The 121,401-nt window shown below is 39.3% G+C and overlaps 3 long non-coding RNA genes, 1 other non-coding gene and 1 pseudogene across 5 annotated transcripts; 1 reads left to right on the forward strand and 4 right to left on the reverse strand.

The window, feature by feature from the left end:
- Window positions 1-39,823: 39,823 nt before the first annotated feature.
- On the reverse strand, window positions 39,824-47,387 carry LOC131237745 (uncharacterized). Its single transcript, XR_009167389.1, has 3 exons — window positions 46,951-47,387; window positions 46,733-46,827; window positions 39,824-40,175 (listed from the first exon to the last, which is right to left on the reverse strand). It is a non-coding gene; the product is annotated as an uncharacterized LOC131237745 (long non-coding RNA).
- Window positions 47,388-48,883: 1,496 nt separating this feature from the next.
- LOC131237747 (uncharacterized) lies at window positions 48,884-50,175 on the reverse strand. The gene is made up of 2 exons (XR_009167390.1): window positions 49,541-50,175; window positions 48,884-49,407 (listed from the first exon to the last, which is right to left on the reverse strand). It is a non-coding gene; the product is annotated as an uncharacterized LOC131237747 (long non-coding RNA).
- A 3,451-nt stretch (window positions 50,176-53,626) lies between these two features.
- LOC131228043 (uncharacterized) lies at window positions 53,627-120,887 on the reverse strand (annotated as a pseudogene).
- Window positions 62,497-62,603, forward strand: LOC131238096 (small nucleolar RNA R71). The gene has a single exon (XR_009167513.1). It is a non-coding gene; the product is annotated as a small nucleolar RNA R71 (small nucleolar RNA).
- On the reverse strand, window positions 90,299-91,703 carry LOC131237750 (uncharacterized). Of its 2 annotated transcripts, XR_009167393.1 has the most exons (4): window positions 91,266-91,703; window positions 91,100-91,153; window positions 90,732-90,833; window positions 90,299-90,611 (listed from the first exon to the last, which is right to left on the reverse strand). It is a non-coding gene; the product is annotated as an uncharacterized LOC131237750 (long non-coding RNA). The 2 variants fall into 2 exon arrangements; XR_009167392.1 differs by having other exon boundaries at window positions 90,299-90,833.
- Window positions 120,888-121,401: the final 514 nt, after the last annotated feature.

A 121,401-nucleotide genomic window follows, 5' to 3' on the forward strand; every position in this document is an offset into this window, starting at 1 on the left:
ATCAGATTGTGGTCGATGAAGACCACAACAAACTAATCGAGATATGGATGGAAGACCTCGTTCATCAACTGCATAAAGACCGCGGGTGCATTGGTCAGTCTGAAGGACATGACCTGAAACTCAAAATGACCATAACGCGTCCTAAAGGCCGTCTTTCGGATGTCCTCCTCTCAGACTCGAATCTGATGATAACCGAAACACAGGTCAATCTTCGAAAAGAACTGTGCACCCTACAGCTAATCAAATAAATCATCTATCCTCGGGAGCAGGTACTTGTTCTTGATCGTGACCTGGTTGAGCTCGCGGTAGTCCACGCAAAGCCTCAACGAGCCATCCTTCTTCCTGACGAAGAGTACCGGCGCTCCCCAAAGCGAATTGCTCGAACGAATAAATCCCAACTCACGCAACTCGTCCAACTGTCGCTACAGCTTACGTAACTCCATCGGTGTCATACGGTATGGAGCCTTTGAGATAGGCACAGTACCAGACACAAGATCTATCTGGAACTCAATATAACGACGCGGTGGCAATCCCGAAATCTCTTGAAACACGTCGGGGAAATCGCAAATAACCGGCTATTGATCAATACAAATGGCAACAGGCTCCTCAACGGCGCAGGACATCAAGCAAGATAACGGCTCTCCTCGGGGCTTTATAATGAACTGAAACTGCGGTAAGCCTAGTATGCAGAACGTGACCGTCCTCGCGGAACAGTCCAAGATGGCATGGTACTGGGCAAGCCAATCCATGCCCAGGATAATGTCGAAATCTGACATCGGCAACACAAATAAGTCGGCGGGCAAGAAAATCTCTCCCACTAACACGGGGCAAGACCAACAGAAACGAACCAACACTATAGTCTTCCCCAAGGGCATCGATACGGTCAATCCCTCGTTAGAAGACTCGGTCAGTAATCCAGTCGATCGATAAAAATACTCAAACATGAATGAGTGCGAAGCACCGGAATCAAACAATACTCGAGCGATGCATGAAGAGACTAGAAGTATACCCTCAACGACTCCTCGGGAGGTTTGCAGGTCCTACTGAGTAGCATAAAATCTAGCCTAAACTAGCTGGGGAGGTGCCTATCCCCTCTGAGGTTCCTGGTGCTGCTGCTGCCTCTGCGGCGGCCTCTACTGTTGTCTCTGCTGCTGCTGGGGTCTTGACGGCTGAGGTGGCTGTGGACGCTGCTGATACGGTCACTGCTGTGCTGGAGGCTGCTGTGGTACTCTCGGCTGCTGCAGATGAGGGCGGGGGCACTCAAATATGCGGTGTCCTGTCCCACCACATCCAAAACAAGCCCCTGTAAACGGCTGCTAGGGTGGCGCTGGAGATGCTGCTGGGGCTGCTGGTGCTCTAGCAAGTGGGTGGCTCCTGTACCTCTGTGGGTGTTGATGCTGCTGGGAGCTACTGGAGGGGGCCTGCCTCTTTCGATTCTGAACCCTCCTCTGATCTCGGTCGCTCTGTGAGCCGGCCCACTTAGTCTCATAAATCTGAGCCCTCCACACTACCGCCTGAAAAGTCAGGAGCTCATGTCCAATCACACGGCCTCGAAGACCGTAACGTAGGTCGTTCTCAAAACGGCGGGCCTTCCGCCCCTCATCATTAACCATATACGGCACGAACCTCGATAGCGCCACAAAATGGGCCGCATACTGCGCCACGATCATGTCCCCCTGCACCAGAGTCCCAAACTCCAGTGCTCTCTGACGTTGAATGTGGTCAAGGAAGTACTGCTCCTCGAATTGGTCGATAAAGTCATCTCATGTCCAGACATAATCAGGTCCTACGACATGGGTGACAGAGGTCCACCAATGTTCTGCCTCAACCTGGAGAAGGAATACGGCCAACTGAACTCGCTGCTGGGTCGGATCGCCATCTGTCGGCTGCAGTCGAATCTGGTTCGCCTTGGAAACGCGGAGGATCAAGCTATCTGAACTCTCGAAGAAGGGCACTCGCGCGGTCCTGCTCGACCTGGGCTGGAGAAATAACTAGGTGCCTGCCCTGCCCCTGAAGTGCAACACTCACAGCCTGCAACATCTGCTATAACTGCGAGGCACTCACAGGCACGATCGGATTCGCACCAACATCAGGTGGAGGAACGTCATCCTCAGGCAGGGGAGCAGGGATCTCTGACAGTGGAACGGAAGGCGCAGGTGGTAAAGTTGGAGCCTCAGGTGGTGGAGCGGGGTGCGCTCGAGTCGCTCTCCTGGGCGGCATGTCCTATAAGAAAGAACAATGACGCCAATCAACCTTGAGAATCGCACGTTAGGGAACTCAATCGGAATGTTTCGCACTCGGAACCTAACCGCCTTAAACTCATAGCAAACATGTGATGTTGTTCTCAGTTATTTTCAAGTTATGCTCTGATACCAATTTCTGTCAAGCCCCGAACTTAGAAATCGGGCTCACAAAATTCCCGATCGCCGAATCCGGCGCCGACAGCCTCCGCAGAACCTCATTCTCAGCTCCCGGCACCCATTTACCAGGTTCCAATCCTGGGATCCTACAAGGAGGATTTCTAATATCAATTTAATTCATAATGAGCATAACCAAAGCATAACCCACGAACAATAACCACAAGAACACCATCACAAAATCCACTATGATAAAAAACTTTTAAATACAATGCATCTGAAGGGAATACAAGATAATGCAAAAGATAGAAACTCCAAAAGCTCGTCTACACGCTCCTGCTACTATGCTACCGCTGCGTCCTGGCGTCACTTGCACGCATCAATCGTTCATAGGCTTATAGAAAGCTTAGAGGGTGGTGTAAGTGTGTGCGCAGTATAAGCGTACTCAGAATGCAAGGTCAAAGTAATACGAAATCATGCTGATGGATACATGAATGCAATCAGCCGTACCAAGGCTATACGATGCAAGATATGAATGTCATCGGCCATAACACGGCCATGCGATGCGAGATGTCACTCAAGCATGTCAATCCTCATCATATATCAGTACAGTTCTCATTCTGGATAATCATCGAGGTTTAGTACACTCCAAATGGCACTGCCGCTCTCCTAGCTGCACAGTCCATGTGAGTGTAAGAAACCTCACTATCCGTCTGGCTAATAGTCTGCCAATACCTATCCGGCATGTCAATAGCGGACCCATTCATGAGCTGGTCAAACTCAGCCTAGTATTGCCCCCTACCCTCGGGTGAGTAAGGCCACACCCCTTTCCAACCAACCACGATATAGTGGGAAACGCGGCCTCCTGGTATTCGGCCCTCGTGCGCTCATATATCCAATCGGTCTCGACGTTGGAGTCATTCTTTGGTACCATCGGGTTTAAGAATTTTCACCCAGGGACATTTATGGCGCCCCGATGCTTAGTAACAATATTTTCGGTATCCAATCCAACTACCCATGATGTGTCTGTAGAGGCTATGGCCTTGGTGTCACTAGGGCATACAATAATCACAATCACACAAATGCAAGTGCATGAGTCATACTATCAGACATGCGACAATCCTCCGCGTACCGAGCGCTCATGTGGGACGACTCCGCCCATCAGGGAGCCCATAAACAATCTGCCTGAGGGCATATGCAATGATCAGTCACTCCTCATATCAAGCATACATATGATGCGTATGATCATGGATCTATACTAAGCTTGTTATATAATGATGGGCTCTGTGCATGGCGAAGATGGGCCTAAACGGTCTACACACTACAAGTATGGGCCTATCAATGGGCCCTAAGGAGGGTGACAATGCAGACATTTAACCAACATCGCCTTACAATTTGAACATCAAACCAACATTGCCCCTAAGGCACTGCCGCTATAAAGGTCAACACATAAACCAAGGTGGAATCACATTATAATGGGCCTCATATACATCCCATTGGACCTCGACCTATGGGCCTCCAATACGTCAAATGGGCCTTATATTCGTTAAGTGGACCATACCAGTGGGCCTTGTATACATTACAATGGGCCTCATAACATGGGCCATAATTAAGGTAAGTGGGCCACATCTCATCGGCCACGCCCAAATTTAAGTGGTGATAATGATTCCCACCATTAAAATCCCCAAGGCCTGCCATAACATTTATTTCCCATTCATTCTGATTGTAAGGTCCCAAGGGACTTCAATGGTAGCTGTTCAATTCTCACCGTGCATCGTGGTTCACATGATAAATAGATCTGTCTTATTTTTGTCTCAAGTCTTAAAAATGATCCTTTGAAAATGATTAGACAGTTTGGGTGCAACACGTGCATCATGGCGGATTCCATATGGGAAGGATGGACAGCAAAGATGAGGTACATACCTCATGGTGGGGCCCACACTATGGAAGGTGTGGATTATAACACATACATCAGTGGGTCCCACCTTAACGTTTATTTTCCACCTAACCTGGGCCCACTGTAATGTCTATTTTCCACCCAACCTGGGCCCACTGTAATGTTTATTTTCCATCCAAAATGGGCCCACTGTACTGTTTATTTTCCATTCAATCTATTCATATGGTCACGTGGACCTGGGCCCACCGTGATATGTATTTGCCATCCAACATATACATGGGGCCCACCGTGATATTTATCTGACATCCAACCTGTTTAAAAGGTCACATGGACCTGGGAAAACGGGGGCCCACTGGAATGTTTATTTGCCACCTAAACTGTTCATAGGGTCACGGTCAGGGGCCCACTGCAATGTGGTTTACAAATCCAGTCCACCCATTATGTGTGTCCCACTTAACTGAGGGTTCAGACCAAGTTTCAGCCACATTCAAATTTCAGGTAGGCCCCACCAAGTGATTTTATATGTTTTAGGCATGTCTTCACATGATTTTAGATGGTGTGGCCCACCTGAGTTTCGTATATAGTTGATTTTTGGGGCGGTCTCCTGGTCCGAGGGGACCCATCAAATGCATGGTGTTGATGTTCGAAACGCATCACAGTGGGGCCCACAGATGGGGCTGTGAGGCCCAGCCCGCTGTCCGTCCGCCAGCCACAGGCAGCGCCTGCTGCATCCTAACAGCAGCAGCGTCAGCTACTGTTGCTTGTTGTTTTGTTTTTTTTCCTACAGTATTTAGTAGGTGGGGCCTACCTCAGACAAATCCGACCCAGCCATTGAATTCCATAGCTCGGGACAAACTCATCGAGTCCAATATGCAGCGTGTTGTGGCGGATAAAAGCATCAAGGCGGGTTTTAACGGTTAACCCCACTATTCCCTATGGTATGGCCCGATCGATTATCGGATTGACTCCATTTTCTGGCACAACGCTTAAAATGATTTGAGGAAGAGGATGGACGGCTTAGATTAAGTACATGCATCAAGGTGGGGCTTGCATAAGTGGCCCACCCCAAAAGTACCCTTTACATATATATATATATATATAGCTTGAAAGTACACACCCATGTCTGTACACGCACTCCATGATAGCCACTCCCTGTCTATGGCTGCATGTCTAACTTCCCTGGACGCTGGACAGTGTTGATACAACACATGCACCATGGTGGGTCCCACATGTACGTGGCTCACCTCCACGCATATATATATATATATATTATTAATATAAAATGATTATAATATATTATATATAGCATGTGGGACTTCCCACCGGATGGTGGATTTGCCTAAAATGTGGTGGACCACACCATTGATGAATGGAATGGATTTAACATGATTTGGTGGGGCCCACTTCATTCTAGAGAGAGAGAGAGAGAGAGAGAGAGAGAGATACGGTGATAAAGAGGAGGGACCCCGCCACTATGGGTCTTCCATTGATACAACACATACATTAAGTGGGTCCCACAATAAGTGGGCCTTAAAATTGAAAACAACGGTAGATCACCCACCTCTAGGCCTCCTCCTTGCTCCCTTAGGCTTGTAAGCTCCTATGCTCGACTTTTAACAGCGGATGATGGAGTTTCTACGATGGAGATGAGAGATGAGGGATGAGAGGGTGGGCCACACTTGGAGTTGGGAGAGATTGTTTGAATGTTGGAATTTTGGGTTGCTTTGGGAGATTTGAGAAATGAGAGAGAGGGAGTGAGGTGATGGGAATAATATAGATGGGGTGATGTAAGGAAAGGTATGGGTTGGGTTGAAAATTTGTAAAAGAGGTATGGTTGTGGTTGAAAATGGAAAAAAGAGGAATGGTGAGGGGAGAGAGAGAGTGGACTTTTGAAAAGGTAGGGATGGGTTGTTGTACTTTGGGTAAGGCTTGTACTTGACATTGATTGATGGGACATGACGTAGAGATTCCCTCAAAATTCGTAACGCGCGGCGTTTCTTCGAAATGAATACAAGCCCACATTTCCTGGCCTAGGTAGTGCGCGAGTCGCGGCGTTGGAACCGCGGTGACGATGCGGTCGCTAAGATATAAGTTTCGGGTCGAGCCATTGTCGGTATGCAAGACTCGGCTTAAGATTGCGCGTAATCGTCGGATACGGTGCGAAGGTTGCCGGAATTCGACCGGAAGGACTGCGGAAGCCAACGGAACGGTACAGACTAGGACACAGGTCTTATAGAATTAGGATTTTCATCTTTAGGGTTTAGTTTTAGGTTTAGATTCTAAGTGTTGATTATGGAATCCGAACCCTATTTTGTGTGGCCATTAACGATATTATTAAAGGGAATAATGAATGAATAAAAATAATCAAATAGATTAGTTATTAATTTTTAGGGATTTTAACAATGGCTATTACCATATTAAATTGTCTAACAACAACCGATGATAAATGGTAGTGCTAATAATTCCTAACAATTATCAATACTAGCAATATTCTTAATATTAGCTAACACAACACTAATAATCATTTTGGTGAAATAAATAGTATGTTCTAATGTCAATGTTAATATTTTAAGAATGACAAAATAAAATGCTACTATTTTAATAATGATAATTTCTATTAGTATTAACCAATATCAGTATGAATAATTTACTAATGGTTAATTGTATCTAAATTTAATAACCCAAAGAAAATGATAATAATAACAACGATGATAATTAATATTAGCTAACCTGATGACTATAACCATTGTGATGGTAATAAAATAGTATGATCTACTGTCCATGATATATATTTAAGGGTGGTAAATAAAATGCTGCTATTTAATAATTGTAATTATGTTTATAATATTTAATATAAGTGTAGTTAGTCTACCAATGACTAATCATGTTTAATAATTATAATAATTTCTGCAATAACAATTTATGGTAACTTAAATAATCTAATTTAGGGAGAAGGGTCGTATTACATTAGTCGACATGGTAGCTCAACGCAACTGGGCCGCCCCAACTAGACCCCAGCCATGGGCCAACGGTCTGACTCGGTCCCGGACCAAGTTGACTCGGTTTGGCTAGAACAGCTGCACTCTCTCTCTCTCTCTCTCTCTCTCTCTCTCTCTCTCTCTCAGAAAGGCCTAGCCACATTGGCTTCGACTTCAGCATGGCCCAAACTCAGCGGAGTTGGCCTGACTCGGCTCGAACTGCACCTCAACTCGATCGAGTCGACTGGTGCAATGGCCTGGTGCGGCAGCCCTCACACTCAATGTGAGTGTAGCTCGCCCACCACATCTCTCTTTATCTCTCCATCTTCCTGAAGCTTGTGGAGCCCTGGGCTCAGTCCAGACTTTGCAATCACGCTGAGTCGAGCTCCCAACTCGACGTCCTGGCTCAGCAGCGGGTCCGAGCGAAGCAGCACCCACCATGAGCAGCGGTCACCTGCTCCCGAGCTCTCCCTCTTTCTTCTTCCTCTTCTCTCTTTGTTGTTGCTGGAAGCATCTAGCAGCACTCGAAACAGTCTCAAACAGGCCCCATTTCTGGCCCGAATCGGACCCAACTCGGTTCGGCTTCAACGAGGGAGATGATCCGCTGTTAATGGCGGATGACAAACGGGGGTTTCTCCCTCCAATCCGCCGACATGGGACGATTCATACGGACCCTAGGAAGCCTATGGATAAGCTTCTTAGAAGCTTTAGGAGAGATTGGATGGTGGGTTCGCATGGAGAAGAAAACGGCTGGGGAGAGCTGTTTTTCGGTTGCTCTCTCTCTCTCTCTCTCTCTCTCTCTCTCTCTCTCTCTCTCTCTCTCTCTCTCTCTCTCTCTCTCTCTCTCTCTCTCTCTCTCTCTCTGTATTCGAAAACCTAGCTTTGGAGGGCTAGGATCGGTTTGACATGGACGGTCGGGATGGGAGGATTTGCTCTCACGCGGATCGCCAAGCTGGCAATGAGACAGTTTCCATTTTTGGAAACGATGTGCTTCCAGGCCCTGTTTTCGCCGGTTCCTGTGTGCATGTGGTTGCACTCAATCAGGTGAAACCACCTAGGGTTTGTTCAGACGTGGACCCCCTTTCAGATGGACGGTTTAGATCTTGAAGATGGGACCACATGGTGGGCCGTGATCAAACGCTTTTGGATGGCTGTCCGTCCGCTGTTGAAAGGCAAAAACAGAGAGAAATCTCTCTGTTTTGAGAAATTTCGGGTCAGCGCCAGCTAACCGAGTCCATCAGCTCGGTGCTCCTCATGTGCACACGCTGGTGTACACACGAGTGGCTAGGTGGGGTCCACAGGAACTGTTTTGTCTGATCCACACAATCCATTCGTTCCTAGGAATTCACTTAGGGCCAAATACTAGGTAGTTCTAATGTTTCAGGTGGGTCCTGCAGATGGATTCGGGTCCTATTTGCTGATTCCCATCAATCTGGTGGTCGGATGATTCCGAAACTGAACACCAATGGTTAAAAAGGTCAAAGGGATCCTTTGTATGACCTTATTAATAGATTACTAAGTGAATACTAATATTAATATTAATTTTTATACTATTACTCTATCATGAACTAATTATTATTATAATTCCATTTTTTTATTATTTTATTATTACTTTGTCATGTTGTGGGTCCCACTCTGTAGGTTATTGGGGTTACCCATCTTATGATTTTATAATACTTAAGTATTGAAATTTATTATTATTGTTGTTATTCATTATATATGTTTTAAGATGTTTTATGCACCATTTGGTTTTATTACTTAAGATTAGGATTGCCCAGTATACCAGTGGATCACTCCATGTGATCATCTTATAACCCAGTGGTTGGATTAGGGGAATTAAGTGTCGGGGTGATCGGGATGCTTCTATGGTCCATTGTGGATGGTCAAATGGCCAAGTGTGCGATTAAATAGGCTCATGATCTAAAATGTTAGATGATCTCAAGATTCAATGGACGGTTTTAAGGTCCTACAGTTAACTTGTTTTAAATCATCAATCAATGGCCTTGAATCAGTTCACACAACTAATCACTTGATGATATCAGGTCCTAAAAGTAATTACATAAAGTCTAATGCTAAACCATTGAGTTGAATGGCCAATCCAACACATTTGAGTGGGGACTTCGCCTGACCAGTCATCATGGACTACTAGACAGTGGATTAGGTGATCCGGATTAGCCTTCAAACATGCTTAAATGTTAGTGGGCATTTGCTAGGGATCACATGATTAATGATCATGACATTCCGTGGTCTACAATGGATGACTAGATGGTCGATCTTTCGGTTGCACAAGTGTGTAATCTAAACCTGTGATTGCTCTTATAATCGTATGGTTGGATTGTTAGTGATCATGGCATAAGTTGAACAACTAGTGGGTCGTGTGGTCTAAGGCCTGCGATAACTAACATGAGATTCAAGTTTCTAGTAAGGTTATTGAAATCCTAATTTGACTCCCATCTAACACCCGAGTACTATAAGTACGGGGTGTTACACCGACCCAACCCAAACTCGATTGATATATAAGTTACTTACAAATTATAATTGAGTGAGGAGCGTTTGTGTTGAAGGCACAGGAAATTCCACTGTTGTCGGGTCTCATTGGTCCACGTCATTTCCAATGACTCAAGATAATAAGATACATCAGTCCACGTCATTTCCAATGACTCAAGATAATAAGATACATTAGATTTCTCTCTCACAAGATAGATTGCATGCTACACAAATGGACTTTTAAAGGAGTAGTTGTCCTATATTTTAGCTTGTTTGTTTAGAAAAAATAAAATTCCTTACGATAAATAACTACATTTATAATTAATAAAATTATAGGTACAAAAAATAAGACATGTATTGAAATATAATAGGCTAATATGATAACAAAAATATTAGCATGTATCCACCTGACCGACCCAACCAACTGAACTGAGCCCACTTGGGTTGGGCTTGGGTTGAGAATTCCCAACTTGAGGTTGAGTTGGGTTGGGTTAGGGTTAAGGTATAGGAACCTTGGGTTGCGCTAGGGTTAAGCACCAACCCGACCCAACTTGTCCAACTTTTAGCCCTGACTAGTATTCGATGACTATAATTCATTTTACTCCAAAATAATTAAATATTGTGATGATTACTGCAATCCAATATCATTGTTCTTGATGGATTATATCTAAGAAGCATTGTTCATATTATTTAAAGGTGGTGTTTCTTGAAATGTAACGGGTATCCATTAAAAAGTTTCTAATAAATGTGTTTTATAAATTATTTTAAAAAATTATTTCCTTTAATTGATCAGTGTAGCCCAAGTGAGAGAATGTAATTCTATTAAGTGGGCCACATATGGGCGTTGGTTTTGAATCTGACTGTTGGTTATTAATATTGAGCATACATGTTGAATCTACTATAGTTGTGATCAATACATACAGACTTGGGGTAGTGTGTTAGGATTATGATGTCTATACATGGCAATTCAAATGGATATGGAATTATATGATATGAAGACTTCAGATAAGAAGTAAGTGTGATAGGTAAGTTATTTCATCATGCCATTTTTCTATAAATACAGGTCTTGGGTCCCCTCACCTACGTAAGTATAAAACCCTAGTTCCATTAAGAGGGTTTCTAGAAGGGGTGTGAGGTATAAGATATCAAGTACGTCCCCCGATAGCATTAAGAATGTATTTCCATCAAAGTACACGTTTAAGATTCAATTTTATAATCTTTATAATTGATGCATAGACGATCCTAAATATTAGCAATACAATCTAAAAAGTTGAACCCTGATTTTGACAATTGTTGCATCTAGGATAGCATAGCCTCAATTCCAACTAGAGCTAGGCATCGAGTCGAGTCAGACCAAGTTAGGGCTAACTCGACTCGATCCGGTTTTGAAATAGGCTTCACACGAATTCGATTCAACTCGATACCGAGTCCAGCATGCTTGACTCGATTCAAGTCTGATCTGGCTTGGACTAATCCGGACCGAGTCCGATCTGGTCAGAAGTACCGAGTCGGATTAAGAGAGGAGGGAGGGAGAGACCGAGAGAGTGGAGAGGAGAGAGGAGAGAGACGAGGAGGAGGAGAAGGAGGGTGATGGTGGTGAGTGATTGTTGGGCTTAAAAGATGAGGAGGATGAGGGAGAGAGAGAGGTCGGGCTTGGAAGATGAGGAAGATGAGGGAGGGAGAGAGAGATTTTGGGATCGGGTTAGGGTAGGGTGCGGCGGGTAGGGTTAGAGAGTCGGGTTTCGGATCGAGTCAAGTCAAGTTACTAGGTAACTTGAACTCGACTCCATTTGAATTCGGATTGGGCGAAGCCTACTCGGTTCGAACTGACTCACCCATTCAGTTCTGGTCGAGTTGGATCAGAACAAGTCGGACTAGTCAAGTTAGCCGGATCAAGTCGTCCGGTGCCCACCTCTAATTCCAACAGTCAGCCCCCATTCAACCTTGATTTCATGAGTTTTCATTGAATCTAGCAACAATCCCCAAGCTCATCGACCTAGATTGCCCATCAAAAACCCCTCTAACAACCAACATCTATCACTAAAGCTACCAATCAAAACCCTTGGGCAGAATGGGACCCATTTGCAATAGTAGTCTAGTGATTGGAAACATGCACCATAGATGAGCTATTGTCCAGTAATCACAATTTAAGAATGATTGTGGCCTTTGATTCTTGGTGTTGAATGTTAGTCATTGATATTCTATTCTCCCAATTCATCTATATATAGTGGGCCTCACATTCAATTATGGTCTAATGATCGGGAATGTGCTACCCTAGATGAGTTATGGCCCAGTAATTACCATTTAAGGATAATCATGACCATTGGCTTTTGGTGTTGAATGTGAACAATTGATTTTCTCCAGTCATCTATACCTACTAGGTTTTTGACTGGAATAAACTTGTGACATTGCCAAACATACAAAAACGTATCCATATATATATATATATATATAATTCATTCTTTCGCCCTAAGAGCCTTTTGAAATTTTAAAATGGATGAAAGTACCCTTTTCGTTAAGTGCAACACTCATAAGGGCATGATGGTTGGAGGAATTCGGATGGGGTAAATACTGTAAGGCCCACTATGGTGTTTATGAGAAATCCACACCGTTCACATATTTTGCCAAATCATTTTATACATGAGCCCAAAAATGAGGTAGATCTAAAGCTCAAGTAGGCCACACAAAGATCAACAGTGGAGATCATATACCCATGATTGAAACATTCATGGGTTGCAGAAGTTTTGGATCAGACTAATATTTTTATTCTTTCAATTCATTCCCATGGTAAGGACCTTACGAGTATTTGTCCACTTTATAAACCATTTGGATTACATATAAACATCGCGATGGAGCTCATAAAGGTTTGAATGGTATGCAACCCCTTTCCACTATTTCTAGTAATGTGGCCCATTTAAGTTTTAGATCTATCTAAATTTTGGACTCATGTCTTAACATGACCGTCTAAAACAGATGGCCGGAGTGGATTTCCCACAAACATCACTATGGGCCCAACATAGCTTCTAGTGGCAGGGACTTCCTCCAAAAGGCTTTTGCTCAAAATCTGCATCAATGTGATGGGACATGACGCTGATCGGGTAGCAAGACCTAACTAGAGATGGATGATCTTATGAGGCCCGCTTTGATATCTGTATTTTATCCATGGCGTCCATCCATTTTGAAAGACCATTTTAGGGCATATGCATAAGCCTAAAAATGAGGCATACATAGACTCAAGTGGACCATATCACAGAAAATAGTGTGATTGAAAACCTACCATTTAAGGCTTTTAGGGGGGTCATAGAATTTTTGGATGTAAATCATTCTTTTGCCCATGATATTAAATTAAATTCTAAATCTAATGAATGGAGTGGATTTGACACATATCCCATGGTGGGCCCTACAACCCTTAACACATGACAACCATGACCTAGACCCTTAACACATGATAACTTCAACTCTTATAACACATGACAATTTCAACCCTTAACAAATTATATGTGTTCATTGTCTTCCAAAGCAATGCATTATAAAATCCAAAATTTATCTATTTTATTGTCTTCCATATGACAATCACAACCATTATTCTCAACCTCAAATCCCTCTGACAATCACTTCTCCCGATGACAACAACCACAACCATCCCTCGCTATCCACAACAAAAAGTGGCTTACATCTATATATAAGAAAATGTTATTATGCAAAAAATAAAATAAAATATAAAATCCATTCAAAATGTCTTCCACCTATGGATAGTTTTCATCTCTAAGAAATGTGCTCGTCGGAGCAAAAATAATACCCATATTTAGGGTTTTAAAAGTTGGTGGTGGTGCCTATATGCCAAAAAAGTTTATGGTGGTGATCGTACATCGGAAAATATAGTCGGGGGAGGGAGATCTCTGAGAGAGGGCATCTAAGGCATTTTTTTAAAGTCATTTTTTAGGACGTTTGGCATTACTGCAGAGATACTTTGATCGATCAAAATCCCATTCCTATTTTCCCATGCATCTAGGTTTATCCCGGGTAGTGACATACCAGAACTCAGAACAGCGAAGCTACAGCTGAGCTCCACGTTCCCTCAAATTACCAACATCTGCAATTTTCCAATGGCAGCTGCAATGATTAAATCTTTTTGGATAAAACTACGCCATTTGTTTCTCAGGAGGGCTATGAAACAATAGGCTGTAGAAGTGATTTTTTTAAAGAGGCACTCATTTCTTCTTTCTAGTGTGGCCCCCTAGATGAAATAGCCTGATTATCCGGATGTGATTTGCATGCAGACAGGTACGTCTGTGAATGCTTGTGAGGTAAGTCTCAGGCAACCTTGATTGTTTTCAAACATAGAAAGTTCTGCTACAATAGGTCAACGTATGGTTTGCTATATAAGGTCAACCTAGTATAGCTAGGGTCATGTTTCCATGATTATGTATATGATTTTTCATTTGGCATTCATTTCTTTTGTCTATAATAGCCCACTTGAAATGAAACAACCTGATTTTCAGGCTACGATTTGCATGTGGACCTTCATTATCTAGTGGGGCCCACCTGAGATGAAACAGCCTGTTTTTCAGGCTGGGATTTACATGTGGACAGATAGGTCTTTACACACTTGTGGGGTTAGTCTTAGGCAACCTTCAAACGTAGGGTTTGCTAAAATGGTTCGGCGTACCATTTGCTACAATGGGTCAACATATCATAGTTGGGGTCATGTTTTCCATGATTATATGATTTTTTTCCTGAATATCAATGGTTTAGATGACCCATGGCCACATGGATACGAGTCACTTATCTTATCTTCAACATCCTTTTTACATGGTGGATAAAACACCTAGGGGCCACCGTGTTGTTGCATTGGACATCCACTCCGTTCATCAGATGCATCCCTTAATTTGAGGCTGTAGGGCAAAAACTTATCTTGATCAATAACTCAAGTGGGCCACACCACATGGAACATGGAAAGGTGATGCCAACCATAGGTGTTTATGTTGGATCTAATACTTTCATCCGGCATGCTTTACTAAGATGTGAATAGACATTCCAAAAGTCAGACTGGTCCAAAACTGAGGCAGGTCACACCATGTGAACTTAAGAGGTTTTTGGCATGATATTGGTGTGGCCCACCTGAAGTTTAGATCAACACTTGTAACTCAAGCTAAATAGTTGAAATCATGGGTCTCACTTCAAGTGAGTCATAAAAGATCATACGTGGGTCCCACTTAGTACTTATTATTGAGGCTCAAATATTGCATATTAAACCCCAGTTATTACCTGATTTTATGAACATGATATCGTTTAACGCTATATTTTATTTGTGTTTGTGTTGCAAGGTGGATTTAGGAGCTTAGATTGAAAAAAGGTGCTAAAAGCATGAATTTAATGCTCTAAAATCATTAAGGTAAGGGACAGACCATAGGGGATCAGATGATTACATGCTAGAGATCCGAAAAAATCAAGAAATTGACGTTAAAGGAACCTGAAAATCGTCCAGAATGCAAGATCATAGGGTTCTCACCATCTATTTGGCTCAAAACTTAATATCTGACCTGAGGACCATAAATGAACCATACATGTCAAATTTCAGCCATTGTATCCTTGTGGAAGTCGCCAACGGACAGATCAGCCCACAATACTTTGATTTGGGGCCCACCTGATATCTGAATATACTTCAATTTTAATCTCAACTCCTTAAATGGGGTGAAAAAATAGATGGATGGAACAGATTTCTCACGATCATCATGATGGACCCCACATGTACACTGTGTGTGCATAGGGTACACGTGCGCTAGACGTGCACCGGACACCAGATTCGGTCAACAGACGGTTGACTCGTCTCTCTCGCGCGGAGGAATCAGCAGACGGGCGCTGGTCTGTCGGTTTTGGCTAGTGAGCCCCACCCATCTCACATTTCAGTGATCAGAGCTGTCCATTCACTCTAGAGGGGGGTACGACCCTAGCCATGGTGGCCTTTTGGCCCATGCACACGTACACACATGAATCATCAGAAAATGCAGGATGGACTACGAGTTGATTTGATACAGTGGATCGCACCAAAACTTGACTAAAACCAATCCTTTCTTACTAAAATTTTGCCAGGAATCTAATGAATGGGGTGAATTTTTCAGAAAACATCACTGTGGGGCCCATCGAGCATCACAGCGTAGGAATTTTCACATTCAACGCACGTCCAGTTTTTCCGGATGTTGCGGGGGAGTTGTGGGCCATTGGTTGTGGTCAGATGGGTGATCTAAACCATTCAGAACCTTTAGAGGGGGGTCTTTACCCCAACCATGAAGCCAAAATAGGTTTCTTGGACGTCCATCGGCCGAAAAATTTGTTCCAACGCAAGTGAGTTGCGTTTTCGCCGTTGTTACGCTCGTAGCTGCGTAAGAAACTATCGCTGACCTTCTCCACTGACTTCCAGCCCTCAAAACCGCCCTTAGGGCCTATAAAAGAGAGAGAGAGAGAGAGAGAGAGAGAGAGAGAGAGAGAGAGAGAGAGAGAGAGAGAGAAGGACGTGGGAAGGCCAATCTGGGACGTGGGCAGCCATGGAGGCAAATCCGTGGAGCGTGTAGGTTGGCTTCAATGAATTTTTTCCTTCTTTTCTTTATTTCTTGTTTGTTTATTTTATATTCTTTTAAGAGATTTGGTTTAATCATGTCCGTGATTGGCTAAACCTCTTTACTAGGGCTAAGAGGTAAAGCTTGTAGCGTGATGGGTGTTTTATGACTTTGATTCATGGTTGATGAACCCTCTTGACTCTAGTTTGATTATAAGATATGCTTTTAGTTTTTAATGGTTTATTATGACTTAAATTACAATGGATCTACGATATCTTTGAGTATGTTCTTTTCATTATAGGGATTGTGAAATTACGAATCCTGTTGTTCACCATCGTCTCCCGGGCATAGTTGGATGATGGAACCCTTCCTAACATTCATAACTCTCTTACATTGGTTGTGGATTCGATAAATTCTATTGTTTGCTTTGTCTCATGGGCATGGTTTTGTGATGGAATCAATTTAAATTCTCATACCTCTGATATCTTGAAAGCTAGATCAATGGAAGTTCATATTTGTGTTTTAATGGATTATCTTCCATCTGGATGAGGATAGGACTCTGAATCCAGTTGTGTTTGTGAATCAAGCATAAATCTCACTGATTGGTACAAGTGGATCCTTGGCACCCTAGTTTCCTAACTTGGAATTTCACAAGTCTTAGTTTAATATTTCACCATTACTCTCTTAAAAACCTCTGATTTAGATTTTATCTTCGCCTAGTTCTAGTTCGAGTTACTTTTAGATTACGTACAAGGTTCAGTCCCTGTGGATTTGACCTCGGTCTTACCGAGATTATTACTACATCACAACCCTATATTTGGGGTGTGAACACTTATCACTTAAAGATAGACCCATTTGTAATGTTACCCTAGCACTGTACATTTCTTGAAATAATGATTAAAGGAGAATAAATAAACAATAAATAAAAAGGGATTTTCCCTATTACTGCCTATATTTTGGGCTATGGAGTAAAAATCTCTTATTTTTAACTATCTTCATAGAATTATTCACTATTTTAACATACATATGGATCCTCCTAGTTTTTGGGCTCTCGTCATTTTATCAGGCTGTGAATCTAGACTACCGCATATGAAAGAGTAGGGATTGGACACATATGTACTGTTGATGCAAACATCTGACTCACCCTCACCAAGCTCCTGGATCCAAGCACCTGCACGGGATAAAGACAAAGGAGACCCTGGCTAGGGCAGGGGACCCTTCGATGCCAAAGACAGGCTTAGAATTTGGGTCTAAGTTGATTAGGTGGGGTTTTGGGGGAGAGATGTTGCGTACCTATCTCAATGGAATTACCCTGTGCTTATAGTGTAGGGCAGGACATGGGAGTCCGCTGATCTCGACACGATCTCAACCATCAGGCGAGAAGTGCGTAACTGGTGACACTGACGGTTACACTGAGATCGTGTACTGGATGCTACTCCTATTGTGCGTTATCGGAGTTGGTTTCTAGTTGTGATTGTAGATCACCTCTCGTCCGAGCTGAACTTATAAAGTTCGAGTCCAACCTAAAATGGGCCGGGCCCGATGGCTCGTCGACGAGGATCTAGTTTGGGCTGATGATAGAGTAGACAATGTATATGCTAAACCCTTGCATGACCTGCTCGGTTCTAGAATCGATTTATATTTGAAGTTGGTTTGGTAGAGAGTGACTTTCGCAAGTTACTACAAGATTGGTCACGCCAACATAGTTATAACTTCACCGTGTTGCATGAGACGAGCATGACCATATTTCCCATAACAGAAGCTGATCTCATGTCCTGTTGAGATTTCTGAGCCGACCTGCTCTTTTTAGCTATTCCATTTGTACCCATAACATGTACCATTAAAAACCAGTGGGGAGCCACAACGGTTTTAGATTGAGCTATATTTGCGTTTTCCTTTCAATTAGGCATGTGTGACCTTATGAACAAGTTGGATGGCAATAAAATCATCGTGGGCCTTAGTAAGATTTCAACAGTGGGTGTCATTATCCCACTGTTTCCTATGGTGTGGCCCACTTTTTTTTTTGCCAAAAGAGGCACCGGGCCTTAAAATTCATTCATCAATGGGATCAAATTATATTCGGGTCTGCCCAGGAAAAAGGCCGGGCAGACCTATCATAAAAGGAAAAACAGAAATGATGAGAACTATACAAAGCTGGGAGACGTTAACTTTTGCCCCTTATAGCCCCGAGACCCGTTTTGTCAAAAAAGATCAGCCCTTTCACAAGGATAGGGAGATCAGCAAGCGACTCAAAAATTCAGCTGATTTGGCCCACTTGACCTAAGCATCTCCTTCATTTTTGTGATCATGTCCTAAACTAAGCTAGCAAAATGGATGATCTCCTTCATCTCAACTAAGGCTAGGTCTCCGTGGAGGGTGGGAGGACAACTAGGCCATCTTCATGATTTTAGGACCTGGACGTCCAGTGCAGCTGATTTGAGTCAAGTCAGACTCAGACTCAGACACCTTTCAAATGGAGGGCATTTTTAACATTTTATGAGAAAACATACTTCATGGGATGGAATTTAGAGAAAACTAACAGAAGGTATCCCTATGATAATTAACTTAATTAAAAGTTAATTTAAATAAATACTGAGATGTAAATACTATAATAGTGGGGTCGTAATTTGTAAAATTTCCTTTTAAAAATTAAAAGCTTAATTCGATACTCCGAGTAGGAATAATAGGCTTGGTATGCAACACTTAGAAATTGTGTGCGCAGACTATGTTTGGTGGAGCAATCCTGACCTCTGATTCGTGGACACGTTTATTGAAAGAGGGACATTTGGATATTTTTCATTCTCAAACGTCCAATACTGTCCACCAATACAATAGTTAGATTATCAAATAAGATTGATTTTTTAGTACATGATACATCTACCTGCAGGAACCTATAATTTGAAAATTTTTAACTTGAATCACATGCGGACCACATATGCAATATCTAAGAGCCTACCTATCGTCCATCACACTCCGCCAGAATATCGAAGTTTTACTATTAATAGTATAGGCCGTGAATGACCTTTTCTAACAATGTATGTGTCTTATCCAGGCCGTCCATCCATTTTATCAGCTCATTTTAGAGTATAAGCTTAAAATTGAAGAATATCCAAAGCTCAAGTGGACCACACCACAGGAAACAGTGGGGATAGTGACGTCCCCGTTGAAACTTTCAGAGGGCCCACAATGATGTTTATTTGCCATCCAACCTGCTCATAAGTCACATACATCTGGATGAAGGGAAAACACAATTAGTCTGCGTGGGTAGGCTGGGCGTGGGCCAGCCACAATCCACTACTCATGTTGCTTATAACTAACTCAATCAAAACCGTTAATCTGGTGGATCGCCAATTGGACTGACCATCACGAAAAAAATCATTGATGATCAGCCATCCGGTCGGTGTATTTTCACCTGTTAAACGTGGACGGTTGCTTTTATTTCATAGCTCAACTATTTTCAAGCTGTATTAGTTGTTGGCTGTCCATTGAATTAAAGGGTGTGGCCCACCTGATGAGTGGACCCCTTTTGCATTATTTTGAAATATATTTGTCGCTGTTGCCACAGCTCACGATATTCTGCACCCAAAATGTTTTCAGGCGAATTTTTCTATGGAGCCAAATGGGGCCCACTTCTAACGAGTGAAGACTGTTGAAAATAATCCAACTTAAGTGGTTGTGATCATTTCAATGTGGGACACAATGGGGTATAAACCTAACCATCATAGCATCTAATGTATAGCATTAGCTAACTTTTAGGGAAAATTATCATATTATCACTGAAAGATTTCCACACCTGATACTTCTTGCAAACGATACAGTGTGATATATGAACGACTATAAAAACAACTGAGATTCTTGAAAATGTTTGACTACTAAATGCAAGCTGATGTGATCAAAGCGGTCCACTGATCATGGTCAGTACGATCTTTTGATCATTTGGATGAGAGGTTTTCCTCGTAAGGGCACATTTGGTAGATTAATTACAAGCCTTGGGTGGGCCATAAACACAAGGATCACACATATGTTTTTAACTATTTATTTAGATGTCCAACATTTGGCTAATTCAGATCATTCTATTAAAGTGATTTTAGTGTTGTAGCTGATAATTGAATTGTTTTGGATATCATTAACAGGCTATATATATATATATATTTATATACAACAGATTAGTAGGCTAGCGATACTCTTGTTGCCTGTGATTTTGAAAAGGAAGATAAAAGCATTTTTCCTTAGCTGTAAATATATTTACAAGGATGAAGAGGTCCAATTCGATGAAGGGATAGGCCATCCAACAGATGGCGTTGAAGAAGCCGGTCAGAGAGAGAGAGAGAGGCATGTATTTCAAGCTCTTGGTCTGTATAACCATCCTCTGCAACAACACTATAAAACACAACCAACCATAAACCATGGGTTGCTAACTAGTGAAGAGTGTCTGGCTCCATAGCTCAGCGGTAGACAAATTATGTTTCAACATTGAGATCATGAGATGTAGTGCCCATATGGTGTGGTTGTGTGTGTGAGTGTGTAATATGGGTGTGGTGTGAAAAAAAATAATAATAAAAAAATGAAGAGTTAGTAAAAAATGGGCTAGAAATGGAAAGGGCTCAAGCCTATACCATTGTGACCTGGGTTGATCTGGACCATTGCTGCCCCTCTGTCCACGTGGAGAAGTATGGCTACTTACCATGACAAAAAGAGGTGAAGCGTACATGCAAATGTTGAAGATGATGCACATGATCCTGACAATCAATGATCGCATTTGTTATCTATTTAAATATAATTGGTTAAGTGGGCATATACTAGCTCTAAACTACTAATCTTAGTCATATGATCAATGGACTTAAATATGGATAGTTAAGATCGTTTACCCAAAAATATGTTTAAGCAACCATGTTATCCATCGATCATGGATTGACTGTTATATAAAAGAATTAGTATTGTTAGCCATTTGTGACTATTTGATCCTTGCCTTTGAAAGAGATGGTGTTAAGGGTCAAATATTGCATATTAGACCCCAGTTATTACTTGGATTTATGAACATGATACCGTTTAATGGCCCGCTTTAATCATGTTTGTGATGCAGAGTGTATTTACGAGCATGGACTGAAAAGGAAGCTTAAAGCACGGATTTAACGCTCTGATGACACTAAAGGCAAGGGACGGACTCCAGGGGACTAAGATCGACGGAATTACACGCCAGGAATCCACAAAAATCAAGAAACTGAAGCTCAAGCGGCTTGAAAGTCAGCCAGAATGCAAGATCACTGGGTTTCCATCATCTGTTCGGCTTGAAACTTTATACATGGCTCGAGGACCAAAAACTAACCGTATACGTCAAATTTCAGCCATTGCATCCCTCTGGAAGTGGCCCAACGGACAGATCAGCCCATAAATCAGTGGTTTGGGGCCAGCCTGGTATCTGAATATGCTTCAATTTTGTTCTCAACGCCTTAAATGGAGTGACACATCAAATGAACGGAGCAGATGTCCCTACATGTACAGTGCGTGTACATAGTGTACACGCACCAGCCGTGCACCAGACGGTCAGCCCAGTCAAAGATGGGCTGACCCGTCTTCTTCTTAAGCAGGGACAGCGGATGGACGCTGTCCGTCCATTTTTGGCTAGTGGGTCCCACCTATATCATATTTTGATGATCTGGACCGCTTAACGTGCCCAAAAGGGAGGCGTGACCATCACCTAGCTTTCCTTTTTGGCCCATGCACATGTACACATGTGAATCGTCAGAAAACGTAAGATGAACGGCAAACTGAGTTAGTACAGTGGGCCACACAAGAACTAGACCAAAACCACACCTTCTCGGATTATTTTTCACCAGGAACTCAATGGACGTGGTGGATTTCATCGAAAACAAAACTGTGGGGCCCACCGATCATCACAGCGCCCCTGTGTACGCAGGGATGTGCGTTCGCACGTCCAACCCTCCGTGGCCATTCCGTGATCTTAATCGTCGCCGGATCATTGATCCAAACCGTCTAAAGTTCCAAGCAGAGGGTTCTTTTCCTCACCGAGAAAGAGAATTTGAAGAAGAGAATCATGATCGGTTTTTCACCGTGCAAACGCAATTCGAACGGCAGTCTAAGAAAGCCAATGGGCCACACCAAATCTAATCCAAAACCAGCCATTCTTGACTATTTTTTCAAGAAGAACACATTGGACGGGGTGGATTTTGCAAAGGACAGCTACAATGGACCCCACCGGCAGCACAACGGAAGAAAAGCGATTTCTTCCTCTGTTTTCACATGACCAAAGACCTGGCCGATCCGGGCCACCCTGCAGGCATGGTGAGGAACGGTACGACCATCTGGACTGTCCAAACTTGGTCCATAGCATGTCCGACCACCCCAAGACGACTGTCTGGGTCAGATGCCAGACGAAATTCCTGGATTGCTGGTCTTGAGGGTTGCTGCGAATAGAAGAACTCTGTTTTTGGATGGTTGTTGCGTAAATCTTACGCACCTGCGTAAAACTTCCACACCAACTGCATGTAGTGCAGAAAATTCTCCACCGACCTTGCCTGGCCTTATAAAAGAAAGAAGTGAGAGATCGGAGGAGGCATCGAAGCTTGGCTTGGGCTGGACGTGGAGCACAGAGACAGAAAGTGGAGTTGTTTTATTTATTTATTTTTCTTTTTATTTTTGTTTATGTTATTTTTGGAATTAGCCTAATCATGTGGCTAGGCTAAACCTCTTAGCTAGGGCTAAGAGGTTAGCGTGATGGGGGACTTTTAGCTGGTACTTTTTATTTACACTGAATTGAATTTAATATTAGTTTGATTTTAAAGGAATGCTTTTAGTTTTTAATGGTTTGTTGTGACTGAAATTACAATAGATCTACAATGGCTTTCGGTATTTCTCTCTCCTTTTTATGTTTATGATGTTAGGAAGCCCTGTTGTTCACCATCGCCTCCTGGGCATGGTCGGATGGTGGTACCCTTCCTAACCTTCATACATTGTTGATTGGTTGGTAATTAGTTTAATTCTGTTGTTTACTTTGTCTCATGGGCATGGTTTGGTGATGGAATTCATTCTAATTCATATCCCTTCCATCTCTTTAAAATTATATCAGAGGAAATTCAGTTTAATTTTCATGATTCTTGAAGCAGGCATAAGATCTCTCTGATCTCTACAAGTGGATCCTCTGAATCCCTAGTTTTCTACCTTTGAATTCTACATATTTTAGTTTACTATTTCATCATTATTCCTCAAATCCACCTGATTTAGATTTCATCTTTTTCTAGTTCTAGTTCTAGTTATTTTCAGATTACGTACAAGTATCAGTCCCTTGGGATTCGACCTCGATCTCATCGAGTTTATTACTACATCACAACCGCTTGGGGAGTGAACAGATGGCTATAGAAATAAAGCCAAATGATCATAATAGATCATCCTATCAATGTGATTTTTGCATGATGGCCCGTGATATGTATTATGAACTTAATGGATAGTTCAGATCACTTGATAGACTCCCCAAGTGAACTGACACAACTAAGAGCTACTATAACTCACAGTGCTCCAACAACACCAACCAAACCGATATATATATATATATATATACACACACACACATTCAAAAGGAGGGCAAAGCCCCTGCATCTTTGTTGATAGGAACAAATGATGTAAATCTATACTTTCGAGTGGGCACAACAACCTATAATATCAGTTGAACAGGAAAAACCCAAAATAGGAGAAAAGAAAGAAACATGGCATGATACACAACCATCTCGCAAGCCAACTGTGAGGAGTCAAACCAAACTCCACCTTTGCTCCGACTACCCAGGTCAGGCAACCCAAAGGTTACCCATGTTAGGGATTTGTGCTACAGAATCACACAGATATGGATCTAGGATAGCAATCCAATGGCACCAGGTAATCACAAGAGAACACATAGATTTAACGTGGAAAACCCTTTCGGAAAAAAAAAAAAAAAAAAACCACAGCACAAAGCGACAGATCTTCAATATAAAAATAGAAATTACAAAAAGAGATGACTTAGATTCGAACAAGCTCAAATCTCACCCTTGCTACACCCTTTAACAACCCTTAAACCCTTTTAGAAACCCTTTTAATACCTTTAGGAAGCCTTAGCATTACTTAAAAAGACCTTAGGGACCCCTATTTATAGTTTAGGAAACTCCACTTACGCACCTCTCTGAAACCGCCCCAAATTTACACAATCCGTGCAGAATCCACGCACCATCTGCGTAACCTTCGATTGGTCGAGACTGGGCTTCGACTGTCGAGCCTGTCTCTCGACTGGTCAAGCCTGTCTCTCGACTGGTCGAAGACCTCAGGATTTTCAGAAACATTGTCGCTGGACTTCGAGTCGAGCGGGCTTCGACCAGTCGAAGGTGCCCTTTAACTAGTTAAGTCAGCCCCTTGATTGGTCGTGCAACGTGGTGAAACCAGATTTAAGACATTTGTTTTACAACAACCCAAACCAACTCTATTAAGGAAAAGGGAGCTATGGGTGGAGGGAGGGAGGTTAACAACCGAGTCAAAGAACGAGTTCACTTGATCAGCACTTCCTAACCGGGCCATATTGCCCGCCACAGAATTTGCCTCTCTCGGGGTGAGGGACAAGAGTATCTCCAAACTCTGCATGAGGAATTTGAAACGAGCTCGCTAATACCATGTGGCCCAGGATCCAAAGGACTAGTTGGAGAGAATATCCACCATCGACTTAGAATCACTGGCCACAACCACTTTAGAGAAGCAAAGCCTAGTACAATAGGTGAGACCATCAATAATCGCCTTGATTTTGGCCGTGCATTTGAGTTGAAACTATACCCATGAGAGAAGGTGAAAATGAAGTCACCCGCACTATTCCTAACCACTCCTCCACCCCCTGATAAGCCATGATTACCCCAGGTAGAGCCAACCACATTGATCTTGATCTAACCCTGGTTGGGCCTAGCCCACTTGACCAATTCGTCCTTGGGCGAAGGAGAGGGAAGGACCACAATTCTCAAGATGTTAAGAGTAAGCATGGTCGACATCTTCAGAGATGAAGGCATTTTGAGGAGGGGACTAACTCTACAAATCCAATGACGAGTCTTGGAGATCACTCTAGCTGGGACCTTTGTGATGTTTTTGAATCGAGCGAGGTTCCTAGCATTCCATAGTTCCCAAATGATGAAGATAGCAATGAGGCCTTTGAGAATAAGGGACCCACTTGTAAGCGAGCATCTGGTCCACTAGTTGTAATAACCCAAATAAATCTTGACCGTCAAATTTTAACCATTGACCAATGTACCCAATTAGCCTGATATGACCGTCGATCTACAAGATCAATTGGTTCAATCTCAACCATTAATTTGGACATATCCAATCCAACTGTTCGTTAACTAATAAATCCAACCATATATTTAACCATCCATCCAACAATACAACCATCAAACCGTCCAAATGGTGAAATCATCAGAATACTTGTCCATCCATCTACCATCCATCTAAACTGACCGTCCATCTCACCAATAATCCACAGGTACATAACAAAGTCCATTCTTCGATCTCATCTTGCCGTACATTTATCCATCCATCTACCCATACATCCATTCGTCCATCTATTATACAGTGATCCATCCATCCATCTACATCATCCATGTACCATCAAATACATCCCAATCACACACATGCACTAAACACATCATGCACACATACCTTTCACACGTGGCATACATGCATCAAATACATCGCATGCATCACATGCACACACATGTGGCACATGCATGAGGCACACACACTTACACATGTGTGGCATGTACACACATTTGACAAATGTGTGTGGCACACACGTGGCAGTTGTGAAATGCATGGTACATGTATACACTAGACAGTAAATGACTATAAATGAAAAAGAAAAAAAAAACATGGCCAAAAGAAAATGAAAACGGTAGTAATAAAGGTGAGAGTTTCTTTAATGCACGTGCCTACAACAACACTATAAATCAGAGGATCGCTCTTAACCAAGATGTGAGTGTGAAAAGTGAGGAAGTGTGTGACGTGAGGAGAGATAAAGAGCAAGTGTAGGGACGTGAGAAGAGTGAGGAGAGAGAAGAGAAGGAGAAGAGAGAAAAAAAAAAGTTGCTAGACATTCACGTTGGAAAGAGAGGGAGAGAGAGAAGAGAGAGAGAAAAAGGAGGGAAGAAAAGAGGAGAGAGAAAAAGGAAGAAAGAGGAAGAAAAGAAAAGAAAAAAAAAATACTTTTTAAGAAAAAAGTGAGTTTTCTCTCACTTGATTTTTTAAAAAATATTTTTTTATTATTTAATTATTCATTCATTCAAATAAATAGATCTTACTTGCCCATCTTATATATTTTGTTGTTTGTTTAATTTTTATTATTTGTTTTAATTGCTTACTATAGTTTTAAACATGTCATTTTAATTTTTGTCGTTCAGTTGTCTTTATTTTAATTGACATGATATGATTGCAAAAATCTTGAGTTTATAAATTTTGGATTCTTAAATCAAATAAATTATATTGCATGTTTATTTATTTTTATTTTTATTATTATTAATTTCTTTTTTGTAGAACTTTAATCATGTATATGCAATTTACATTGATTAACAATTTTGTTTTAAATTTAATAAATTGTGCACATCACGTATTATGAATTGATCAATAGGAGTCGTTAAATGTTTTTAGAAATATTTGATTTGTGTAATATTAAAATCATGCATCATTAAAATAGTTATGAAACACCAGAAAATAGGTGCGGCGATCAAGTCCTCTGGGTTGAAAATCCCTAAAGCGTAAATAGGTGGGGCGATCAAGACCCTTGGGTTGAAAGTCCCAGAAACCCAATTGGTACCTTTTGGAACATCTACCGTACCCATTGAGTGGGTGAGCATGTCAGGATTGCAAAAGGTTCCCACTGCCAGGTTCGGTAGAGTAGTAGTTTGACCAGCTAACGTACAAATGGGTCCCTCACCAAGTGCCCTTTGGATGGGTGAGCATGTCATGCAAGAGGTTCCCATTGTCAGGCTAGGTGTTGTATTGGCGCGGGTGTTGGCCAACCGGTGTAAACTGGCCCTGGTGTTAAAAAGAATAAACCACACCTTTATTATGGAGTATATCATATGTTGATTTCACTCATTCATGTTTCTTTGAATTTACGTTGAAATTTGGTGTTTATTAGATCTCCTCATTTGTTGTTTTACCTAAATAGATATTGTATCTTTTAATACTTTTATTCATGTTATATGAGGTTATTTTGAAACCTGTGTTGAGATTACTCACTAGGCTTCGCAGCTTACCCTGTTGGGATTTTAAAATTTCAGGATCAAGATCACATAGAGGAGCTTAAAGAGATTTTCTTTTATTTATTTTGTTTCTTTACCATTTTCTAAATAAGTGTAATGAACATTTAGTACGACAACATTATGATGATATGTGTTTGATGATAATCTTGAATAGTCGGAACATGGACATTTTTCTTTAAATAAATGTTTAATTATTAAAATTTTGGATTGTTATATTTTATGAATGAGGTTATTTTGTCAATATATGCATGGAATATGAAGTGTAAACATACAAAACATAAGTCATGCCTGCGGGTACGGAATCGGGGTCGGATATACCCAGGTGCCGGATTTCGGGGCGTGACACTAGTGGTTGGCTCTAACCAGAGTTGGAGAGGACGAGGAGATATGCACATTGAAGACTCTTCCAAAGTACATCCAGACCTGGGGCAGCTGTGGAGCTGAAGGAGAAGATATGGTCCAAGGTTTCGATCTGGGGGTGTGAGGGGCAAGGGCAGCAAATACATTTGGAAGCAATGTAGACGCCCTTGCTTTGTATCTTATCATCCACTAGGACAACTTTGTGGAAAACTTTTCATGCCAAAAGGGAGAGTTTGGGTAGTAGATTGGCGTGCCAGACCCATTTTGACTAGGGCTTCCGATCAACATGAGGTCTTATGTTGTGTCAGGCCAGCCCCACAGCAAGATCACCTGAGTTGGAGTCGATCCAGATGCTTCTGTCTTCGATGGAGGAGGTGCTTATGCCTTCAATAGAAACATGGCCGAGGACAGATTGTGGGAGGAGCCCGCTCAGAGAGGATGGGGAGAGCCAACCTTCAGGCTCAATCAAACCCCGGACCATAACTGATAGGAGGCCAGGAGGAGGGGGGAGCAACCTCAACTCGCGCAGAGGGCCCAGGCCTATCCAGTCACAGTCCCAGAAGCTTACTTCTCCTTTACCAATGAGCCAGCGTAAGCAGGCCGCAAGTAAGGGGCGAGGTTGCAGATATCTTTCCAGATAATTAAGGGAGGCAACCGACTTGGAATAGTATGGAAACCATCTCAAATTTACGCAGTCCGAGCGCAGTCTACATAACCTTTGACTAGTCGAGCCAGAGCTTCGAGTGGTCGAAGGACCCTTCAACTGATCGAGCCTGTCCCTCAACTGATCGAAGATCACGGGAATTCCTTGCTGGACTTCGAGCCGAACTTTCCCAAGGCCAGTTGAAGGTTTACAGATTTAAGACATCTTTTTAACAACAGATACATACTGTTGAATGAAATGAAGATTGTTTTTTGAAGAAAAAAAAAACTGTCCAGGAAGAAATAGAGAAACAATAGTTGAACATACTCAACATGCAAAAATCAAGATTAGTGAGGCATATATCAATCCATCTTGGGGCCCATCATATCAACTACCTTGTTTAGGAAACATAGGCCTCAAAAAAAAAAAAAAAAAAAAAAAAAAAGAATTAAAACCCACGCATTGAAAGAGTAAAATATCATGAAAGTTGGAACAAAAAATATCATGAAATTACGGTACCCCTTCCATGATTTTAGATGTATCACAACTGAGTAAGGTTTACTAGTATTCCTGATCACACTATCCAACCCTTAGGGCAATACAGACCACTTATCAATAAGGCTCACTTTATAAAATTCTTACAATTTCTTGATATTTTGTGCAACCAAACACGTCCTAAAGAGTAAAAAAACCCCCAAAATGTTACAAGATCTTTTGTTGCCTATGATCCCCACAACGTTCTGAGTAATGTTTGCAGCAACCATCTTCAACGTCTTCAAAGATCAAAAAGGAATTCAAAGAAGAAGCAAAAGATAGTGGTTACATTGTGAGAGAGAGAGAGAGAGAGAGAGAGAGAGAGAGAGGGGGGGGGGGGGGGGGGGAGGGAGGGAGAGAGAGAGAGAGAGAGAGAGAGAGAGAGAGAGAGAGAGAGAGAGCTAGTGGGGTTTGAGAGAGAAAGGAGGGAGATAACTAGTGGGCTTTTGTATTCTCTTTTATGGGAGTTGTGAAGTAGAAATGGAGTCCTAATCTTAATGAGCATAGAGATATAAGAAGAGAATTGAAATCTATTACAACTATCGAATCGTTGGGTTTTGGTGTTGAAACGACTATAGGAGGTGGATCCAAAGCATGCAGGTTTGAAGGGTTGCAATGTATGGTATTGGTGAGAAATCCTCAATCGCTCTTTTCTTCCAAATCTTAAAGAGCATAGGCCTACAACCATCATTCCAATTGGTAACTCAATGGGGTACAATGCTACATATAATTGGTGAACACGTATATCAGACAATAAGATTTGGAGTAAATGGAGGTAAATTGAGGTAAATGTAGGGGATTGGGAATAAATTAAGGTAAATTGAGGTATATGGCTGGGGGTAATTGAGAGTAAATTGAGGTAAATGTTGGGAACTGGGAGTAAATGAAGTTACATTGAGGTAAATGAGGGTTTGGGAGTAAATAGAGGTAAATGGCATTTGAGTTATATTTGAATGGTAGTAAATGCATAGAATTGAAATGAAATGAAAGTAAATGGGCCTATAAATGAAATCCTCTCATCTCTATGAGAGAAGATTTGGAAGTAATTCAGCTGAAATGCCTTATTGAGCTCCCTTGGAGAGTCGCATAAGTAAACAAAGGTGTCGCTATGCACATGTCCACCATACATGTGCCACGTTGATGATATTATGAAACTATGCAATTATCGACTACATTATTAAAATCAAACAAATAAAATGATCTAAACCATCCAAAGGTCAGCCATATAAATGGATGGTTAAAAAAAGTTAGTAAGTTATTTGTTTGTGATCCTTATATTTGTCTCCCACCCCAGGCTCAAAATTTCCTCATTTTTGTCTAAAGTATATATTTCAATAAGCTTATTACAATTATTAATTAAATATTACATTAATTTGGGATATTAAAGATGATTTAGGATATTACATATGTTCTTGTGAATATAATGAAAAATTCCAATGCATTCAATTTCCTTCCATTTACTCCTATTCAAACAGAATATCAAAATTTCTTTTATTTACTCCCTTATAAGTACAACTGAATAAGTCACTTACTCATAATTCATTTACCTTTACAAGCTCCCAAATGAACCCAAAGATTTCAACATCATCCACACGGGACTTCTTACAAACGAAACAGTGTGCTAAATGAACGGCTATAAAAACAAACTGAGCTTCTTGAAAATGTTTCACTACCAAATGCAATCCGATGTGATCAAAGCGGTGTGTTGATCATGGTCGGTACAATAATATGATCATTTGGATGAGAGGGTAATAGTATGAAGTTCAGATGATTCACTGCTGGGGCCAACTGTGGAAGCTGATGCCGGAAGCTGCACCTCTAACTTGGGCTTCTCATCATCATCCCACACCGTTGAGCTGTAGTAGCAACCATAGAGAATCAATTGGGCTGCACCAAACAATACGCCCAACCCATTTGGAATCTGCAATGAATTGAAAGTTACAGTAATTAGGTTTTGAATGCAGGTTAATAGAAGTTAGGGCAATTAGTTTTCTTCTTAAATTCATTTGAGGAAGTTTAACTTTGGATAGTGCATACATTGACTGTTGGTGTATACGATATTCACTACAGTGAAGTCTGTTTTTTTTTCTTTTTTGTAATATCTAGTGAAGTCATTTAAGTACAAAGTGGGCTTGGTATAGCAACTGAACTTGATAGATTAGACCAAATAACTAGTGCACGAAACATGCCCCATTAGTTGATCATATCCATTAGATCATCCCATGGCTGGGATTTGATGGATGATATTTCGGCAGTCCATCGGCGATTTAGCCAAGGCCCACCAAATGAACAATTTGGATTGCCCGAAAGGTGGTTTATCACACACAATGATTGCCAATCAATGAAAGTGCATGCCTAATGTAGAACACCGATAGAGAGATTCCTTGACCAGTGATGTGAAGTGGGACCTATCTGCTATTTGATCAAGTGGGCCTACCTCACTGCAGCAGTTCCCACCCACACCAAAGTTTCGCTATGGGTGTTTCAGATATGAGCCATTTTTCCTTAGTTGTAAATTAGATTTACCAGCACGAAGAGGTCGAATTTGATGAAGGCGTAAGCCATCCAACAGATAGCATTGAGGAAGCCAGTCAGCGAGAGAGAGAAGGGCATGTATTTCACGCTCTTGGTCTGTATAACCATCCTCTGCAACAACCCCATAAAACACAACCAATCAAGAATCATGCATGGGTTCGTAACTAATGTAGAGTTGGTGGGGTCCAGCTCTATGGCTCAGTGGTAGACAGACTTTATTTCAACGCTGAAATCATGAGATGGAGTAGCCATGTGGTGTGGGTGTATGTGTGTATTGGCGTGTGTAAAAATAAAAAATAAAATAAAATAAAATAAAAAATAAAAAATAACCTTACATCCACGCCGTCTATGTGTGTTTTGATGGCTCATGTAAAGTATAAATAAAAAATTGAAGGAGATTCAATCTCAGATGGACCACACCACAGGAAACAGTGGTGATTGACAATAAAAAACTTTTGTGGGCCACAAAAGTTTTGAATCAGGCTGATATTTATGGGGTCCTTTCATCCAGGTCTTTGTGACCTTATAAACAGTGTGGATGGAAAATAAACATTCCGGTGGCCCCCAAGAAGTTTATAATGGTGGACATGATCTAAGAAAATGAATAGACAGCGTGGATGTAAGGCACATACATCATGGTGGGCCATCAGCCAGGGATCCACCAGTGAAGCTACGAGGCCCCTTAAATTTCAACCAGAATAAATACTCAGGTGACCTGGATCGATCTGGGCCATTGCTGCCCCTTTGTCCATGTAGAGAAGTATGGCCACTTACCATAACAAAAAGAGGTGAAGCGTACATGCAAATGTTGAATAGGACACAGATGATCCCGACAATCAATGACCGCTTCGTGTGAGTGTTCACACACGTGAGTGTGACCGTAATTACCACTGCCATTAACACCAACTCCCCGGCCATGAACTTGAGCACGTACAACTGTAAATGTAAATGTTGAATAAAAATACATTATTTGATTTGTTATCTGTTTAAATATGATTGGTTAAATGGGCATATGCTTGCTGTAAACTACTAATCTTAGCATTTGATCAATGACCTTTAATATGGACAGTCAAGATAATCAATCAATGTGATGTTTGCATGATAGCCATGAAATGAATTATGAACTTAATAGACGGTTCAGATCACTTGATATACTCCCCAAGTGAACTGATGTAACTAGGAGCTACTATAACTCACAGTGCTCCAAGAACACCTGTCGGAAAAATGAGACCCAGACCCGTGAACCGAGATCACAACCAACCGGACCCGACCCGAACCTGAGCTGTTAAATGGTTTGGGCTGGCCCACAAAGTATTGCACTGCGGCCTGATAATCAGACGTAACTATAAGTGGGTCCCACCCAATGAATGGTTCGGATCTCATACATGTTATGGTAAAAGCACGTACTCTTTGCTTTTGGGGGGCGTAGATGAAGTAGACGGTGAGATAGATGATCTCCAGAAATATTCCAATGCTATTGATGGTCACGATGAGTACGCTGTTGGGGTGCACGATAGGAAGGCCGTAGAAAACCCATAGCATGCAGGTTTGAAGAGTCACAATGTATGGTAAGGGTGAGAAATCCTCAGTTGCTCGTTTCTTCCAAATCTTATAGAACGTTGGCCTGCAACCATCAACCCCAACCGTTAGGTCACCAGGGCAAAATACTACATATTGATTGGTGGGCACGTAGATCATGCATACAACGGAATTGTACATGTGAAACACCCAAAAATAAAATCTTATCATTGTTCAATGTCTACCGCACACATGTGGACATATACCTTTAATTCGGTGTCCATCATGTGGGTCCCACATTCAATGTGGGCTGTCCATCATGCAGGGACACCTTTGACATACACCGAACATCACTTGAATGTCCACGTTCAATCTCTCCCTCTCTCTCTCTCTACTGAAAATTTCAATTTCTTTTATTTTTGATTATATTTTTATTCTTACTAATGTTTGTATTTCCATTCAATTGAAAACAAATAATTAGATTGCTATGATCAAACTTTTAATTTTAAATGCATCATAAAGTAGCATAAATCTTGAGAAGATATTCCAGGGTTCTAGCCTATGCATTTCCATCTCTCTCTCTCTCTCTCTCTCTCTCTCTCTCTCTCTCTCTCTCTCTCTCTCTCTCTCTCTTATTTTTTATTTTTTATTTATTTTTTATTTTTTTTGTTTGGATTGGTTGATTTCTTAATGAATCATGAGGCAAAATAGATCTTTCTTATCAATTGTTTGTAATCATTAATTAGAGTTTTCTAGTTGATTTAATTGTATCATTATCACGTATCCATAGTGGACCCCGCGATTTGAACGGTTTGATTTGATTTAGATGTAGGCGAAATGTAGAATATCCAATGCCTAATGTAGAATATCTAATGCCTACGTAGGAAACCCGTTAAAGTTCACCAAAAATCCCTTGAATGTGTTAAAACGATAAACGTAAGAAACCGTTTACGTATAACGTTGCCTGCATGAAAAATTCACATGCAAGTACGTTTTGCCTCTGTCGCGACTCAGGGTGCCGCATGTGTCGCAATCCACTGGAGCCCACATGCTGAGATGACCATTTATTAGAACCGTTCATGATCTTGCCACTACCATATATAAGCCTTTATATATAATAATCACTCTTCAGTGGTGATCTTAACCATTGATTTTTAAAGTTAAAAGTGAGCCACTGAAAATTTCCCTTTTATTGTTCTTAATTCATCTGCAGACGGTGATGGTCAAAATCATGTAATGTTTTTATGGTGGCCGAATAGCATAGAGTTCAAAACGTGAATAGGTTAGGATCATCGGATCACTCAGCATTACAAAAGAAAGGAGGGAAAATGTACTCTTCACCTACAACTGTTCATTTACCACCGTGAATAGCTTGTGTAGAAATCCAAGCCGTGCAAGAGATAGCTGGATCATGAGGGTCACTTTAAACAAAAACTGTCAGGCCCACAATTTCCATGGCTCGGATGTTCTAAAAATGTTACATATGGGCAACGATTGTTATTTTGGCAACATTCAGGTAACACGTGGGAGCAGAAAAAAAGAAGAAGAAGAAGAAGAAGAAGAAGAAAGAAAGAAACTTACACGGGGGAGGTGAACAAACCGAAGGATATGATATTTCCTGTAAAGACGAATATTCAAGAAAATGTTATTTATTAACTAAAAATAATTGAAGCAGAGGGCAAAAAAAAAGGGAAAAAAATCAATGGGGAAGCATAGAAAATAAAAATCTCTATGATGTAATCATCATAACCATCTGAAAGTCTGTTTTGGACAATTGCAACCGTTCAAGCAAACGATTGGATGGATCAGGTGGGAATGGGTCAGCTGAAAGAGTTCACCGCCAGCTCTTAGGGCAGTTGTGTAGTCAGTGGGGGGTGCATCTGGGTCCGCTTACTGTTGTACATCCCTTGCTCTTTCATAAATCAATTTCAAAGATTGGATTGATCACCGTTCATGTGAATGGTTTGTATTTAGTATCATGTGGATTGATGCTGTCAGGTAAATAAATGTGATACACAGACGTCTGGCTAAGATACACTAGATAAACGGTCTGGATCCACAACTGATGACTTCATATGCACGGTGGTGATGCAAGGATGGTACGTGGACCTCCTTTTGATCTTTTCTAGTTGAGTTTTTCACGCACCAATACAATCAAGCAGTTGTGTAGTTGTGTGGCCTACCCTGGATGGAAAGACGGGATGAAGATAGTCTCCATCTATGGAACATCCACCCCAGAATCACGTGTGGCCCACTAAGTCTACTGACTCTATGTAGTGGCAATCAGATGCCTAGGATTGTTTGATGGGGAATCCTTTGCAATCCCACAAATAAATAGTGGGGCCCACCGTGTCAGTCATCAGGATGACTCAAAGTCAGGCCCACTTGTACGGAATAATAAGGGCAAAACCAAAACGCTAATCTTTTGGGAAGCGGATTCGCTGGTGTACCTCACACCAGCTATATAGCTGCTGTAGGTACGTGTCGTGCGAAGACGGGCACTGACGCTCATCGAGCTCCGAGTTGTACGAACGGTTCAAAGGAGATCAAAGTTACATGCTCCCCACAGTGATGTATTTATTATATCTACACCATTCATCTATTTTTAGAGTTCATTTTTAAAGCATTATTGAAAAAACGAATCATATCCAAAGATCTTCTGGACCACACCATAAATAGAAGTGTAGATAATGGTTTTCACTGTCAAAAAATTTATAAGGCCCACCATAACGTTTATTTCACATCCAATCTGATCATAAGGTCATAAATACCTGAATGAAGAGGAAAAATAAATTTCATATTGATCCAAAACTTTCCTGACCCTAAGAAGGGTTTCAATGATAGACGTTTAACCCCCACTGGTTTATGCAGTGTGGTCCACTTGACAGCTAGATCTGTTTTATTTTTCTTCTAAAACCTTAAGACGAGCTGGTCAAATGGATGGACAGTTTGGATATAACACATACCTCATTATCAGGCCATAAAATTTGCTGACATCAATACAGCACCTATATAGCTGTCGTGAGGTATACCAGCAAATCCGCTCTCAATCTTTTGGGACCGTACATATATTTCCACGTTTCTCCATTTCCAGGGGAGGGTATTAAATATTAAATAATTCTTTAAAGAAAAAAGAAAAGAAAAGAAAGCAAGCGCTGGAGAGTGTAATTATAAAATCTTAAGATGGCAGTCACACTAAAATTTGAGATCGTGGTTGGCTGATCCAGGCCGTTAATCCAATGATCCCACAACATGAATGGACTATGAATGAAAAATTCCCTCCAATGGGACAATCCAAATCCTTCAATTAGAATACCATCAATAATAAACTGTGGAGAAAGAAATAGAGAAACAACAGCTGAACATACTCAACATGCAAAAATCAAGCGGATGGATAGGATTTACTATGCAGAAGATTAACGAGGCATATATCAATCCATCTTGGGGACCGTCATATCAACTGACTTGTTTAGGAAGCATAGGCCTCAAAAAATCAAAACGAATGAAAAGCCAGAGAGAGAGAGAGAGAGAGAGAGAGAGAGAAAAATATCATGAAAGTTGGAGCAAAACATATAGTGAAATTTCTCGATATTTAACTAGACACGACCTAAAGAGTAAAAAAATCCCCTAAGATGTTAGAAAATCTTTCGCTACCTACGACCCCCACAACGTTCTGGGCAATAATGGTTGCAGCAACCATCTCCAACGGCTTCAAAGATCAAAAGGGAACTCAAAGAAGAAGCAAAAGATAGTGGTTGCACTGTGAGAGAGAGAGATAACTCGTGGGGTTTGAGAGAGAAAGGAGGGAGATAACTAGTGGGGTTTTGTCTTCTCTTTTATAGGAGTTGTGAAGTAGAAATGGAGTCCTAATTTTAATGAGTACAGAGATATAAGAAGAGAATTGAAATCTATTACAATTATCGAATCGTTGGGTTATGGTGTTGAATGTGAACATTTGAATTCATACTCTCCATTCATACATACCTGAACTCAGAACAGCTAAGCCCCACGTGTGCTCTTGTCACCAAGATCCCAGATTTTCCAATGGGCGGTACAATGATTTGGAATAAAAAATTAAAAAAAAATCATGTCATTTATTTCTCAGGAGCGATATGAATCAAATCAGCAGCAGAAATGATTTTTATGTAGGCACCCATTTCCTCTATCTAGTGTGGCCCACCTGAGATGAAATAACCTGATTTTCAGGCTGGGATTTGCACGTGGACGGCTAGGTCTGCGAATGCTTGTGTCTGAGACAGCCTTCGTTGTTTTTTTCTACAATGGGTCAAGTTATGGTTTCCTATGAGGGTCAACGTATTTCAGGTATGGTCACGTTATCCATGCTCATCTCCTTTTAATTTCCACGGTCATCCGTTAGGAAATGATATTTTCCATGTTCATTTATTTCTTCCGTCTTGAATAGCCCACTTGAGATGACACTGCCTGATTATCAGGCTGATATTTACACGTGGCCAGGTAGATCTCTCTACACACTTGTGGGGTGAAGTCTTAGGTAACTTTCCTTTGTTTTGAAACATAGTTTTACTATTATGGGATAACATACTATAGTTAGGGTTATTTTATTCCATGATTATATATATATATATATATATATATATATATATATATATATATATATATATATATATATATATATATATATATATATATATTCTGTGGACATTTATTTCTTCTATCCAATGTGGTCCACCTGAGATGATACATGTTATTATCATGCTAGGATTTGCATGTGGACATCTAGGCCTCTACGGGCTTGCGTGGGATTAGGTGCTTTAAAAAAAAAAAAAAACCGGAAGAGGAATATTTCATTTCTGGATTTTAGAAGATACAAGGACTGAACTTCGGGTGACCCCAAGAGCCAAATAAAAACCAGGCTTGGGACCACCTATCGTAAAGAAAATGTACAAGAACCATCACCCAGATGACACCCAACCCAAGACAAGAGGCGCCCCTAAGAAGAACGAAACACGCCAAAAGAGGGGCTACCTAAATCCACGTTTCCAGATGGATCCAAGCCCCACTCTATTGAGGAAGAGAAGACCCCAAACCACTTGAGGGAGGTCACCAACGGAGGAAAATAGAGACATATTTTGTGGGATTAGTTGCTAGGCAACCTCTATTGTTTTGAAACATAGCAAGGTTTGCTACAACATGGGCCAACTTACTGTAGTTGGTGTCATGTTTTCAATGTTTATATGATAGGCTTCAACATGTAGGAGGATCCCAATGAAAATTGTTGTGTTGGAGTACTTCATTTAATCTTTGAATATGGATTATCTTCTCTCTCTCTCTCTCTCTCTCTCTCTCTCTCTCTCTCTCTCTCTTCTTCTTTTTTTTTTTTTTCCTTTTTTTCAAAAAACCTTTGTCGAAGTGTACAATATTCCAATACTGAAAATCAACAGTTTCCATCATATAACATGACTCTAGACCCCTTGGATACATGTTTCATATCCTATCCTCAACAAATCTTTTACACGGTGGGTAAAGCACCTAAGGGCCATCGTGTTGTTGTGTTGGACATCCACTCTGTTCATAAGATGCATTTTAAGGGCTGTGAAAATTTACTAATAATTAAAAAAAAAAAAAAAAGATATTTTATCCTATCTTTATTTTGTATTTATTTTAAATCAATCTTATCTCCTATTTTAAGCTGCATACTTTAAATATACTTCTAACCCTCCCCGCATCTCTTAAGATTCAAACACTCAGTCATAAAAAGAGTTATAGTGAAATTTAAATATTAAAAAAAAGGCTACCCGCGATAATAGAGAAAGGGAGAAAGAGAATTTTGGAGTACTTAGATCAGGTATGTATATTGTCATCCTTTTAGTATTTTTTATATATTTAATATAATTTGATTCTGTGATGCAATGAACGGTGTGCATTGGTCACACGTTCATTGTATTGAATTATGGGTAGATGTCATTTAAAGGTGAGGAGAATTTAAAATTATGCAATTGCAGTTAGTGTGCATCTGATCAAATTAGATTAGATCTGTACGGATCATATGATCCCTAAGGCTAAAATATAAAAGGGTCTTAATATTCAGATCAATCTAACTATCAGATGGGTCACATTAGTCAGATCATTATAAGAAAAACGGGCAAAAGCTACGGCAAAACACCGTAGCAAAAGCCATATCCGTAGCACATCCGTCGCTATTAATGGGGTAGCTAATGGTATAGCTACGGATTATATCCGTAGCTATTGATACCGACAGCTACTGATATAATCAGTAGCTGTCGGTATCAATAGCTACGGATATAATCCATAACAATAGATACCAATAGCTATGGATTATATTCGTATCAATAGATACCAATAGCTACGGATTATATCCGTAGCAATACTTTTAGTTACCCCACCGATAGCGACGGACGTGCTACGGATCATATCTGTAGCAAAGAGGATTTTATCCGTAGCAATAGATACCAAAGCACCAATAATGTCCGTAGCAATAGATACCAATAGTTATGAACAAAATCCGTAGCTATAGCTACGGATTATATTTGTAGCTATTTTTTTTAAATTGTAATAATATGACTTGTTTCCATTGCAAGAACCTGCTGTGATTGATAACTCATCTAAGCTTAATGCTGATAGAAATAGTACATAAAATGCAATCATAAAAAAAAATGATGCATTTATTACAAATAGCAATCAAATCATATAATGCATCATACATTCACATTTCTAAATAAACAATACTTCACTTTGCTCAACCTATCATAAGAATTACAACTAATGCGTGCCCTCATGTGAAAGAAACAAATACACTCCAACACAGTAAACACCCTCTATATGCATTCAATAATGCTCACGTGTTTACAGAATTTTATTCCTTCAAACGGTCAATTTCAGCAAATGTAGAAGATAGAGCTTTTTCTTTCCTTAAAACTGTATATGTAACTTCTGTGGACTTCAACACAAGATCACTTTCAAGTTCTAAAACCCTTCCCTTGAGAAAATGAATTTCATCCTCCACTGACTTCTTTAGCTTGTCAACCTGTATAAAATAACATTTGTAGACACAATCAAACGAGCATACCTTTGTACAAATCTCAAAAGGAAGAAAGACAAAAAAAAATACTTATATATGAAGAAATCAAAAATGTACCTACAAATCTTCTAAACTATGGCAAAATCCAACATGAGTAATGTGTTCAAACCCAGGATGGACTTCTAAACTCAAAACCTAGGTTTAGGTTAGGTTTAGGTTATAGGTTATAGGTTATAGCTTTAGGGAATTGAGAATAGGTTAAGGTTTAGGTTTAGGAAATCGGGTTCGGGTTCGGGATCGGGTTTAGGTTTGGGTTTTCAAGTTTAGGTTTAGGTTAGGGAGTTGAGATTGGGATTAGGTGTAGGTTTAGGTTTAAGTTAGGGAGTTGAGATTAGGATTAGGTGTATGTTTAGGTTTAGAGATTTAAGAATACATTTAGGTTTTAGGTTTAGGTTTAGGTTTAGGTTTTAGGTTATAGGTTTAGGTTAAGGTTAGGTTATCGGTTATAAGTTTAGGTTATAGGTTATAAGTTATAGGTTAAGGTTTTGGTTATAGGTTTTGGTTTAGGTTTAGATTTAGGTTAAGGTTTAGGTTATAGGTTATAGGTTATAGGTTAAAGCTTTAGGGAATTGAGAATAGGTTAAGGTTTAGGTTTAGGAAATCGGGTTCGGGTTTGAGATCGGGTTTAGTTTGGGTTAGGTTTAGGTTAAGGAGTTGAGATTAGGATTAGGTGTAGGTTTAGGTTTAAGGATTTGAGAATACATTTAAGTTTTAGGTTTAGATTTAGGTTTTAGGTTTGGGTTAAGGTTATATGTTTAGGTTAAGTTTAGGTGTAGGTTATAGGTTATAGGTTATAGCTTTAGGGAATTGAGAATAGGTTAAGGTTTAGGTTTAGGAAATCAGGTTCGGGTTCGGGATCGGGTTTAGGTTTGGGTTTTCAAGTTTAGGTTTAGGTTTAGGTTAGGGGGTTGAAATTAGAATTAGGTGTAGGTTTAGGTTTAGGGATTTGAGAATATATTTAGGTTTTAGGCTTAGGTTTAGGTTTTAGGTTATAGGTTTAGGTTTAGGTTTTAGGTTTAGGTTAAGGTTAGGTTATCGGTTATAAGTTTAAGTTATAGGTTATAGGTTAAGGTTAAGGTTATAGGTTTTGGTTTAAGTTAAGGTTATAGGTTTAGGTTTAAGTTAAGGTTTAGGTTTAGGTTATAGGTTTAGGTTTAGGTTAAAGTTTAGGTTATAGGTTATAAGTTATAGGTTAAAGCTTTAGGGAATTGAGAATAGGTTAAGGTTTAGGTTTAGGAAATCGGGTTCGGGTTTGAGATCGGGTTTAGTTTGGGTTTTCAAGTTTAGATTTAGGTTAAGGAGTTGAGATTAGGATTAGGTGTACGTTTAGGTTTAAGGATTTGAGAATACATTTAGGTTTTAGGTTTAGGTAAGGTTTAGGTGTAGGTTATAGGTTATAGCTTTAGGGAAATGAGAATAGGTTAAGGTTTAGGTTTAGGAAATCGGGTTCGGGTTTGAGATCGGGTTTAGTTTGGGTTTTCAAGTTTAGGTTTAGGTTAAGGAGTTGAGATTAAGATTAGGTGTAAGTTTAGGTTTAAGGATTTGAGAATACATTTAGGTTTTAAGTTTAGGTTTAGGTTTTAGGTTTAGGTTAAAGTAATAGGTTTAAGTTAGGTTTAGGTTAGGTTTAGGTGTAGGTTATAGGTTATAACTTTAGGGAATTGAGAATAGGTTAAGGTTTAGGTTTAGGAAATTAGGTTCGGGTTCGGGATCGAGTTTAAGTTTGGGTTTTCAAGTTTAGGTTTAGGTTTAGGTTAAGGAGTTGAGCTTAGGATTAGGTGTAGGTTTAGGTTTAGGGATTTGAGAATACATTTAGGTTTTAGGTTTAGGTTTAGGTTTTAGTTTATAGGTTTAGGTTATAGGTTTAGGTTTAGGTTTTAGGTTTACGTTAAGGTTAAGTTATAGGTTATAAGTTTAGATTATAGGTTATAGGTTATAGGTTAAGGTTTAGGTTATAGGTTTTGGTTTAGGTTTTGGTTTAGGTTTAGGTTATAGGTTTAGGTTAGGTTTAGGTTTAGGTTATAGGTTATAAGCTATAGGTTATAGCTTTAAGGAATTGAGAATAGGTTAAGGTTTAGGTTTATGAAACCGGGTTCGGATTTGGGATCTGGTTTAGGTTTGGGTTTTCAAGTTTAGGTTTAGGTTAAGTAGTTGAGATTAGGATTAGGTGTAGGTTTAGGTTTAGGGATTTGATAATACATTTAGGTTTTAGGTTTAGGTTTAGGTTTAGGTTTTAGGTTTTGGTTAGGGTTATAGGTTTAGATTAGGTTTAGGTTTAGGTTATAGGTTATAGCTTTAGGGAATTGAGAATAGGGTAAGGTTTAGGTTTAGGAAATCGGATTCGGGTTCGGGATCGGGTTTAGGATCTGGTTTAAGTTATAGGTTTAGGTTTAGGTTAAGGTTATAAGTTATAGGTTTTGGTTACAGGTTTAGGTTAAGTTATAGGTTATAGGTTTAAGTTTAGGTTATAGGTTATAGGTTAAGGTTTAGGTTTAGGTTATAGGTTTAGGGTGTGGTTTAGGTTAAGGGTGTGGTCCCTGCAAATACAGATATAAACACGGCCTGCTCCAATTGGCCAGGCCCTTTCAATGTTGTCCATAGGAAATGGACAGCTTCATTATGGTCATAACAGTAGTTTCCACCTTCCAGGGACCCTCGCTCAACATCCGGATAGCTTCGACGCACATCCGAATCTGCTTCATCAATTTTGAGATAATATATAAACGTGGGCCTATCCAAATGGCCAGGCCACTCATATTGTTGTCCATAGGAAATGGACAGCTTCATCATGGTCATAACAGCGGTTCCCACTTTCCAGGGACTCCCGCTCAATATCCGAATAGCTCCGACACACATCCGAATTTACTTCATCAATTTCGAGATAATATATAAACATGGGCCTGTCCAAATGGCCAGGCCACTTCATCAATAAATCATATAGTATGAAGGAAAGAAGACTCACCAATTTAGCTAGCAAGGAGAGAAAGTGTGAGTGCTTGGAATGTCGCCCTTTCTTTGAATAATGGATATATATTCCACAATGCAATCTGAGAATGAGTAAGTTTTTTAGTTTCTCCGACAATGCATATAGGCACAGATTTACAAATAAATAAAATAATAAATAAAATTTAAATCTGCCTTCTAAATTGTACTTATCGATAGTTGGAATTGTGGTAACAATCTCCCCCAACTTGAGCTTGAGTTTGTTTTCTATTACAATTAGCGAAATCAATACGAACTTACAACAATAGGTACCAGGTCTTTGGTCCAACGGTGATCCACAATAAAAGGTACCATTTATCATGAACTAAAACCATATATTATCCATACCTTAATTGGACTCACTACAAGAGTAATCTTTTAATAATGGCCCACTACTTCTGATAATCACTACAGGGGTAAGAAAATTACAAATAGTAAGACTAATGAGATGACATATTTACAAATAGTGACAAGACTAGCTGGTAATGACAGGAGGCTAAGACATCAAATTATTTATGAAGAACAGGAAAAAAACAAAGATAGAATAAATAGTTAAAAACTTTACCATTTCAATATTGAACTTTGTAGTGGCAACATTGATTTGTGGGGCTAAAAATACATCAGCCTGCATATAAAAATCTCAAGTTAGTTGGGCCTTTGAGGTCCTCAAATGATAGCAGAAGAAGCCAGAAAACTATTGAAATTAACCATCAAACATTTTAAAAATCCCTCTCAGAAAATGAAGGAAAAGTACACAACTCACCTTGATGCCTATTCTCCCTCCTTTACCTGGGCTTGGGACCGGCAATGCAAGGAGTTGCATTGGCGGAGTTAAAAAGGGGCTTAGGCTCCATTTGGTTTGTGACAACCAAATGGAGTCTAACATGTTGAATTTGTGATTTTGGATCTTCTACTCTTGGCCATTTGAGAAATAATTTGTGATTTTGGATCTTCTACTCTTTAGTAGAATTTCCAAATTTTGTGAGATGGAGCTCTTTTTTGTCATATTGGAAACAAAGAGATCTTACTTATACACATAAAAATCATTTCATGTTTTCCCAGAAATTCTTATAAGTCTAGTAATCCCAAAAACTAAGAATGATTTTTCCCATGGCTTGAGCTAAATGCACCCAAAATGTCCAGGGAATTAAATTTTTTATCATCAAATAGGGCAATTCCAGCATGAACAAACAAATCATCTCAGTATTATAAATGGGAAGACAAAGGTTTAAAGGAGTTGAGCAATTCAGGCAATGATGTTGATTTTTCTAGTTTCTCCCATATTTAAAAAGAAAAGTTAGAAAAGGGTGCAGACGAAATTTCTAAGAAATTTAAAAATGGGGACAACCAACATATCATGATAACCATCCAAAATTCATGGATTATCAAAGAATTACCGGTATCCGTAGGCCATCATAGCTCAATTGAACATTCAGACCCTCAGTCTCCATCAGCTTTGCAAGATCTTCATTCACTTTATCGTGGTCCATTAGATGCATCATCCCTTTGAATATACAATAGAGAGAGAGAGAGAGAGAGAGAGAATATTCTAGAAATTTATGTTACACAATAATATGAGTGAAAGTCTTTATGACTAAATGGAGATTGCAACAATATTTTATGCAAGTACTATAAAAGGCAAGATAAATGTTTGATAATATACGGAAGACCATAATTAATCAACTATCAGGTACTAATCTTAGAAAAAGCTCCCATTTTGAAAGGGGGGCTTATGTTATGTGCTTGGGGCCATTATGATAGTGGCAAAGGCTCATAACATGCAGATAGTCAAAGATTAACTAAGACCCATCCATTGTTCAGTTTCATCCACAGGCACCTGCTGTAGACATCTCCCAAACACATCATCTGTAGTCACCTTACATTCCAGTGCCAAAGAGTTGTTGCATCTGACTCATCAATTAACTTTAAGCCCTTAATTGGAGCTTGTTTTAAACCTATACGAGTGACTTGCTGGTGGTAAGGACCTATTTTGGGCACCACTGTGTTTCCATATTTTTTTTAGCACCATGTGATCCCTTGGTTGAGCGGAGTAAGACAGAACAACTTTACAAATCTTGTTTCATGCATGTAACTAACAGGTTGAGTTTGGGTAGGAACTAAACACAAGGATTAATTCACATGAAACATTTGCAAGCAATAATAATAGCTCTACATCTCCTATATCAAGTACCTATACATCTCCCTAGTAACTTACCCAGCGTGCTGCATCGAATAAGGGGCAAGTCATTCGGACTCCCTTGAGCTTATTTGTAAGCGCCTAGAGCTTGGGACAATTTTTCTCCAATTCTACTACCTTCTCTTCATACTCTTTCATGCTAGAATACCAAATAACACCAGATAAACAAAGAAAAATAACAATGTATGGAATTCGTGGAATGTTACTTGCAAGCTGCAACTGCAAAACAAGCACCCAAACGCATGCAGGATCCAGGCCACTCATCACACTAACCTTCTAGTGAATTTGCATGATTCCAAAAAAATCAGGCTGTTCAAAATGATGCATATCCAAGAATATAGTCTGTTGAAAAGTGGATGGCTGAGGATCCAAATAGCAGTTGCACACACAATTGCCCACCTGATGATCAGATGACTAACATAGTCGATTCCCCTGATTTTTGGGCTATGGCCCATCTGTATATATGATTGTGTAGGCCACTACATATGGGACAAATCGATGGCTGTCCAAGCATGTTTTAGCTGTCCATTTGTTTTCTAGACTTTACCCCATCTGATGGATATTCGACTGCTAGCTTTGACTAGGAACAGGGCCCAACAACTTAGATCTTGTAGTTGTTTTTCTATCTAAGGCACATGTGATGGCATGTAAAACACTTTATCAAAACCAGATCAACAGTCATTATACCCTGGATTCTCCAGTTTAAAACACTTTATCTATATTATAAGAAAAAGTATCAAATCTAATGAGAATGGAAATTAATAATAGAAATATTAATATTTTCTGATAGAAGGATACATGTTGTTCTGAAAATCATATAGGATCATAAAATGAGTATACAAGCTAGCAACTAAGACTCTCCCTAGCTTTTAACGAAGTGTGAACTTTTATACAACTCATGAAACTCTAAATATCTCGGGAAACTCGCAATCCTTTTTCTTTCCTTTTTTCTTAACTCAGCATCATTTTAAAGAAAGTTTTACCATACAAAATGAAGCATTTCAAAAGAACTCAACAAAACATGTATAACAGTTCCCATGCATTCCCCTAAAAATTCAAGAGATGCATTGTACATTTCAGTCCCATGCACTCCTGCTTAAAAAAAAATACCCCATGCACCATGGCATTGGTTTATAGATGTTAACCAATGATTAGTCTAAACGACACTAATCTTTTTCTTTTTTAGGACATCCAAAACTTAGAAGGCCAAAGGAGTTAGGCTCCTTATCTTTTTCTTTTTCTTTTTCTTTTTTTTTCCTTTAACCAAGAAATGGTTAAACAAAAAGACCAATGAACTAGCATAAATGAGAAGAATAGAATCTACCTTGCTTACTTCTCTAGATCTTGATTGCAAGATCCCACTGGAACTACGCTTGCACATTCATGATTGCTATCGCTTAAAGCATTCATCCCCTGCACCTTATGAACACAAAAATACACTAAACTTCACGTAACTAGCAGATTGGTTAACTTTAGCTTCACAACCTCTAAAAAACAAAACCAAAATATACATATCATATTGAAAGATAATAACATGCATACCTGTGTATTTGAAGGTTGCCCATGAATCCGGTTTGGCCTCGAGTTGAGATCAATCATTGTAGAGGCGATCTTGCCCGGATCTTCTGTGTTAGCGTCTAGCACTAGAACAGGAGAGACCCTGTGGTTTTACAGTTTCTCATTCGTACCATGAGCACGCCAAAACTGGATCAGTTACCATCAGACTAACTCTGGTGACTACAAAAACCGAGATTGGACCTACAAACCTAGTCAAAGACTATTCGCAGAAGCATGCATGCATGGACAAAAACTGAAGAAAGAATTAACATCTAGATACCTTTTATTGAGAACATGTAATGACCTCAAGGATTTGTGCCAAAAAGTCTTCTGACCAGAAGAATGTAGATCACATCTAGTCTATGCACTAAGTCATGTTGCTAAATTAAGCACCCTACCCATTTTCTATGGCAATTCATAAACAAAAAGACCTGGTGGACATATGGTCTTTTACCGGTACGTGACCCACAATAGAGCAAAAAAAAAAAAAGAAGAACAATGTTTTGCTCCTTGCTCTGCCAAGCAATCATAAAATACCTCATAAATGGTCTGGATCACATAAAGGTGGGCCCCGCGACCAAGTAAAAATATCAGTTTGCTCTTTCATCTGCCAAGCAATCATAGAACACCTCTGGATCACATGAAGGTGGGCCCCACAACATAGCTAAAAAAGTTGTTTCGCTCTTTGCTCTGGCAAGCAATCATACAGTACTACAAATACCTTATTAAAGAAACTGAAATGGGTCATGTGCATCAAGAGTCAATGGTAAGCAATCATACAAAACTACATACCTTACTAGAGAAATTGAAATGTGCCATATGCATCATGAGTCAAGACAACATGCGTGATCACATGTACATGTGCAAAGATACAAGCCACTCATCAGGTGGGTTCCTACCATGCAAGTGCCCTGGCAGAAAAGTTGGGCAAATCCAACCGCCAGAAGAGACACGAAAGGGCGTCCACCATATTTAGCACATGTTGCATCTCACCTGGTGATTGAATTGCCCAATTCCGATGCTGGGACATCTGACATATGGGCCCACCTGATGAGTGGCTCACACCTTGAACATGCAGGCCATGTTGGCACATATGCATGGCGGTCGCATATAAGAATTCAATTAAAATAAAATCCATCCTTATTCCTATCTTCTCTCAGCACAATCAAAATCAGAAACTAAAGCAACCCAGATTAACTCAGTGTATGTAGAAGTCACTGTCGTTAAGTCACAGCCTCAAAATCAAAATTTTTTGGAGCAACCAGTAAATATACAAATACAAATAGAATTTTAACAACAAAATTTATCATAGATAGATGTTTTCCAATATTCATAGGCATTTATTTAGTTTGCTTTCAGTTCTCACGCAATGCAAGGAATGGACATTTTAATTGGTTTGAAGTAACTAGCTATATGTACAATTAAAACTCAAACAAGATTAACTGATCTGCCAGCTGATTCATGTTGAATTGAATATGTACAAAATACCAACTTCTAGAAAATTGAAGAGAAGAATTCAATAACTTCTGGTCCCAATCTTCAGGCCCTCTTTCGAGCCATTACAAAACCATCATCGACCCATACAAGAAAATGCCCAACAATATAATACACAGATAGATAATGAGTCCCACATAAAACTCCTGCTAGCCGTTTCACAAACTAGAAAGCCAGTACAAAGCAATTGGCTCTGTGAATTTGAAAATTACAGAATTCTCAATGTTATCAAATTGAACAATCTATAGTTGTTCAAACCTCAACTCATCATGGCTATTTGCAGGACAAGAGAAAAACTCCAAGCATATGTTCTTACTCTGATTTCTGGTAACTTAGAAACATTCAATTCCTTCCCATGAAATTCTCATGTACTCTTTCTACTGAACAACACCCAATACCCAATTTCCATCACTGATATTACCAATTTTGCAAAACTTAAAAATCAATATCAATACAAAAGAATATCCTAATTCATAAATCCGTAATTCGAAAACCGTCAAATACCATTCAGCAACGCCATCAAATCCAATAATTCAGAAAGCTTAAATAATCCACATTCCTCACAACCATCAAAAATAAAACAAAGGAAAAATAGCAGTAAAAGAACAAACCTCGATCACAGTTGTGCAGGATGAGCAAAGATTCCTCTAGTTTACTATCTTTTATGATCTTCCGAAAACTTAACAACACATGAGTCATGGGAAAATGTATTAACTTGTCTTACAAGTTCAATGTCCTCGCGAAAAGCCTTCCTGCCATCATTGCTGGAGATGGATACCGAACCAGAATCCTCTCTGGGAACCTCAGTTGGAGGGTTGTTTCTCTGGTCACCTTGAGATTCTTGTGGTACTTGAGATGATAGGAAAGAACTAGAAAAGCTAGGAGTTAGTTGATTAGTTGGGATTGTCCAACAGGCCAGCTTTCACACCAGCTACCACCAGGAAAAAGCTAGAAAAATAGACAGCATGCCGTTTCATCCAGCCATTTCATCAAACAGATAGCATGCCATTTTATCAAACAGTTAGCATGCATCAAATCCGAAATATAGAAAAAGAGACATAAAGGGAGGAAAATATCAAACCTATGCCTCAAAGATATGAGAAGGGTTTCGAATGACGAGTGTTTCTTCGGGTAGGATCTTCACGGCTACTGCAATGAAGAGAGGTAGAAGAGACAGAGGACATATTACAGAGAAAGGGAAGAGAATGAGAAATATGGAGCAAAGATCAGGAGGGAGAGAGAGGATTGGGGAACGGAGAGAGAGAGAGAGAGAGAGAGAGAGAGGTATAGGAAACGGAGGGAGAGAGAGGGAGAGAAATGGACGGTCCTATTTGGGTGCGGCTCTGTTTCGAGCGCGCGCCCAAATTTGGGCGTGTTTTATGAGACGGACGTGGACGGTCCTGACAGGGGATCCGTGGGGCCCAACATGATGTATTTGGTTTATCCATTCTAACCATTAATTTTAATAAATTATTTTATTTCATGATACCAAACTTAAGGTAGATTGAAGGCCCAAGTAGACCACACCATAAGAAGTAAATGTAATTTAATCTCCATATTTCCTAACATGTGGTCCGCTCGAGCCTTCGATCTAGTTAATTTTTTATTTCATTCACTAAAGTAATATTTCAAAATAGATGTATGGCTTATATAGAACACATATATTTTTTTAGGCTTTATAGAGCCCCTTATAACACCGTTAATTATTAATGTTGTGACAACTTTTTAGCTACAGGTTAAAACCGTAGTAACTATAGCTACGGTTCATATCCGTAGCAAAAATGTAACATGGTCTGTATCCTTTGCCTTTTTTTTTGGTAATGGATTTACAAGTGTTTAATAAAGGAATCTTAGATATTTTGTGCAAGTTTTTAGTATCACTTAGCGTAAAAGGTCGAGATGGGCCATTGGTATATGTGTGGTTAGATCCACACCATTCATCCAATGTGTAGAGGTAAAACATGACAAGACCTCAAGAATCTAAATGATCTGACCATCCAATGGGCCACCCCGATCATGTATTTTCCATTCAATTTTATAATATTAAAAAAGAAATAAAAGATAGAATAGAAATTTTAATTATTTGATTATTTTGGATTTGACCACCTATGATGTTAATCAAAGGTGGGCCCCACCATGTAATACAAATAAATGAATAATAATATTGTTGATATATGATAGGACTTCGGAATTCAAATCAACCTAATTATATTACAGAGTCAATACTACCAAACTCAAGTGAGTAACCCAACTTGTCTCATAATTCATTAAAATTAAAATAAATCTTATGTGATTGTTGGATTGATTTACTGATTTGAGTATTTTGATATGATAATTGTACGCTAAATTCATAGGTGATCAAGACAATTATGCCAAATGTGAAAAATATGTATTTACATATCATCCATCAGTCATTGCATTGTATAATGCATGGTCGATCCTAGGGGCCCTTCCTAGAAGAAATGTCGATCATGGTAAAGCGTTACCAGATGCAGGCTATGCCCAAGCCTACCGAAAGGTGGAATCCTACCCAACGGATGGATGCGGGTTGACGACCTCCAACCCCAAGCAGATGGACGATCATCCCATCTGATGCATTCATACACCATTTTATATTTATATCATTGTACATGTATTTTTGTATTATTTTAATTGCTATAATTATGTACCATGCTGGGTCATATCACTAAGCCTGATCAGCTTACATTTTTATTGATGAAAAAACCGTATAGAGTAGCCATTAGCAGATGATGTGGCGCAAGAACCAGAAGGATCTACTATACCTGAACACAACCCATGTGAAACGTGGCCATACTTATCTGAAGATGAAGTGGCAGCATTAGATCATTTTTAATTATGTGGTTTATTTGTTAGCATTTTAAGACTTTAAGAAATTATTTAGATTTATTTCTTTGAAACAATGTTAGCATGGAATAAACATCATTATAGTATAATGGTATAATAAATGAATGATTTTAAGGTTTATTTTATTTTAAGGGTCGTCAAAATATATATATGCTTGATTGATTAGTGCTAAATGTTATGTATGTGTGATTGAGATTATGGTGGATCTTATATTGAATATAATTACCACATGCGATTAAACCGATTAAAGAATTAAGTTTGTACACTTTGTATATGGGTTATGAATTAAAACTCAGGTCTGAGGGTGCACAATCTGTACCCGAGTTTTGGGACGTGATGATTTGGTATTAGAGCAAGTTAAATTAATACCATAAGTGACCTGTAGGGTATGAACCCCATACATGCATACTGTGTAGGTCCCTGGAATTACAAACTTACAACTTCCCATTATAATGTTTTTATATAATGATATATATATATATATATATATATATATATATATATATATATATATATATATATATATATAATTCATTTATTATTATCTGAAGTGAAAATTTAATTTATTTATACAATTATATTCCTTGGAGACATAAATCTGGACCTTTGAACAAATTTTAAAGTAATTTAAGTTGTGATGTACTGCCAGACAGCAATGGACAGTAAAAATTACCTACTTTTAAAAAAATGTAACTAAATAAATATAACTCCGATTAAGGTGATTCAAAAGCCTATTCATAGATATAGAAGTTGAAATTCAATAAAAAAATAATTGAATAATTTAAATATGACAGATACTATACTAATTCTAGGAATTAGTGTAGACTAGTTAAAAATTATCTAAATCTAAACAGGTCTGATTGCAGTAATTTTTGAAAATTCTATGGTTGTTTGATTGAGTTGAAATTTTTTGAAAATGTTGTATACTCATGTAAAAACTTTTTTAAAAATTTTGAGATATATTCAAAAATTTTAACCATGTAAACCAATGATTGGAATAGTAGCCACTGATAGTGAACTGGTCTGTCCATAATGTAACACTACTAACTTGATGATTTATAGAATTTTCCTTTGTTATTGATGATAAAGTATTTCGATAATATTAAATATGAATTAGAGAATTTATAAAGTCTACTAAATTATTAATAATTCATCTTATCGGAGTTATGACCCCTAAGAAGACACGTAGTATTCGTGATTTAATACCATCTGTAAGCGCACCTATCACAAATACTCCTTTACCAAATCCTCTTATTCCTGAAGAATCTGGAACAACTCCTGATGAGCAAGACGAGAACGAAGTCAATGAAGCAAGGCAAGCTCCTCCACTACCTCCTCCTCCAGTTAACATGGGAAATGTTGGACCTAGTATGCAACTCCCATTATCCCCAACCACTATTCGAGCTAACCTCACATGACCAAATGTTCAGCCGTGAGACGCTACCTTTAGGTTGGTAGCACAAATGGCGGGAATGTTAAAATAACAGCAGAAACAGTTCACTGTTCAGTGGGACATGTTAGCCACCTTAAATCAGATACCCCAACATCAATGAAATACATCTTTACTAAGATTTGATCAGCCTCGTGAGGTAGATTTGCTTGAAAGGTTTATAAATTTACGACCACCTATATTCAAGGGTACATCTAACCCATCAATAACAAAAGATTAATTGAAGCAGATTGAGAAAGTACTAGAAGCCATGAATTGCTCTGATGATCAGAAAGTTAGACTGGTGTCTTTTATTCTTCAGGGCGAAGCCGATGTATGGTGGAGAGCCGTAAAGAGAATGGTTCCAGCTGATCATGTGTGGACCTGAAATAAATTTCAGAAAAAGTTTCGTGAGAAACATTTTCCTAAAGCGTATCGCAACTAAAAGATGGTGAAATTTTCAAAGCTAGAACAAGGTTTCATGATGGTAGCCCAGTATGAAGAAAAATTTGTTGAATTAGCAGGTTATGTGTCAAAGGTAATGGAATGTGAAGATTATAAGATTACAAAATTTGAAGAAGGGTTAAGACATAATATCAGGATAAAATTTTGTTGCGTGGATGTGAAGAAATACTCAGAAGTAGTCGATAAAGCCTTATGAGCAGAACAAGATACATAGCGGTTTCACAAATCTTGTGTACAGTTAAAAGAAACAAGACAAAGAAATAGGCCAACACCTACCCAACACCAACCACTAGAGAATAAACTAAAAATGAAAATTCATTCATCAACACCGAGAACCCAAGAACGATATTTTCTAAAAAAATTGTGCGTACTATGGTAAGTATGGTCACATGGCTCAGGTGTGCAGAACTAAGATGAGAGATATGGGTATAACGCCTCTTCAACAGATACCACCGCGACTGCAACTTCCAGCATCATCTCAACAAACAGGTCAGACATCGCAAGCATCACGTACCCAACTGCCTCGACCACAGCAGAATCAACAAAATCGACCATCTCCATCAGTTCCTCAAGGCCAAGGGAATCATCCTAGTAAATAACAACCACCATATGCACGGGTTTATTCCATCTCATCTAAAGAGGATCTAGAAGAAAATAATAACATTGTTGAAGATATGATCGAAACGCATGGTATTCCAATTTTTGTGTTATTTGATTCCGGGGCTGCTTTATTTTTTATTGCATCATCGTTAGTATCTCGATTAAGATTGAAGTCAGAAATCCTTGATAAGTAAATTTTGGTAGAATCCCCATTGACAAGTCAATTATTTTGGACAAAATATGTAAATTTATTCCCCTTATGATAGGCGATATTCCTGTATTAGCTAATTTAGTAGAAATGAGTATGGCGGGGTACGATGTTATTCTTGGAATGGATTGGCTTACTCAAAATCATGCGACGTTGGATTGTTATGCTTACCTTTGCAACGCCAGGAAGAGAACCGCTTATGATTCAAGGAAAGAAGAAGAATGAGAAGATCGAGCGTGTTATGACGTTGATTGGTAGTGAGAAACAAGAAACGACAATGGATTTTATTCCGATTGTACAGGAATATCCTAAAGTTTTTCAAGATATACCAAGACTACTGTTCACTCCCCAAGTATAGGGTTGTGATGTAGTAATAAACTCGGTGAGACCGAGGTCGAATCCCAAGGGACTGAAATTTGTACGTTTCCTGAAAATAACTAGAACTACAAAAAAGATGAAATCTAAATCAGGTGGATTTGAGGAATAATGATGAAATAGTAAAATATGTAGAATTCAAAGGTAGGAAACTAGGGATTCAGAGGATCCACTTGTAGAGATCAGGGAGATCTTAATACCTGCTTTAAAAATCATGGAACTTAAACTGAACTTCCTCTGATATAATTTTAAAGGGATGAAAGGTATATGAATTAGAATGGATTCCATCACCAAACCATGCCCAGGAGATAAAGTCAACAACAAAATTAAACTAATTATCAACCAATCAGATGATTATGAAGGTTAGGAAGGGTACCGCCATCCAACCATGCCCAGGAGACGATGGCGAACAACAAGGCTTCCTGACATCATAATCAAAGTAAGGAAAAAGAAATACTCAAAGCCATTACAAACCCATTGTAATGTCAGTCACAACAGGCCATTAAAAACTACAAATATTCCCATAATTAAATCAAAAATCAATTCAGTCTAAACAAAAGGCATAGCAAAATTCTCCCATCCCGCTATAGGCTTCACCTCTTAGCCCTAGCTAAGAGGTTTAGCCACACATAGACATAACAGGGCTTATCTCTTAGAAGAAGAAAGAAAAAGGAAAAAAAAAAAAAGGAAAAGAAAATACAAACTGCCTACTCTCCCTGTCCACGTTCAAGCTTCTCTCCCACGGCCCTTTTCCAGCTCTCCCTTTTTCTCCAGATCCTCCCCTCTTTTTATAGGCACCGAACCCCCCAAGAAGCAGTCCTGAACTCCTCTTTTACGCAGCCCTTTACGCAGAAAAGGTTTCCTGCGTAAACTCTGTTTCTCGCAGCAGGAAACACATAAAAAGCTGCGTTTGGACTGAAGATCCGAACGTTGATCATCCCACTTACCGTATCTGCCATCATGGCTAGGGTCAAGCCTGGCTGGGGCTTCCATTAGACGGTTCAGATCTCTGATCCGATCACGTTCGGGGTCACACAACTCCACGGAAGATCCGGATTTTCTGGACGCACGATCTTGGCTCGAACCTCCGCTGACGTGTTCGATGGGGCCCACTTCGCTTTTGTTTTGAAAATCCACACCGTCCAGTAGATTCATCTCGAAAAACCGTTTTAATATGGTTGGTTTTAGAGTGCTGCTGACGTGACCCACTTTCTTTTCCATTTTGCCGTCCAAGCTGTGTTTGAACGGTTGAAAACCGATCTGTGTTTTTATCTGGAATTCCGACACCTAGGTGTGGGTTGTGGCTACCCCACGAGACGAATGGACGGTCCAGATCATTTATCTGGATGATGAATGGGCCTCACAATCTGCAAAAACGGACGGACAGCGAAAACGCTGTTGCGTTTTCTGATTTGGAAGGAGTCGGTCAGCGTGCGCTGACCAACTATGGCTGTAATGGTGCACGGCTGGTGCACGTGTACACCTTGCACACGCATTGTACATGTGGGTCCCATGGAGATGTTTATGAGATATCTGTTCCGTCCATCTGCTTTCCCATTGAATATAAGGCGTTGAGTCAAAAATTGAGGCATATCCAGATGTCATGTGGGTCCAAAATCGACTGTTTATGGGCTGATCTATCTGTTAGGCCACTTCTGCTGGGATCCAATGGCTGAAATTTGACGTGTATGGTTAATTTATGGTCCTCAGGCCATGTATGAAGTTTCGAGCTGAACGAATGGTGGAAACCCTATGACCTTGAATTCTGGATGATTTTCGGGCCACTTGAGCTACAATTTCTCGATTTTCTTAGATCCCTGGCGTGAAAATCTATCGATCTTGGTCTCCTAGGATCCGTCGCTTGCCTTGGTGACTTCAGACCGTTAAATCCATGCTTTTAGTACCCTTTCCCGGTCCAGGCTCGTAAATACGCCCTGCATCACAAACATTATTAAATCAGCCATTAAACGAAATTATGCTTGTAGATCCAAGTAATAACTGGGGTCTAATATGCAATATTTGACCCTCAACACAACCCCCAACCAGCATTTTGCTAGTCCCAAGCAAAGTATACGGAAGATAAGTTAAAAATTGCAGAACACATTTTAAAAACTCGAGTGATTTTTGAAAATAATCCAGAAATAGAAGTCTACGATTCATGATTGTTGGCATTACTTTCTCCTGAAATCAAGTTCAAATATTAATCCCTTAATTAGAACAATTCCAAACATTGAATTCCATGGATGTATAGTCTAATCTCGACTTGTCAACATTAAGATTCACCTCTCTATTTAAGGATATTATTGGTAACCAATAAGAGAATTCACGATAACCCAACTTGGCTTACACATTATCTTTTTATTCTTTTAATATTTGATTTTTTTTATTTTTTTATTTTTTTCATTAAAAGTAATGCCAAGGAGGGGAATTGAATCCTCACCTATAGGGAGCAAACCTATGGTAAAGACTGTACACCCAACTTTTTCTCATATCATTCATAGGGAATTAAATCTATACCTATAGGGAGCAAACCTATGGTGTAGACCATTCCCCAATCATTTAAATTTCTCAGGTTAGTTCCTTTCAAGCTTAGTGATCACCAAATTAATCCTTCAATATTGAATGAAACCTTAATTTGTAAGCAAGATGTGACATGTAAAATTATGATTCAATCAATGTTTAAAACTTCTAATCATGTATTAATAGTTCTAACTTAACTGTGAAATCTAACAAATAGTTGAATCCAAGAGTCATAAATTCCAACATCACTTATCTTGTAATTCTAAATCCAAGATGGCCGTCAAAATCGCTTCGAATTCATACAAAATTCTAAAAAAAAAAATTAAAATTTTTCACAATTTCTGCTCAAGACTAAGAAAACACTGATTAGGAAACCTAATCTCCCACCCCCAACCTAAAATCTACATTATCCTCAATGTAAATGATATGAGCATACAATGCACTTGGGATAACGAAAAGTAAATATGAAGTGATGGGAAGATAGTACCTGGATGATGAATTGAAAGACACTTTCCAAGAGATCACAGCATGGGCATCGGTCAGCACGAGAGAGAAGGCAACACAAAAATAAAAATAAAATCCTACCTATACTACTTTCGTAGGTGCTCTCGATTGCATTTAGCGTATACAACAAGCCTTTAAACCCCTAGGTTACCCCTAGTGGACGAGTTGTAGTCTCGTGAGGGTTTACAGTAATGTTACCCACAAACATTGAACTAACTAATGATAAAAACGAAATGAAATGAAGAGCTGGGTTGCCTCCCAGGAGCGCTAAGTTTACCGTCTTCAGCCAGACAAATAAAGGAATTACCCTAGTCCTATGAAAGCAATAAACCTACCTATACCTCCATCAGACTAGGAGATCGATCCTGGTAAACAGGAGCAGTCAGGGGCATGGACATGTCCTCTGAATCAAATTTCTCGACAAATGGTTTCAATCGATGTCCATTGACTTTAAACTCCTTACCATTGTCGGGATCTCTTATCTCAACCGCCCCATGAGGAAAAACAGTAACAACAATGTAAGGGCCGGTCGAACGAGATCGAAGCTTACTTGGAAAGAGATGTAATCGAGAATTGTACAAAAGGACCTTCTGACCAGGTGTGAATGATTTTCACAAAATGTGTTGGTCATGAAATGCTTTCATTTTGTCCTTGTAAATTCTTGAATTATCGTACGCATCATCTCGGATTTCTTCAAGTTCATTCAATTGAAGTTTGCGTAGCGAGCCAGTGTTGTCCAGATTGAAATTAAGATTTTTGATCGCCCAGTACGCTTTATGTTCCAGCTCCACAGGCAAGTGACAAGCTTTCCCATAGACAAGTCTAAAGGGAGACATTCCAATAGGGGTTTTAAAGGCAGTACGGTATGCTCATAAGGCATCGGTCAATCTGATTGACCAATCCTTACGATCAGGGTTAACCATTTTCTCAAAAATGTGTTTAATTTTCCTATTAGAAATCTCAGTTTGCCCACTTGTCTATGGGTGGTACGGGGTGCTCACCTTATGAGAGATACCATACTTCTTCATTAAGCTCTCAAATGGTTTATTACAAAAGTTTGAGCCCCCATCACTAATGATGGCTCGAGGCGTTCCGAATCGAGAAAGGATGTTTTCTTTTAGGAATTTAATGACCGTGCGATGGTCATTAGTTCGACACGGAATCGCTTCGACCCATTTAGTGACATAATCCACAGCGAGCAAAATATACAAATTTCCAAACGATTGGGGGAATGGTCCCATGAAATCGATGCCCCAGCAATCAAATGCTTCAATGATAAGGATGGGATTCAAAGGCATCATATTTCGACGGGACAATGCTTCCAATTTCTGACAACGCTCACAAGGTTTGCAAAACTCATGAGTGTCCCTAAACATAGTGGGCCAATAAAAGCCACACTGCAGAATCTTGGCCATGGTCTTTTTAACAGAAAAGTGACCACCACAGGCCTGTGAATGACAGAAGGAGATGACGCTCTGATACTCATTGTCTGGTACACATCTCCTTAGGATTTGGTCTGGGCAATATTTAAATAAATAAGGATCATTCCAGAAAAAGTTGCGCACCTCGATGAAGAATTTCTTCTTATCTTGCGCAGTCCACTGTGTCGGTATGGAACCTGTGGCAAGATAATTAGCAATATCAGCGAACCAAAGAGAATGGGAGACTCTGAACAGTTGTTCATCAGGGAACATATCATTGATATGGGTCGCCTCAAGGGAATCAGAGGTATTAAGGCGAGAAAGGTAATCGGCCACTACGTTCTCTACTCCCTTTTTATCTGTAATTTCCAAATCAAATTCTTAGAGTAGAAGGATCCATCGTATCAAACGGGGCTTAGAATCATTCTTAGAAAGAAGATACTTAAGTGCCGCATAATCTGTTTAGATAATAATCTTGGATCCGATTAAGTAGGACCTAAATTTGTCCAAGGCGAACACTACAGCTAAGAGTTCATTTTCCGTAGTTGAGTAGTTCACTTGGGCCGGATTTAAAGTCTTACTCGCATAATAGATGACGTAGGGTCTCTTATCTTTTCTCTGGCCTAGAACCACTCCAAGAGCATAATCAGAAGCGTCGCACATAAGCTCAAAAGGAAAGCTCCAGTCGGGTGGCTGCATGATAGGTGCAGTGGTTAACGTGCCCTTAAGCTTGGTGAAAGCTTCCTAGCATTGCTCAGTCCACTCATACGGAGCATCCTTTTGAAGAAGATTATATAAAGGACAAGAGAGGAGACTAAAGTCCTTTATGAATCGCTTGTAAAATCCTGCGTGTCCTAAGAAGGATCGCATGTCTCTGATGTTCTTGGGTGTGGTAGGTTAGAGATAAGATCGATTTTTGCCTTATCTACCTCGATTCCCTTGGACGAGATGATATGCCTAAGGACAATTCCCTTCTGAACCATGAAATGACACTTCTCCCAATTAAGTACCAAGTTCTTTTCTTCACATCTTTTCAGCACACATTTAAGACTTTCCAAGCACTTGCTGAAAGATGAACCGTAAACAGAGAAATCGTCCATGAAGACCTCTAGATATTGCCCCACCATATCAGAAAAGATACTAAGCATACATTGCTGAAAGGTAGCAGGGGCATTACATAGTCCGAATGGCATCCTTCGGTAGGCAAAGGTGCCGTAGGGACATGTAAATGTGGTCTTTTCCTGGTCTTCAGGGGCTATCTCTATCTGGTTGTAGCCCGAATACCCGTCAAGGAAACTGTAATAGGAATGACCAGCTAACCTTTCCAGGATCTGATTAATGAATGGTAAAGGAAAGTGGTCTTTCCTCGTGACGGTATTTAACTTCCTGTAGTCAATGAACATTCTCCAACCAGTAGCGACTCTAGTTGGCATGAGTTCATTATTAGCATTGGCTACGATGGTGATTCCGGACTTCTTAGGAACCACTTGAGTTGGACTCACCCATTGACTATCAAATATAGGGTATATGATACCCACGTCCAATAGTTTAAGAACCTTGGCCTTAATCACTTCCTTCATGTTTGGGTTTAGTCTACGTTGTGGTTGCCGAGCGATTTTTGCATTATCCTCAAGATATATGCGGTGAGTACAAATCGAGGGATCGATTCCCTTGAGGTCCGCTATCGTCCATCCCAGGGTTCCTTTATGCTCAATGAGAGTAGATATGAGCATACTCTCCTGTTCTTTCTCTAGGTGGGCAGAGATCACCACCGGGTATGTTTCATCTTGACCTAAATAGACATATTTCAAATCAGAGGGCAAAGGTTTTAGGTCAAGCTTCAGCGGCTTGAGGTTATACGGTAGAGGCACTACATCGGTTTGTGGCAATTATTCAAATTGTGGCCTCCACTGGTTAACTTCAAGTACCGGTGCAGTATCAAGCAAGGCGCACGTCTCCCTAATCATGTCATCATCAAAATCATAGGAGTGGGCCAGGCACGTCTCTAGATGGTCGGAAGATAAGGTTAGAGGTGTCGTATCTTCCACGAAAGAGTCAATCATGTTAATGTCGTGGAAATCGTCATCCTCTTCTAAGTTTTTGCCGTTATTGAAAAAAATGTTTGACTCCAATGTCATATTCCCAAAAGACATAGTCATGACACCATTTCTGCAATTGATAATTACATTTGAAGTGGCAAGGAATAGGCGGCCAAGAATGACGGGGATCTGAGTGCTTATGTTATTGATGGGTTCGGTGTCCAGGATGATAAAATCTATAGGGTAGTAAAATCTATCAACTTGGACCAACACATCCTCAATTATCTCTCTTGGTACATGAACAGAGCGATCAACAAGTTTTAGTGTGGTTAGGGTGAGTTTTAATTCACCCAAACCTAACTGTTTGTATACCCAGTAGGGAATCAGATTGACGCTTGCTCCTAAGTCAAGAAGTGCGTAATCAATTCGATGGTTCCCGATTACACATGATATGGTTGGCTACGGGGATCTTTGAATTTTTGTGGCACGTCTTGCTTTAGGATGGCACTCACTTTCTCAGTCAAGAAAATTTTCTTTTGAATACTTTGCCATCTTTTGGTCGTGCATAAGTCTTTCAGAAATTTGGCATATGAAGGAATCTGTTTCACGACATCAAGTAGAGGAATGTTGACTTTCACATGTTTCAACACCTCTATGATATCCTGAGAGTTAGAGAGAGGTTTTGGTGAAACCAACCGTTGGGGGAACGGAGCAACTGGCTTCTCTAGAAGTTCTAGTTCTAATTTTTGTGGGGCATCACTAGATCCATCATTGTTGTCCTCTTCTGGTTCTTGAGGCTTTTCGGGTCTAACCGGAAGAGTTTTATCAATGATTTTTCCACTCCTAAGAGTGGTGATGGATTTAGCGTGCCCCATCTGATTTGAAGAGCTGGGATCATTAATCTCGTACTACGGTTTAGGATTGGGGAGAGGTTGTGCAGGAAGCATCCCCTTTTCTATAACCGTCATATGAGAATCTATCTTTTGCATAAAATCTGTAATTCCCTGCATTGCCTGAGCCAGCTCTTGTATGAAATTTTGAACCGGTTCCTCTTGAGGTTTCACTTGATTTGGATTTTGATTGAAGAAACCTTGAGGGGTAGTCGTTTGTCCATTCCTCCAACTAAAGTTTGGATGATTTTTCCAATCAGGATTGTACGTATTGGAGTTAGGTCCAGTAAAAGGTCTTTGATAGTTGTTTACGGCATTAGCTTGTTCATTCAACACTCCTCGAAAGGCGGGTATTGTAGGACAATTTTTAGTTGTATAAATGTTACAATCATAGATGCCGCAAACAATTTCATTAACCTTATCCTTCTTTCCTTCCATGGCCTCAACTTTCCTTATGAGCGTAGTCACTTTACACTTGAGATCATCCTCTTCTTTCAAGAGATATAATCCACCTTTCTCCTTTAATTGAGTCGGCCTAGACGTGGTATTTGATTTTGGGTAATAGTCCCAAGATTGTGTTTTTTTAGCCAGACTGTCGAGGTAGTCCCATACCTCGTCGACATCTTTATTAATGAACTCTCCATTACACATTGTCTCGACCATTTGGCGCATGGAAGATGTCAGTCCATCGTAGAAAAAATTTGTAATGCGCCACGTTTCAAATCCGTGTTGTGGGCATGAACTGACCAAATCTTTGAACCTTTCCCAACATTGGAAGAATGTTTCATCTTCCTTTTGGGCAAAGTTCATGATTGCTTTTCTGAGGGTAATCGTTTTATGATGTGGGAAGAATTTTTTTATGAATTTCCTCTGCATGTCGTTCCATGTGCCAATGGATCTAGGACGCAGTGAATGTAACCACGTCTTAGCCTTCTCTTTTAAGAAAAAAGGAAAGAGTTTCAGCCTGATTGTATCCTTAGATACATTAGGAAAATATAATGTAGCTATAATCTCATCGAACTCTTTCAAATGTAAATATAGACTTTCTGATTCAAGTCCATAGAATTTGGGAAGGACTTGGATAACTCCTGGCTTGATGTCCATTTGTCCTGTGTTTTCAGGAAAAATCATGCATGAGGGCGTACTCACTCCCGCCGGTTGTAGATAATCTCGTAAAGTACGAGGCGGGGGTGTCTGATGCACCGCATTCTCATCTTGGGTATCCTCCACCATGGGTGGAAGTAGAGGAGGTTGGTCTTCAGCCATAACTTCAGTTAACTCAGGGGATTTCGAGTGGTGTCTAGTCCTGCGATGGATAGTTAACCCCTCAACCAATCCTCCTTCAGTCAAGAGATGTCGAGTGTTGTCACGGGCCCACTTGGGCATGAAACACTCGCAGCCCTCAATCAAATTTGAAACCTAATCCTAAGAAAGGAAAAGAAAATCTAAAAAGAAAGAGAGGATTGGAAAGAAGTTACCAAATTGGAGTCCCTAAGTTAAAAACCTGCAAAATAAAACAAAATAAGTTAGATTTTAAAGAGAATGTCTAAAATTAGAAAATTTTAAAAAAGAAAGATAGAAGTAAAAATAGTTTCTAAAAGAAGAAGATCCTAAACTAGAAAGTAAATTACTAAAAGAGAACTGAAAAATAGAAAGTAGAGAAAGAACTTACTGAATTCGAAATTTCTATCTTGAAGGCCTACAAAATATGAAAGTTAGTTTTTAAACCAAAAGTCTACAAGTAGAAAATTTCTAAAAATAAATTAGGAAACAAAGTTAGATTCTAAAAGAGCCAAAATTAGAAAGAATTTCTAAAAAGGGAAATAACTAACCTAGTTTCTAAAAACAAAAAGAGGAAAGTTTCTAAAAATAAACTATTTCCTAAAAATAGGAAAATACTAGAATTAGAAAATTTTTAAAATTTAAACCTCAATTGTAAAAGTAGAAAAAGTAGAGAAATTAGGAAGGAATTACCAATTTAGAAACTTATGTCAGGATCCAACAAAACAGGAAAACAGGTTAGTTTCTAAAATAGAAAATCTAAACCTAAAGTTAGAAAAAATCCTAATCTTAAACTAATCCTAAAACTAGTTAATTCCAGAAAACGTAACCGTCAATCCCCGGCAACGGCGCCAAAAACTTGTTCACTCCCCAAGTATAGGGTTGTGATGTAGTAATAAACTCGGTGAGACCGAGGTCGAATCCCAAGGGACTGAAATTTGTACGTTTCCTGAAAATAACTAGAACTAGAAAAAAGATGAAATCTAAATCAGGTGGATTTGAGGAATAATGATGAAATAGTAAAATATGTAGAATTCAAAGGTAGGGAACTAGGGATTCAGAGGATCCACTTGTAGAGATCAGGGAGATCTTAATACCTGCTTTAAAAATCATGGAACTTAAACTGAACTTCCTCTGATATAATTTTAAAGGGATGAAAGGTATATGAATTAGAATGGATTCCATCACCAAACCATGCCCAGGAGATAAAGTCAACAACAAAATTAAACTAATTATCAACCAATCAGATGATTATGAAGGTTAGGAAGGGTACCGCCATCCAACCATGCCCAGGAGACGATGGCGAACAACAGGGCTTCCTGACATCATAATCAAAGTAAGAAAAAAGAAATACTCAAAGCCATTACAAACCCATTGTAATGTCAGTCACAACAGGCCATTAAAAACTACAAATATTCCCATAATTAAATCAAAAATCAATTTAGTCTAAACAAAAGGCATAGCAAAATTCTCCCATCCCGCTATAGGCTTCACCTCTTAGCCCTAGCTAAGAGGTTTAGCCACACATAGACATAACAGGGCTTATCTCTTAGAAGAAGAAAGAAAAAGCAAAACAAAAAGGAAAAGAAAATACAAACTGCCTACTCTCCCTGTCCATGTTTAAGCTTCTCTCCCACGGCCCTTTTCCAGCTCTCCCTTTTTCTCCAGATCCTCCCCTCTTTTTATAGGCACCAGACCCCCCAAGAAGCAGTCCTGAACTCCTCTTTTACGCAGCCCTTTACGCAGAAAAGGTTTCCTGCGTAAACTCTGTTTCTCGCAGCAGGAAACGCATAAAAAGCTACGTTTGGACTGAAGATCCGGACGTTGATTGTCCCGCTTACCTTATCTGCCATCATGGCTAAGGTCAAGCCTGGCTGGGGCTTCCATTTGACGTTTCAGATCTCTGATCCGATCACGTTTGGGGTCACACAACTCCACGAAAGATCCAGATTTTCCGGACGCGCGATCTTGGCTCGAACTTCCGCTGACGTGTTCGGTGGGGCCCACTTCGCTTTTGTTTTGAAAATCCACACCGTCCAGTAGATTCATCTTGAAAAACCGTTTTAATATGGTTGGTTTTGGAGTGTTGTTGACGTGGCCCACTTTATTTTCCATTTTGCCGTCCAAGCTAGGTTTGAACGGTTGAAAACCGATCTGTGTTTTTATCTGGAATTCCGACACCTAGGTGTGGGTTGTGGCTACCCCACGAGACGAATGGACGATCCAAATCATTTATCTGGATGATGAACGGGCCTCACAATCTGCAAAAACGGACGGACAGTGAAAACGCTGTTGCGTTTTCTGATTTGGAAGGAGTCGGTCAGCGTGCGCTGACCAACTATGGCTGTAATGGTGCACGGCTGGTGCACGTGTACACCTTGCACACGCATTGTACATGTGGGTCCCACGGAGATGTTTATGAGATATCTGTTCCGTCCATCTGCTTTCCCATTGAATATAAGGCGTTGAGTCAAAAATTGAGGCATATCCAGATGTCATGTGGGCCCAAAATCGACTGTTTATGGGCTGATCTATCTATTAGGCCACTTCTACTGGGATCCAATGACTGAAATTTGACATGTACGGTTAATTTATGGTCCTCAGGCCATGTATGGAGTTTCGAGCTGAACGAATGGTGGAAACCCTGTGATCTTGCATTCTGGATGAATTTCAGGCCCGTTTTATGTGAGTGCCCTGATTTTCTTGGATTTTTGGTGTGTAATTTCTTCGATCTCGCTCCCCTGGATCCGTCGCTTACCTTGGTGACTTCAGACCATTAAATCCATGCTTTTAGTACCCTTTCCCAGTCCAGGCTCGTAAATACGCCCTACATCACAAACATGATTAAATCAGCCATAAACGGAATTATGCTTGTAGATCCAAGTAATAACTGGGGTCTAATATGCAATATTTGACCCTCAACAACTACCACCTTAGCGAGAAGTAAATTTTAGTATCAATCACTTATCAGGAACGACACTAATATCTATGTCTCCATATCGAATGACGCCTATTAAATTGAAGGAGCTGAAGGAGCAGCGAGAAGAATTGAGGTCCTGAGGATTTATTCAACCAAGTACTTCTCCTTGGGGTGTGCCAGTACTTTTTGTAAATAAAAAGGATGACACTCGACGTTTGTATATTAATTATCACCGCTTAAATCAGATAAAGATTAAAAACAAGTACCCATTATCCCGTATAAATGATTTGTTTGATCAGTTGAAAGGAGCTCGATATTTTTCTAAGATCGATTTGAGATCAGGTTACCACCAACTATGTGTTAAAGAAGAGGATATCTATAAAACTGCTTTCAGAACGTGTTATGGTCATTATGAATTCTTGGTCAAGCCATTCGGGTTGACCAATGCACCTATAGTATTTATGGACCTGATGAACAAGGTATTCCAGCTTTATCTGGATAACTTTATCATTGTGTTCATTGTTGACATTTTGATTTACTTGAAGACCAGTGAAGAGCATGAGCTACATCTAAGGACGGCGTTGCAGACTCAAAAAGATAACCAGTTATATGCTAAGTTTTCTAAGTGTGATTTCTGGAAGGAGAGTGTTAAATTTTTTTGGGCATATTATTTGAGAAAAAGGTATTGCAGTTGACCATATGAAGATTGAAGCTGTGGTGAAGTGGGAATAGCCCACAAGTGTGTCAGAAGTTAGAAGCTTTCTTGGGCTTACTGGATATTATAGAAGGTTTATTAAGGATTTTTCAAAGATTGTCGGACCGCTAACGAGTTTAACTCGAAAAGGAGTGCCCTTCAAGTGGACTGAAAAGTGCGAAGAAGCTTTTACTGAACTGAAACAACTCTTAACCTCAACTCTTGTTCTAACCCCCCCGAAGGATGGGTTGGTATTTGAAGTTTATACGGATGTATCAACTAAAGGTCTAGGTTGTGTATTAATGTAAGGGGGCAAGGTGATCACATATGCATCGAGGCAGCTTAAACTCCATGAGCGTAATTATCCAACCCATGACCTAGAGTTGGGTGCTATTGTATTTGTGTTGAAGATTTGGCGGCATTACTTATATTGCGAACAGTTCGAGCTTTATATGAATCACAAGACTTTGATGTATCTATTTTCTCAGAAGGACTTGAACATAAGGCAGAGAAGATGGATAAAATTTCTTAAGGATTATAATTTCTCATTGTCCTATCATCTGGGTAAGGCTAATTTGGTTGCTGACGCTTTGAGTAGAAAAGAATATAAACAAAAAAGTGTAGCCAGCTTAATGGTACATGAATGGGAAATGTTGAAATTCATTAGAGAGTTTGATATTCGATTGAATTTTTAAGAAAAAAAGATTTGTATATGTAATATTACAGTAAAATGAACTCTTATGGAGTGAATAATTGAAGCTCAAACGAATGATGAGTGGTTTTTAAGAATGATAGTCAAGTATCAGAATGATTAGACTTCAGATTAGAATATAGTAGACGATAAAGGAATTTGGTATCGAGGTCGACTCTGTGTGCTTAATATTCCATATCTAAAAGATGAGATTCTAAATGATGTGCATTGAACTAAGTTTACAATTTACCTGGGAAGCACAAAGAAGTATCATAGTGTGAAATGATCATTTTGGTTGCCAAATATGAAGAGAGAAATCGCCGATTATGTGTCGAGATATTTTGTATGTCAGCAGGTAAAGGCGGGTCATTAGAACCCATCAGGATTATTGCAGCCTCTGAAAGTACCTGAGTGGAAGTGAGATTGTATTTCTATAAACTTTATAGTTGATTTTCCTAAGACACAAAAGAAGCACAATTCAATTTGGGTAATTGTCGATCGACTGACCAAGTCAGCGCACTTTATTAATATCCGTATCAATTATTCAATGGAGGAACTCGCCAAGCTATACATCAAGGAAATAGTGAGACTTCATGGTGTCCCTAGTTTTATTATATCGGATCGAGATCCACGTTTTACATCGTGATTCTAGATAAGTCTAGAGGAAGCTATGGGTACGAATACGGACTACAATACAGCATATCATCCACAATCTAATGGACAAATGGAATGTGTGAACCAAATATTAGAAGACCTGTTACGTGCGTGCACTCTGGATTTCAAGGGAAACTGGGATGATAACGTACATTATGCTGAATTCGCTTACAATAATAGTTACCAAGCAAGCATCGGTATGGCTCCGTACGAAATCTTGTATGGACGTCCTTGCCGAGCGCCTAACTGTTGGGCCGAGGTAGGTGAGAAATGCTTAATTGGGCCAGATGTTGTATAAGAAGCTGCTGAGAAAGTTGAAATTATTCAAAAGCGACTACAAGCTGCTCAGAGTCGTCAAAAGAGCTACACCGACAATCGAAGACGAGATCTAGAGTTCACAATAGGAGACCACGTGTTTTTAAAGGTTTCTCCCATAAAGGGTTTGATGCGATTTGGTACTAAGGGAAAACTTGCAACACTTTTTATCAGACCATTTGAAATATTAGAGTGGATTGGAGCAGTGATATATCGACTTGCATTACCTCCTCAGTTGGCCAATGTCCATAATGTTTTTCATGTATCGATGCTACGGAAGTATAAGAGGGATGATTCTCATGTGATTAACTGGCAAGATCTCGATTTATAAGAAGATACATCTTATGTGGAGAAACTAGTTCGAATACTGGATCGTAAGGAGCACGTGTTGCGCACTAAGATGGTGCATTTAGTCAAGGTTTTATGGAGTCATCATGAAGTAAATGAAGCATCTTGGGAGCAGGAAAGAGAAATTCACAAAAAATATCCTCTTCTCTTTGAGCAGTAATTTCAGGTAAATTTCGAGGACGAAAATTTTCTTTTAGAAGGGTGAAATGTAAGGGCTGTGAAAATTTACTAATAATTAAAAAAAAAGATATTTTATCTTATCTTTATTTTGTATTTATTTTAAATCAATCTTACCTCCTATTTTAAACCGTGTACTTCAAATATACCTCTAACCATTCCCGCATCTCTTAAGATTCAAACACTCAGTTGTAAAAAGAGTTCTAGTCAAATTTAAATATTAACAAAGGCTACCTGCGACAACAGAGAAAGGGAGAAAGAGAATTTTGGAGTGCTTAGATCAGGTATATATATCGTCCTCCTTTTAATATTTTTTACATATTTAATATAATTTAATTCGGTGGATGTAATGAACGGTGTGGATTGATTACACGTTCATTGTATTGAATTATAGATAGATGTCATTTAAAGGTGAGGGGAATCTAAAATTATGTAATTGTAGTTGGTGTACAACTGATCAAATTAGATTAAATCTGTACGGATCATATGATCCTTAAGGCCAAAATATACAATGGCCCTAATATTCAGATCAATCTACCCCTCAGATGGGCCACATCAGTTAGATCTAGAAGTGTTTAATAAAGAAATCTTAGATATTTTGCGCAAGTGCTGATATCACTTAGTGTAAAAGGTCGAGATGAGCCATTGATGTATGTGTGGTTGGATCCACACCATTCATCCAATGCGTGGAGGCAAAACATGACAAGACTTCAAGAATCTGAATGATCTAACCATCCGATGGGCCACCCCGATCATGTAATTTCCATTCAATTTTATAATCTTAAAAAGAAAATAAAAGATAGAATAAAAATTTTAATTATTTGATTATTTTGGATTTAGCCACCTAGGATGTTAATCAAAGGTGGGCCCCACCATGTAATACAAATAAATGAATAATAATATCGTTGATATAATTGATAGGACCTCGGAATTCAAATCACCCTAATTATATTGCAGAGTCAATACTACCAAACTCATGTGAGTAACCTAATTTGTCTCATAATCCATTAAAATTAAAATAAATCTTTTGTGAATGTTGGATTGATTTATTGATTTGAGTATTTTGATATGATAATTGTACGCTAAATTCATAGGTGAATATCTGATCAAGACAACTATGCCAAATATGAAAAATATGCATTTACATATCATCCATAATTCATTGCATTACATAATACATGGTCAATCCTAGGGGGCCTCCCTGGAAGAAATGTCGATCCTAGTAAAGCATTACCAAATGCGGGCTATGCCCAAGCCTACCAAAATGTGGAAGCCTACCCAATGGGTGGATGCGGGTTGACAACCTCCAATCCAAGCAGATAGACGATCATCCCATCTGATGCATTCATACACCATTTTACATTCATATCATTGTACATGTATTTTTGTATTATTTTAATTGCTATGATTATGAACCATACTGGGTTATATTACTAAACTTGACCAGCTTACATTTTTATTGATGAAAAAATCGTATAAAGGAGCCATTAATTAGTAGATAATGTGGCGCAAGGACCGGAAGGATCTACCATACCTGAACACGACCCATGTAAAATGTGGTCATATTTATCTGAAGATGAAATGGCAGCATTAGATCATTTCTAATTATGTGGTTTATTTGTTAGCATTTTGAGACTTTAAGAAATTATTTAGATTTATTTCTTTGAAACAATGTTAGCATGGAATAAACATCATTATAGCATATAACTGTTGGGCCGAGCGCCTAACTGTTGGGCCAAGGGTCGCGAGAGTCATATGGCCACAGCCGCCACAGTCACGCGATTGGATTAAGGCATTGATCTATCGGAGTATCTCGATTTTTCCAAACTGCTGGATGAATGGACATAATTAATCAACTTGGCTAATATTTACATTACATTGCATTGGTTACTTTGGTGATTTGGCAGTTGTGGTCACACTGAGGAAGTATTGGTCATTCGCGATCGCTAGATATTGTCGCTCGAGGGAGTGTTGTGGTGAGAGCATGCATCATATCATTGAATCATGCATTTGCATTAACTAGAGTATTTAGAATTTTGTGAATGTATGTCTTTCACTAAATTTATTCATGTGTATGATAATCTGTGTAACTTATTGTTAATGGTGCAACTGAGTTGATCACTTACTCCCACTCTGGGACGGTGTTTTAAAACACCAACCAGAACCTATCATATATGTAGGGATGACGGAGCTGGATGCACTTGAAGATGCCAGCATGGACGAAGAGGAGGAGCAAGCGTATTACCAGACTTTTGGTGGCTCCTTCTAGCTTATGTATGGACAATCGCAGGGTATGGGTCAAGGCCCTAGTCATTTTGAGACATTTTTATGGGTGGGACTAATTCCCTGTCCTGGATTTACTTGGGATTGTATTTTGGATATTCTATACATTTAACGGCACTTATTACTGTTTGTGATTTAATTACGTTTTATAGTTTATTAAACTCCCTATTTCTTATGAAATAATCCAAATGTTTTTAAAATTTAAAGCCCATTAGGGCACATGTGGTACCCGAGAATTCGGGAGCCGAGTTCCTACTAAACCCCTGAAATTTGGAGCGTTACACAACAATAATGGTTTTACAAGTATTTTATCAAACACCTTCTAAGCAACATAAAAATCAAGAAAAAAGGGTGTTGGTTTCATATACATACCTTCCTTGCAACCAGCCACACTTCTTTGAGTCATTTCATTGAACACTTGGTAAGCAACATCAATATTAAAGTAACCGAGTCATCGAACTGGTTTGAACCGAGTTCGATTCAAGCTAGGTTTAATCCGAGTCTAGTCGAGCTGGGGCTAGCTCAAACTACCTCAAACTAGGCTCGAACTCATTTTCGAGCTCAAAAAATTAGCTCGACTTAACCTGAACTCAACGTAGAACCGAGTCGAATCGAGCTTTTTTGAGTTGAGTCGAATGAGCTAACTTAGCTAGCTCGGTTCATGTACACCTCTAATCATATATACGATGTTCACATATATGAGAATAAATACTTTTTAAAAACAAGAATCAAGCTATGATATAAAAAAATGTACATTCATACCACACACGCTCATGTTGCCCAGATAAGCATCCCACAAACTTGTTGATGTGGACTCTGTTACAGATGTTATAGTTCTACCCGATACAATATTCTCAATCAACTTGTAAAGATTGATACTCCCTTGCGCTTTCATCATTACAAGAGCCTCTTTAAAAACTTTAAGTATCCGATCAAAACCAATGAACTTGCACCCAAGTGTCTCTAGTGCTCCAAGAGATATAAGATTCTTCCTGAGGTCATGAACGTGTCTCACATCTATCAAGATATGATCTATCCCATCAAACATATTCATGTGCACTGAATCGATACCAATCACCTTACAGGCAATGTTATTACCCATAAAAACCTGTCATTGCCCATAAAAACTTGTCCACCTTCATACTTGTTGTAATTAGTAAACCAATCTCTGTAAGAAGTCATATGGTACAAGGCTCCCTAATTCAAAATTCAGTCGTATTGAGGTAACCAGATTTGGATACGGTTAAGACATTACCACTATCCACCTCCTCATTAGATTGTGTTATATTAGCCTCCTTCGTCATTTTATCAGACTTTTCTCCCTTCTAAGCCTTGGGATTTTTATAATCATTTTTCATGTGTCTTGTCATACCACAATTCCAGCACTTCATCTTGCCATTCCATTTCGATTTGGACTGCGATCAAGAATTTCCCTTCTCATGTTCAAAATCCATTCCCCTTCCAACTAACGCATCTATAGAGGTACCCTTGCCACTGTCTTTCTTTCTCAATTGCTTCTTATGAAGAGTTGAGATAACAGTTTCAATATCGATGGTTTCCCTACCATGGATCAGTGTGTCTACTAAATTTTCGAAAGATGATGGAAGTAAAATTAAGAAAATCAAGGCTTGATCTTTCTCTTCGATCTCAACATCCACATTTGTCAGTTTATATATCAATTCACGAAGAGCGCTCTTGTGTTTGTTGATATCTAATCCCTCTATCATCTTGAGATTGTAGAATTGTTTCTTAACATACATATGACTTCCCAAGAATTTCTTCATATACAAACTGTCAAGATTTGTCCATACTCCTAAGGCGATCTTTTAATCCAAGACATTATAAACCACATTGTACGTTAGACACAATTGGATTAAGGTTGTATCCCTCTAATCGAGTTCATCCTACTCTTCATTAGTCATATATACAAGATGCTTCGCATTGCCAAGGAGAACATGTTGCAATCCTTGTTGAACTAAAATGACTCTCATCTTCATCTTCACCTTCCATAGTTCAAAATTATTTCTACCGATGAACTTATTTTCATACTTAGCATTAGATCCTTTATCAACATGTTTTAATTTATAACTCAAAACCCTAACTTTAGCTCTTATACCACTTGTTGGGGATTGCAGGCAAGCAAACATGAATTTAAACTAACAAGATGAAATCAAATGAAAGCAAAACGCACAAAGAATAAGTAAGTTTTATGTGGAAAAACCCTCATAGAAAAACAATTATGGTATAAAGTAATAAGCAATCCACTATGAAAGCAATATTACAAGAGATGGATGGAATTACTGATCCGAACAATCCAAAAACCTCCTTGAAATCCCTAGCTATGCTCTTAAACCCTTAGTAACATATTAAAGAACCATATGCTTACCCCAATCCCAATTACACCTGCTATATATTCTACTACAAGTAGAATAGGAAATAATTCACTTTAAAGGAATTCAATCATTTTTGTAAAGATAAATGGATTATAAGACACAATATAGCGGGGCACATACCTAAACAGAATGGTGTAGTGGAACGTATGAATCGGAATAACTTAGAGAAAACTTGAAGCATGTTGAGTAATATTGGATTGGGCTAAGAGTTGTAGACTGAAGCCATGAAAACGACATATTATCTAGTAAATAGGTCTCTATTTAAGCCAATAGACTGTAAAATTCTTAAAGAGGTGTGGAGCAGTCATGATTTTAACTACTCAGGATTGTGTATATTTAGTTACGATGCTTACTCTCATGTACCGACAGTTTAGAAAGATAAGCTAGACAAAAGAGTAAAAAAAGACTTATCTTTGTGTATTATAATGATGGTGTGAAAGGGTACAAACTATACGACCGGGTCACTCAAAGAATTACTTTCAACCGTGACATCAGATTTGATGAGGATTCTTTGTTTTGCAATGACAAAAGCAAGGAACCGAAAAAATCAACAGTGACTGATGTTGAAATTGAAAAGGGATGAGACACAGTTTGAAGCTTAGCCGTAGACAGAGATATAGGAGCAGGTGGACTAGCCACATCTCAAAAGAAATCTGCTTAGAGATCGCAAATTACCAATCAGATACAGAGATGACTCGAATGTTGCATTCACCCTCATTAAGGATGAGGGGGATTCATCTTGCTTTCAAGAAACATTAGATAGTTCTAATGCTGAGAAGTGCATGGCGTCCATGCATGACGAGATGGACTTTTTGTATAATAATAAAATATGAAAGTCGGTAGAGCATCCAATGGGGTATAAATTGATTGGTTGTAAGTGAATTTATAAGAAGAAGTATAATAAATACAAAGCAAGATTAGTCGTGAAAGGATATGCGAAGGAGGGTGTCGACTTCAGCAAGGTATTTGTATCCGTGGTTAAGTTGGTGTATATCATATTTGTATTGGTATTGGTTGCCTAATACAATTTAAAATTGGAACAGATAAATGTGAAAATTACTTTCCTACATGAAGAGTTGAATGGGCATATTTACATAAAGCAACCACAAGGGTTTGAAGTAATAGAGGTTGAGAATAAAGTTTTGCAAGTTGAGGAGGTCGTTAAACAGCTTGAAATTATTATCTCGATAATGGAAAAAAAAGTTTGAAACTTTCATGATGAGTCAGAAGTTTACCAGAAGTAAATATGATCATTATGTCTCTTTCAAGACACTAGATGATGGTTAGTTCATTATAGTGGTATTGTGCATAGATCACATGTTTATCACTAACCATAGCATGTCTGAAATCGATACGTTGATGGCTTAACTGTCACAGACGTTTGAAATGAAAGATATATAGTAGATATCCTACTACATATATGATTGCCTTGACCTAAACCCTAAGCTTTCTTCTGAATAATGTCTTATTATAGATGAAGAAAAACAGTAGATGTCTCGTGCATGTGCCATATTCGAGTGTTATTGGCAGTTCGATCTATGTCATGGTCTCTACGAGACCACATATTTCACAGGCAATAGGTGTTGTGAGTAGATACATGACTAACCTTAGCAAACAAAGATACATGGCTAACCTGACAAGAACACTGAGAGTTAGTGAAATGGTTACTTTGGTATATTCGAGGTACGGTAGACTACGTCTTAACGTTTGAAAAGTTATAAGAGATGGTTGATAAGCTATGTTGATTTGGATAATATAGGCAATGTGGATAATAGAAGTCGACTTCTGATTAGTTAATTATTTTAGTGGGTGGTGCAATCAGTTGGATGTCAAAGCTCCAATCTATAGCAGCACTTTCCATAATTGAAGCTGAGTACATGGCGGTGAAAGAAGTGTTCAAAGAAGGTGTTTGGTTGAGGTATGATAAATCAACTTGGGCTTCAGTAGGAAGCCATGCTAGTAAATTGTGACACTGAAAGCGTAATTAATTTGGTAAAAAACTATGTTTATCACTAACATACTAAACATATTGATGTTCGTCATCATTTTATCTGACATGTGCTTGAAGAATAAGATGTGACTCCAAAGAAGATCCATATAAGCGTGAATCCGACTGATATACTTACGAAAGTAGTTCCTACAGAAAAAGTTCAATTTATGTGCAACTTCTCTAAGCTTGGCGAATACTTAATGAAAACATAACGTGCATGAGAATCGATGATAAAGGTATGATGAAAGGCGATTAGAAATAATAATGGCAATGAGCAATAGAGGGTATGAAAACATAGTGGAGATGGTTGTCTAGTAGAGTGTGAGGATAGAAGACCGTGGGTATCATTATCCCCACTTCCTTCTACGGTGTGGTTCATTCGAGCTTTGGATTTGCCTCATTTTTTGGGCTCATGCCATTAAATGATGACAAAAATGGATGGACAGCGTAGACATAATACATACATAATAGAGGAGCCAGCGGAACTTTGCCACATCAATACACCATGCAATCCATGTCTGCTGGGGGGGTCCTTGCTCTTACCCGGCCGGTGGTATAATCTGGTTGAGGGTTCGAGTACCCATAGGTGGTGAAATTCCACTATACGGTGTGAGTGTGCAGGGGTGTGTGCATGTTAAATTAAAAAAAAATAAAAAAAAGTCCTCGTCTGCTGGGGTCATGTTGTCCTTGGATATGATATATTTTTTTTGGTGATCATCCATTTCTTGCGTCTAGAACAGCTCACTTGAGATGAAATTGCCAGATTTATCAGTCTGGGATTTGCATGTGGATAGGCAGGTCTCTACACACTCGTGGGGCTTGGTTGTTTAGTATGGCCCACCTGAGATGAAACTGCCTGTTTATCAGGCTGGGATCTGCATGTGTACGGGTGGATATCTGCACCCTTGGGGGTTAAGTCCCAGGTAACCTTTGTGGTATCGAAACATAGCAAAACATAGCAAGGTTTGCTGCAATATAATGAGTGAACATGGTCTTCACACCTGTGGTCCCTACAAATTTGTCTATATGTAGTGGGCCCCACATTCAATCATAGTCTGCTGACAGAGAATATGCAGCCCTAAATGAGCTATGGCCCAATTATCACAATATAAAGATGATCGTGACGGTTGGTTTTTGTTGTTGAATGTGAAAAATTGATGTTTAGCTCATCTATACCTATTTTTTCCACTAGGGTTTACATCTAAGCACCACATGCGCTCGTATTGCCAAGATCCAAGATTTTCCAATGGTAGGTACAGTGATCAGGTATATAAAAATCGGAAGCCGATTGGCTGGTGTACCACACACCACCGACCTGGCTGGTGTGGATACGCGTGTGAAGACGAGCACTGACGCCTCTCGAGCTCCGAGTCGTACAAACGGTCCAAAGGAGATCAAAGTAACATGGACCCGAAAGAAAATGATGTATTTATTATATCCACACCTTTTTACATGGTGGGTAAAACACCCAAGGGCCACCATGTTGTTGCATGGACATCCACAACGTTCATCATATGCATCCCTTAATTTTAGGCTGTGGGGCAAAAACTTATCTTGATCAATAACTCAAGTGGGCTACACCACAGGGAACATGGAAAGGTGATGCCAACCATAGGTGTGTCGAGCCTAACATGGTGTTTATGTTGGATCCAATATTTTCATCCGGAATGCTTTACTAAGATGTGAACAGACATTCCAAAAGTCAGACTGGTCCAAAACTGAGGCAGGTCACACCATGTGAACTCCGGAGGTTTTAGGCATGATATTGGTGTGGCCCACCTGAAGTTCGGATCAGCACTTGTAACTCATGCTAAATGGTTGAAATCATGGGTCTCACTTCAAGTGGTCATAAGGGATCATAAGCAGGTCCCACTTAGTGTTATCACTCAAAGATTGTAATGTTGGCCCAACACTGTACATTTCTTGAAATAATTATCAAATGAGAATGAATAAACAATAAATAAAAGGTTTTTTCTTATATCTACCTATGCGTTATGGACTAAAAATTTCTTATTTTTAACTATTTTCATAGAACCATTCACTATTTTAATAAATATATCAATATTCTGTTATATGTGCTGACTTTAAGTAAGAAATCATCATGACTTTTAAAAGAAAGTAGCTAAATGACTTTTATGCAAATTGTAGAACTCGCTTTTCAAGGTCTTACCTCATTTTGAAAATATTTTCTCCTGGGCTGCTCTTTCGGAGCCTACTTGAGAGTCCATGTGAAATTTACTCCGTCCATCCTTTTTGACAACTTACTGATGTAGAGTGGGTTGCGGGCAATTTCATGACCATGGACCAAAAAAGATCTGATAGGGGAGACGGAAGTGTATTTTAATAAATATATCGATATTCTGTTATATGTGCTGACTTTAAATAAGGAATCATCATGAGTTTTAAAAGAAAGTGGCAAAATGACTTTTATGCAGTTTGTAGAACCCACTTTTCAAGGTCTTACCTCATTTTGAAAATATTTTGAACGGGACTACTCTTTTGGAGCCTACTTGAGAGTCCATGTGAAATTCACTTCTTCCATCCTTTTTGACAACTTATTGATGTAGGGTGGGTTGCAGACAATTTCATGGCCATGATGGACCAGAAAAGATCTGATCAAATACAGAAGTGATCAGGACCGTTAGAACTTTAAAATAGGCATATCTCACAAACTGAAATGAGTTATCGGATGATGTGCCATATATGATTTTGAGCAGGAGAAGCTACTTTAGCCAATCAACCCTACTATGCTAGGTAGCCCACCGAATTTGCAAGATTCCATCATATCCACAGTCGAAATTCTAATTTATTTTCATCTTTACTATTTTAGTAAGTTTTAGTTTTACTGTAACTTTTCATCTACTAAGCTTTAAGAATTGTATCCAATCTAAAAGGTGCTTAAAAAATTAGGAGAATAACATGGTTAAGCCAAATAGGACACTTACTATTTTTACCGAAAATCATGAGGTCTAGTAGAAATCACGAATGTCTATAAATAATAAGTTTACTATTTACAGTAAGTCACAATTTTAAGGAGTTTTTGTTGTACTTTGATTCCGAAACTTCTTTCTAAGGTTCATAACATTATTTAAAGGTATGGAAAATCATTTTTAAGCATCAAGCAATTTATTTCAAATTTTTAGAATTACTTTTAGTTTATATCTTTCCTCCTAAATTCAAGGCAGTCTATAAGTAGTCCGGAGAAGTTTCATAAATTTGGAGTAGTTATCCCACCTCATCATGCCCATCCCTGCATCACTCATGGAAGGACATAGGGTAGAGTTTAAAACATGGAAAGGTTAGGATCGTCGGATCACTCAGCATTTAATTAGTCCCAGTTTACTCGGGAGTCTACCGGAGGGAAAATGTACTCTTCACCTACAACAGTTCCTTTCTCACCTAGAATAGTCCGTTTTGGACAATTGCAACTGTTCACGATTGGATGGATCACCGTTCATGTGAATGGTTTGGATTTAGTGCCACGTGGGATACAAAGATGAGCCGTCTGGCTAAGATCCACTAGATAAATGGTCTGGATCTACAACTGACTCCATGTTTACGGTGGTGATGCAAGGATGGTATCTGGTCCTCCTTTTGATCTTTCCTACACGAGTTTTTTACTCACTGATACAATCAAGAAGCTGTGTAGTGCTGTGGCCCATCATGGATGGAAAGATGGGATAAAGATCGTCTCCATCCAACATCCACCTCAGAATCACGTGTGGCCCACCAAATCTATTGATACTATATAGTTTTTTTAGCAGTCATTTTGTGCCGCGGGCAATTAGATGATGCTGCATTTTCAATAACACCTATGCATAGTGGGACCCACCGTATTAGCCACCAGTATCACTCAAAGACAGGCCCACTTGTAGGGAATATTCAGGGAAAAACCAAAAGGCCAATCTTGTGAGCCCACATTTGTACATTAACCCATTTCCAGTGGAGAATAAATAATAAATAAATAATAATTCTTAAAAAGAAAAGTAAAAAGAAAAACAAGTGCTAAGGAGTGTATTTATAAATCCTAATATGGCAGTTAGACTAAAATTTGATCTGATGGTTCGCTGATCCAGGCCGTTAATCCAATGATCCCACAGCATGAATGGACTGACTGAAAAATTCCCTCCAATGGGACAATCTAAACCCTTCAATCTGCATACCATCAATAAATTGTCCAGGAAGAAATAGAGAAACAACAGCTGAACATAATCAATATGCAAAAATCAAGATTAGTGAGGCATATATCAATTCATCTTGGGGCCCATCATATCAACTGCCTTATTCAGGAAACATAGGCCTCAAAAAATCAAAACGAATTAAAACCCATGCTTAGAGAGTAAAATATCATGAAAAGTTGGAACAAAAAATAATATCATGAAATTATGGTACCCAATTTTATATGTATCACAACTGAGCAAGGTCCACTGGTACTCCTGATCACATTATCCAACCCTTATGGCAATGCAGACTATTTATCAATAAGGCACACTTTATAAAATTCTTACAATTTCTTGATATTTTGTACAACCAAACACGTCCTAAAGAGTAAAAACCCCCCAAAATGTTACAAGATCTTTTATTACCTACGATCCCCACAAAGTTCTGAGCAATGTTTGCAACAACCATCTTCAACAGCTTCAAAGATCAAAAGGGAATTCAAAGAAGAAGCAAAAGATAGTGGTTGCACTGAGAGAGAGAGAGAGAGAGAGAGAGAGAGAGAGAGAGAGAGAGAGAGAACTAGTGGCATTTGAGAGAGAGGAGGGAGATAACTAGTGGGGTTTTGTATTCTCTTTTATAGTTGTGAAGCAGAAATGGAGTCCTAATTAACCTTAATAATTATAGAGATATAAGAAGAGAATTGAAATCTATTACAACTATTGAATCATTGGGTTTTGATGCCGAAACGACTATATAGGACATGGATCCAAAGGATGCAGGTTTGAAAGGTTGCATTGTATGGTATTGGTGAGAAATCCTCAATTGCTCTTTTCTTCCAAATCCTAAAGAGCATCGGCCTGCAACCATCGTTCCAACCTGTAACTCAATGGGGCAAAATGCTACATATTAATTGGTGAACACATAGATCAGACAACAAGGTTGGGAGTAAATGGAGGTAAATTGAGGTAAATGTGGGGGATTGGGAATAAATTAAGGTAAATTGAGGTGAATGGGGGTAATTGAGAGTTAATTGAGGTAAATGGAGGGAATTGGGAGTAAATGAAGGTACATTAAGGTAAATGAGGTTGAGTTATATTTGAAACAATGCAATTATCGACTACATCATTAAAATCAAACCAATAAAATGATCCAAACCATCCAAAGGTCAGCCATATAAATGGATGGTTAAGAAAAAGTTGGCAAGTTGCTTGTTTATGATCCTTATATTTCTCTCCCACCCAAGGCTCAAAATTTCCTCAGTTTTGGCTAAAGTATATATTTCAATGAGCTTATTACAATCATTAATTAAATATTACATTAATTTGTGATATTAAAGATGATTTAGGATATTACATATGTTCTTGTGAATATAATGAAAATTTTCCATGCATTCCATTTCCTTCCATTTACTCATATTCAAACAGAATATCAAAATTTCTTTAATTTACTTCCATTTAAATACAACTAAATAAGTCATTTACTCACATTTCATTTACCTTCGATTACAAGCTCCCAAACGAACCCAAAGATTTCAACATCATCCACACGTCGGACTTCTTACAAACGAAACAGTGTGCTAAATGAACGACTATAAAAAACAAACTGAGCTTCTTGAAAATGTTTCACTACCAAGTGCAATCCGATGTGATCAAAGCCGCACGATTGATCATGGTCGGTACAATCATATGATCATTTGGATGAGAGGGAAATGGTATGAAGTTCAGATGATTCACTGCTGGGGCCAACTGTGGAAGCCAATGCCGGAAGCTGCACTTCTAACTTGGTCTTCTCATCATCATCCCACACCGTTGAGCTGTAGTAGCAACCATAGAGAATCAATTGGGCTGCACCAAACAATACGCCCAACCCATTTGGAATCTGCAATGAATTGAAAGTTACAGTAATTAGGTCAGGTTAATAGAAGTTAGGGCAATTAGTTTTCATCTTAAATACATTTGAGGAAGTTTAACTTTGGATAGTGCATACATTGAATGTTGGTGTATACGATATTTACTACGGTGAAGTCATTTAAGTACAAAGTGGGCTTGGTATAGCAACTGTCCTTGATAGATTAGACCAAATAACTAGTGCAAGAAACATTCCCCATTAGTTGATCATGTCAATTAGATCATCCCATGGCTGGGATTTGATGGATGATATTACGGCAGTCCAATGATTTAGCCAAGGCCCACAAAATGAACAATTTGGATTGCCCGAAAGGTAGGTTATCACACACAATGATTGCCAATCAATGGAAGTGCATGCCTAATGTAGAACACCCATAGAGAGAATCCTTGACCAGTGATGTAAAGTGGGACCCATCTACTATTTGATCAAGTGGGCCTCACTTCAGCAGTTCACACCCACACCAAAGTTTCCCTATGGGTGTTTCAGATATGAGCCATTTTTCCTTAGTTGTAAAAAGATTTACCAGCATGAAGAGGTCGAATTCGATGAAGGCGTAAGCCATCCAACATATAGCGTTGAGGAAGCCAGTCAGTGAGAGAGAGAAGGGCATGTATTTCACGCTCTTGGTCTATATAACCATCCTCTGCAACAACCCCATAAAACACAAACAATCAAGAGTCATGGGTTGGTAACTAATGTAGAGTTGGTGGGGTCCAGCGGCCATAGTGGTAGACAGACTCGATTTCAACACTGAAATCATGGGATGGAGTCGCCATGTGGTGTGGGTGCATCTGTGTATGTCCTTATGTAAAAATTAAAAATTAAATAAAAGGAAAAAAAAAAAACCTTACATCCACGCCCTCTATGTGTGTTTTGATGGCTCATTTAAAGCATGAATAAAAAATTGAAGGAGATCCAATCTCATTGGACCATGCCACAGGAAACAGTGGTGATTGACAATAAAAAACTTTTGTGGGCCACAAAAGTTTTGAATCACGCAGATATTTATGTGGTCCTTTCATCCAGGTCTTTGTGACCTTATAAACAGAGTGGATGGAAAATAAACATTCCGGTCGCCCCCAAGAAGTTTGTAATGGTTGGCATGATCCCAAAAATGATATGAGAAAATGAATAGACAGCATGGATGTAGGGCACATACAACATGGTGGGCCATCAGCCAGGGATCCACCAGTGAAGCTACTATGTCCATGTAGTTTCAACCAGAATAAATAAACAGGTGACCTGGGTCGATCTGGGCCATTGCTGCCCCTTTGTCCATGTAGAGAAGTATGGCTACTTACCATGACAAAAAGAGGTGAAGCGTACATGCAAATGTTGAAGATGACACACACGATCCCGACTATCAATGACCGCTTCGTGTGAGTGTGCGCACATGTGAGTGTGACCGTAACTACCACTGCCATTAACACCACCTCCCCAGCCATGATCTTGAGCACGTACAACTGTAAATGTAAATGTTTAAAAATACGTTATTTGATTTGTTATCTTAGCATTTGATCAACGACCTTTAATATGGACAGTCAAGAGCATCGAATCAATGTGAATTCCATATGATAGCCAAGAAATGTATTATGAACTTAATGGACAGTTCAGATCACTTGATATACTCCCCAAGTGAACTTATGCAACTGGGAGCTACAATAACTCACAGTGCTCCAAGAACACTTGTCGGAAAAATGAGACCCAGACCAGTGAACCGATATCACAACCAACCTGGTATACACTAGGACTCGACCCGAACCTGAACTGTTAAATGGTTTGGGCTGGCCCACAAAGTATGGCACTGCGGCCTGATAATCAGACATGTTCAATAATCTGGCGAGCCCCATTTAGGCAATCAAAATGGCTATAGGTGGGTCCCACCCAAAGAATGGTTCGGATCTCATACATGTTATGATCATAAAAGCACGTACTCTTTGCTTTTTGGGGGCATAGATGAAGTAGATGGTTAGATAGATGATCTCCAGGAATATTCCAATGCTATTGATGGTCACGATGAGTAGGCTGTTGGGGTGCACGATAGGAAGGCCGTAGAAAACCCAAAGCATGCAGGTTTGAAACACCCAAAAATAAAATCTTTTCATTGAATATGTCTACCACTTACATGTACCTTTAATTGGGTGTCCATCATGTGGGTCCCACATTCAATGTGGGCTGTCCATCATGCAGGGCGACCTTTGATATGCACCGAACATCATGTGAATGTCCACATCCAATCTCTCTCTCTCTCTCTCTCTCTCTCTCTCTTGAAAAACTAAATTTCTTTTATTTCTGATGATATTTTTATTCTTACTAATGTTTGTGTTTCCATTCAATTGAAAACAAATAATTAGAATGCTATGATCCAACTTTTAATTTTAAATGCATCATAAAGTATCATAAATCTTGAGAAGATCCAGGGTTCTAGTTTAGATATGGAATGATAAAGCATTTCCATCTTCGTTTTTTTTAATGGGTTGAGTTCTTAATGAATCATGAGGCAAAAAAGATCTTTCTTATCAATTGTTTGTAATCATTAATTAGAGTTTCGGATCTTCTAGTTGATTTATTAATTGTATCATTATAACGTATCTACTGTGGACCCCATGATTTGAACGGTTTGATTTGATTTAGATGTAGGCCAAATATAGAATATCAATTTTATTTTTTTATTTTTTAAGAAAAGGTGTGGTCCATATCGGAGGGGGCCCACCAACTTCATAAATGACAAAAAGAGAATATACAACCTGAGGTATTTTGGGCGGGAACGCATTACAAAAGAAGGACCACCCATATCCTATACAATTGAACAACCTCCAAAAGCAAAGACCACCCTATGAACCCAAGGAACAAATCTAATGGACCCAGTGCCCTCTTTCTCTAAGAATATCAGAACTCTGATCTGCCTCGTGAGGTCTCGTTCATGCGAGAAGAGAAAGGACGATTGGCGTTCGCTGGTCAGGCGGGCCAGGCTGTCAGCCGGACCATTTCGGAAACCCATTAAAGTTCATAAAAAATCCCTTGAATATGTTTAAACGAGAAACGTAACAAACCGTTACACTTGTATCGTTGCGTGCATGAAAATTTCACGTGCAACTTCGTTTTGCCTCTGTCGCGACTCACGATGCCGCATGTGTCGCATCCATTGGAGCCCACGAGTTGAGATGACCATTTATTTGAACCGTTCATGATCTTGCCACTACCATATATAAGCATTTACATATAATAATCACTCTTCAATGGTGATCCTAACCATTGATTTTTAGAGTTGAAAGTGAGCCACTGAAAATTTTCCTTTTATTGTTCTAATTTCATCTACAGAGGGTGATAGCCAAAATCATGTAATTTTTATGGTGGCTGAATATCATAGAGTTCAAAACGTGGATAGGTTAGGATCATCCGATCACTCAGCATTTTTTTTTAAAGGAAGGAAAATGTACTCTTCACCTACAACTCTTCATTTCCCACCGTGGATCGCTTGTGTAGAAATCCAAGCCGTGCAAGAGATAACTGGATCATGAGGGTCACTTTAAACAAAAACTGTCAGGCCCACCATTTCCACGGATCGGATATTCTAAAAATGTTAAATATGGGCAACGATTGTTATTTTGGCAACATTCAGGTATTACGTGGGAACAGGAAAAAGAAAAAAGAAAAAAGAAACTTACACAGGAGAGATGAACAAACCGAAGGATATGATATTTCCTGTAAAGACGAATATTCAAGAAAATGTTATTTATTAACTAAAAATAATTGAAACAGATGGCAAAAACAGGTTTTAAAAAAAAAAAAAAAAAATCAACGGGGAAGCATAGAAAACAAAAATCTCTCTGATGTGATCATCATAACCATCTGAAAGTCTGTTTTGGACAATTGCAACCGTTTAAGCAAACGATTGGATCGATCAGGTGGGACTGGGTCAGCTGAAAGAGTTCACCGCCAGCTCTTAGGGCAGTTGTGTAGTCAGTAAGGTTATACGTGGGTCCGCTTGCTGTTGTACATCCCTTGCTCTTTCATAAATAAATTTTAAAGATTGGATGGATCACGTGAATGGTTTGTATTTAGTATCATGTGGATTGAGGCTATCAGGTAAATAAATGTGATACACAGATGTCTGGCTAGGATGCACTAGATAAATGGTCCGGATCCACAACTGACTTCATATGCACGGTGGTGATGCAAGGATGCATGGTACGTGGACCTCCTTTTGATATTTTCTAGTTGAGTTTTTCACGCACCAATACAATCAAGCAGCTGTGTAGTTGTGTGGCCCACCATGGATGGAAAGAGGGGATGAAGATAGTCTCCATCTATCGAACATCCACCCCAGAATCACGTGTGGCCCACTGAGTCTGCTGAGTCTATATAGCGGCAATCAGATGCCTAGGATTGTTTGATGGGGAATCCTTTGCAATCCCACCAATACGTAGTGGGACCCACCGTGTCAGTCATCAGGATGACTTAAAGACAGGCCCACTTGTACGGAATAATCAGGCAATCTTTTGGGCGCGTACATTTCCACATTTCCCCGTTTCCAGGCGAGAGTACTAAATAATAAATAATAATAATAATAATAATTCTTAAAAAGAAAGGGGGAAAAAAAAAAGAGCAAGTGTTGGGGAGTGTAATTGTAAATTCTTAAGATGGCAGTCAGACTAAAATTTGAGATCATGGTTCGCTGATCCAGGCCGTTAATCCAATGATCCCACAGCATGGATGGACTATGAATGAAAAATTCCCTCCAATGGGACAATCCAAATCCTTCAATCAGCATACCATCAATAAGCTGTGGAGAAAGAAATAGAGAAACAACAGCTGAACATACTCAACATGCAAAATTCAAGAGGATGGATAGGATTTACTATCTAGAAGATTAGTGAGCATATATCAATCCATCTCGGGGCTCATCATATCAACTGCATGCCTTGTACAGGAAACATAGGCCTCAAAAATTATAAACGAATGAAAACCCACATAGAGAGAGAGAGTAAAATATCATGAAAGTTGAAGCAAAACATATCGTGAAATTTCTTGATATTTGGTGCAACCAAACACGACCGAAAGAGTTAAAAAAACCCCAAAATGTTACAAAATCTTTTGTTACCTACGACCCCCACAACGTTCTGAGCAATGTTTGCAGCAACCATCTTCAACGGCTTCAAAGATCAAAAGGGAACTCAAAGAAGAAGTAAAAGATAGTGGTTGCACTCAGAGAGAGAGAGAGAGAGAGAGAGAGAGAGAGAGAGAGAGAGAGAGAGAGCAAGTGGGGTTTGAGAGAGAAATGAGGGAGATAACTAGTGGTTTTGTATTCTCTTTTATAGGAGTTGTGAAGTAGAAATATTGGAGTCCTAATCTTAATGAGTATAGAGATATAAGAAGAGAATTGAAATCTATTACAACTATCGAATCGTTGGGTTTTGGTGTTGAATGTGAACAGCTGATTTTTTACACCCTCCGTTCATACGTACCTGAACTCAGAACAGCTAAGCCCCACGTGCTCATGTCACCAAGATCCCAGATTTTCCAATGGAAGGTACAGCGATTTGACAAGAAAAATCATGCCATTTGTTTCTCAGGAGCGATATGAATCAAATCAGCCGCAGAAATGATTTTTAGGTAGGCACCCATTTCCTCTATCTAGTGTGGCCCACCTGAGATGAAATAGACTGATTTTCAGGCTGGGATTTGCATGTGGACGGCTAGGTCTGCGCATGCTTGTGTCTGAGACAGCCTTCGTTGTTTTTTGCTACAATGGGGGTCAACGTACTTCAGTTATGGTCATGTTTTCCATGATTATCATTCGTTAGACACCGATTTTTTCCGCGTTCATTCATTTCTTCTGTCTACAATAGCCTAGTTGAGATGACACTGCCTGATTATCTGGCTGATATTTGCATGTGGACAGCTGGATCTCTACAAACTTGTGGGGTGAAGTCCTAGGTAATTTATGTTTCCTACGATGGGATAACGTAACGTACGATGGCTGGGTTATTTTTATTTCATGATTATATTTTTTTCTTGTTTCGGTGGACATTTATTTCTTTTATCCAGTGTGGTCCACCTGAGATGATGTGGCTGATTATCAGGCTGGGATTTGCATGTGGACATCTAGGCTTCTACCGGCTTGTGGGATTAGGTGCTAGGCAACTTCTATTTTGAAATATAGCAAGGTTTACTACAATGGGCCAACTTAAAAAATAAATAAAAATTTAACAACAGACTATTTGTATAAATCAGGAACAGGCCGAGAACGGTTGATAACAAAAAGGGAATGGGCCCTCCTATCACATGGACTGAAAGAAGCTAAGATAGCACAGACTGGGCTTAGGCTAGTCGCAGGGAACCTAGGCCGATTTTATCAAGGAACAGGAGACCTTTGATAGAGGCCGGAAGGGCGTCTCAAGAGAGGAAAGTGGTGTTAGACTAGGACGCGCTCCCAAGACTGGCCAAACCGTCGGCGACCGAGTTCTCTTCTCTAGGCATATGAGAAATTTTTAGTTGGAGTAGGAGAGGAGGGAGAATCTCGCCTTCCAGTAACAGATTGGCCAGCAGACGTTAGCAGGATCGGAAAGGGCCTTCACCACTACCATGGAATTGCTAGCTACTTGAATTTTGGAGTAGCCTAGATGATGGGCCAGCGTGAGACTGTCCAAGATGGCTTTGGACTCAGCCCTAGTATTTGTGCCAATGTTGTAGCCATGAGAAATCCAAATAGGAATTTTCCTGATTCATCTCGCCCAACGCCGCCACCTCCCGAAGGCCCCGAGTTCCCTCTGGGGGATCCATCAACGTTCAGTTTAATCCAGCCCGAAGGAGGCTTGCACCATTTTACAATGGAGATGATTGGAAAAATAGGCTGAGTAGAAGGGATGCGCCAGCCTTTGCTCATGATAGAAACCAATTTATGGAGTATTCTAGGGGCTAGAAGAATGGAGCAGACGAGCTGAGCCCAAAATAAAATTCCTTGCACAATTTGTGAAGTACCGGATGTTGAATTGCCAAAGTGATTGGAGTTCCTGGCTTTCCACAATTCCCAGAAAATGAAAATGGGAATCAGGCCTTTGAGTGGGTTCGCTGACGCCTGGGATGCATTCCACCATTGTGAAGCACGGCCGGCCGCTGTGGGGAGCAAGGGCTGGGGGATCCCATAATCCGCTCGGAAGCATTCCCATACTCTGCTGGCTTGTTAACCCATGGCAAAGAGATGGTCCACCAATTCGCAATTGGGGGAGGAAGGCGGGGGCAGCATGAACACTTGGATGTTATGTTAATGCCTTTGCCTTGAATATTGACGTCTACTGTGACCATGTTGTGGAGGATTTTTCAGGTGAGGAGGGAGAGTTTTGGCGGAACCTTGGGGTGCCACACCCATGCTGACCAACTTTTCCTGGGTGCTGCTAGCCTGATACTCTGCCATGCCAAAGTAGTTGATAGATCCCCATTCCCTGCTGACTACCAAATGCGTCTGTCTTCCACATCAGACATGCAGAAACCTCCCTCCACGACATTGTCCACAATGGCTTGGGGAAGGATGTGCAAGGCCTTGGCCCTCTCAATCCAACCTGTCGGGCCGATCCAGTCATGGACACTAGCTGGAGGTTGGGCCTGCTAATGCAGTTGCAACAATGGGCCAACTTACTGTAGTTGGTGTCATGTTTTCAATATTTATATGATCGGCTTCAACCTATATGAGGATTCGAATGAAAATTATTGTGTTGGACTACTTCATTTATTCTTTGAATGTGGACCATCTATATATATATATATATATATATATATATATATATATATATATATATATATATATATAAAGCCTTTGTCAGAAAGATGTGGTTTGGCTAGTGACACCGCCACCACCCAGGCGGCTAGTGGTCAGTGCTATGTGGACCCATCATGATGTATGTGTTTTATCCACGTCATTCATCCATTTTGAAAGATACTTTTAGGTCTTGATCCCAAAAATGAGGTAGATATAAATCTCAGTGGACCACACCATGGGAAAACGGTATTGATTGAATGTCCACCATTAAAAATCTCCTAGGGCCCATTGTAATGGTTATTTGACAACTAACATGTTGATTAGGTCATACAGACTTGGATGAAGGGAAAAAATCTATATTAGCTTGATCCAAAACTTGTGGCCCCTAAGAAGTTTTTAATGGTGGGCGTTCAATCAAAACTGTGCAGTCCACTTGAGATTTGGATCAACATCATTTTTGGGATCATACCATAAAATGATATGGAAGAATCACTACACCAAAATTGCAGATTTGCGACGGACCATATCCGTCGTAAAAGTAAATAAACGACGGATTTCATTTGTCACTGTTTACCGTCTTCCCCCGACGGTTAACGTCTGTCTTATATTATCGACGGATAAGATCCGTCACAAAAATAAAAAATAAAATCCATTGCTAAATTTCGAAAAAACCCGCCTTTATTGTTCGTTATTAAAAATATTAGTGATGGATAAGGTCCGTCGCTAATATGAGGGGAGCGACGGACCCAAAATCTGTCGAATTTCAACTTGTTCAGAAATTAGCGACGGATGTGGTCCGTCAATAAAAATCTGTAAATTTAAAAAAAATAATAAAAAAAAAGATCATCAGATTTTATTTTTTTATTAATCATACACTTGATAGTCATTCAAAAAATAATTCATCTCATTGTTTAATAAGAATTCTATTCACAAAATAAATCTTATTCACTTGATTGTTTAATAAGAATCCTATTCATCAAACTAAAAAGTTCAATCATACTGAAAATAACAACTCCCTGCCAAAGCATTATATGATACCTCATATGACAAATACATGCACATAAATGGAATCCACTAAATATGATACCTCATATAATAGCATATAACCATTGACTTGCAAAAGCCTACAAGTCCCTAATGAAATCTAATATATACTTGCATACTTTTAGGAGACGGGAGCTTTTGATGGGACACTTCTTTCTTCCAGCTTGAATCCATAGCTTTGTCTACCATGGGAACATATTCATCAAACTCTGAGAACCCTGCTCTTCCAAATTAAAGAAGCATGTCAAAAACTACTGCTAGACAGTGTCACAATATTTCTAGAAGACGGAACATTAATTAATTAAATACAAATAGAAGAAAAGCCTCATTGAGAGTACATGAATCTTTGAAGTGGTTTTTGTATCAATAAAAGACTTCACTGTGCTCCACAGCAGCCTAAAACCAGGGTCAGCATTGATGATAAACATTTGGCACAATGTCTGTACAAGAGCAAGTCCAATGTTATAGGCAAGCAATATCTAGATGCACATTTCCATTAACAACGAGAATTCCTATTTAATTTCTGGTTTGAACCAAATTATGATTACAAGTGACATCAGGACTCCAAACGAGAATTCCTATTTTATTTCTGGTTTGAACGATTACAAGTGATATCAGGACTCCATAATTAAGACTGCAATTTCTAATACAATTCTGCTTTATAAAACAATGTATATAGAAAGATGTTGGACGAATCAAGACATACAGATTTCTTTTCTTGGCAATATATGTTGGTGACTTCCTGAAAGCGTGTTAAGGCCTACACAAATATCAGGAGTTGGAACAATCTAATTATATTCATATATTTGTTTCAAATAAATAGATAAATAATGAAATCCTTAGCACTGCCTATCTGGTCAACATCCACATACCTGGAAATGTAATGGATTTATTTGGCGGGAGAGGATCCACCTGCACTGCCTATCTAGTTGAGATCCACATACCTGTTAGCCCAATATCTTCATTTGAAACTATCATGCAACTTTTTCTTTTTGTAGAATGAGAACCAAATAATTGCAACAAATTCGATATACTTAATGTAAAAACTTTCCATCAACCCATAGATCTGTAATAAGAATCTTGCCATCACCTTGACCAATAACACAAACAGGATCATCTTGTAGCAGTCATAAAGCAAAACAAAGTAAATCAGCCGCAATTAAGCAATAAATAAATAAGATAGTGCTAGAGCTTCAAGCACAATGAGTTGAAATTGGACATGTGGTCAGTTAATCAATCTAGACCATCCAATTGGTCAACTTACATTCCATTGTCAATGTGAAAAAACACTCCAATCAGATGATCCTATTCCTACAAAGGAAGCTGGCCACGGACGTCGGTGCTCTAAAGGAAATTGTGTGTTTGAACCCTCAATGTTTCTACATTTTATAAAATAAAACACTCTTCAGGTGAGTGACTTGGTTCAAGTTGTTCCCAGTTGAACGAGTCATGAGTCGAGTTGATGAGTAACACCAAGTTGAGACTCAGTCTCACGGTCAAGTTTACCACATGTTTACCTTGATTTCTAATATTCTGGCACGAGCTTAAATTCATACATTAAGCAAGTTTGTATTCCCTAGTAGTTGATATAAAAGCCAGTTTTTTTCCCCCACTCTTAGTCTTGTCAACCCATATAGACATATTTTGAGGAATATATTTGTAGCCCAAATACACAGTTCACTTGGGCAGATTTGAGACCATAACACACTGTCCACCTGGACACATTTGAGCTCCAAACTTTTATCCACAATGGACAGCTTTGAGGCCCAATCTCGCTGTCCAAAACGGACAAATTTGGCTCCAATGTCATTGTCTAAATTGGACAGATTTGGGGTCCAATCTCGCCAAAGCAAATAGATTTGGAGTCCATTCTTGGGTATCCTTGAACGTCTGATTGGAGGTCTATTTTGGACTGAGAAGGCTGGCCTAAAATGATTCAGATCCAAAACTCAAGTGAGCCACATGATAGGAAGAAGTGGGTAGGGAAATGCCTACCATTGAAACCTCCCAGCAGTCCACCATGATATCTATATGCCATCAATACAGTTCATAAGTTCATTCCCACTGGGATGAACTGAAAACACATGATCCAAAACTTCTATGGACCCACAATTGTTTCAATGGTGGATATTTGATCCTCACTTTTCCTGTCATGGGGCCTACTTGAGTTTTGGGTCTGCTTATTTTTGGGCCCTTGTTTCAACATGATCTGGAAAAGTAGATGGATTGGATTTCTCACAAACATAAGAGGGCCCTTTAAATGGCTATGAAAGCCTTTGGGGAGCTTCCTGCTATGGGAGCTAGGTGGGGCCCACTTTGAAGTTTGTGAGAAATCCACCTAGGCCATCCATTTTTCTGGATCATGTTAGGACATAAGGCCAAAAATGAGGTAGATCCAACATTCAAGTGGGCCTTGAGAAGTGAAAAAAGTGGGTAAGGAAATGCCTACTGATGAAACCCATGACCTCGTGTTGAAACTCTCGTGAGTCCACCTTGACTAAGTTGCACTGCATTAGTTTCTAAACTTTATAACAAGTCTATCCTCCAATTCTCAAGGGCCTGTCTGTACGTGGCTGAAATCCCGACCTTCTGGGAGTTTCAATGCCAAATATAAGTATTTGGAAGAGATACTGGAGCTGCATGCTAAGTTAGCATGCAACTGGTTGCGGGTGATTAGTTCTCTATGTAAAAGGACTGATCACCAACAATTGGCTATATGCCAACTTAGCAGGCAGCCCTGTCTTTCCTACCAATATGTCGTATGAGTAGGACATCTGACCCATGCAAAAGTTGGGCAATCCATCAAGATCACCCGTCTCAAAAATGAGGCTGATCTACTCATTAGATTTCAATCTTGTGGCCCACCTGAAGAATGAACCTGTTTGATTTTGTGCCGGGTGGACTTCATGGTGGGACACATTTTGTGTGGCCTGGATGTCCTACAAAATTGGGGCTGCATGCCAAGTTAGCATGCAGCTGGCTGTAGGTGATATATATATATATATATATATATATATATATATACACACACATACATACACGGTGCTCGACCTCATCACGCACATCACTGCATCATATTCAAAACATTGAACCTACCACATTAGAATGCTAAGAGGTGGAGATACTTGGCTTCATGGCCTTCCAGTACTAAAATGGGACCATTACCTTAGGTGGGCCACTCCATCAATGCAAACATAGGAAAAGGTCAAAGTCACTACAAGCTACAGCTCGTTGATTTGGCTTTTCTATTGCTGTTTGGCAGTGACATAGGACAACCTAACTTTTCAAGTTGTGGCTCAAAAATACATGGTTAGGAAAAGGAGTGCAGCAAAAGTATGAGACAATTCCAAGGCATGGTCCAAATCATTGGACAATGGATCAACTTGTTGATCAAAACAAAATTAGAGTATGCATATGAGGATCATATAAATGCTCTGAGTAAAGATTCTCAAAAAAATTTAAATCCATGATATATATTATATTTTTTACCACATATAAAAAATATTGGACCTAGTATTATCTATTACATACTAGTAACATATAACCAATATTGGAGCACCATACCATAAGCTACAAGAATTTCATGTCCCCTTAAACAAGGTATCCTCCAATGATTTTTATATATATATATATATATATATATATATATATATATATATATATATATATATATATATATATATATATATATATATATATATATATATATATATATATATATATATTATAAGTTCTTTATTTTCATTTACATTTGCAAATACATTCATTATCCATCCAACTATCAACAACATTTACAATAAATAAAAGATATCCAACCAACTCTTAATAATAATTTGCAACTTAACCTACTAGGAACCGTCATGCACCATAATGTCTAACGGCAAAGCGGGTTCTAAGGAGTTACAAGTTGACCCTGACGACAGCATATAAATGAAGTGATAAAGATATAAATAATTCAAGACTAATTTAAAGTTTCGAGAACTTACATCCACCTCACTCTTAGTGCCAAGTAGTCCTGATGAAAATGCATCCACACTACAAGAAGAGAAAAAATAAATAAAAAAAGAATTTGTGGCTGCACTGATACAGTCTAGTATGAACGGCTACTTACATACCCAATGTTCAGAAGATTGGGATCAAGCCACTACATAGTTCTTAATATTTAAATCAGAACATTTTATACATAAGCAAAGAAAAAATCAAAACAAATCATATTAGAAATATGTGTACCTTATGTTATGCATGAGAAGATGAAAAGCTGAAACAAATCACAACATTAATCTATGTAGATTAGTCAAGCAAAACTGCTAAATAATTCAAGATAAAGATTTAGTCAAATAATATCCAAAATAACCTCAAATACAATCCACGTCCTGACCAAATTTAAAAAGTATGTTCTTGACTTAAGAAAAGTTTCAAGTAAACTCCTTTAATATCTATGTTTTCGTCAACACTCTACACCAAACGATAACATCACCCACGTCGCAATCGGCTAATGTCTTGTCCTCAACGTCACCAAACACATCCGCACTAGGAACTTCAACAACATCCAATATAACTTTGATGCAATATGAAGGGATGCCTGCATTATCTCTAAGCAGACGCCCACGTGCAACAACTCGACTACAAATATCTGTCAAACGATAGATTTGTTCCACCCGTAGAGGTAGAGGTGGAGGGTGAAGCCGACTCATCAGTTGATGTTGACATGTTCAAATGTTCCAATGCATGCACAATATCTTGGTACTAACAGATATCAACACCATTACTACTGAGTCAAGTTTGAAACATAAACAACCAGGCCCTGGCCAATGGCCCACGGCTGCAACCAAATTATCAAAATAATGCTATATATTCATATATACTATATATAAAACATTATATCAACTGCATACATCACCATTGTCTTTGTAATAATATGCATATTTAAAAGCTAAGGTTACATTTACTGTATAACAGATCAAACAACAAAATAGAACAAAAAATGAAAGAAGATATTTGCATCACTCAGGGTTACCTGTGAGGAGAGACTGATCTAGAATGTGAACGAACAGGCCTGCGAATAGGTGAGCGGCTGCGCCGGCGGACAGGAAGTGACCTCCTTGGTGGGCTGCAAGCTCGTCTAGGGGGAGAACTATACGAAATAATAGATTCCATGAGAATAACTGTGGTACTAAGTGAAGCTTAACAATAAATTCTCTGTAGCTCAAAATTAAAATGCAGACCTTACCAACAAAATATATCCCTAATTAAGAATAGGTATTAAAAACCTCATTATTGGCAAATATAAATAGAGTAACCATATTATTTTGAGAGAAGATAACTGAGTTATGGTAGAATAACTCAATTCTTTTAAGGGAAGATAAATTGAACAGTCTCAACAACCCCATGAGTTTTCAAAAATAAAAAATCCTACTTCCCCTGCTAAATCATAAACATATAATGCCCAGACATGCCCCACAAGGGCATGCTCCTTCAATTGTGGAAAAGCAAATATTTGGAGGACAATGCAACAGAAAATGTGATTTTAATGTTGGATATCCAATCAATATTGTTTTCCTATGATGTGGTCCACCTTTGGTTTATATCCCTATATTTTTTTATCAAGCCCTAAATGATCTATAAAAATGGATGAACATAATGGATGAAATACATACATCATGGTGGGGCCCACATAACACCGAATACTAGCCAACGGGTTGATGGCAGGGGGAGTAGCCAACCCGTTCCCATCCACACTGGTATTTGTGGTGTAGTCCATTTAATCTTTTGGTATGATTCATTTTTTGGATAATTCTCTAAAATGATCTCAAAAAATGGATAAACGGTGTGGGTTGATACCAAATTTTCAGTAAATCCAAAGCTCAAGTGGACCATGCCACATGAAACAGTGCGGAATAATGATTTCCATCGTTGATACCTTCCTTGGGCCTACAGTAATGTTTATTTGCCATCCAACCTGTTCATAATATCAAAAAGACATGGATGAAGAGAAAACACAAACATGAGCTTGATCCAAAACTTTTGTGCCCTCTAAGAATTTTTCAATGATAGAGGTTCAATCACACTATTTCTTGTGGTGTGGTCCACTTGATCTTCGGATATGCTTCCCTTTTGTTCTCTACACCTAAAATTATCTGTTAACATGGATGAACAGAGTGGATAAAATAAATAAATGCAGACCCCGCAGAGTTTACTCAATATGCTAAGGGTATTAAGTTACTCAGTACGCAATCAGCTTCCGTTAGAATACTACCCCGCCTAAACGGTAATCCTTCTAGGCAGTGCTATGTGGGGCCCACCATAATGTGAGTGTTTTATCCATCCCATTCATTATATGTGTCCCACTTGGATGAGTGATCAGACCAAGTTTCAATCGCATCCAAAACTCACGTGGGCCCCACCAACTGCTTTTATATATTTTAGGATGTCTTCACATAGTTTTAGATGGGATAGCCCACCTGAGTTTCATACACATGATTTTTGAAACATCTCATAACCTAGAGGGGACACATCAAATGCATGGTGTTGATGTTCGACACACATCATGATGGGCCCATAAAACTTACTAACATCAATTCTTAGGTTTTCACAAGGTCAGTAAATTATGTCACAATTTTAGTCAGAATATTTGGTCCATTTTACATGTTTGGTCTATTCACTCTATTTTATTGATCAATACCCTTAATTTGACTAGTTACTCGCCCCAATCAGGCTGCATATGAGAAATATTGGGCATACAAGATTGCTCAACAAATTGAGTGAAATTTGATTTAAACATCTGAAATTATTTACTCTTCAATCTGGACTGCTTAGATTGTCCAAAAATAGTTAAAAGTTCAATTAGTGGATGTGCTTAATAATTTAGAAAAAAATGTTTTTTTTTTCACAAATAAATCTCAATTTCCATTTAAAAATCACATTTTTTTTCAAAAATGTATATTTTTAAAATTTTACTCTTAATTTTTCTTTGAAAACTTTTAACAAAATATCATTTTTATTATCAAATATTTCAAAAAAATTTAAAATACAAATTCTAAATTTTTATTTTCAAAATCTCAAATTTAAAATTTTTTTTTTTTTTTTTTTTTTTTTAAATCTCAAAAATTTCAAAATGCCGATTTTTTTTCTTCAAAAGCATCATTTTGTTTGCAACTTTTCAATTTCTTTTTTAAAATTATATATATTTTTTTCAAAATCTCAGTGTTTTTATAAATAAGTTTTTCTTTTAATTTCAAATTTTAAGTACATTTTCAATTATTTTTCAATATCACAAATTTTTTCAACTTCTTTATTTTCTGTTTCAAAATGTCTATTTTTTGTTAAAGTATCGATTTTTTAATATCGTTTTGTCTAAAAAAAATCAATTCTTTCGAACTCCTTTTTTTTTACGGCATTTTTTCGAACTTGTCAATTTTTATCGAACTTCTCAATTTTATTTTATTTTTCAAAATACAAACTAGGGGTGCACATCGAACCGGTAGAACCGTGGAACCGGACCGAAACCGATCTAACGGTCCGGTTTGATCCGGTTTTGGACTGCACCGGTTCCGATTCCAAATTTATAAGAACCGTTGGATACGGTTCGATTTCGGTTTAGGGCCATGTAGAACCGAACCGTTGATCTGAATTGTGGCCCGAACCGTGGATCCAAACATTGGATCCGAACCATTGATCCAAACTTAAGTTAAAAATAAAAAAATAAAAATAAAAAACTAATCTCTCTCGCCCCTGCCCTTGCCCTCTCTCTCGCTGTCTGCATGCCTCTCGCCTCTACCCTCTCTCTCTCCGTCTGTGCTGCTGTCGGCTGCCCAGGCCCCTCTCTCTCTCTCTCTCTCTCTCTCTCTCTCTCTCTCTCTCTCTCTCTCTCTCTCATGAAGGCGACCAATAACTATTTGATCTGATGAGATACGCATGAAGGCGACCAACTAGAGAATCTTGAAGATCAAAAGATCCTAAACATTTGATCAATGGCCTAGAAAACAGTCATTAAGGGCTGGTCTATATTAAAGGAAAAGAGTTACGAGAGTTTCATTATTGGGCATCCCCATCCACAACGAGGCCATCTTGTGAATAGCTTGGATCACCAAACAAGATTCAAGATCCAACAGATAAAGACCTGACATACCCTATAGCAATACATCGGGATGTATTCTAGAAAACCACAAAAGAACAATGAAATGAGGTGATAAAATAAAATCAACAGGGGGCCAAGAGTTCCTACTAGAAAGATAAGTCTTAGAATCCCTCCTCACCAAGCTAGAGCTTCTTTTAGTATTTTCATTACATAGACATATGTATGTATGAGAAAGCAATGACTGAATTTATTGATAGAATTAAGATAGGGAAAAAGAATTCCCAACACAAGCCAAGCGGTCCCTCTCTGTACCTTCAAACAACAAGTTGAAAACTCTTGTGGAATTCAATCAACAAATTTGAGTACTCTTGGAAACCATCTTCCTGCGAGCAATGCTCCACCTTCAACCATTTTTAGTTGAGATGCCCCATTCAGCCACTAAGCCTCAATCACCAAAGAAGTTTGGTCAAGAGAAAAATCATGATCAAAACTTGCATCACCAGCACGAAATGCCATAGCCATGAATCACCAAGCCTCAAAAAGGAAAAAAAAAAATTCAAATTCAGCTTCAATCGAAAACTTGAGCAATGCCATTAAGTTTCCAAGAAGCCCACTGAAATCTCCAACCGGCTGGCGTCATTGGGCTATGACGAGCATCTAGACACTTTTACTAAATTAATTCTCCATTTGACACTTTTACTAAATTAATTCTCTATTTTCTGATGAGCCTGTTGTCTATCAACTTGCCCAATTAAAAATCAACCAAATGAGACCCAACTGGGCCGGATTTTTAAAAGCCTAGAACCATGGAACCGAACCGGAACTGGACCGTTTTCACGGTCCGGTTCAGTTCTAAGGTGCTAACGGTCCGGTTCCGGTTCCAAAAATCATAGAACCGTTAGGAACGGTTCGGTTCTGGTTTTACCCCAGAATTGGACCGAACTGACCCGTGTGCACCCCTACTACAAACTCTCATTTTCTTTTTCAAAATATTTTCATTTTTCAACATTGTCGAAATTTTCACATTTTTTTTTAATCTTGTTAATTTTCTTTTTTAGGATATTATTTTTTTCTCTAAATCAAATTCTTTTTTCCAAATTTATCAACTTTATTCGATATTCTTTTTTTTTCCCAAAAAATATATTTTTATTAAATCATGGTTTTTTTTTTTTTCAAAATCTCAATTTTTCTCAGACATTGTTAAATTTTTTAAACTTCTCTATATTCTTTTTCATATGATATTACAAATCATTTAAATATTAGTTTTAAGTTAAAAAAATTAATAATAAATATTTCCACTCATTTGATATAAAAACAAAATAATAAATTCTTTGCATTCATTCAATTGTTAAAAAATAATCTTAGATACAAATATATACAATTAAATCATTGAAATTCTATTAAAAAATAATTCTTTGACTATAAAAAAAACATAATTTTCCACCATATACGTCGCAAAAGCAACTAAAAACCGTCGCAAAGTGTTATTTTGGGCAGGAATTTACAACTGATCATATTCCGTCGCAAAATCAAAACTTGCCATCGCAGCTTTACGATGGACCAAAATTCGTCGTAAATCAGATTTTAGCGACAAATTTTGGTCCATTGCTAATTTTCACAACTTTTGGACCGGATTTCCGAGAAAGAGGGGATTGACAACGGACATTTTCCATTAGCGACGGATTAAATCCGTCGTTAGACCAAGCGATTCTTATGACAGAGCGCTCTTAGTGTAGTCGAATGGGCAGATGGCATGGATGAAGCACATACATCATGGTGGGCCCCATAGAACACCTACTCACTTTGATCGTTGTTTGCAGTTTGATGTATGTCATGGTCTCTATGAGACCAGATATTTCACCTGCAGTGGGTATTGTGAGTAGATACATAGCTAACCCTAACAAGCAATACTAAGAGGCGGTGAAATGGTTACTTTTGTATATTCAAGATACAGTAGCTTATGTTTTAACGTTTAAAAAGTCAGAGGATAAGTTGATAGGATATGTTGATTTGGAATATACAGGAAGTGTCGATAATAAAATGTCGACTTTCAGTTACTCGTTTATTCTAGCAAATGGTGCAGTAAGTTAGATGTCAAAGCTCAAGTCTGTGGTGAACTTTTCCATAACTAAAGCTAAGTATATGGTGGTGGTAGTGATAGAAGCATTTAAAGAATATATTTAGTTGAGAGTAGTGATAAATTAACTTGGGCTTCAGTAGGAGGTCGTGCCAGTTAATTGTGACAACAAAAATATGATTAATTTGACGAAAAACTCTGTTTATTACTAACGTACTAAACACATTACGTTTATCATCATTTTATCTAACATACGCTTGAGGAATAAGGCATGACGTTTAGAAAAGATCCATACAAGCGTAAATTCGACTGACGTACCTACGAATGTGGTTCTTATAGAAAAGTTCAATTTATGTGCAACTTATCTGGACTTGACAAAGACTTAATAAAGACGGAGTGTGCATGAGAATCGACGATAAAATTATGATGAAAGGCGATTAAAGATAGTGATGGCAATGAGAAATGGAGTATGAATATTGAAAACATAGCGTAGATTGTTATCTAATGGAGTGTGGGGATTGAAGACCATGTGTATTATTGTCCCTACTTTTTTTCTATATATAATGTGGTCCACTCAAGCTTTGGATGTACCTCATTTTTTGGAGCTCATGCCCTTAAATGATCACAAAAATGGATGGCCGGCATGGATATAATACGTACATAATAGTGAGGCCCACAAAACTTTGTCACATCAACACACCATGCAATCCATGTCTGCTAAGGTCATATGTTATCATTTTTTTGGTGGTCATCCATTTCTTACTTCTAGGAAAGCCCACTTGAGATGAAATAACCAGATTATCAGGCTGGGATTTGCATGTGGATAGGTGGGTCTCTACAAACTCTTGGGTTTAAGTCCTATGCAACCTTCGTTGTCTAGTGTGGCCCACCTGAGATGAAACTGCCCGTTTATCAGGCTGGGATCTGCTTGTGGACAGGTAGATCTCTGCATCCTTGGGGTTTGAGTCCTAAAGGTAACCTTCGCGGTTTCCAAACATAGCAAGGTTTGCTGCAATAAGTGAACATGCATGGTCCTTACACTTGTGGTCCCTACAAATTTGCCTATACGTAGTGGGCTCCACATTCAATCATAGTCCGCTGACTGAGAATGTGCTGCCCTAGATGACCTATGGCCCAATGATCACAATGTAAGGATGATCATGACCGTTGGTTTTTGTTGTTGAATATGAACAATTGATGTACGTTTATCTCTCTATTCATCCGTACCTATTTTTTTTTCCACTAGGGTTTACATCTAAGCACCACATGCGCTCGTATTGCCGAGATCCAAGATTTTCCAATGGTAGGTACAGCGATCATATATATATATATAATCATGCCGTACAAGATGACTATGAAACACATCAGCCATATATAGAACGACTTTTTATACGGGCATTCATTTCCTCTGTCTAGTGTGGCCCACCTGACATGAAATAGCCTGATGGTCAGGCTGGGATTTGCACGTAGACGGCTACATCTGTGCACGCTTGTGGGGTTTAAGTCCCAGACAACCCTCGTTTTTAGCTATAATTAGGTCAATGTACGGTTTGCATCGAGTCTCAATTAATGTACTTTAGCTGGGTCATCTTTTCCATGATTATATGATTTTTTCCACGGTCAATCCTTTCTTCCATCTGGAATAACTCATACAACTATGTTATTTCCTCGGATCCCAAACTGTGGGCCAGTGCAATTTATCTGCCATATGTCCACATGATTCACCTATTTTGAAAGCTCATGTTAGGACATGATTCAAAAAATGAAGTGGATTGAAATCTTAGGTGGTCTACACCACTGGAATTAGTAGTGATTTGAATCCCTACCGTTATAAACGTCACAAGGGCTGCTAGAATGTTTATTTGCATGGATGAAGAGACCGCACAAAAATCAGTTTGATAAAAGAAATATGGTCCATGAGAATTTTTAATGGTGCGATTATCACTATTTTCTATATCATGGTCCAGTTGAGATTTAGGTCTACTTCATTTTTGGGATCATGATTTAAAATGATTTTAAAAAAATGAATGGATGGGATGAATATATGACACATATAATATATCACAGTGAGGGTCAACGACACTAGCCGTGTCGGACGTTTATTTCGTCGTCTACCGCCGACCTTGGTAGTTTGTTTAGGTGGCAAAGTTCGAAGGGTTATACCGTGGAAACGGATTCGCTGGTGTAGAACACACCAGTTATATAGCTGTTGTATTGAGGTAAGCAAGCTTTGTGAGTCACATCATGAGGTATGTGTTATATCCAAACCGTCCATCCATTTTGCGTGCTTGTATTAAGGCTTGAGATGAAAATTAAGGCAGATCTAATGATCAAGTGGACCACACTCAAAAAACCAGTGGGGGATTGAACATCTACCATTGAAACCCTTTTGGGGTCACAAAAGTTTTAGATCAATATGATATTTATTTTTCCCCTTCATCTAGGTCTTTGTGACCTTATGAACAGATTAGATGGAAAATAAATGTCATGGTGGACCTTATGAATTTTTTAATGGTGAAAATCATTATACCCGCCATCTGAGCTTTGGACACGATTCATTTTATTTTTTCTAATGATCTGGAAGAAATGAATGAACGGTGTGGATATAATAAATACATAATTCTAGGGCCATGTAACTTTGATTTCCTTGGAACCGTTCGTACAACTCGAAGCTCGAGGAGCGTCAGCACTCGGCTTCGCGGGAACGGATAGGCTACTCCCCTGCCACCAGCCAATGGCTGGTGGTCGGTGCTATGTGGGCCCCAAAGCATGTGTTTCATCCATGCCGTCCATCTATTTTTCCAGATCATTTTATGTATATTAACAAAAATTGAGGTATATCCCAATCTCAAGAGGACCACGTTAAAGGAAACAGTGTTGAGTGAGCATTGACCATTAAAAACCTTATGGGGACCATAAAAGTTTTGGATCAAGCTGATTTTTGTTTTTTCCTTTCATCTGGGCCTTTATGACCTAATCAATAGATTGGATGTCAAATAAACATTACAGTGGGCCTTAGGAAGATTTTAATGGTGGATATCCAATCACTATTGTTTTCATATGGTGTGATCCACCTGAGATTTATTTCCCTCTCATTTTTGGGCTTACGCCCTAAAATGATCCGTAAAAATAGATGAACCGAATGGATGAGACACATACATCTTGGTGCGGCCCACAGAGCACCAGCCACCATGCTGGTGGCAGGGGAGTAGCCAGTTCGTTTCCCGTCTTCGCACGACCCGTATCTACGCCAGCTATATAGCTGGTGTGTGGTACACCAGCCAATCCGCTTCCTTCTATTATGATTTATACGTTATATCCCCACCGTCCATCCATTTTGAGAAACCTCTCAAGGGATGAGCCCAAAAATGGAGCGGATCCAAAGCAAGTGACTACACGACAAAAAGTAGTGGGGATTAAACACCTACCATTGAAATTTTTCTTGGAGGCCATTGAAGTTTTGGATCAAGCTGATATAATATTGTGTTTCCCCTTCATCCAAGTCCGTATGATCTTATGAATAGGTTGGATGGAAAAGATCCCTAGGAAGGTTTCAACCGTGAGTATCATTGTCCCTGCTAATTTCTATGGTGTGGTTCATTCGAGCTTTGGATTTGCCTCATTTTTAGGGCTCATGCCCTTAAATGATCACGAAAAATGAATGGACGGTGTGGATATAATACATATATACATCATGGTGGGGCCTATATAACTTCATCACGACAAAATATGCCCCACACACCACCTTCATCATATGATTTTTTCCGTGATCATTCATTTATTCTGTATAGAATAGCCCACTTGAGATGAAACTGCCGAATTATCAGGCTGGGATTCGAATGTGGATAGCAGGTCTCTACACATTTGCGGGGTTTTAAGTCCTGAGGCAACATTTGCTGTCTAGTGTGGCCCACTTGAGATAAAGCTGCCTGTTTATCAGGCTTAGATTTTCATGCGGACAGTTAGGTCTCTACACCCTTGGGGGGTTGAGTCCCGGGTAACCTTCGTAGTTTCGAAGCATATATATAGCAAGTAGAGTTGTGCACGAGCCAAGTTAGCTCGGTCAGCTCGCTCCACTCGACTCAGAAAAGCTCGATTCGAATTTGGATTTGGACTGAGTTAAGCTGATTTTGCAGCTTGAAAAATTTTTTAGCCAAGTTCAAGATTGCCCGAGCTCGACTCGACTTGGCTCGAACCTCAACTCAAATCGGCTCGGATCAAATCAACTAAGTGACCTGATGATTTTTATCTTAATGTTGCTTACCAAGTGTTTGATAAAATGACTCAACGAAGTGTTGTTTCGGATACATACATTCTCCACGAAATTGGCAGTGGTGAGGAAGGAATGGATACGAAACAAATATATATATATATATATATATATATATATATATATATATATATATGAGAGAGAGAGAGGCGTGCTCACCTATGCACCTTCGCACACGTGTCATGGGTGTCGAATCCAAACGGTCCATAAGATGCAGAATCCCATGAAACCTTTGGGGGTGAATTTTCACCCTGATCTAAGATTCTGGTGGGCCATAGCAAAGAGAAATTCAAATCAAGGGAAGAAACTGTTTGCATTTTTCATGGCCCACCGAAGTTTTTGATCAAAGTAAAAATTTGTATGAGTAGGTTTCATGAGGTTCTGCTTCAGGTGGACCGTTCAGATTTTCAAGACTCATCAAATATGATGAGTTCTCAAAAAAGTTCGTATGTAGTATGTACGAACTAGTTCACAGGTGAGCATTTCCGTGTGTGTGTGTGTGTAACTTTACACTATAAAACTGCCCTCACATGTAGTTTTTTATGTTGGTTGCGGAGTGTTTGATGAAATACATGTAAGGTGTTGTTGTTGTTTTGTATTCTATAAGAGTTTGAAAATGTATTATATATGTTTGAGAAAATGTCTCACATGCTCGAACTTAGCTCAAAATTACCTGAATTGTTGACTGAAGCGAGCCAATTTGGCTAGTCAGGCTTGAAGACTGAGCAGAGCCGACTTCGAGCTAGGGTTAGCTGCTGGCCGAGTTGAGCCGAGCTGTGCCAATCTCAACTCATGTCCAGCTCTACCTATTTTCCCACTAGGGTTTACTCCGGGAACATCAAAGCCCCACATGCTCGTATCACCATCCAAGATTTTCCAATGGTAGGTACAACGTGTATTGGATAAAAGTCATGACGTTTATTTCACAGGATGACCATGAAACACGGCAGCCGTAGAAATGATTTTTATGCAGGCATTCATTTCCTCTGTTTAGTGTGGCCTACCTGAGATGAAATACCTTATTATCAGGCTAGGATTTGCATGTAGACAGGTACGTCTGTGCACGCTTGTGGGTTTAAGTCTTAGACAACCCTAGTTTATTTTTGCCACAAATGGATCAATGTAGGGTTTTCTATGAGGATCAACGTATACTCTATCTAGGCCATATTTTCCATGATTATATGATTTATTTTTTTTCTGTGGTCATTCCTAATTTCTTCTATCCAGAATAGCCCACTTGAGATGAATAATAACCTCTCTTTTTTCTAGTATATATGGCCCACCTGAGATGAAACAGCCTGTTTATCAGGCTGAGATCTGCACGTGGACAGGTAGATCTCTACACCCTTGGGGGGTTATGTCCTGGGTAATGTTCGTTGTCTTGAAACATTATAAGGTTTGCTACAATGAATCAACATACCATTTGTTACAATGGGTCGACGTGTAGTTTGGATCATGTTTTCCATGATTATGTGATTTTTTCTTTCTGTGGGCATTCATTTCTTTTTTTTTCTAGCTAGTGTGGTCCACCTGAGTTGAAACAGCTTGTTTATTAGGTTGGGATTTGCATATGGACAGGTAGGTCTCTACACAGTGGGTACAATACCCAGGGCCACCTTGTTGTTGAATCGGGCATCACTCCGTTCATCAGATGCGTCCCTCAAGTCTAGGTCGTGGGCCCAAAATTTATCCTGATTCATAACTAAAGTGGGCCACACCACAGGGAACAATAGCTAGGTGATGCTGACCATAGGTGTATGGAGCCCAACTTTCATTGGGTGTTCTTCGCCGAGATGTGAATAGACATTCCAACAGTCAGACATCCAAAATTCAGGCAGACCACACCGTACGTATGAACTCACGCAAGATATTTCTTTGTTTCTGTTGGTGTGGTCCACCTGATGTTTGGATCTGAATTTGTTTTTTAATGCACGGTGAAGATGGGAAGGAAAACTTAATGGATGGAGTGATTGTCACACGTACAGCACATTAGGGTGGGCTAGCTCTACAGAAATGGTACGTGGTGCATCTAAATGGTTGAAATCATGGGTCCCACTTCAAGTGGGTCGTCATTAAGGGGAGCGGATTGGATACTGAACGGTTCAGTAGCCAAAACGCTACTGAAGTGACGTGGTAAAATTCAATTGGTTAAATGCCATGTGCGTTTGCCCGTGCACGGGCTCGAGCAAACAAGGGGTAAACGTTATTTTCAACTCATTTCTTTTCTTTGCTCCCACTAGTGCAGTGACATCACCACTTTTTATGGGCGCCACCATGATGTATGAATTGTATCCACACCATCCATCCATTCCGTGATATCATTTTAGTGCATAATGCAAAGACTGAGAAAGATCCAAATTTCAAGTGCACCCTACCATAGAAAACAATAGAAATTGAATGCCTACCAGTAAAACTTCTTTAGGCCACGGAAGCTTTCAATCAAGCTAATATTTATGGTTAATTTACCTTATTCCATGTCTTTTTTAACTTATAAAAAGGTTGGATCTCAAATAAACATCATGGTCGGCCTCAGAAAGGTTTCAACGGTAGCCGTTAGCTCCTACTATTTTCTGTGGTGGGGTTCACTTGAACTTTGGATCCGCCTAATTATTTTGCTCGCTCCCTAAAATGATCTCTCCAAATGGATGGATGGTGTGGATATAACACATACATCATGGTGGGCCCACCCTGATGTATGTGTTATATCCGGGAGTGGATTGGGCACTGAACACTTCAGTAGCCAAAACGCTACTGAAGTGACGTGGTGAAATACAATTGGTTGAATGCTAATAGCATGTTCCCTTACAATTAATGATCTTTTCCTTGGAGTTCGGTTAGACGTCTCTCCGTTTGCTGGTGCACGCACTCGACCATAAACTTTATTTTCAAGTCATTTTATTTTCTTTACTCCCCTGTTGAAGTGACGTCACCACTTTTCATGGGCACCACCATAATATATGTATTGTATCCACACCCTTCATCCATTTCGCGATATCATTTCAGGGCATAATTCAAAGAGTGAGAAAGATCCAAATTTCAAGTGCACCCCACTGTAGAAAACAATGGAGATTGAACGCCTACCATTAAAACCTCTCTGGGCCATAAAAGCTTTCGATCAAGTTAATATTTATGCTTTATTTTATTCCATTGGCTTTTTTAACTTATAAAAAGGTTGGATCTCAAATAAACATCATAGTCAGCAGGAAGGTTTCGATGGTGGCAGTCACCTCCCACTGTTTTCTGTGGTGGGATCCACTTAAACTTTGGATCTGTCTAATTCTTTTGCTTACTCCCTTAAATGATCTCTCCAAATGGATGGATGGTGTGGATACAACACAAACATCATGGTGGGCCCAAAGAACTTGGTGACGTAACATCCGTCAGGTTCAGAAGCCAACCCGCTTCCGTTTCCAGTCCGTTTCCAATTGCGGCCAAAGCCGTCCGCATGGACTTCCTTCGACGGCGAGCTAGGCGGGGCACACAATGATATTTGTGAGAAATCCACTCCGTCCATCATTTTTTTCATATCATCTGATAAATATAGCCTAAAAAATGAGGCAGATCTAAAACTCATGTGGCCGTACGGCTTGGAAACAATAAGTGGGGGAATTCCTGTGGTTGAAAATTTCCTGGGTCCACCATGATTTATATATGTCATCCATATGGCTCATGAGGTCATTCTTACTGGGATGAACTGAAATTATAAAAACATTAACATAATCCAAAACTTTTGTGGCCACTTGAATATTTCAATGGCTGAAGTTTAATCCTCACGTTTTCCTATCGTGTGGCCTACTACAAGTTTGGATCAATATCATTGCTAGGTCTATGTTGTAACATAATCTAGAAAAACTGATGGCCGGGATAGATTTATCAAAAACATTACGGTGGGTGCCACTTACACATGTTACTACTTTTAATACTCATGTGACCGCATTTTCGTAATTTGCAGAGGATGGACTTTTAATTCTTTAAATTAAATAGAGTTCGGACGTCGGCTGGCTACTGAACCAGACGGTAACTAGTCTTGCCACCGATGATCTCTCCAAATGGATGGATGGATGGTGTGGATATAACACATACATCATGGTGGGCCACCATGATGTATGTGTTATATCCACACCATCCATCCATTTGGAGAGATCATTTTAGGGAGCGAGCAAAATAATTAGGCGGATCCAAAGTTCAAGTGGACCCCACCACAGAAAATAGTAGGAGCTAACGGCTACCGTTGAAACCTTTCTGGGGCCGACCATGATGTTTATTTGAGATCCAACCTTTTTATAAGTTAAAAAAGACATGGAATAAGGTAAATTATCCATAAATATTAGCTTGATTGAAAGCTTCCGTGGCCCAAAGAGGTTTTACTGGTAGGCATTCAATTTCTATTGTTTTCTATGGTAGGGTGCACTTGAAATTTGGATCTTTCTCAGTCTTTGCATTATGCACTAAAATGATATCACGGAATGGATGGACGGTGTGGATACAATTCATACATCATGGTGGCGCCCATGAAAAGTGGTGATGTCACTGCACTAGTGGGAGCGAAGAATAGAAATGAGTTGAAAATAACGTTTACCCCTTGTTTGCTCGAGCCCGTGCACGGGCAAACGGAGAGAGACGTCTAACAAAACTCTAAAGAAAGAGCATTAATTGTGAGGGAACACGCACATGGCATTCAACCAATTGAATTTCACCACGTCACTTCAGTAGCGTTTTGGCTACTGAAGCGTTCAGTATCCAATCCGCTCCCTCATAAGTGGGTCCCACTGTATAATTTGTGTTATCATTCAAAGACAGACCCACGTGTACTGTGGGCCCAGCACTGTACATTAACTATGTAAGGAGAATAAAAAAAACAATAAAGAAAAGAGATTTTATTTTATTTTTTTCCCTATAACTACCTGTATTTTGGGTTACGTACCAAAAACCTTATAGTCTCAAGCTATTTCCATGGAACAGTACGTCTTACAACGTACATGTTTCAACACACGGCCGCCTAAACTGACATTGACCGGTGCAGATGATATTTTTGTTTCACACTAAAAGGAAAAATGACTCCTTTCACCTTCACAAACTCACTTTTCACGGTCTTACATGCACATGATTATTTCAATGAAAATCATGCTGCATGGTACTGTAGTAGTACGTTAGTGGGGTCCACTGCAGTTCACGTGACATCCACTTTGTCCGTGCAACTTTTAGTACCTCATGGAAGGACATAAGGCCAAAAAGTAAGCGACATTCAAAACTTCAGTGGACCACACAACAAAAAACAGTGAAATTTAATACAAACCATTGAAAACCTTGGCCCCCATAGTTTTTTATAAGGTGGCCCACTCAAGCATTGGATATATCATATATCTAGTTTTTGGGCTTTCTTTTTTTTACTAGCTCATGTGTTTGATTGAGAAAGGGAATATTGGAAAAGTTTCATGGTGAACTATATATACAATAGAAAATAGGAAAATAATCGAGGTTAACACCTACCATTAAAAACCTATAGGTCATAGAGGTTTTTAATGAAGCTGATATTTATATTTTCCCTTTGAGCAAGGGTTTCCATTAGGGTGAGGCCTACATTCATGATTCAACTGGACCACATGATTAGAAATAATGTACCTTGTTGTCATAGCCCTCCGAATTATTTCCCATATAATGAACAATCATTTTTAATTTTTTTTTATTTCTTTTACAGACGTCTTAAAGCCCACATACCACATGGGTACTCAAACCCATGAGCTCAATGTTGAAACTTGCAAGGTCTACCAATGAGCTATGCATAAATGTTTGAGCCCCATGCCTGAATTTTAGTATCGCATCTCATATGAGTGGATTTCATATAACTATGAGGGTGCGTGGGCCTTACAAAAATCAAGAGTGGACTTCTTTCTTAACTATTTACTTTGGCATGACCTACTAAATGACAGGTAGCTTGAATTTTTTTTACCCCAAGCCTACACGGGGTTACAAATATAATGGTTGGAGTAGATCCCACACACATTTCAAGGTGGACCTCCAAAAAACCAATGGTGGTGAGCATCCTCTAAAATTTCCTTCAAATCTGTATTTTTCTCCAAACAGATGTATGAAGGATGCTCCCCTTGAGTTTTTGTTTTTAGGAGCCCAACATTACATAATGTTTCTGTGAAATCCAATCTAACCATCTTTGGGCCCAAGGCCAAACAATCAAGTTGACTATTGATTCAGATGGGCCACACCAAAGTAAATAATTTGGAGAGATATGTACTCTTGATTTTTACAGGCCAACCGTGATTATTATATGAAATCCACTCCAACCATTAGATGCCAAGGAAGTAATTTGGAGGGTAAGGGTTGCCATGTACATTGTTTCCAATCATGTGGTCCACTTGAATCAAGTATGGGGCTGATTTTTTTAGCCCTTGACCTAACAATGGGTGACGTGCTTCATAGTTGAGGTGGATTTCTTATAAACATCATAGTGGAGCCCACCCAAGCCACTGGCCCCTTTACTCTTACAAGTAACAAACCAACCCCACCTTGCATTAAAAAACCTAAGGGATGCAGTCCAGTGAGAATTACTTAAATTAATGAGGTAGTTCAAGGGCTTGTTTAATACTGTGTATTTACCAGGATTAAGCATTTATTACTTATCATGGTTTTTAATTTTTATTTTTAAAAAAAAAAAAAAATGGTCACATGTAAGATGTTGACATCTCCACCTTTTGGTAGGTCCGGAATCAAAAAATGAGGCAAGGTTTTTGCGCCCTACCATGATGTATGTGTTATATCCATGCCGTCCATTCATTTTTCTAGATTATTTTAGGGCTTGAGCCCAAAAATGAAGCAAATGGAAAGCTCAAATGGACCACACCACTGGAAGTGGAAATAATGACACCATTGTTGAACTCACTATTTTTTGTGGTGTAGTCCACTTGAGCTTTGGATCTACCTCATTTTCGTGCTCCTGCCCTAAAATGATCTGAGAAAATGAATAGACATTGAGGATACAACGCATACATTATAATGGCGCCCATAGAGTTTTGGTAATGAAACAAGTTGAGTTTGACTTGATTTTTCATTTGCAATTCCTACTATTTCCAAACACCTCAAATAAGTTATTATTAATCCTTTATCATTGATTTACCTCATTTACATTGAAACAAACTGGCCCTAATTGAAATTAATGCCTTAGTTCATTGAAATCCGTTTTAGAAAAGGCACCCGAATGTAAATTCTCTATTAAGTAGGGTCTTTTTCTTTAATGTCCTTTTTTCCTTGAACTTGGGCTTTTGCTTAATCCCCAGCCCCAGGCATGGGTTTAAAATTTTGGTTTGGGTTAACTCAAGCTGAGCCATCTGACCTGAGTTGCAACTTGGCCCAAGAATAATTATGTGCAAACTTAGGGCATGTTAGACTGGAATTCTTTTCCCACCAACCTATCACATGAGCAAAACATCCAAGCATGGGTCCCATCATGAAGATCACTGGCATGAAAATTAGGCAATCGGCTCATCAGGTGGACCACACTTGAGTATCGGGTCCAGTTAACAATCACGTGTCAGGTGTGGCCCATTTTGGGACATTGGTCATACATGGTGAGACTCATCATACCAATGGTTTGGATCCCTCAACCACGTTTGCACTTGCATAAACTGAAAGCCCAGGCCTTCGCCTGACCATTGTATGTAGAGTTGTACACGAGTTGAACAGAGTCGACCTTGGCAACTCGGCTTGGCTCTGTCATTAGTTGACCCTAGCTCTAACTCAGCTCAGCTTGGCTCAGTCCTCGAGCTTGACTAGCAAGCTCGGCTTAGTTCGATCAATGGCTTGGGCCAGTTTGAGCTAAGTTCGAGCCCTGTGCAGCATTTTCTCAGACATAAGAAGTGCACCTTCAATCTCTCACCGTATGTAAACAGCATCAGCAGTTTACATATATTTCATCAAATACTCAGTAGGCTGCATCAAGATCAAGATTCAAGGATAATTTTATCATGTAATGTTTGTATTTTTATAGTGATTCGTTTCATATCCATACCTTTCTTGCCACTGGCCGATCCCACACACAATGTATCAAACCGAAACAACACTTCATTAAATCATTTCATTGAACACTTGGTGACCAACATCAATATCAAAATAACCGAGTCACCCAACTAGTTCAAACCGAGTTCCGTTTGAGTTGAGGTTCGATCCGAGTCGATTCGAGCTCGGCCAAGTTCAAACTCAACTCAAAATTTTTTTAAGCTCCAAAAATCTGCCCGATTCAGCTCAAACTTAGTTCAAGTTGAATCGAGCTTTTTCGAGTTGAGTCAAGCAAGTTAACCCAGCTAACTTGGTTCGTGTACAGCTCTAATTGTATTACTTGGTGGCCTGTATTTAAAAATTGGAAGAGTAGTTTCATACTCTGGGAAAATTGATATGCAGGCACTCAGAAATTGCACGTGGATTGTATAAACTTAAATTAAACTGACTAAATTGTGAAAAAGATTGTCGCTAGGTCACGAGACAAATAAAATTGGTTGAGAAATCCTGACCTCTGATTCATAGACACATGTTTATTGAAACAGGGCCATTGGATTTTTTTCCATTTTCAAACATCCAATAGTTTCCACCAACACCATAGTCATGAGATTATCAAATAAGCTTAATTTTTTGGTTCATGATATATCTAGTTGGGACCCAAAATTTGGAAACATTAACTAGAATAACTCACGGTCCACATATGTAATTTCTAAGTGCATGTGTATCGTCCATCACATTCCGCCAGAGTCTCAAAGTTTTCCTCGCAAAATCCCAGGCCGTGAATAACGTTTTCTAACAAACGCTTTGAAAAAGAGGTGGTTTATAAAGTGTTTGCCGCAGTTTACTAGATTGTGACATCTGACGCATCAATGGTAAATCAACGTGTACTGCACATTCCAAGCCAATCAAGACCGTCCAAATTGTTTGTGGCCAACAACGACACAAATTGATTTGAGATTCGATTGTCTTTTAATACTCAAAGCATTTATTTAATAATTAATACTGGGAAGTTACGTGATACTCTGGCTGCCTGTTATGCTTGATATACCCGACTGCATTCTGGTATCCACTGTCTCTAGGACGCATATTGCCTGCAAATCAGCCCTAAGCTGTGTGGGGCCCATCATGATGTACGTTGTATATCTACTTCATCCAATCGTTTTGTTAGCTCATTTTAGCACATGAGCACAAATCCAAACCTCAAATGGACCACAACACAAAATCAGAGGGGATTGAAGGCCAACCATTGAAAACTTCTGATTTATTGGAATCCACTTCCCAATCTAGAAACCAATTGGTTAAACAATCTTGATCTTTGAATTATGGATACTTATTTTTTGAAATAAGAACGTTGGATATGTTTCATTTTTAACCATCCAACAAATATCGACCAATCTAATACTAAGATCACCAAATAAATTTATTTATTTTTCCTATAGTGGTGCATCTAAAATGACCCAACAATTGCGACTTTTTTCTTTGAGTTACCTGAATACTATATAAGCAAATTCTCAGTAATTTTTAATGCTTATGTATCAGCCTTCACATTCTATATGCATATATAAAAACAACATAACTTCTTAAAAATATCAAATGCAAATCTGAGGTGATCAAAGCTGTGTACTGATCATGATCATCTGGGTGAGAGGGCGATAGAATGAAATTCAGATGATCCACCGCCAGGGGCAAATGTGGATTTCGATGCTGGAAGTTACACCTCTGACTTGGGCGTCTTCTCATAGTCGTCCCACACTGTTGAGCTGTAGTAGCAACTGTACAGAATTAATTGGACCGCACCAAACAATGCACCGAGCCCATTTGGAATCTTCAAAGAAAAGGAAGTTAGATGAATTTGGTTTTCCTTACGTGCATTTGAGGAATTTCAGCTCTCATAATGCATACACTAAAATTAGGTGGCCCATTTGGAATCTTCAAAGAAAAGGAAGTTAGATGAATTTGGTTTTCCTTACGTGCATTTGAGGAATTTCAGCTCTCATAATGCATACACTAAAATTAGGTGTATGCTCTTATAACTAGTGAGAAATGAGATGTTGATAGAATTTAGGTAATTAGGTTATTTCCTTCGAGGAAGTTTAACTCAACAAGTGCATACACTGAATGTTGGTGTATCATCCACCCACATACTTGAACACCGGGGACCTTCTCTGGTACCAATTCATATAGGGAATATTGACCAACGCACCAAAAACTTCATAACCGTTGGGGAAGCACCAAAATATCCCTTTATATAGGCCTTGTTTGGCAAATTTACGGAGTCCCGTAGTAAGACCTACCTCGTACGTGGCCATTCTGCATCTCACAGATCCCACTTCATTATGAAGATACACCTGCATCAAAAACATCCAGAGAGATTCTACAACTAGTGATGTAAAGTGGGACCCAACTGCTATTATCGAGACATAAGACCAAGTAGGCCCGACTTTAGTAGCTCCCATAGCTCCCACTAATAGCAAAGCTTCGCCATGGGTGTTTTAGATATGAATCATTTCCCCATTGTTGTGAACATATTTACCGCAATGAAGAGATTCAATCTGATGAGAGCATAAGCCATCCAACAGATCCCATTGAGGAAGCCAGCCAACAAGAGATAGAACGGCATGTATTTCACACTCCTAGTTTGTTTAACCATCCTCTGAAACAACCCCAGAAAACATAACCAACCATGAATCATGAACTGCTAACTGATGATGAAGGGTTAGTTATAAATGGCCCAAAAATAAAACAAGTCCTAAGCCGAGTTCATTAAGGCCCACACCATTTACTCAAGCTGACCCTAAATTTCACATGTGTGTGTGTGTGTGTGTGTGTGTGTGTGTGGTAAATGGTACCATGAGGTCGACCTCATGGGAGCTTTCAATGAGGTCGAGCAGTGTGGCCCACCGTGATGTTTTTCGAACATCAACACTGTTCATTTGATGGGTCCCCTTTAGGTCAGGGGATATCCTAAATATCAGCTGTATACAGGACTCAGGTGGGCCATACCATCTAAAACTACATGAAGACATGGCTAAAACATATAGAAATACTTTGTGTGGCCCACCCAAGTCATAGATTGACTTGATTTTTAAGCCCGTGGCCCACCATGGAATGGTGCATCTGACTGATGAGGTTGATGTTTGACATACATCACGGTGGGGCCCACATAGCTCAACTTCATGGAAAGTTTGACCTTGTATATATATATATATATATATATATATATATATATATATATATATATATATATATATATTAATTGTTACGGGTAAATCTGAACCGAGCTGCATCAAAGTTAACTTAGAGGCACCAATGAGTAAAGCCTCGGACTAACAGTGTCCGACCCGAAGTGATACCCAGAACTCTTGTAGAGCTACGACATTGACCTAAGACTCGGAAGGAGTCTTCACGCATCCTACAAGTAGGACCTCGGAGCGATAGCAGAACATCCGAGCCAACCTGTCTCCAAATTCTTTTGCAAGAGTTCTCATGTCGACTCGGAATGCAGAAGAGGCCACCACGCACTCTTCCAGCTTACCTCCGACTTGATCCTCCCTGCCTTGCGCGTCAACAATCAGCTCATTCGTAGGTTCAGATCGTCGAGCAAGATCTGAGCCACGAGGTCGACTCAGATGAGAGATTGGTCAGCGACAATATTAATGGAGTGAATCCAGTAACATATGACAGAAGTAATGCCTAACGCACGATCTCCGGGTAACGGCCGACAACTGCGCACGTGTAGCTCTCGCGTAGTGGTGATGACCGTACCGAGATTATCAAACACGTCCAACATGACCCTAAGGTATAAATAAGAGTCACTTCTATAGGAACAAGTACGAGAGATCTAGCACCCTCACCCTACTCTACACTACTTAGACTCCATTTCTTAGCCTGACTTTGGCATCGGAGGGTGCCCTGCTTGAGGCAGGGTCTCCTTTGTTTTCCTTTTGTGCAGGACTCAAGGTTTGCTCCAAGCACTTAGAGCTCATCGGAGGGTTGTATAGATTTTCGCATATATATATATATATATATATATATATATATATATATATATATATATATATATATATATATATATATATTTGGAAAAGGTACTATGCGCTCGACCTCACGATAAGCTCCCGTGAGGTCGAGCTATGTGGACCCCAACGTGATGCGTGTCGACCATCAACACCGTGCATTTGATGGGTCCCCTTTAAATTATGGGATATCCCAAAAATCAGCCATATATGGAACTCAAGTGGGCCATACCATCTAAAATCATGTGAAGACATCGTTAAAACATATAAAAGCACTTGGTGGGCCCACCTGAAAATTTCATGCGTCTGAAACTAGGTCTGAACCCTCGTCCAAGTGGGACACACATAATGGATGGGCTGGATTTGTAAACCACATCTCGGTGGGCCCAAAAAATAATTATGAATGTTTTAATGGTGCACGGCCCCTCTCCACTTCTGTATGTGGTGTGGCCCACACAAGTCACGGATTGACTTGATTTTTGAAACCTAGGCCCACGATGCAAGGGTGCAGCTGACTGATGAGGTAGATGTTCGAAACGAATCATAGTGAGGCCCACACAGCTCGACCTCATGGGACGGACTCATGAGGTCGAGCGCATAGTACCTTTTCCCATATATATATATATATATATATATATATATATATGTGTGTGTGTGTGTGTGTGTGTGTGTGTGTGTGTGTGTGTGTGTGTGTGTGTGTGTGTGTGTGTGAACCCTATTCAAACATAAATAATGAATCAATCTAAGAAAGTACTTACCATGACAGAAAGTGGGGAAGCGTACGTACAGATGCTGAAGATGCAAACCAAGATACCAACGATCACAATCCGCTTCATGTGAGTGTGCACACAAGTGAGTGTAACTGTAACTACCATAACCATTAACACGAACTCGGCGGCAATGAACTTCAGCACGTACAACTGTAAATGTTGAATAGACATGTTATCGGTTTAAATAAGATTGATTTGGTGGGCCTAGGGTAACACTTCCAAATCTTCACCATACATTAGCTGGGCTCTAGACTCAGGCCGAGCCCAGATTTTGATGGGGCTTCTATAAAGCTTGTTATCCGATAAGGGGAAAGCAGACTTCAATCCGGGTCCTGCAAGATACCCAATGGACATAATCTGATTTCAACGGTCAGGATCCAATTTTTCCAAACCGTTTACCAGGTTACAGTTAGATCCAATCCGTTAAATTTATTAGTGTTGCATTGGGACACTTGGGTAATCCATTGATCTAGACTGTTCATCAGGTACAATCCACATTTCACCTGTTGTCATGGAAACATCAGACTTAATTACAAATATCAACCGTTGGATCAATGGCCTTAAATATGGACTGTCAAAGAATCACTTTTGTTAGGTAATCGTAACAGTTGAATCCATTGCCATGAAAATTAAGGCCAAATCAGTGATGGATTAGATCATCCTATATATCAATGCGATTTTTTCATGGTAGCCCATGAAATGTATTCTGAATTTAACGGACGGTTCAGATTGATTAATGGATTACCCAAATGAACTGATGCAACTAGGAGTACTATAACTCACAGCGGTCTGAAATCACTAGCATTTAATGTAATGGTTTCTGCCTAGCCACACATGTAAGAGAACCCTCTTACCAACCAAGCACGTGTCAAAGTGACATACCTGTGTGAAATCTAATCCATCCATTGTGTGGGCCCGACCATGTAAAACCACTTATTTGATCCGGAAACCATCTGTAACAGACGGGTACCTAGTCCCATAGTGGATCAGATCCGTTCAGAAAATGATACCCAGACCCGTGAAACCAGAACACAACCAAACGCTACGGGTATACTAGAACCGGACCCGAACCTGCTTTGGGCTGGCCCATGGAGTCTAATAATCAGACATGTTCCGTCATCCATCTAAAAACGACTATATGTGGGAACCACATAATGAATGGTTCAGATCTCATACATGTTATGGTAAAAGTAAGTACGTACTCTTTGCTTTTCGCGGGCGTAGATGAAGTAGATTGTGAGATAGATGATCTCGAGGAATAGCCCAACGCCGTTGACGGCGGCCACGAGTATGTTGTTGGGCTTCACGAAAGGAAGGCCGTAGAAAACCCACAGCATGCAGTTTTGAGCGGCTGCGATGTATGGTAAAGGCGAGAAATCCTCAGTCGTATTTTTCTTCCATATCTAATAGAACGTCGGCCTGCAACCACCATATCATCCCAACCGTTAGCTACATATTGATTGGTGGGCAGTAGATCGGGCATAGTGGTAACATGGTCGTCCGATCTGGACTGTCCATCTGGTGGTCCACACATTGACTGGCCTAAGGCCAAATAATCTCTTTGATTGAACGGTTTAAATCATCCGATCATACAGCGTGATTTGGAAAGAGTCCCATGTGAAACACCAAAAAATTAAAATCCTACCATTACCCAATAAGATTAGAGATGGTGATAAAAAGTGCGTGCGACTCATTGAAGCACACATGTCTAATTAGAACATGCGAGACTTGTATCAGGTGGGGTCCACATGCCCAATGAATGTAGACGAGAACGGATTGGCTACTCCCCCTGCCATAGCCAATGGCTAGTGGTAGGTGCTCCAAGCGCCTCACAATGATGTATATGTTTCTTCCACGCCGTCTATCTATTTTTCTAGATCATGATGTTTGTGTTACATCCATTTTTAAAGCTTATTTTAGGGCTTGATCACAAAAATGAGAGGGATATAAATCTCAGGTGGACCACACTACCAGAAAACAATAGTGAGAGGATATCCACCATTAAAATCCTCCTAATGCCCACTGTACTGTTTATTTGATACCCAATATGTTGATTAGGTCATACAGACACAGACGAATGGAAAAAATAAAAATCAGCTTGATTCAAAACTTTTATAGCCCCAAAAAGTTTTTACTGGTTGAAGTTCATTCAACAATGTCTCCTATAATGAGATTGGGATATATATACCTCATTTTTAGTCTCGTACCATAAAATGATCCAGGAAAATATATGAATGCCATGGATGAAACACATACATCATGGCGAGGCCCAATGCGTATTCTCTAAGGCCCATGATTATTTGTCAGCTAATATGTATATAATGTCACGCAGACATCAGTAAAGGGAAAGAAGTTTGATACTCTTGCAGAGCAGGGAGTTTGATATACAGGCGCTCATAAGTTGTGAGAGTGGATGGTAATGGCAACACTATTAACTCAAAATAAACCGGCCTAATTGTGGAAATGACCAAGTCACGTACCAAAAATAAAATTGATTTTAGCAATACTGACATCTGATTCATGGGCACATGTTTATTAAGATAGGGCCATTGAATATTTTTCATTCTCATACATACAACAGTGTCTACCAACACTATATTTAGATTATCAAATAAACTTAATTTTCGGTTCATGATACATCTAGCTGGGACCCAAAATTTGGAAGCATTAATTTGAATCATTTGGGGTCCACAGGAGATTCCTAAGTGCTTGCATATCGGAAGCGGATTGGCTGGTGTACCACACATCAGCGATCTAGCTGATGCTTTGACGTCAGCAAGTTCCGTGGGTCCCATCATAAGGTATGTCTTATATCCAAACCGTCCATCCATTTGGAAACCTCATCTTAAGGCTTGAGATGGAAAACAAGATAGATATAAAGATCAAGTGGACCACACTGCAAAATGTAGTAGGGGATTGAAATTCTACCATTGAAACCCTTTTGAGTGTCACGGAAGTTTTGGATCAATATGATATTTGTTTTTCCTCTGCATAAAGGTCTTTTTTGACCTTATGAACAGCTTGGATGGAAAATAAACGTTATGGTGGCCCTACGAATGTTTTAACATTGAAAGTCATTATCCCATTTGTGGTGTGATCCAGTTGATATTTGTATATGATTCACTTTTTGGCTCATATACTAAAATGATCTTGAAAAATAAATGATCGGTGTAGATATAATAAATACATCATTTTGGGGCCATGTAATGACATGTACCCGCACCATATGGCTGGTGAGTGGTACACCAGCCAATCCTCTTCCTTGCATATCGTCCATCAGACTCCCACCCGCCAGAGTACATATCGTAGTTTTCCTCGTATAATCACAGGCCAAGAATAAAACGCTTTGAAAGTGAGGTGGTTTATAACGTATGTTTGCCCCAGTTCACTAGATCCTGACATCTGATGCATCAATGGTAAATCAACGTGTACTGCACATCCATAGCCAATCAAGGCCGTCCAAATTGTTGGTGGCCAACAACTACACAAATTGATTGGAGATTTGATTAGTAATTAATTTTGGGTAGTTATCTGATACTCTGGCTGCGTGAGGGCCACCTATTGGACGGTGAGGAAGGAAACGGATTGGCTACTCTCCTGCCACCAGCCACCGGGCTGGTGATCGGTGCTCTGTGGGCCCCACCATGATGTATGTGTTTCATCCATTCCGTTCATCCATTTTTACATATCATTTTAGGCTTCATCCCAAAAATTAGAGAGATATAAAGCTCAGGTGGACCACATCACAGGGAAACAATAATGATTGGATATCCACCATTAAAATCCTCCTA

This window comes from Magnolia sinica, chromosome 2, assembly GCF_029962835.1.
Source record: "Magnolia sinica isolate HGM2019 chromosome 2, MsV1, whole genome shotgun sequence".
In the NCBI taxonomy this organism is placed as follows: domain Eukaryota; kingdom Viridiplantae; phylum Streptophyta; class Magnoliopsida; order Magnoliales; family Magnoliaceae; genus Magnolia; species Magnolia sinica.